At 37.9% G+C, this 126052-nt stretch overlaps 1 protein-coding gene and 1 long non-coding RNA gene across 3 annotated transcripts; both read left to right on the plus strand.

Moving 5' to 3' along the window:
- The first annotated feature begins 4479 nt into the window (after positions 1–4479).
- KHDRBS3 (KH RNA binding domain containing, signal transduction associated 3) lies at positions 4480–80462 on the plus strand. 2 transcript variants are annotated; one of them, XM_042869299.1, is made up of 10 exons: positions 4480–4953; positions 27685–27803; positions 39948–40064; positions 42207–42353; positions 46118–46257; positions 52842–52952; positions 54382–54574; positions 65804–65886; positions 77287–77345; positions 79890–80462. In XM_042869299.1, the coding sequence occupies exons 1-10, from the start codon at positions 4866–4868 to the stop codon at positions 79979–79981; spliced, it is 1149 nt and encodes a 382-aa protein (XP_042725233.1). In that variant the 5' UTR covers positions 4480–4865; the 3' UTR covers positions 79982–80462. The 2 variants fall into 2 exon arrangements, with proteins under 2 accessions (XP_042725233.1, XP_042725234.1); XM_042869300.1 differs by lacking the exon at positions 52842–52952 and having other exon boundaries at positions 79890–80455.
- Positions 80463–80767: 305 nt separating this feature from the next.
- LOC122179251 lies at positions 80768–84703 on the plus strand. The gene is made up of 3 exons (XR_006178610.1): positions 80768–80990; positions 81391–81450; positions 84037–84703. It is a non-coding gene; the product is annotated as an uncharacterized LOC122179251 (long non-coding RNA).
- The last annotated feature ends 41349 nt before the right edge of the window (positions 84704–126052 follow it).

A 126052-nucleotide genomic window follows, 5' to 3' on the forward strand; every position in this document is an offset into this window, starting at 1 on the left:
TAACCAAGATGTTATAATTGCAATATAATCAAAAGAGTAAGGCAAAGCAAACAGGGATCACAAAAGAGAATAAGTAGAAGAGCTTACCCTTGGGTTGAGCTCACTAGAAGATATCAAAGAGGAGGATCTCCAGAAGAGATCCTTCCCCTCTGGTAGCCAGCTCTTAAATAGGTCCAGGAGGGGTGGAGCCTGGCTCCACCCCTTCCGGTAGCACAGGTGAATTGCCTTCACCTGTGCTCCTCTGGCTGACTCATGGCTCACCTCAGGTGATCAATCAGAGGTTCAGGCCGTGACTCAGCAGTTCCCATACAAGCTGTAAGTTGGCTTTCCTAAAAATTAAGCTTCCTGATTTTATTCTTTGCCCATTTGATATTCTTCAGGAGTGTGAAATCCATCATTTTATCACTCAACACAGTGATAAAATGCTCACTACAACACAGACAGACTTCAATCCTGATGTCACCAATCAGCTCCCTCTCATTGGTGAGTAACAGGTCCAGCATTACATCCCCCCTGTGGGGCTATTTATTACCCGGCTCAGGAAGTTATCCTCAGTACATTTCAGGAGCCTCCTGGATTGCCTACAGTTTGCTGTTCTATTTTTCTAACAGATGTCAGGGTAGGTAAAGTCTCTTGTCCCTGGACAAGAGCCTGTTATCACAATGTCTCCTGTAGCTGGAGGAAGAAGGCTTTATCAACTGGCTCCGCTAGATCAGGCAGCCTGTCGTAGACCCCACATGACTTTTCATAGAATCATATAATAGTTTGGATTGGAAAGGACCTTTAAAGATCATCTGCCGGGAGCAGGGACATCTACTCCTTGTGGAACTCCATAAGGTTCCTGTCAGTCTGTTTCTGACATTTAATACCATAAAACAAGGTACAAAAGAAAAAAAGAAAATTTGTATGAATAGGTGCCCACACATGCTGCAGTAGCTGTCAACATGGTACCAAACAGCTTGTACGATTGAAAATTTCTATTTCTAATGCAATGTTTTTTTTTTCCTGCAAATCTTGTTTCTCTTAAAAGTAAATGTAATAAAGTGAATAACACACATAACAAATCTTTTAAAAGAAACAGCTCTAGCAGTAAGTTTCATTGGGGATGAAAGTAGTCTTCACTTTTAAATGTGGAACAAATGAGGTAAAAGAGAAACCTACAATTTTTTAGAAGAAAGATTCCAAGGCTTTTGGAAACATTTCACAGTATGAGTACAGCTTCCTGAAAGGAGGTTGTAGCAAGGTGGAGGTCGGTTTTTTTCTTACAGGTAACCAGCAACAGGACAAGAGGAAATGGCCTTAAGTTGCACCAGGGGAAATAGAGGTAGAATATTAGGAAAAAATTATTCCCAGAAAGAGTAGTGAGAGATTGGAATAGGCTGCCCAGGGAGATGGTGGAATCCCTGGAGGTTTTCAAGAAAAGGACAGACGTGGCACTGACAGACATGGGTTTGTAGGTGTGGCGGTGATGGGCTGATGGTTGGACTAAGTGATCTTAGCAGCCTTTTCCAACCCTAATAATTCTATGATTCTGTGATTAATGGTATACTCTTGTCTGTTCCTTCATACTTTAGCCCAAGTGCAAGTAAAAGAAAAAGAAAAAGAAAGAAAAGAAAAGAAAAGAAAAGAAAAGAAAAGAAAAGAAAAGAAAAGAAAAGAAAAGAAAAGAAAAGAAAAGAAATCAGCCATAGCAATACTAGGGAAAAAAAAAAATGTTTACTGATATTTCAATATGCCTAATAGAAATTGACAACTGATATATTGGATTACTAAGGAAGCCAGCAACTACTTAACAACATGCTAATCAGAACGATGGTGAGTCATATCAAGGACATATTCACTAGATATTTGTGACAAACTATTCCTAAAATAAACCCTGCTTCTATAGGTCTTTAGCTACATGCATTTCAGCAAGCTGAAAGCTCAAATAATAATTTCTTAGCAGTCTTCTAAGGTTTGAGCTTTAAATCAGTAAATCAGACATAAGAGCTATATTAAAGTCATGTAAAGTCTACAGCAGCAGATTGAATTAATGAAACAACATCAGCCATGAAATAAAAATGAATGGACAGTAATTTGGGCAGGATCATGAATATTTAGGTGTACTTAGAATATTAGAAACAAAGACGTAATCCTCAGAATACTGCATGTTTTGCTGACCCAACAAATACAGAAAAAGGACTTGCAACAAGTTATACTGAAACTCTTAGGCACCAGAGGTAGGATGCAACACAGTTAGAGCCTTTTCACACACATCACAGTTCTTACCTGTCCTTTTGTGCATGTCAAAAAGTACAAGAAGTAAGGAAGTGAATTGCATCGCAGACAGCAAGGGTACTAAAATGCCCAAATGCTTCTATTACATGTGGATATTAATTCTGGCTTCTACCATTTTTGCATGCGAAGATAGACATACTGCCAAGTCACATAACTGGTGCTTTAAGAAATGTTACTCTGATGCCTGTTCCTGACCAATATACACCTACTGAACTAACTTCCTGACACTACCATGTACATATATACACAGCAAAGTGAACAAGCATAAAAATCTCATTTATTTTACTGTTGGAGAGTAGTTGCAAAAACATTTGAAGTGTTAATTTTGAAAATTCAGACTCATGTCTTAAGCACATTTGTGCAACTGGAACTTGGTTGTAGCCAGATGATCTTCAAGGTCCTTTCCAACCCAAGCCATTCTATGATTCTCTGAAAAGTAAAGCTAACATTTACTGGGAAGTTCCTTAATCCAGTTGGTTTTCATGTCAGTAGCAGGAATCAAGGATTTGGTGCTTCCTGGTTTTGTTTTGTTTTGTTTTGGACAGCAAGAGCTTTGCTGAGGAGGCTTTCCAGCTAACCATAACCTAATCTGCCTTCTATAGCTTGCATTTCCCATCTTTTCTGTCATCTTCTATTTTTATTACATCCTAGTGAATTTCACTTGAGAAAACAACATACAATACTTCTTATGTGCAAGATTTGATTTTCAACAGTAGGATTAAATGTGGTAATTTTACACTTTGTACATTGCTATAGACCTGATGAAAAACAAGTCTACACACATCCAGTAAGTCTTTTTGTATTTTAAGTCAGGGAGAATTGTTATACTTTGGGAAGAAATACTGTGGTTTTCTGAAACATCAAATGTTTATTTAATCAGTTACCAGGAGGAATATGACTTTTTCCAAGAAAAGCACATTCTGTTTTATGCCATTTCTATAATATATCTACTTTTCTTTCTGAGGTTCTGTTTGCTATAGAGGGCTGTAAATACGCTTTTAGTTTTACTAGCAGAGGTAGGGATTATTTTGCTCCAGGTCACTCAATAAAGATCGCACTCCTACATACTGTCCTGTGTCACCTTCTGCCTGTTTCACAACAGATGGCTGCCTTTCAGGAGGTTTTTTTTTAATAGAAGATGTAGATGTAAGATTGAAATAAAACACTCATTGCAACCCAACTTTCTGCAGTTGGTTGCACGCTTGTTGTATGCTTGTATGTCTGTCAAGTTTGATGTCATGCAGGAGAATTTTCAAGAACATATTTCTGTAAATCTATTTCTGGTTCTTGTCACTGCTGGGTCAGATTTATTTTGGAAGGATAGGAAAGAGAATGTAAATCAAGCAGATGTTATACTGTAGCACAGCAAACATTGTTTTATGAGGTACTCCAGCACATAAAGTATAACAAGCAAGGTATTTTCTGTTTTAAGGGTGAAAGAGCACACGTAGCTCTCAGGAAGCAACCTTAACCTCTGCTTCTAACTCGGAGTGATTTCTCTCACATTTTTTCAGTGCTTTCTCTCTCCATCTTGCAGAATATGACTAAAATGCACCGCAAATCTATTTTGCATGAAATACAAAAGCCAGCGTGAGACGATTGTCATCACAGAGACAAAACGCTTTCAGTGGTCTATTCACTGCAGCTAATCGGGTGAAACTGATTTCAAGATTCAGCATCGTGATTCTGCCTTCAGTGATTTGGTACTTTTATGCTGTGCTATGGAGGATGCATGTTTTCGCCTCCCATGGGCTTTGTCACTGCATGAACCGAATGGCCACTATTTGGGGGGAGAAAAAAGTTAAAATCGTGGTTTGGGTTCTCATTTGAAAAGCAAAATTCTCGCCTATTTTTTCGGAGTGACCCCACCCCGCCCCGAGAGAAGCCTCCTCCACAGCCCCCCTGGCGCGCTGAGGGAGAGAAAGGTAGAGGCGGGGCTTCGGAGTATCCACCAATCGCAATCTGTGGCCGCGCCCTGACTGACAAACCGATGTATCCAATGGGAGTCGTCATAGAAATAGGCGGGGCGACACGGAAGGGGGCTGGCGCAGCACCGCCCATAGGGAGGAGGCGGGGGCGGAGCATCACCTCGGGGAGTGGCTCTGCGCGTTCGGGGCGTGGCTTAGGGCGGTGTGGGGGCGTGGCCTGCCCGGGGGTATTTAAACCTGGAGCAGTGGGATTTGTCGCTCAGTCGGTGCGGCGTTGTGGAGGCGTGTGTTTATTGTTTGCGTTCGGTGTCTCTTTTTCTTTTTTAACACGCTTTTCTTCGGCGCGCGCGTGTACGCGGAAGGGGCGCGTCCCGGCTGGGCTCGGCGGCTCTCGGAGCCCGTTTTTATCTCTCTCCTCCGCCCCGTGCGTGTCCGCTGAGGGATTTCTTCGCGTCCCGCGCCCAGGGGGCCGTCCCCTTCCCTCTCGCTCTCGGCCGGGGGCTCGCGGCGCTTCCCTCTGGATGCGTCCCCGCAGCCCCAGGCGGGAGGCGGCCGGGGGGAAGCGCTGCCTCCAAGGATTTACCGCCGCCCGGCACCCAGCTCCGCACTTTCTCCTTCCCCGCGGGCGCTCCGTTGCCGCCCCGGAGCGCTACCACCGTTATGGACGAGAGATATCTGCCCGAGCTGATGGCGGAGAAGGACTCCCTGGACCCGTCCTTCACGCACACCCTGCGGCTGGTCAACCAAGGTGAGGGGTGCGGCGGCGGCCCTTTCCTTCCATCCTTCCGCGCTGCTGGAAGTTTCCGCGGAGACGCGGGGCGCGGAGGGGCGCGGAGGCCGCACGGCGTGGAGTTGTTCTCTATCCTGTGGCTGTTGCTGAGGTGCTGCCCGGCTCCTGAGCCCCGTCATGCTCGAAGGAGGCTGAGGGTGGTTTCCCCCAGCCCTGCTCTGGTTTGGGGTGGTTTAAGATAATCTTTCGTTGTGTAATTTATAGAGTACTTCAAGTTGAGCTGTTGTGTAGCTTAGTTGAAGTTTTGGGGCGGTTAAATCCTTAAGTGTTCCCTCTTACCCTGAGGTGTTCCGGTGTAATAGCTTGCTGGTTGTAGATGCGTGACTATTGGCCGGAGCCTGCATCTTTGTCTCGGATCTGGTGCCTCTTCAAACTCCAGTGTTAGGGCGCAAACAACGCCTTTGGTTGCTTTTTCCCAAAACAGCGGGCATGCTCCTTTTCAAATATGCAGCTCCAGGCCGTCAGGATGATCCCTCTGCCTTTGACACGTCCGATCGTGCTGGCTCTTTGTTTCGATGGTGCTGAGTAGAAAAGCCATGTGACTTAGGCTGCGTGGCTTCGTGTGAATCACCTGCCTGTTACACAGCTCCACATTTACAAGTCCCGCTCAGTAAATAAGCCCTCCGAGTATTTGGAATGGTGGGGTGAAGCAAGTTAGGAACCTGTCTTCCCGTGTAACTCAATAGCAGCTAAGTGTTTTTTGCTTCAGTTGAAGTGACTCCAAGCTGTACGACATGCTACAGGGATAGGGCTAAATCAGTGTGTCGTCTTCAGTGTATTGACATGCTGCTTGATGTGTAATGGACTGCAAATGCCAATCTCTAAATTGGATGGAGACTTAACTACTGTCCAAAATGTTCTGGAGTTACTGTTAGTTTCAGCTGTGGAATGCGTGTACTGTGTGACTTGCAGCTGCCTGCCCTTGGGCTGTTGACATTCTGCCTATTTATTCCAATTTTGAAATGTTGTAGGAGTGCCACTGATAGTGGGAGAGAGCTCTTTGTTAACACAACTCTCTATTTCCGTGCTTTCTATTAAAGAAATGCTAAACGCTAAGCTCAATAGCTCAGAACTTAAGGCTGGAAATTAGTGAAGTTACTTTAAGTTAGTGTTGGCAGAACCTTTATACAATTCATACAATCAGATGCACGTTGTGGAAGTATGTAAATTATTTCAAATACTGTTTATGGAAATACAGTTCTCCAGTTGTTACTGTAGAGTCATCACTTTTGTAGACCAATAGTTTTTGTAGTTCTCATTCAAATGGGCAGTTAAGAGGCAGAAACATCTACCTGCTTTCATTGTATAGTACTTGGTACCTACTTGCATACTTGTAGCTCCAAAACCAAGTAATATATTCCATAGGAAAAAAGTGATGGTTGTGGTTTGAACCTCTTTATTCTAGTCTCATTGGAATTTTTGCTTACACTGTAAGTCTTGCATTAAATCTGATTGAAGTGTTCACGTGTCAGGCAAAAAATGAAAAAGACAACTATCAACCAGTTAACTGTAGCTTAAAATGTGTATTTCTGTAGCTGCTATCTAAAACCCTTTAAAGCAGTTGTACAGTTGAGGAACCAAGTGAGGTGAGTTGGATGTCTAATAGAATTGAGAAACTCACTGTTTTGAGAAAAGACGTTTAACAAAACTTTATCAGTGGCTGGTTCACTTAATTCAGTTGATATTCACATTGAAGTAAATGCAATTATTAGTGGTGAAGTGTTATTTTTGCTTGTTTGTCATATGCCAGGTCCAGTGAGTTCTTTCTGTGATACAGCACTAAGGCAAATGAAGTGGCTTGTCTATTTTTTTTGAAGCTGAAGTTGCTTAGTTTCTCAGTTTAGAATGAAGCGTGTTTCAGAGTTTAGCTTAGCTGAGGTGTGTGAGAACATCTTTAAGTGCTTAAAATAACTAGCTTAATTACGTAATGGTGTTTTGATGTCTTAAGAGCATTACATTTAGGATTTGCGTTTACTTTAACTGAAATACATAAACTTAGGATTGATGTGTAAGAATTCTATGGTAGAACTTGTGAATCTTCCTGAGATGTTGCTCCCTCATTTCAGTTGCTTCAGCACCGACAAAAGAGCAAAATAGCTGAAATAACTGCCCAGGCTGAAACTCTGCTTCTAGGCTAGGGAAAAGTGGTCTGTGTATAGACTTCCAAAAATCATTTAATTACAGCTTTTGCACAGAAGTGAACACATTTGCATGTTACGCTTGTAATTACAAACTATAATTTGGATACATACAAATTACGTAATTGCAAATGATACAGAAAGAGCTTGACATGCTTTGTTTCAGAGGAGTCACTTGAAAAACAATGCAGAGATAACTAGGATGCTGCCAGAATACTTCGATAGGCAGTGTTGTTGGTCTCTCAGAACTAAGGTGTCTGTCTCCTCTTGCCCTAATAAAAATTTTCAGCGTTTTGAAAGTATTCAACTTGGAGGTAGTATTTTTCATTTATCCTTCGTAATATATTGCAGTGCTGTTGCAATACTGATTTCTTTCATTGGCGCTGAACACTGCTCAGGAATTTGGCGACTGTCTTTTTTGGGATGCAGAATCTATTAGTGATTTTTTTTTCTTATTGGTATGTTTAACTGCTGCTTAAATTTTAGTGTAGTAGGAATCTTTTCTATTTTTTCTGCTTTGAATAAGATTTACTTGTATGTTTGAACAGTAAGTCTATTTAAAAATGATTTTTGTTAACCTTTAAGCATGCTGTATGTTGGAAGCAGGCATGTTGCTCGTAATTGTGTCCATCCTAATAACATTAATTTGTAGCTGATACCAGGCAATGGGAACTGGAATATTGCTTGGTTACTATCTTACAAGTAAGGACAAAAGGGAAGGATACAGTTCTGTGAAAGAGCAAAAATCTGGTACAGGTATTGTGTCTTTGTATTTTTCCAAGTTACTGTCAGCTGCTCTATTTTATATGCAAAAAATGGGAAATATGTTTTGAATGTAAAAGTGATACTTCTGAAGTGAAATCAGTTCTTTATCATTGTGTAGATTGCAGTGTTTTTGAAAGCTATTAACACTGCAAGTGTTTGTACATATTACAACCAACACTACACTGGAAAAAAATTCCCTAATGGTAATGTAAGAATGTAAAAGAGAAGAAAAGAGTTGCCTTATTTGTCATCCTATAGATCTGTGCTGATCTGGCAAGTATTCTGTGAATGTTGGGTAAGGGATCTGAGTCTGCATGCTACCAGAAGCTCACTGAAAACATGTTGATACTGGGTGTGTTTTTTAATAAGATGACATTAAAACTGATGTTTGGTGCTTGTTTTATATAATGTTAAATATGTAGGTGGAGGGAAACAGTGATTAAAGTCAGGGCAGCTGAAATCCTTACATTAAGAGGTAATGAGTCCATGTCTTATCTGAAATACAGCTTTTACTTCTACGTAGGCTGGTCTTAAGGAATTTTGCCTTAAGATCTTATTTTAGCTGTATTGAGACTTAAGCTATTGCTTCAGTTGGCAAGACTACCTTTAAACTCCTGTCAAGAGTAAGATATACAGGAATAACAAGCCTTCTGATCAGTAGATGGCTGTGTGTGCTAGCTGGATGCTGGATCACTGTGCTGAGCCACGTGACTGTCTGTGATCAGCACAGGTTTGCTGACTTCTGTCCAAAGCTTCATGAGTTAGTGATCAAATTGCCATCTCTTAAAACCAGTACTTTCCTAAAAGCCAAGGAGGATAGATGGTGTGAGACGCGTACTGGCTTCCTGCATTGTAGAGAATATTAACCTGCCTTATGTTTGTAGCTATTCTGTGCCTGCAAAGTAAAAATTGTTAAAGCAGGAACTCAATTTATTACACTAACATAGATGTTAATGATTTTGAATAAATCTATTCAGGGATGTGGGTTTCTGGGTGCTTACTAAGGATTTCCTTTGATTTTTTTTTTTTTTTTTACGAATAGATGTGTGAAGAATTAAAATTTTGTCATCAAGCACACTTTTTAGTGAACTGATGCACTAACTTTGTGATATAAATCATCTGTTTGCTGCTGAATCATCCTCCTGCTTTGAGGACAAACATGGCATGGGGCAGACATGCATGGTAACTTCAGTTCCCAGTCTCTCAGTGGTGTGGCACATCCTCCATTTGTTTCTCATTGCAGCTTCTGCAAGCGAAGTAGTAATTCCCCTTTTCAGTATTCAGCTCTTGAAGGCTGGCAAAATGCTCTGTAGAGGCTATAGGCATTTTGTAAAGCAAATGAAAAAAAAAAAACTGATTGGATTCTGTATGTTCTGAGTAATCCTGAGTATGAGTAAATTTTGTAGTGCACACTTCAGACTGAAAGATTTTTGAAGTTGTCATTCCTGGAGGTTAACTAGAAAGCAGAAACTGTTATCTTCTAAGAATCAAACTTCAAAACAATAATATGTGAAAGCTTACAAGGGTTAACTGGCAGGTGTAATGCAAGAAAAATTTCCATCAGAAATATGGATGGGTATGGCTTGAAGGCAACCCCATAAAACCAAGCGAAGCTGGCTTAGGTTCTGGTTCTTTTAAGATAGCTTAAAAAGTAGTAAGAACTTGAAGAAGCCATCAGATTGTCTCTTGTTTCATCTGGTCTATACCTTCTCCACTCTACAACACTTCAGAAGCAGACATTTGTTGTGGTTGGCTCATTGCTTTTTGTGCAGTGAAACTGCCCTGGGAAAGTTGTAGCTTGTTAACAATTAGGTTTGAGTCTTAGTCTCCTAAAAGGCAGGGGAATTGATTTATCAGGTATTCCAGTCATGTTAACAGTGAAGCTGGGAAATGCAGCTAAAGATAAGCATACATACTTCACCCTGGGCTCATCTGCTATGAAGCGTGACTCTACCCTGCAGCTGCTCACCCATGATCACATTGAGACCAAAGCTGACTTCTAATTCACTTGCACACTTACTTTGGCAGTCAATGAGAGAGATCAAATTTAAAGGTTTCAAATTTAAGCTGACATGGTTTGTCACTTTCAATCCTTTTCGACACCATCCATGCAAATTAAAACGGTAACCTTCTGAGCACTTATTTACTGAAGAAATCAGAGGAGTCACAACACTGAATGGCTGCTCCTCTGGCCCATAGCTTGCTCTACTCTACTTGCATGTACTTATAATCTGTGTATATGATATTTGTGGCTGTTGAGTTCTCTCTGATTTCAAATTGAGGTATAATTAAGAAACAAAGTGATCTCCTTCCTTCTTTGGGAGAGTGAGATATCAAAGTTCAGAGTTGAACAGTCTTTGTAAAGTGTGGTACTGTGTATGACTTCTAATTAACACTAAGCAATTTCAGTAAAAAGCATGCTTAAATGGATTAGCTGGTAACTGATGTAACTAATAGCTTACGGTAAATGGGCTGACTGTTCTTAGCTGAGCTTAATGTTTGTTATTAATAGTGATATGAAATTAAGGATAGATGCGTTAGCCAAATGGTGTACTTTGATAAAGTAGGCAACTGATCTGCTTGAGCAGGGCTGTATTTGCTTGAGGGTGGGAGGGATTTGTGGAGGAATCTGGAATTTGTTGGATCACTGGACAGAGTTCAACTGTGTGATGCTCAATAAGATTAGAGGTTGGGTTCTTCTGTTATGTCAGAGCTACCCCATGCAGTAATACAGGCTTGGGGAAGAGTGGCTGGAAGCTTGCCCAATAAAAAAAACCTAGAGGCATGAGCCAGTAGTGTGCCCAGGTGGCCAAGAAGTCAAAATGTGTCCTGGCCTCTATCAGAAAGAGCATGGTCAGCACTAGGGAAGGGGTTGTCTCATTGCATGTGGCACTAATAAGGAGAAACTTGAAATACTGTTTTCAATTTTGAGCCCCTCACTCACAGAGAGAATGTGAACTTAATGAGTGTTTGCAGATAAGAGGAACAAAGCTGATGAAAGGGGCTGGAAAGCAAGATTTGAGTAGTGGCTGAGGGAAATAGGATTGTTTCCTATGGAGGAGAAACCTCATCATTCTTTATAGCTTTAAATATATGAAGGGGAGCTACAGGAAAGGAGAAAAACTCTCTAGTTTTAGTGTTACAACAAGGGAAAACTGCATTAAACTTAAAGAAAGGAGATTTAGGTTGGACATAAAGGAAAGAGTCTTTACAGTGGTGGTGGTGAGGCACTGGAACAAGTTGCTCAGAAATACAGTGCCTGGAGACATTGAAGGTCAGGTGGAACCAGGCTCTCAGCAACCTGATCTAGCTGTGGATGCCCCTGTTCATTGTAGGGGAGTTGGATTAGAGGACCTTTAAAGGTCCCTTCCAACTTTAAGGATTCTGATTCAGAGTGTTCTGCAACTTGGTGTTGAATAACAGTGATTGTAGTTCTGAGAATGACCTAGGTTAAATACTTTAGCTGAGCAGAAGTTACAAGTACATAATCATGTCTTTAAAATGAGGTCATACGGACTATAATTTAATTGTCGTCTGACGTGAATTCTAGGTACAGAATTGTCTTCATCTTCAAGAAGATCATGGAAAAATATTACAACCTTGGTAAAAGGTCTATAAGCTTCTTGTTGATCTGATACGTTTGTGAAAATAATCATTAACTTGTGGTTTGTGTGCATAGCTGCCTCTACAGAGGTAAAGCTGCAAAGAGGCCCTTCAGAGTTGTGAAACGTGAAGCAAAAAAATAAAGTGAAAACTGAAGCACAATATTTTGAGTGCCTAGATGTTAAACAAGATACTAAAATAAATGGTTCCTTAAAATATTTGTCAAAATACTTGCATTTCTGGACATTCAATCTTGGCTAGATTTTTTTAGTGTTAGTATTGATAATTGTCAATATCAAGATGCACACGAAAGAACTAGAAATCATTTCAGTAAGCTTATTGCTCTTGCACTTAATAAATTTTCTTTTGTATTGGAAGTTCTGCTGTGCTGATCCTGGTATAGTGTAGTGATGGCGGAAACTAGAAATTCACATCCTTTGAGGTTTTAGTAATTTTCTTCACTTTTGTCAATCCATTTTGGGTTGTACAATAGGAATAATCAGTAGGAGAAGATTCCTTTCCATGTACTAGACAGATCTAGAATGAAATCAGAATTGCTGTTGTTGCTCTGACACTGAACATTCAAGCTGCATTCATTGACTGCTCGGTGTAAATGCATTTGTAGTGAAGTGCTCCTGATCAGATGTGGTCCAGGAACAGTAACTGTACTCTTGAAAGCAAGTTCTTTTGAAAGCAGGTGCTTAATGCTTTCAGCTGTATTTTTCTCCTGTTTTGGGATAGTAGTGGTATTATTTAAAAAAAGACCAAACAAAACAAAAAACAAACAAAAAAAAAAAACAAAAAAAAAAAACAAAAAACAGAAACCAAATGAATTTTTATTAATGGCTTTTTTATTACTTTCCTGCTAGAGTGACAGGAGGACTTGTCAGCCCTCTGCACTCTCAAGGCTTCTGACCTAAAGCTTCTGCAAGCACGTTTTGGTCTTTCCCCTGATTTTGTCATTATAGATGAGACCAGTTTCTACACATAATGTAAGTCAAGCTTTCTTCTCTACACCAGAAGTCTCCACTGGGATAGATACATATGCACAGAAGTAGGGGGAAGTTTGACCCTTTTTGCTTAAGTGAACTGTCATGATCGTTTTGAAATCACTTCATATGAAACATAACAAAATTTATTATTATTGTCAACCCTGTCCATGTGATGGGGGGTTGGAACTAGATGATCTTTAAGGTCCCTTCCAATCTCACTCTATTACAGTTTAAAAAGTTCAGAAAGCTAGAATAGTTTTTTGCTGTATTAATTGATAGTTTCATGCCCACTTCCAGCCTGCCTTGGCTTCAGGAGAAAATTATCAGAACTGAATTGTCTGTGTGTCTTACAAGGATTTCACAGACTTTCTGTGGGGGCTGGAGAGGTTTCTCAAAGAAGTTGTTTCTTGTGAATCGTTTGACTCAGTTCCTCTGTTTAGATCCCGTTGTTGGAGAATCTAATTTGCTTCGCTTTCAGTGGAGCATCTGCAGCAGATAGACTGCAATTGCAGTGATACCTCTTGCTCTAGTCAGTATTTTTTTTTAGTGTTATCCTAATGACATCCTAGACAGAGATTGGAACGTGAAATGTGGTTCTTAACACTTGGATTTAAAGTCTAAAAAGAATTACTGTGATCTGTCCACCTTGTCCAACACAAAGTTCTTTTAAGGATTCTTTTTTCTTAGCATACACTTATTACACTGTGGTTGGGGAAAAAAGGGCTAAAGCTTCTATTAGCCTATTCTATAAAAGTGTGCAAGAGTATTTATATCTTAAAACTTAATGTTTGTGTTTTTGAAATGTGTTTTTACTACAGCCTGTCTTGAAGACTTCACAGAAACCTGTTAAGTCCATGTGAAGCATTATCAGGAATTCCAGGAATATGGCAAAATGCTTGAGGGAATGAATGTATTTCTGAAACTTCTTCCAGTCTTTTTTCTTTTGAATTTGGGATTCTCAGGTAACTGAGATGTTAATCTGACGTAAGGAAAGAAGTGTTCCATGTAAGAATCTGCTGTAGGATAACTGAAAAGTATCTTAATAGTTTTGAAAATAGGTAACTTTTTTTGGTTGCTTTACCTCTATCAAGAAACAGTATTGTTAGCAGTTGATCTCCAAGTATTAGAGCTGTCATGCAGTTGTTAATTTCAGTTTTTTTCCTGAATGTTTCGAGGTTCAGATGTGGTGCTTGGGGCCATGATTTAGCAGAGGGTTGTTAGAATTACGGTAGTACAGTCAGGTTGTGGTTGGACTTGATCTTTTCCAACCTGAGCTATTCTATGATTTTCTGATCTCTTGAAATGCAGCCTGTATCTTCAGCGTGACAGCTGTGCTGTGACTCGTACTGACAGTGTCAGCAGGGGGAGCCGGCATTTAGCCTAACGAGTGTCTGCTGCTGTGAGGGAACGTAACTGGGAAAGTGATGTTGGTCCCATTGAAAGAAAGCAGGGAACTGAACCTGAGTGCTGTATGCCATCAGTGTTCATCTGTCACAGTGATTTTGTTGCTGAATATACTGTCTGCTCCTGGAAATGTGGATCCCTCGTGAAGAAAGGCAGTGTACGGTTAACAGACTTCAATAGTTAAATAATCATTTTGTTAAAATGACTCAATTTAAGTATGTAAGTGTGAAAAGTTGTTGCTCAGAGTACAAAGGCTCTAACTGGCCTGCCTGCAGGAAGTGGTCCTTGTGTCTCACTGCTCCTCTGTCCCATAGATTTTTTTTTTTTTTTTTTGGTTGTTGCTTTGTTGATTACTGTTTGATCACAAGCATAGGCTTACACACAGGCTGCTTGTTGTAGTTATAATGGAGGTACTTTACTTGGGACTTTCTAAATGCAATTAAGTTGTGGATAGGAACTGAAATAGCTTTGACCTGTGCTGTTCTCTTGATGTATGTTTTAACTAGCAAGGCTCAGGCCAATTTGGTAAGTGTTAAATTGAGATTTAAGAGCAACACTTCACCAAACCTTTTAACTGTAAGCTCTTAGAATATCACATAATTATCACTGATTAAATGGAGAGTGCAGAGCAACTATTATTGTTATTTATAAATCATATGTTCACAGATGTGCTTGAAAATTTATGCATCTGAAATAACAGGGCTTGTTTGGAACACCAAGTAATAGTTCATAGTTCTGCATAAGGTTAATTAAAAATGCTGATGTGCATTTCATTATCGCATAAGTGGCAAGTAGCTGGTTGAGATGAGTTACTTTCGTTATTACTGAAATAATGTCTGATAGAAATTGGTAAGATCTGCACTCAACAAGTAAATCATAGTTTCTCTAAACTTCAGTGGATATGCTCAGCATTGTTGACAATTTATTTGCTGTACGTAAGTAACTAGTAAGTCCTGAGGATGTTGTTTCCTTTTGCTTGTGTGCTCAAGGCAATGACCAGAACTTCCGCTGGCTGTCTTGACTAGAAGGCTATTAATGATATCTAGATAGAGTGCAAACCTGTAGTTTACAGTGAGTAAATACTTAGGAAGTTTGTTCATTCTTCATAAATCCATGCAAATATTGCTAATCATGTGGCAGTAGCTTGTCAGCATTTTCATGAAGTGGTTTTGGCACATCATTTGGAAGCTTTTGGTGCTGTTACCAAAGCGGGTTTGAAATCTTTGAGCAATCATCTGATAAGAAGCTGTCAGAGAGAAACTGTGATCCTTCTCTGTTCAAGTTCAGCACCTTATAACTTGGCTATATGCACTTGTCGGTATTGGATGTCAGGCTGTGTTGTAATAAAACAAATGCTAGAGAGGGTTATTTTCCCTTCACTCCAATGATAACTAATTAGCTATTTGAACTGTATAAATTACAGTCAATCAGCTTTTGCTAATAACCTCTTTTCCCCTTTTTTTTTTTTTTTTTTTTTTACCTTAGAGCATTTCATCCTCAAGACAGCCATCCTGACATGGTAGAAACTTTTACATGCAACTAATTGAAATACTAACAGAATAGTGAATGCAATTTCAAGCTAGAACATGAAATGAAGAAATAAGAGCAGATGGCCCCTTCAGAAAAATAGATTAAAGAGAATAGATGCTTCTGGCCAGCTACATAGTTAATCCCTTGCTTCTTGTCAAGGGCTACTGCCAATAGTGTTATTATACCAGGGGTAAAATAGAAGCTATATGAAATTAATGGAAAAAAAAAAAAAAAAATTTCTGTCTCTGCTCTTACTAGGAATTTAGTGTTCATATTTTTGAGTTATAGTAAATAGGAATAATAACCTGTTTAGAATTTCAGCTTCAGAAATGGATGCTATAATAAAAATAATTCTGAGAATGTACTTAGACTCTGGATATAGATATAAACAAAACATTTATTTTTCTCCGAAATGCTGACTGTTAAGTCTTTAAAGCCTCATGTCAGGGGTCTGGTGGAAATGTTTGTGATTACTTCTGCTCATGGCTTGATGAGAATTTAGTCTTTCCTTGGTTAAGTGTTCTTTCTAGTTTTTTTTTTTGTTTTTTTTTTTTGTTAATGGGCAGTCAGATCTTATTCAGTTCATTTAAAAATCTTTATTTCCTAGCTTTATAATAAGCAGCACATTCAAGCATTTAGCTATTTTTATCAGCTGTTCCTGCACTTGCTCTAAAATACTGTCAGTGAATTAAGGTAAGTGAGGTGTGAAACTTAGCATGATCGATACGTTAATGTGTGTATCTCAGTACAAGATCCATGATTTACAAATACATTTGTAGGACAAGTGCACATTATGATTGCTTTGATATTTTCTTTTCACATGCACCCTTAAACTCTTTTGTTTCCCTTCTTAGCAGTGAAACATAGCATACTGACTTTCTTCTCAGCTAATGTTCATCCTCTGAGAGGCCAGACCCTCCATTTTCTGAATAGAAGCACTTGTTTTTTATAGCTTTTCTCACATCTAGAAATAACTTACTTTTGAAATAAGAGCATCAGTGTTTTCTGTTCTAATTCTGAAGAAATGTAAATGTAATTGAATCACCAAGTAACGATGCTTCAGGTTCTTGGTGTTTGTGCTTTTCATATTTTTCCTTGGCAGACAGAATTGATGGAGCAGAAGCTTGAATCGGTGGGCTTGTGTAGGCAGAGCAAGTGTCTGTGGTCAGTGGTAACTTTGGCATTTTCTGGCATTACTCACTTGATATCTTAAGCCAATATAATCATTTCAGCTTGGGTTTTATTTCACCTTGAATGTAGGTGTACTTGATACATGAATTATTCCACTAAATTTTAATGTGTTGCTTACCATAGAATCATAGAATGGCCTGGGTTGAAAAGAACCACAATGATCATCTAGTTTCAATCTCCTGCTGTGTGCAGGGTTGCCAGCCACTAGACCAGGCTGCCCAGGGCCACATCCAGCCTGTCCTTGAATGTCTCCAGGGATGGGGCATCCACAGCCTCCTTGGGCAACCTGTTCCAGTGTGTCACCACCCTCTGAGTGGAAAAACTTCCTCCTAAGATCAAACGTAAACCTCCCCGTCTCAGTTTAAAACTGTTCCCCCTTGTTCTATCACTATACACCCATGTACACAGCTGTTCCTCCTCCTGTTTGTATGCTCCCTTTAGGTACTGGAAGGCCACTGATCTCCCCAGAGCCTTCTCTTCTCCAAGCTGAACAAGCCCTGTTCCCTCAACCTTTATTCACAGGAGAGATGCGCCAGTCCTCTGATCATCTTAGTGGCCCTCCTCTGGATCCATTCCAGGAGCTCTGCGTCTTCATGTGAAATTGTCCTGAAGTTGTCTGTAAAGTCAACCTTGCTGCCTTGTGTTTATCTACTACATTTAGCTGTATAACAAACTACAGTTCTCTCAGCAAATACATACGTATATGCATTTATGCTTTCATATGATAGCACAAGTTGTCCATGAGTAACTACTGGCAAAAGGAAAACCTCTGGAAGCCCTTTGAACTGTCTGGACAGCATAGTAAAAACAAAATGGGAGGTATTAAGTGATTTTTATGTTTAGAAGATTTGCATGACATAAACAATCATCCCAGTCTAATTCCTTCCAAAAGCAGAGTGTGCAAACATGACAATTGGCAGTAGGTGTAAAGCTACTTCACATGTGGACTTCAAATGTAAATTCATATTTATTTTAATTCATAAAGGGATCAGACATACAAACTTAGGGCATTGTGTTTTGACATAATGAAGTTATTTTATATTAAGAGACCTTACAAAAAGCTTTTCCTACTCTGCCATTTCTTTGCAAAAACATGATCAGGTAACCCTTGGACAAGATTTTACTTGCCATCTTGGTGAGTCATCAAGGACCCATATTCTTTCTTCCTCATAATGTGTATTGCACTTCAATTGAATGAAGTTTTTTTTTTTTTTTTTACTGACTCCTTTGACACCATTCACAAATAGAGAAACCCTAAAATAAACCTCATCTGAAAAAATGGATACAACGTGTAGCTCCTAACATGCATAAATCACAAATCAAAATATTGGTAAGTTGAAATAGTTCTCATTTAGCCACAGAACATTTGTTTACTGAAGACTGAAGCAGAGAGAAGGCACTATTAGAGGTTTCGGATTGACAGCTTTTTAGGGCACTGGCAAAGACCTCTGAAGTCTTCTGACAGTTTTAAACAAACTACATTTAATACCTGGAAGATACCTGTACAACCATTAGTCCAGCATTAGGCAAGATTTATGCAACAATGAACATGAAGTGTCATCTTCCCTTCTTTAAAAAACACTTTGAGAAATGCTAGAGCTTAGCCTTCTGTTATTTGAGATGGAGGTTGCTGGCAATGGTACAACCTCAAGCTGGTAATCCTTAACTCAGCGGTATGTCAGATACCCTCCTGATAAATTCTAATTGCTAATGATGGGTTATAGAAGTCAGTAGTTTAACATCTTTGTTAATACTTTGGATGGTGGAACAAAGCAGAACTTCAGCAAGTTAGCAAAAAGAAATAATATGGTGACAATAAGAAACTGAGGAATGCGATTCAAGTACCAGAGCACTGATGCCATCAAGATGTACCCTGCCAGGCAGACAAGAACTTAATTAAATTCAAAGGGAAATACAAGAACCGTACTCATGGAGAAAGAACTCCATGCACTGTGACAACATGGTAATCAATCATACAGGAAGTAGGTTTGCAGAACTACTGATTTAGAATGTACTGAATGAGCTGAATGTGTATTTGCAAAGTCTGTACCACATTTAGGATAGTGTTTTATACTGGGCTACTGATTACTGAAGTGCCAGAGACCACATCAAGCCTGTTTGGTATTATACAATTAGTACATCAAAATTATCTGATATAGCTTCTTTTTCAGAGATATTTAAAACCCAACTGGACTTTGTGCTGAGAAACCTGCAGTAGTTGTTGATACTGTGGGAATCAAAAGGATTGAGCCAGGCTCTTTTCAGTGGTGTGCAGCGATGGAACAAGGGGTAACAGGCAGTGAGAACACAGCAAGTTCCGTACAAACACAGGGAAGAACTTATTTACCCTGAGGGTTACAAAGCACTGGAACAAGCTACCCTGAGTTCGTGAAGTCTCCTTCCCTGGAGGTTTGCAAGACCAGGCTGGATACCTACTGGAGAGACATTCTGCTGAGAACCTGCTTTGGCAGGGCAGTTGGACCTGACAATCCCTGGAGGTCCATTCCATCCCCTAAGATTAATTGGATGGTTACAATCCAATAGTTGTGAGCACTGTCCAAATGGAGATCAGCGAGAAGTGGCATTCTTGTGAGGTCTGTACTGGAAGTGGCATTCCTTAATGTATTTTTCAGAAGCTTAGCAGTGGGATTGAGTGCTCCCTCAGCAAGTTTGCCAGCAATACCAGTGTGGCATGGCTGATGAACTGGAGGGAAGAGATGCCACTGGAGGGAAGAGGGGCCTGGAAAGGCTTGAGAGTTGGGCTTGCAGAGACCTCATGAAGTTACAAATGATCTTGAGCATGATCCCCAGGGGTCAGTAGTGGAGGCCATCCTATTTAATGTCTTTATTGACAATTTGGATGAGTGAATTGAGGGGCACCTTCAATAAGTCTGCATATGACACCCAGCTGGGGAGAAAAGTGTTGATCTGCATGAGGGCAGATAGGCCCTACAAAGGGATGTGGACAAGCTGGAAAGATGGACTGAAGCCAACTGTATGAGCTTCAACAAAACCAAACAAGACCAGCATTTTGATTGTAACAAGATGTATAATGACAGACTTGGCGCAGAGTGGCTAAAAAGCCACGTGAACAAATTCTACCAGGGTTATTGGTTAAAGTTCAGCTGAACACAAGCTAGCAGCGTGCTCAGGTAGCCAAGGCACAGGGCACACAGGCTTGTATCAGAAACAGTGTAGCCAGGAGGAGCAAGGAGGTTATAGTTTCCCTGTATTCAGGTGTGGTGAGAATACAACTCGATTGCTGGTCACAGCCAAAGGGTAACGATCAAGATCTCTATGTCTGTGTGGAGGCGGGTCAGAAGTGGTGTCTCCCAAGGGTTGGTGTTGGGACTGGTACTCTGCAGCATCTTTATCAGTGACAGACAATGGAATCGAGTGCACCCTCAGCAAGTTAGCAGATGACACCAAGCTGAGTGGTCAATACATTAGAAGGAAAGGAAGCCATCCAGAAAGACCTGGACAGGCTGGAGAAGTGGGCACATGAAAACTTAATGAGGTTCAATAAGGCCAAGTGCATGGTCTCAAACTGAGACAGAGGAGGTTTAGGTTAGATATTAACACTACCCTTTCACTCAGAGGGTGGTGACGCACTGGAACAGGATGCCCAAGGTGGTTATGGATGCCCCATCCCTGGAGGCTTCAAGGGAAGGCTGGATGTGGCTCTGGGAAGCCTGGTCTAGTGGCTGGCAATCCTGTCTGTGGCAGGGAGTTTGGAACTAGATGATCATTGTGGTTCTTTTCAACCCAGGCCATTCTATGATTCAGTGAATTTCTTCTCAGAAAGAGTGGTGAGTCATTGGAACAGGCTGCCTGAGGAGGTGGTAGAGTCACCATCCCTAAACGTGTTCAGGAGAAGGGTAGATGTTGCACTGAGTGATGTGGTCCAGAGCAGTCATAGGCATGAGTTAATGTTTGGACTAGACAATCTTAGAGGTCTTTTCCAACTGTAATGATTTTATGATACTGTGAAGGACAGGATCACAAAGTACTTGAGCTGTTAAGAAACTTCAGAAGTGTCCAATCCCTTTCCCAATGTTAGTTTGAATATTTAGGAAGCAATGTCAGGCATATTTGAAGGAGGGCGAGATGTGGAAATGAATTTTTTTTTTTTTTTTTTTTTTTGTTTTTGTGATGGGATAGTACATTTAACTTCTGTAGGGTATTAGGTATTGTTTATAGAATCATACAATTGCTCAGATTGGAAAAGACCTTAAAGATCATGTCCAACCATGACCTAACTATACTACCCTAACAACCTTCTGCTAAATCATATTCCTGAGCACCACATCCAAACAATTTCTAAACACATCCAGGAATGGTGACTCAACCATCTCCCTGAGGAGCTTATTCCGGTGCTTAACAACCCTTTCTGTAAAGAAGTGTTTCCTGATATCAAATGTAAACCTCCCCTGGCACAACTTGAGGCTATTTGCCCTCATCCTGGCTCCAGTGAAAAGTGACCAACCCCATTGTCACTATAAGCACCTTTCAGATATTGGAAGAGAACAATAAGGTTTCCCCTCAGCCTCCTTTTCCCCAGACAAAACAGCCCCAGTTCCTTCAGTCTCTCCTTGTAGGCCACATTCTCCAAGCCCTTCACAATCCTTGTTGCCCTTCTTTGGACCTGCTCAGCACTTCCATGTCCGTTCTGTACTGAGGTGCCCAAAACTGAACACAGTGCTCGAGGTGAGGCCTCACCAGTGCTGAGTACAGGGCAGGATGACTTCCCTAGTCCTGCTCACCACAGCATTCTTGATACAAGCCAGGATGCCATTGGCCTTCTTGCCCACCTGGGCACATTGCTGGCTCATATTCAGCTGGCTGTCCATCAGTACACCAAGGTCCCTTTCCATCAGGCAGCTTTCCAGCCGCTCTTCTCCAACCCTGTAGGGTTGCCTGAGGTTATTGTGACCAAAATGCAGGACCTGACACTTGGCCCTGTTGGAACTCATACAGTTAGCCATTGATCCAGTCTATCCAGGTTCCTCTGTAGTACCTTTCTCCCTTCTGGCAGATGAATACTCCCTCCTAACTTGGTGTTATCTGCAAAATTACTGAGGGTGCAGTCAATCCCCTCATCAAGATCATTAATAAAGATGTTAAATAGAAGCAGCTGCAGTACCGAGCCCTGGGGACACTGCTTGTGAAATGTATGAAGGCTGCCCTGAAAGTATTATCTCCTGTTTAATCATGTTGGTCCACAACCTCAGAGACAAATGTTGATGGTATGACAGTAAAGATTGAACCTTCCCACCAATATTTGGTTACGTGTTGTTACTGTATGACAGATGGCAGCAGAGGGACAGTCTGACAAAATGCTGTCTAGCACAGAAATGTGTGTGAAGCAAAGTTGTGCCATTGAATTCCTCCATGGGGAAAAAAAAATTGCACCCATTGCTATTCATTGATGCTTGCTAAACATTTATGGAGTCCAAGCAGTGGATGTTGTCACAGTGAAAGGTGGACTGCTTGCACAGATTTTCTTAGTGATGATTCTGCCATAGCAGCTGTGAAACAGTGAATCACTTCTACTGGTGCAGATTTTTGTGAGTGTGGTATGCAGGTGAAAATACTTAGCTAATGGTGGTGACTACATTTCAGCATTTCAGTGTAGAGTTTTGCAGCTGAGAATTGGCTGTTTAAATGGTGTTACAGTGCTCTTTGTTGTCATTTCCAAGGAATAGGAGGTATTACTTTCAAAGTGATCCACATAGGGTGTATATATCTACATATATTTGTTGCCTTTGGAATTTTTTATGAAATCATGGAACAAAGGAGATGATGTTTTTGTAGTTAGTGGATTCTTGAACTAGCTATGCATGAGCATTTTTCTCTGAAGAAAATTGTCAACATTAGGTGAATCGTTTGGGAATTCTTAGCACTTTTTTTTTTTTTTTTTTTAATATATAAGCTCCAAAGCTCTACTCACAATAAGACAAATAATTTTTAGTGAAGTGGTGTGTGAATCTGGGGCTGGAACCTGTTTATGTCTTATTTTCCTGAGCTGAGACTGAATGAACATCTGCTAATATCTTAGCTGCTACTTTTCCTGCAATAGTTTCAATGTTAGTAAGTCTGAATAAATTTTTGGTGTGAAGTAATAGGTGTTCAATTAGCTTTAAATTGCTTAAATAAAAAGCCTACTCAAATTTGTCATATTGGTGACTGAAATGTATTTTCAGATTACTGCAGAAAGTAGTATTCAGGCTGGGTAAGAGAACTTAAAATGCTTGTGATCACAATTTATTATCAAGATTGGTTTAAGTCCTTCAACACGGATGTTATTAATTTGAGTATGTTGAATGCTACAGACATCATTCTAGCATGAACCACTTATTTTATTGTACATTTAAATCAGATTCATTGTCAATTGCTTTTACAAAGGCAATGGCATATAAAAAAGACAGTTGTTCTGAATTCAACTATGGTAACAATGCGCATTTGTTAAAATAAATTCCAGTTTCTTATGTGTAGCTCATGATTGAAATATTTCATTTTATACCAATTACAAATTATGAACTACTGATGAAGCTAAATTTATGTAAAAAATCACTTTTTTTCAAAGTACTAAAATGGTGACTAAAGAATATGGGTGGAATTTGTGAAATAATGAAGGTGGATGGTACAGTAGTAGAGCAGCTGCATTGAACATTTACAGTTTTACAGTATTTTTCATTCAAGTCTCTTATGACCGTTCAGAATGAATCTACATGTAATTGTAGCACAAATATTTGTCCATTATTTTCAAGTCTGTGAGGCTATTTTCATTTTCTTGATTGCTCTAGTTCTCTAATTTGCCACTATTTTCAGAATTGGTAAGCTTAAAATGTGAATCTCTTGAGATCCAAGTGTGATTTGTTACAGTGAAAATTTTCAAAAAAGAAAAATAGTACGGAATGCAGGAGAACTTCACATATGGTATAAATGTAGTCCTTCAATCCCAAAGGCTGCTTCAGAAGTAGTTAATGATGCTCTGTGCTGGAAGAGTTGTAGAAAGTTTGAAACGGGGCAGATAATATTGTCCTCGTTCTTTCTCCATTAAACTATTCTGAAATTCTGCTGCCACTGAGAATACTCTTTCTCCTTTGGAAGCTTGCTTTTCTGAAAACTAATATGTATTCTGTAATGTAGACCTGTATAAAAACGCAACCTACTGAGCCACAGTGTAGTACTATTGTTTTTACCGTTTTTTTCTTTTTTTTTTTTTTATTTTTTTAATTTTTTTTCCCAAAAAGATTTTTTTCCCCAAATTATTTTTTTTCCCAAAAAGATAGCTTAAGGAATGACTGTACTGTCAGGCCACATATCCATCTAAATCAGTATTTTATCTGGCCAGTAGCAGAGGTTGTTTTCTGTCTGTCCTTCTGTCTGTCTGTCTTTTTCTTTCATAAGATGATGCTGTCTGAATAATTGAGACCTTTGGGTCCATCTGGTCCAATCTCTGCTCAAGCAGAGACACTCAGAGCAGGTTACCAAGGACCACACCCCGGCAGTTCTTAGAGATTTCAGAGGAGACTTTGCAGCCTCTCTGGGCAATCTGTGCCAGTGCTGTCATCCACACAGATCTCTGAAGATCAAGGGGAAGTTCTGGTGTTCCAATTGTGCTCACTGCCTTATGTCCTCATGCTAGACACTGCTGAGGAGTGCCTGGCTCCATCCTCTTTGTTGTTTTTGTTGTTTTAACACTGTATTAAGTATAAATGCAATGCACACTTATTTTACCTTGAATTTAATATTTTGTCTTGCATTGATTTTTAAGTTGATTTACAAGAGACAAGAACGCACTATCACATCATTCTGCATTAAATGCAGGTACTTAGATTGGCTTAGCAGAGGGATCTGGAATACTAGCTTGTAGTTCTTTTATTGGAAGATTACTTCTACCATGAGATAAATAGGAAGCAATCCTACTTTGTCATTATCTAATGTATCTAGCAGTGTTGTTTGGTGAATTAAGTGAGAAGTAATCATCGCTTAGATCTCTACTATGATTAAATATAAAGAAAACAACAACAACAACAAAACATGCAATTTTTTCTTCTTCCAGCTAAATTCCTCTACTACTGTATTAGTCATATCCTTGATCTGAGAACATGGGATTTTAATATCTAGTATTAGGAAAAACTTTAATCACATGTTTATTTACTATTTGTGATCTCAGAGATGTCATTACTTCATATAGCTAAGCAGCAGTGAATGTAATCTAAGGATTAAGAAAAAGTAAATCTTCCTGTCCATTTGACCTTGGAAATCTGATTGCATTTGCTATGTGATTGGGCATGATTTTTCCCTAATTATCTAGAGCTTCATGTATGTGGATGATAAATAACAAGTGACTTGTGCAAATCTGATTCGATGCTTAATTCTAATACTTACTTTTATTTCATGTTCATCTTCGTTTTGAGTGTAATGAAATCAGAGGAAAAACAAATCTGTGATAAAAATTTTTTGCTCTTAGATAATTTTGTTGGTAGATCAGTAAACATTCAAGAAGTCTTACGCTGTTTTTGATTAATTTTTAAATAATATGAGTCAATTCTTGTTTTATAATGCTATGTCAGTGCACTTTATGGCTGCTCAGAAGAAAAAGAATTCAGTTGAATTTAAGTAAAATAGGGGAAAATGCAGTCCATTTTCCTAACTATTGTTTGTCAATCTCATGAGTTTCAGTAGCTTCTTCAATGAAATGGAAGTTTTTTAAGCCATGGGAATTAAAGTAAATATGGAAATGGCTGTTCTTAGCATGGTCAGTAAAAGTACAAAGCTTATTAAAGGTGCAAAGGCAGCTCTTCAGTCAAATGAATGAATTTTTTTTTCAAAACTTATTGGGTGCTCCGTGTTGAGTGATTATCAGTGCAAGAAGATGATGCTGTTCGTATGACCTTTTGAATCTCACTGTCTTAAGCAAATCAAAATAATGAATGAATACTGCATTGAGGTTGCCATCAAGAAGTTCTTCTAATACCAAACTCCAATGGTAACATGAGCTAAGATTTAGGAAATGCAAGTAACGTTGCACTGAGCTTCGAAGGAATTTATGCAGTTGGTCACCAGAGGAATGTTACTGAGACATTTTTAGGACCTGACTTGTACCACTTTAAACTTTTGTATGTCTGAGAGACCTTCCTGAAACATTCAGTTGTGTCACACTTATTAGCATTTTCCATGAATATCCTTTAACGAGGATTAATTTGCGAATTCACAGTTCTAATTTGGAATTTTTTAGATCTATAAATGCAGCTTCTATGAAAATTTTTCTGGGGGCAGGGTAGGATTGCACATGTACCATACTGTAGTGTTGTGTTCTCAGCAGGAGAAAACAAATTTTTAGCTGTATCTACCCATTGATAAAAACACAGTGAACATCTGAATTTGAATCTTAAAGGCACTTCTCTGTGAGCTTAAATTACTGTAGAAAGATAACTTGAATTTATCATTAATTACTGCTAGTGAAAACGCCTGAAGATTCTGTATCTACCTAACTACTGGGAGTCTTATGTGCACTGATCTGTTTCAAAATGAAATTAATGCACTGTCTTGTAGTGTTTGGATCTTGAATGCAGTCCGATTATGTTATTCTGCTTTCCTAAACAACTTATAGTCCTCCCATTAAACTTCAGTATGATTGTATTTGCTTCAGTCATAGGAATATAACTCTTTTTATTATAATTTTACTATGTGGTAAATATTGGTGTAAAATCTTGCTAAAGGTCTTCATCCTTCTGGTTGCATAGTTCTGAGTTTTGAGGATTCATACTTAGTGTATACAAACTGTAGTGCTAAAAATCAATGTCATAGTTTGCTTTGCACTCTCAAAACATAAAACTTTGGATATCTGATCTTGTTATCTAAAAAAATGAGAGCCTTCTTGTTGTTATACGAGGAAGCAGAGGTGTTGGAAGAAGTTCATTTATATTTCAGAGTACTGCAGTAGTACTGCACTTCAGGTATGCATGGATTCAGAAATTCAGAATTCTTAACACATCATTCACCTGGCTTTCTGTGAGCTGGAACATCATGCTCTGCAAAATTTCAGCCTTGATTTCATCTGGGAGTGAATTTCAATTTAACTTTACATCTATCTTATTGCTCATAATTCTCCAGTCCATAAAGTGGCATCTGCAAAACCCATGTAAATTCCATTGTTGCTAAGATTCAGTGGTTGAAATATTTCTCTGTTGTCACCATTTTGCAGGGCAGTGCACTGAAATTCAGAGTTTTTCATTAGTGTGCTGCAGTATAAAGGGCACTGGAAGAAGGTTGCTTTACAGAATATTGATCCTCCCAAACGTTTACACTGTTAGAATTCGTGTGATTAAATTTTCTAGGGTTTTGCCAAGTAGATTTGAAAGTACAGTTAGGGAGGCCTGTTCTTTCAGAAACATTCAGGGTGGGTGAAGGAACTAGAGAACAAACTAAGGAGGAGCAGCTGTGAGGGAAATGGAGTTGTTCAGTCTGCAGAAGAGGAGGCCTGAGTTTCTTCTCATCTCATTACTTTTAAATCTCGTTCCTAATTGTCATCTTGGGTTGTGTCTAGAGATCTCAGATGAGTGTTATTCCAGTGTGCTTTAGTTGCAGTTCTGAAAGTTTGAGAACTTGAATGCATACTTTTGCAGTAGACAACCACCATTACAACTGAATTCTTTATAGAGCTTTATATACAGATGTATATGTAATAACATATAATACTTAAACTACGTGATAAATTTTTGAAATAAAAAAGTGTCTAAGACAAAATAGTTTTTTCCTTGCTTGAGCCATATGATACATAAGCGTATCCTAACTTTTAAGGTAAAAAATATATATTTAAAATACTTGCACTGATAATTTAAGATAATGATCTGAATTTAAGTATTAAAAATGCTGTAAATGAAAACATGGTTTACTCCATTTTTTTTACACAACGGGAATTATATATAATAGTGTCATGCTCTACAGTATTATTTCTGAAGTTATTATTTTTAATTTATATTGCCTTTGAAGATTTTTAGCTTTCAAATAGCAGTATTAAGCTAAGAAAATAACAAACATTTTTCTTTTAACAGAAATTGAAAAATACCAGAAAGGAGAAGGAAAGGAGGAAGAAAAATATATTGATGTGGTCATCAATAAAAATATGAAGTTGGGGCAAAAAGTTTTGATTCCAGTAAAGCAATTTCCTAAGGTAAGTGTAGTTTTCATACTATGTAACTAAATGCTCATAAAAAGATAGTAATGGTATATCTTAAGGAGATGACTTCTACGTTTATGATAGTATTACCCATCTGTAGTAATGCTGTCCTCTAGTCTGTTGTATGGGAATTCTAAGGTAGAAATGTTTCTTGAAATAAATGTGCAGAAGAATGTTGCTCAGCACACAAAAAACATATTGAAAACAAATTATAAATCATATCGTCAGAATAGTAGAATCTTTTTTGGGTAGAAGAAATAATTACATTTAAATTAATGCTGATTTAGTGGTTACCAATCCTATCCATACCAGGAAGATTGGAACTAGATGATCTTTAGATCCTTTCCAACCCAAACCATTCTATCACATGATTCTGCAATTTCTTACTTCTTTGAGATAGCCTTCACTGGAAATTTCAAGGCTGCTTCTGTTTCTGCGTATATCTTCATTCCTTTTCTCTGTTTTGCCTGGAAGACTTTCTAAATAGTTTTCTTTGGACTATCAGTGTTTTCTCTTAGACTACGCCAAGTAATTTGCACGAGTTTCAACTTTGAACAAACTTCAGTGAAATACTGTTTCAGTGAATTTGTATGCTTGCATACCTTTTATGCTTGGGCACCTTTTCGGAATTCTGACATGGAATTCCATGTTTATCTAATGATCAGGAAGAACTATCCTATAAATACCACATTAGGAATTGCAAAAAAATGGAAGGTAACAAATAGAGGAATCTACACGGATGGTATTTCTAATCAAGATGTTTTTCTTTATTTAAATGGTGAGATGTGTAGGCAGTCAAGATTGAAAGGAGAGAAAGCAAAGTGACAGGAAGAGGAGAAAAAGTGCCTTTTGAAAGATTCTCTTTCTTTAGTATAAAGACCCATAAAGATCTAAATACCGAAATTCTTCTTTACAATAGCTATTGGGAAAGCCCACGCTGTCTTTTGAAACGACAGAGATGCTCTGCTGTATGCTGGTAGTAGTTGTGGTCCATGGACTTCTTTTTGACTGTCTGAGCTGGGAGTCAAGCCTTGTCCACGCTATGGAAAGGAACCTGCATTTATACCCAAAAGATAGGGCTTTATAATCCTGTATGTTTAGAGGAGCAGGATCCAAGGGACAGTAACAGCTGCTGTGCAGAACAAACTTCCCATGTGAGTTCATATGTCTCTGCTTTTACTTTTTCTGTAGAATATTCTGGAGAATACTGGTAACTCCTCTCAAACAAATCTCTTCTACCAAAGGGAATAAAGCTATGAGTATTTTCTGGATGAAGAGTGTTTTTGCTCCCTAATGGAAAGGAAGATGCTCAATATTTCTTTCAGAAAGTTCAGTTTTGTTAAATATAAGTGGATAATTGTGTAAAAGCTTGCTCGTTACAGATTAAATATTGTTGAAAGGAATTAAATCTCTCATTGTGTGGGAGTAGCCTGGGAGGTGGGCATGAATTCAGGCTTGTCGTAAGCACTCTTGGTCTTCTCTGAAAGAGACCCAAAATACAAGCAGTCACTGTAATTGTGTACCACCATGTTTACTAGAATTGGGCTTGCTGCTTTATTTCAGAACTGTAATAAATTTAAATACTTTTGTACAAGGTAGCATAGCTTCAACATGACAAACTGAGAGCCTTATTCTGATGTACTGTAGTCTGCAGAGCTTAGAATGCCTTGAACATGAGGGAAGAAGGAGCAAACATTGCAACGCAGAAGGTCTAAATACTAATTCTATTCCTGTTAGATATGTTCAGAGTAGGGTTGAATTAGCAATGCTTTATCAGGTCTGTCAGGGGAGATATGAAGGGATTCCAGACACTTTAACGAGCTGTTCTTTGAATGCATTTATTATATATTCAGATGGTGCAGAATTTAAGCAGAAGACATAATGTGGTTCTTAAAAAGCCTGAAATGATGCTTTATGCCTCTAGGCCATGCTTTTCGGTGCTTGTATGTGGTTTGCCAGACCATTTTGCCTGCAAGAGGTGTTAGAGTTAATGCGAATATGTCATTTGAAGAGGGTGCCAAATTGATAGTACCTCACAAAAATGGTTGAAGGTTGATTCTGATTTTTGTGAGTAATTTTATCCTTTTTGCTGATCAGTATTAGTTACAAATGCTTCAGAAACATGGAATGTAAGGCAGATAAATATGGATGACAGCTGTGTAAAAAGCTCTTCTATATGTAAATATTAAATCTAGAGCTGTTCTCATCACAATTTTCTTCTCTCTCTCAGCCAACAGTCCATGCTAAAGCTGTCAGTTAGTATACAAATCCTGGACAAGGATGCTTCTAGTATTTCGGATGTAGTCTCTTTGTTAATGAAGTGAGAATCTGGTGTTTAGAGCTGACAAAGGCACTATGATAATTGATAAATCCATCAAGCATCAGGAGTACCAATTTGACTCTGACAAACTAAGGTATCCAAACAGTGACAAAAAAGAAGCTTATTTCTGAAATGGTGCAGCTTTTTCAGCTTACATGAGAACAGAAAAGTTGATTATTGGAGTTATTAAACCGTTGAGATGGTATAGTATCTAAAAATGTTACGAACTACAAATGATTTTGCTAAAAATGAAAAACCATTCTGCTAATGTTTGCCAGTGACTCTCTGGTAAGTCGTGATGTCTCTTCTATTTAGATAAATAGATGGGATCAATGAAATACCAGTTAGTTTTTGAGATCTCTGCACCAAATCAGCCCACCCATGTGCTACTCACCATTCAGACACCTTACTAAAGCTGACACAGAGTTAACTTTTAAGTATCTCATTGTGCTTTCCCTCTTTAAAACCTCTCCAACTCTGACTCCTTGAATAAATCATAATAGCCTCAACGTAGGTCAGACAGTTCTAGCTCTGATCTGATCAACGCATCATTGTAATGACTGCTCACATTACCTGTCCTGTCAGATGTATTCTTGCAGGATCATGGCTGGGTCCTGTGCATACTCAGCCTCATTACCTCTGTCAAACCTTAAGGTGACAGGTTTACTGCAGAAGAAAGCTATTCAACTGAAGTTCAGAGCTGCTGGTTATATCTCAGAAGGAAATCTGTTATATCTCAGGTTGAAAAGTAGTTTTCCTTTGTTTGGTTATTGTTGGTCTCCCGAAAAAAAATCTCCTTGTTTTCTTGATCTTCTGCTTCGTAGTTCAACAGTTGAGTATTGATGTGGATGTGTTAAGTTTGCGTAACTGAAATCTCTCATATGAAAGAGAGTTCACAGAATCACAGAGTTGTAGGGGTTGGAAGGGACCTCTGGAGATCATTGAGTCCAACCTCTCCCTAAAGCAGATTCCCTACAGCAGGGTGCACAGGAAGGTGCTCAGATGGATCTTGAATACCTCTAGAGAAGAAGCCCAAGGAGCCCTCCCCCCTCCACTGAGCAGCCTGTTCCTAATTGGTTTTTTTTTTCCTGTCTTCCATAATTGCCACTACTACAATAGCATTTAGTCTCACTCTAGAAATACCTGTGCACTTGACAAAGAGAATGTTTCAGTTATTGCTAAATTATTTTCCTGTACAGAAGAAGATGCCTGTGATCAAGTAGACAATATATGGTAACAACGTCATATACTATTCATTTTACTCCTCTTCCTGCAGTTGAATTCAAGAAGAACTGAGGGGCAAAATTCATGTCACGTATGGTTTTACTGGGCCATTTTGGTGGTAGGTGCACAGTTGGACTAGATGATGTTGGTGGTCTTTTCCAGCCTTGATGACTCTGTAGTTCAATGACTTCTGTCTGAATCTTCACAGAAAGTGACAGAATAACCAGAACAGCCTGAATTTTGTCATTTCTATGAAATAATTTATGATACTTGAAGGAATTACATTCTGGTTTCATCTCAAGGTTGGTTGTGCATTTGAATTATCTTTATTTGAGTTCCTTGGAAACACTTGTGCTGTTAAAAAATGCAGCGATTATATTTTAGTATGATGACAGCATTATTTGGTGAGAAAGAACTGTGTGGGAACTCCACTGTAGGCTGCAGGTCCCAGCAAGTCTTTTCAAATTCTGATTGTACAGAGTCTTGTTGGGAGTAATTCAGGTTGGCCTAGCTTGATTGATTCCTCTGAAAATTTTGTATTGCTGAAATGCAGGAATTACTGTAAAATATTCAGGTGACGCTTTCGTGTGTTCTCATAATGCTGTCTGCAGGCCTATTCTGAGACATATATGATGAACAAGGGTAAGTGGGAAACTTAGGATTTTATGTTGCCTCAGTGGAAAATTTTTTGAGGTAGGATTCCATTCCAGATTGTTACCTATGTTATGGAGTCCACATGAATGCTGGATGCCTAACTTGCTATTAGCTTAATGAGGTTTTACCGGTTAGGAATTGGAGTTTAGGGTGAGTTAATATACTTTGCTATTTCATCAGCTGAATATCTTTATTGATTCCAGGTCAAGCGTGAAAGTGCAACCCTATAACTTCTGCTGGATATCATGCTTGAAAAATGAATCTTTAAACTTGCATAGACATAGTGATAGCAATGAAGTGTGCTGGCAATGAAAGATCAGGATGTGGCAGTATGAGAGTGAAGGGGTTCTAAATCTTTCCTACTGCTTCTATGAAATGCCTGAACTTCTGAAAATTTTCATAGCTTACGTATGTACAGATGCAGCAGGAGGGTATTATCCTTCCCACCACATGCATCTGATAAATATGCATTGTGAAATAGTCTGTAATCTCAGACATCTGATTTTGTTCTGCCAGCTTAGTAAACTGAAGTGTTCAGACTTCAGAGAAATAGCTTTAATGGATGATAAATAGAATGATGATGATTTTTCATGGAATCAATCAGAACTGCAGGAATAATCACTTCCACCTTTTGACAAGCTACCATTTTGAAAACTGCTTACAGAACTATATTTTAATACTGAGTAGATTTTGAAAGTTCATGAGAAATGATTTGCACTATTTCCCTGAAGTGGTACTCTATATTCTCAAAAGTTACTTTCTTGAAGTGTTTTAACTCAACATTTAAAATTAGAATACGTATTTAAAACTGACTGTCACATATAAGGTATTTGAAGTATCTACATAGTTTTGGAGAGGTTCATATCTTACATAAGTTGCTCCAAAATTAATGCCTCCTATTTTTTTTTTTCCTATGGAAACTACAACAGATACAAAGAGCACAATAAGACTATTTGATAGAGCAAATTCTCAGCTGCACCACTGGATGCGATCCACTGTTTCATCACTGTTGTGATGGAATCACTGCTAGGAAAACGTTGCTCATGCAGTCTGTCTTTCATTGGCCTGGACAGATGGAAGTCAGATAACACCAAATCCAGACTATATGGTGGGTGTGGTAGGGCAGCCCAGCCAAGTCTGACAGTGTCTTCATGGTCTTCAACTGATATGGGGCCTGGCATTATTGTGTTGCAAGGGCAAAGTTATTGTCTTTGTCCTTACTGGAAGTTGGAACCTTTGTCATGATGTGGTCAGAATTGATGGTTTGTCTGAGCTCCAGGAAATCCAGAAGGATCACAACTTTTTCTTTGATGGGGAATTCATGTGTCCACTTCATGGACTGTCATTTTGAGTCTGGCTCATAGTAGTGAAGTGACATCTCGTCACCGGTAGTGATGCAGTCACGAAACTGTCACTTTCAGCTTCTTATTGGTTCAGTAGATTGTGACATACTTAATGCGGTCTCCTTTCTTTTCCTGTGTGCATCCACTTGGTGCAAACTTCCATTTCCAGCATTGCCACCATTGTTTCCAATGTACTGATGCCAATACTCATATCCATACCCGGTTTCCTGGTTGTAATCTGCTGATTTGCACTTAAAGGGAGATGCTGTTCATTTCATGCTGTGTATGGCTATCCAGTACATGGCTAATCTTTCACGTTGCTGTTATCACTGCTGAAATGCATGTACCAGCCACCACCTCACTGTGCCCAAATCCACTGTTAGGTCTCCATAAATGTTTGGCAAGTATTGATGAGTGTCAGTGGGTGCTATTTTTTTCACATGGAGGAATTCAGTTCTACACTTTTGCTTCCTGCTTGCTACTCACTTCTGTGTCAAGTGCCATTTAATCAGACTGTTCCTCTGCCACCTGTTGTACAGCAACCAAATGTAATATTATGTCACGGAGTTGACTAGATCAATCTGTGTCCGTGACAGAGGCAACAGGCCTCTGCCATCCCCCCCCACCCTAGTCCCACAAAAATGGGAAGGAAGGAAGGGAGGAAAAGAACAGCGGCAACAATCTATGGAGGAAAACTTATTTTAGTATAATATCGGAATACAAGATAACACAATATATACAATTTAATTGAAATTGAGATTAATAAATCAGACAAGATGAGAGAGAGAGTTCCCGGGACCGATTCAAACCTGAAAAGCTTGGAACGGCTAGGAAAGCACCTCCAGCACCCACTGCAAGGCAGCAAGAGAGAGCCCCCCCACCCGGAAGGGCCAGATCCCGTGACTTCTGTAATGTACAGGGATAGGTACCTGGGATTGGGGCATTAACACTTCAATGCCCTGTACACTACATGTTTTGATGTGAAATACTGAAACCCCAAAACAAAAAAAACCAGAACCATGACATATTAAAATATATCAACCTCTACTGCTATTTCACAAACCTCCACGTTTGAAATTCTGGACCATTGTAAAGGAGTAGGAGGCATTACTTTCGGAGCAGCCCTTTTAATTATATGACTATTTAGAATACACATTCTTACTAGAAAAAAAAAAAAAAAGAAAAAAAAAAGAACAAAACTCTCTCAGTAGGAATGAGAAATAGAAAGAATAAAAGTATATAACCTGAAGTCATATGAAAGAATCACAGAATCACAGAATTGTAGGGGTTGGAAGGGACCTCCAGAGATCATCGAGTCCAACCCCCCTGCCAAAGCAGGTTCCCTACACCAGGTCGCACAGGTAGGCATCCAGGCAGGTCTTGAACTTCTCCAGAGAAGGAGACTCCACCACCTCCCTGGGCAGCCTGTTCCAGTGCTCCGTCACCTCACTGTAAAGAAGTTCTTGCACACATTTGTGCAGAACTTCCTATGCTGCAGTTTCCAGCTGTTTCCCCTTGTCCTGTCTCCATTCACCACTGAAAAGAGTCTGTTCTCGCTATTCTGCCCCCCACACCTTAGATATTTATAGACCTGGATCAGGTCCCCTCTCAGTCTTCTTTTCTCAAGGCTGAACAGACTCGGTTCACTCAGCCTTTCTTCATAAGAGAGATGCTCCAGGCCCCTCAAGCCTTAGATTTAGTACTAGAGAACTGTTGAATAACTTCAATCAACCAAGTTTCAAGTTGGATAGATGTTTAAAGATCTACTACTGCTCTGAGAGCTGTGTGGAGGAGAGAGCAGTTTGGTACAACATAAATGATTGAAGCACTTACCTTCCTATAGAAACCATATTCTCTTGGAATGAATAAGGAAAATCTTGAACTCTTCCTGATTTCAGGCCATTGGAAGGGAAGGTGCACTGAATCATAACTTAAATACTTCTTCTTCTAGTGAATCTATCACGTATGAACCATTGCAGAAAACTTATATGCCAAGAAAACTTTCTACAGCGTTGGCACTGGATTGCCTGAGCTTCACAGCAAAGCATTTGGTCTGATATTTGTACTTTCACTAAGTATTTTAAGCTGGATGAACCAGTCTCAGCAGACTTGTCTTGATGGGGATAAATGAGGATTACTTTTTCTATTATATCCTACTTCCTGTAATATATACAATTAAACATGCTGCAGCATTGGCATTAATTCCTTTTTTCCTGAAATTCATAGAGAAGATTAAATGTTCACAAAGAAAGTACAGTACCTCATTTGTATTTGTAATTTTTGTAGAAGTTTTTTTTTTCTTTTTTTTTTTTTTCTTCAACTGTTTTCAGGAAATAGCTTCAAGCATGGCCTTAATAAGGAAATACGTATCTAGGTAATTGTTAAAGACATTTTGATCTGAGGATTCTGGAGGGAGGAAGAGCTAAGCGATGATGTCCATAATCTCCAATGTACTTCATGTGCAAAAATACTTAAATACTTAAAATCACTTCAGAATATCTAGAAAGAATGCAATCTTTAAGCAAAACAAACAAACAAAAAAAAACAAAAACAAAAAAACAAACAAAAAAAGCACCAAAAATCTTACTACAACTTATCAGTGTAAAATTTTCTAACTATGTTAAAAAAAAAAAAAAAAACAAATATATATATATATAAAAAATATATATATATATATATATATATATATATATATATATATATATATAAGAGATTCTTTAGCAGCCTTGAAAGATAATCTGTGCAAGGGAAACTAATGCTTTCAGTATAGTTAACCTACGTTTTGGTGCTAGTGGACATCATGGCCAACATGCAGAATCTCATACCTTAGGAATGAGTGGAGATTATGTTGAACTTAGTAGTACTGATGTGAGACTTAAGGGGTAACATTTATCCACTCACTACTGGAGTATATTTTTTTGGCATCAATTTAGCAGTATCTAATGTATTTTCCAATTTGGTCTACTCAAACTGTTACTCTCAGTCTTGATACTTTTTGCTAAAATGCCTCAACTTTTTTGTTATTATCTAGTTTCTTAAGGCTGTGTATCTGGCATAGTCTTCTGAATCTTTCTGACAGCAGTTAAGAGATGACTTCAGGTTTATTTACTGTAATCCATACTAAGATCCTAATTCTTACCTAAGATCCTGGAAGCTGTTTTCATGTATAGATATCTCTTGTTTTAACATAGATTTATGCACACCACAGAATGACATTCATGGCTGACACTTGTTAGTAGTGGAAAGTAATGAGACTGTTTTAGCACAATGTTAAGCTGAAACTAGCAAATTTGAGTACAGTTTTGACTAGTAATGTGTAATTCAGTTATGATCATGCTATACTGAGAAGACAATGGAGAGAAGAATCTGACAGCTTGAATTTTGCAGGGATAACAAAGTGACTGGTTTGATCTTGCTTGTCTATACCTGCACAAATATCTTGTTTTTAATATTCATTTCATTGCCTAATTCAGTGAGTTTATAGACTTGAGTTCAGTACTAGATCAGAATTATTATTATTATTTTTTTTTGGTCTTGGTCAGAAGGACAAAAGAACTTCAGGAGTGCGTGGCATGGGAAGCAGCTGTGAACCTGTGTATGTGAGAAACTTCTGTAAGAGCTAGCTTGGATCTACCAGGATTACTACCTTATGTTCCACCAGCAGCTGGGCTGGATTTGCTTTTTTTTTGTAATGAAAATATGTCTTACCATGTTGTGTTTTTTTACCTTAGGTTCAAGTCCCAGTTATTGATTACTGGGAATCATAATATACTCTGTATACTGAAGGTGCTGGTGAAGGTGGTGGTGATCTCTTTGAGCATTTCAGTATCTCAGTGAGACATTTTATGCAAAGCTTTTTAACAGATACTTTCTATTTAATGTTCATCAGTTCAAGAAATCCAGTAAATGTTCAAAATAACTCTTCTCTACTGAAAGATTTCATTTGATTTCAAATGGGCTTTATTTATGGAAAGTTAGTTATTTTCTTTCTGAAAATGACATCTGAAAGTAGAACTCATATTGTTGGAAGCACGCATTTGTATTTGTATGGTAGGATTTTTAGTCTTCAATGGTCAGCTAGTTTGTTTCAATTAAATGTTCAGCACTATGCTCTGAATAGTTGAATACATAATTATCTGTCTAAATTATGATAATTTTTTAGTAAAATTCAATTTGAAAACAGTAAAATAGATTAAAAGTTCTATATCAGAGCAGCTTATCTGTATGCAGCTACTCAACATTCAGAAATATTTTTAGCATAGTCTACTGTAAATGGAAAATCTCTTTTAAAAATTTATGTAGTACTTGTTTTCCTAATTTACAAGGCTATTTTATTGAAAACATGAGTAACCTGAAATGCTTGAAAAGTTGATGTAGTATTCCATTACACGAAGGTTTCCATTTACGTTTAACTATAAAGTCCCTGTTCATTAGTAGTGATCATTTATTTAAAAAAAATGACAAGGCATTACTGACTTGAAAGTTCAGTGTTTGGGTTCCCTTCCCTTCCCTTCCCTTCCCTTCCCTTCCCTTCCCTTCGTTTGAGTGTTTTCATTGCAGTTACATGCTTGTAATCATAAAGTCAAAAGTCTGTATAGGAAGGGACTTCCAAGACATCTCTGGCCCAACCTCCTGATGACCTCATGAATGCTCTCAGCTTGACAGATTTCTATACCTTTGGGCAACCTGTTTCCAATCTGTTTTCCTTGACAGTATCTAAAGAAACTGTAAGGAATAAAATGAGGTACCACAGCAGTTAAAGGTGTCACCTTAGTATTTTTTGAGATTTGATCTCTTAGTCTCAGAAAAGGCTAGTTCATGAAAGGCCTTATTCAATAGCTTGTGTGGACCAGTCATCCATAGCCATTCATTCACTTGTATCCTGTTTCTAAGTCGGGAATTGAGCTTGCAAGTACTAAAGAGAGAAGAATTACGTTTTCATTTTTAATAGGCTTTTTTATTGCTTGTGTTTCTTTTTGTCTCAAATTGAAGTAGGTGAACTGGAACTGCAGACTTTCTTCATTGTAGGAGAACTAGAGCTGGACTACTTTTTCCATCAGCATTTCCATTGTAGCAACAATGGAGTTTGTAAGAACTGCTACTGCACCATTGTCAACTGCTATTGGATTTGTCTAGAGAAACAGGGAGATCAAATGAGCCATCTAATTATGGAGGGCTCTAATGAGTCTTCCATTGTGGTTCTTTAATGATACAGTACTAGAGGAAGAGACAACTGGAGAACAGTTGCAGAAATGAGTCCAGAAAAACAAGTAGTCTAAAGGTGTTTGTTTTATAGTGTCACTGTGTATTACTTATGCCTAAAGCTCTGTTACCATAAGTGGGTCGCTTTAGAATGCAACTGTTTGTGAATATCGTGGTTTTATAAAGCTTTGCAGAGCATAGTAAATATACCTGAATAGTAATCTCCAAATTTGGGTATTATTTATAAGAGAATAAATTAGTGCTTGAAGTAAGTGCCGTTCCATACAAATTTCAAAATGTTTCTCGTGTTTATTGGCACATTTTAGTATGTGAAAAAAAATCAAAATAGTGACTGTTTACTTCAAATTAATCTTCTCTAACCATCCTTCAGATTTCATGTATCTTCCAAAGTGCATCACAGATGGACAAAAGCTACCTATTGAATTTACGTACCTTCTCTCTCTATGCATCTGGGAATAAATGTGTTGTGCAGATCTCTCGTGCCTCTTGGCTCCATTGAACCCAATTTTTTATCTTTAAATGGTAGCAGACAGATTCTTTTTTCTTATTTCTCTGCTCTGGGTGGGGTTTTGAATTTGTGTTTTTGACTCATCTTCCCCTTGAATTACCTTCTGGGCTTAAGGAGCATCAGGTATTCACAGTAGCCTGTTTTGATGTTTTGTGCAAAGGGAGATGTTTGGGTTTTCCCCAAGTAATATTGTTCCTTTGTATTTGTGGTGCTCCATTACCTTCCCCTTAGTTAACTTAATAGTGTTTTGCCCTGGTTAGGAAGTGCAGCTGATTTTGGTAAACTTCAGTGATAATAGAGGTTGAGTGACAGTTGAAAATGCCTTAAAGAATGTTCATTTTGGTTTGAGACAGGAGAAATATAAGCATATAAATTCTGGATTTAATTCCCTGTTTGTTTCTGTGTTTTAGTGTAGGGTATATGAGTTGCTATATTACTTCATAAATCTTACAGGCAGCATAAGGCAATTCAGACTTTTTCATTTTCAAAACTTTTGTTGGGTGCTACTGCATCTGTGAGGGATTGCCGCCAGCTTTGTTTTTATGGTTATATACCTGATAACAACTGTTGAAAAACTGAATTGCAGTTTGAACACATCTGGCCTCAGCCTTGAATGTGTCATTTATCTGTGCTATTTGAAAGTTCTTTGAGTTCAGATACTTCTAGATTTCAGTTGGCATCTGGTAGTCTGTAACATGCTGTTAACTATCCTATACGTTTCTTCTTAATGACTGTCAGTTATGATTTAACAATTCTTGCTTTTCTTGCTTTTTGTTCTTGCTAGAACAAAAAATTCTTTCAGCAAATTTTGCTTTTTTCTGTGCTTAGAAATCCAATGGTCATAATGTCTTTTTGTTTTCTTACAGTTTAACTTTGTGGGAAAGCTTTTGGGTCCACGTGGCAACTCTTTAAAACGCTTGCAGGAAGAAACACTGACAAAAATGTCTATTTTGGGAAAAGGTTCAATGAGGGATAAGACGAAGGTAAGACTTGAATATTTCAGTAGCGAGTGTTTACGATACCCTGAATTTCCTCCTAAATTTTTTTGGAGAGGTCAACAAGTCCTGTGACAAAAAGTCAGGGAGCAAATGAAAACATAAAATATGCTTGTATTAACTAGATTCACATGGAGTCTGTTTTCTGTAAGGAGCCTGTTATTGCAGTCCACATTGAGGCTACTACAGGTTGTATGTATAGTCCCAAAACTAGAGTTCCTGGGAAAGTAACTGTGGCATTAGCAGTAGCTCATTATAGATAGTCCTACTCTGCTTATAACCTATAGTGTTCACATCACAGTGTTTTCACCTTAGAAGGACTTTTAGATGAATCAAACAAAGATATTTCATAGAAAAGAGCACTTAACATTTAATAACAAAGAATAGACAAAGAATAACAGGCAATTAAAGCAAATTAAGTACAAGTAGGAAAAAATAATCACAGCCCCGATTTAGGATGCTGTATACAACTTAAGTCAACATCTGATTGCAATTGTTTTAATGGAAGATATTTGGTTACGGTGACAGTATGCATTGCAAGAAGCCCTAGCAGACAGCAGAAATCTGCAGCTTCATGTACGTGTGTGCAAATCAGCTTCATTCTTACTGTGGTGACATATCTGTGAGAATGGTGAGACACTGGAACAGGTTGCCCAGTGAGTTTGTGGATGCCCCCTCTCTGGAAGCACTCAAGACCAGGCTGGATGGGGCTTTGAGCAACCTGGCCTAGAGGGAGGTGTCCCTGCCTATAGCAGGGGGTTGGAACCAGATGATCTTAAAGGTCCCTTCCAACCCAAACAATTCTATGATCATGTGATTCTATGATCCTATGATATGACTCAAGCTGTAAAAAACAAAGGCAGTGCAAATCAGTAACAAGACCATCATCATCACCTGCCTAGTGAATTGCACTTTTTAACTGATACAAATTAAAATACTACTTTGCCTGTAGTATGTCATGATTTACTGGCCTCCTTTTCTGGCCAGTAATGTTTCTGGCCACTAATGTTATCTAAAATATGAAATCACTCCTTGCTGTTCCTTCTGTATGAAAAGCAATAGCAATCTACAGTGAAGTGGAGCTTAGAATGTAATTACTAATTAACAAGTTACTGGTCAGGCTGGCAAGTTCTGAGATGTGACTAATGCATGCATTTCTTAGAAAATCATGGAATCATAGAATTCTAATTGAAATTTCAATGTGATATTTAACAGAAAATCAAGTTACATCATTATGATGTAATCCTTAAAATGTGGAGAGAAGCTTTGTTTGTTCCTGTAGATAAATAGACTACACATCTTTTTCTGTCTGACACTAATGCAGGTACTAAAACAAGCAATTTAATCATCGCTGCCTCAGCAGTGCTCAAAGCAGTAGTGATTTGGGTTGAAAGGGACCTTTAAAGATCTAGTTCCAGCCCTGCTGCCATGGACTGTAACACCTTGCACTAGACCAGATTGCTCCGAGTTCATTTTCTTGTGCTTGGGACCCCAGAGCTGGATAGAATATTGCAGGTAGGGTCTCATGAGAACAGGAAAAAAAGGAGCAGAATCACTTCCCTCAACTAGTTGGCCACACTTCTCATTTATTCTTTGAGAACTCATTCATCACACCATCTCAGTAAGAGCAAAAAATAAATGAGAAGTATTTGAGGAGTGCATTAGAACTAAGAGATGGAAATAATACTGGCAAAAATCCCGCCATTGTGGAATATCAGAATAAACCTACTTCTAAACATGTTACTTTTGAGAAAAGCAGCTTTCCATTTTATCTTATTTATTTCTCTTTATGTTTTCTATATAAAATTGGTGCACTTGGGGAAAACTGAAAGCCTTCTGCCTTGTAGTACTATTCCTGTATGTGAGAAGGAGCTGCTGAGTCCTATTTTGGGTTATTAGGCTTCTAGTGTTTGTAAGCAAATTGATAATATTCTGATATTTAGCAACAATCTTGTTTGAAGTGTATTAGAAAAGTATAAAATTTTAACAGGCTTTTTAGTTGTTGATATCTAAATGTGAACAGACAGTAAGCATAAATGCATCCAAAGCAATTCTAAAGCCTACATTAAAATGTTTAAAATGATAAAGTGAAAAAAAAAAAAAAACAAACATGTTTGTCTGTTTTCTTAGGAGGAAGAATTAAGAAAAAGTGGAGAGGCAAAATACTTCCACCTAAATGATGACCTTCATGTTTTAATTGAAGTGTTTGCTCCACCAGCAGAAGCATATGCCAGAATGGGGCATGCATTAGAAGAAATCAAGAAGTTTCTCATCCCTGTTAGTATTTATTTCTATATTTCCTTCTTAGACCTTGATCAAAGTAATAAAATTGTGCAGAATAATTAATAAGGTATTTTATCTTGATGTTCGTTAAAGTTATTATTTATCTTGATAGTCCCAGGAAAAATAGTTTTTAATGTATGAGGCAATTCTTTTGTTTAGAAAGTGCTACACAGAATTCAGAGAAATCAGAATTCAGAAAAAGTTTTATTGAATAAGCATGCTTCGGTTTGTATATTTCTTCAAGGTTTTCACTTTTGTTTTGTATGGTGCTGATAATGTTGCTAAATTTTGTTCTTGATTAGTATAAGATCTTGGAAATGTGAGAGATTTAAGTAGAAAACTTTCCAAAGGTTCATATCTTGGGGTGCCAGTAGTATGGGTATTTGTGTATAGTTAGTATAGTAGTGTAAGAACCAATTGAATGCCTGTTCTGTATGTCCACTACAGCCTGAGCGGAGCTGCAAGTTCTGCTCTTGGGTGAAGCAATTGGTGCTGATGACCTGAGAATGCTACCATATGTATTTGGGGGAATTAATTCACTTTGCATCTATCTAGATCCTTGAAGCTGGAATTCCATGAGTGACTTGAGTTGACCATGTGCTCCTTGGCTCTTCTGACTTGCACCTTTCTTAATGAAAAGTAGTTCACATGCTTCCGTACTACTCCATGACACAAACCAAAGCAAGTTTCATGTGAACATGAGGAAGCACTTCTGTGCTTTGAGAGTGGCAGAGCCACTCCTGGTACAGGTTGCCCAGAGGGGCTGCGGCGATTCCTTCTTGGAGACCTTCAAAAGCTGCTGTATGTGGGTCTGGGCGCTCTACTTTGGGTGTCCATGCTTTGGCAGGGATTGGGCAGACGGACCCAGAGGTCCATCTAAGCTAAACTGTTCTGTGTTTACGATTTATGTTCTGTTTTTAAATAACCAATCACCAGATCAAAAATCTGAGAGTTCCAAGTAGCTTTTTTGACATACATTTACCTCTTTTCATGTTCTTCTGTTCAGATAAACAAATGGTGAGGAAAGGGAAACCCAGCAGAGTATTTCCTCAGTAGGAATGCTGAGCCTTTTTAACATAGCAGGTTACTGTATTTACACGATTCAAATTTGTGTGAAGGCTTAAATGTCTTCTTAGTAAGATGTGAGGAGATTGTCTGCTTTAGTGGGCAAACAGCTGTTTCTAGATGAAGATTCACATGATTTGATAAGAAAAGCCTTTTACATTCACTGGAAGTCAGAGTGTATGTCTGATTCCTGTGCAGGAAATTTATTCCTTCATTGAGCTTAATTTACCTTATGTCATAATAAATATACTTAGCAAATTATAGTCCTTACTGCCATTAAACCATCAAAATTAGACTGATAATGAGCAATTCCATTTATTGGTTAGACATTTCCACTCATGTTTTGATCATTGCCTTGTTTGTACTGAGCAGAACTGCACGATCTCTTATGAAATGTGAGAGCGTGTCTTAATTTCCCTTTGGCTTTTCAAATGTAATCTTATCACAGTTGTTCTAAAACGTGCAATCTCTTGTTTCCCAACTCCTTGCAGCTGTAACCCCATGAAGCAATAAGGACTGGCTTTGTCCCTTCTATAAGTAATAAATATTGGGTTAACTGCTGCCAAATGCTATTTGATTTTATTTCCTGTAAGGTCTGCTGTGGCTTCTAGGCAAACTATCAGTTTTCTTCCAGAAAGAAGACCTGATTTCAGTATATGACCTCAGTTTTTGTTCTGAACAGTGCTAGCTAATTATGCATTGCAGTATTAGATGCTGATCCTTTATGGAAGATTTATGGAAGTTTTTCAGTTTCCAGATCAGGTCTGACTATGCAATCACAGTTGGTGCTAGAGTGTAAAATACAAAATATCTTTGCAGCCAAGTATGGTAAAATACTACTGGCTTACTTAACTCTTTTCAGATCCACAGCCGAGCACCTTTACATTGAAGTGAGCCTTCAACACCTGCAACAGTGTGTAACTTTTTCAGAATGACTTGAAAATAAGGCATAAAAGCTTCTGACGTTTTTTTTTGTTTTGTGTGTGTGTGTGTGTAGTTTTTTTTTGGTTTGTTTGTTTTTTTTTTTGTTTTTTTTTTTCTGTGCTCGTCAAGTCAGACTTTATGGTCAGTAGCACTTTTGATGCTAGACTTAGGGTGTTGTACTTGATTTTAATCTACCCAGAATTCAGTCTGGATTTATGTTCAGTAGTTATCAGAGCAATGTTTTTTGCATCTTCCTTGGGGCAGTGTGATTTTATTGGATCTCAAGCTTTGTTTTACAGTGGAATCCATATTTCAAACGCTTAATATGTGCAGTTCTTGAAACTGTTCAATTGTTTCAGTCTTCCATTTATTCCTCATCCTCTGCCAGCTGGTTTCTCATGCTATTTAGAGAACGATCTCAAACGGGCAGTTGTGATTTAAATTTCAGATCCTGTTGTGAAACAGTAGATAGACAAAATGTTTGTGTAGTGCCACAGATTTCTCAATTTAGTAATTATCTTCATAAATGGTGTGTAAAGGAAAACTTCCATATTTTCTTTGTGAAAGCTTAAGGGAAGGAGAATGTTTCAAGGATAATTGAGATCTTTGTATTCACAGAAGTATTAATCTTCCTGTGCAGCATTGTTTTAGAAGGAGTTTTTCAAAGAAAGGCTGCCTTATGGTCTTTTGGTATCTGCATAGTACATGAATGTAACAAAAATCAGATTTCTGGTAAGAGATTAAGATCCTTTGATTTCATAACTGAATTGTAAAATCAGTAGTATTTGGATAAACCTTCCTTCTTTGAAATGGAAAGATTTGCAGAGGATGAGAGTAATTTTTACCAGAAGCATCACTTCATTCTTCTTAAAGTACCTATAAATATTTTGATACTTAGTGTATATGTATAGATGCTGAATAAGGTATTCTCTTGATTCACTTGGCCATTTTCATTCTTTGGCTCATCTTATGTGGAGGAAAATGACAGTAAAATGTTCAGTTCTAAAGAGTTCATTGTGCTATCTCTTAAATTCCTGTGATGTGCCAGTTTTGGAGGTTGTAACAAGGTCCCTTGAAAAGACTCTTGTGGGTTTGAGAAATACTGTATTAATTCCATGTAAATGACTTCAGCTTTCTTTTCTGTAGACTTTGAGTGAAGATTTGTACTGAATAAGAAACAAATCGTTTGTCTTCAGTTTATTCATCCTTGCTTATTTTAGAAATGAAGGTTTTGGAGCTCTTTTTGAGAGAATGGTGAACGTTTGATTGAATTTCATTTTTTATTCTCTCCTTAAATCCTGGTTTTAATAGCATAGGTGGCTAATCTTTCCCTTCTTCATGGGGGGCTGTTCTGAACTGTGCATTTCTTCTGTACCACATTGCAACGCTACGCAGTAGATGTTTCCTGCTTTTAATGAGCTATCCATCTTAAATAACTACAGGCCAGATCTCAGCTCAGAGTATAAGACCTTGATTTTTCTATTTTATTTTCACCTGTCATCTGCAGCATTTTAACATTCACATTTTAAGTGATAAACTTACCTGGAGGTAATATGCAGTAGGGAAGAAAAACATGACCTGAGCACAAATTGCAGTTAATGCATAGAATTCTTCTAGAAATATGCTTACAGCGCACTTCTGTGTATTAAACTTTTCAGTGGGAAGTTCGTTTAAGAGGAAGTCCTTTCCAGATCTTTGTTTCGCTGCTTGTAACTTGGTATGGTGGTTGAACAGTTTGCTTTCTCACCCTTTACCCTCCCTTGTTTCAGGACTACAATGATGAGATCAGACAGGCGCAGCTTCAAGAGTTAACGTATTTGAATGGTGGTTCAGAGAATGCAGAGGTTCCAGTAGTTCGTGGAAAGCCATCTATTCGAGCAAGGGGAGTACCAGTTCCTGCTTTGACCAGGTAGGTGTCTCAGCTGGAATGGAATTTCATTTGAATGTGTGCATTTTAAGCGTATCCCTTCAAACATTTTAAAAACAAAACAATCTATTTAATGTACATTAGCCCTCAAAAATGAGGAGAAAGAAATAATTTCGATTCTTCAAAGATCATCTAAACAGTTTAGGCTGAATTAACTGAATTAACAGTGGTGCTGAAATTTATCCTATGAAAGCTGAATGATACATGTCAAGAAGCACTGTACATCATACAAGATGTTCGGTCTTCCTGTGGTTGTTCGCTTAACTGTTAACTTCCAGCTGCTCCTCAGGTGCACGCAGGGATGATGTCTTGGCCCTGTGGAGCTCACAGCTTTTTAAAAGGTGTTCTGCCTCGACTTACAGATTTCAGAGTGATTTTTCTAATCTGTGGAATATAGACATTCCTTTTCTTTACTGTATCACAGTCAATTTTCAAGATCGTGATTAAGTAGTCCTACAGAAATGTTGTGGAGATAGAACTTGGATTTTGGCTTCTCTCATTGGAACGTTTTACATAAACGTAACTTCTGCTGATCCAAGAATAGGAAAGTTTACTGCTTTTTTTGGGGAGGAGATGTTTTGTTTTCACTCTGGAAACACCCTGTCTTTGTTGGTTGAAGTTCTGGGAATGACAGCTTTAAGTCCTCTTGAGTCCCAAAGTGTGAAAGCAAAACTAAATGAACTCCGTAACAGTTTCTTTCACAGGAGATTGTGCCTGCTGCAGCTGAGTGCAACTGTTTTTTGTGGTGATCTGCTGTCTTTATTATGCCACTATGGATCTTCGCTACAGCAGGCTTGAAACTTGTATTGTAGCTTCTAAAATAGTTTTCAAATAGTGTTCTGAAGTGTTCTACTTTAGTTTGAGCATGTTAGAAGAAGTACTGAGAAATTATTGCACTTAAAAAAAAAAAATAAAAAAATGTGTTTATAGTTCTGTGTGTCCTGACAACAATTGTTAACATAATATAGAATGGACCTTAATTTAGGGAATTTACAGTTGGTAGCATCATGTAAGAATATAACTGCCTTCTGTATAACAACACAAATTTGTTGCTTTATTCTTAGTCAAGTAGTGTTAAGTAGATATGTCTATTCTCCTTCTTTTTATTTTAATTCTTCTAAAAGTAGTGGTAATTATATCTTGAGGTTCCTGTCTTTGCCACTGTAATCAGCCATAAAAAAAGTACTGCAAATCAGATCTTATTTGATTTTGATGATTTTTGTTTGCTGATTTACTTCAGTACCTTGTTTTCAACTTTTCTACAGATCTGTATCAGAACTCTTTTTACAGGTATTAAGGATTCAGTACGGACATTTATGGTTTTCTTGCATGTTTCCTTATTGCAAATGTATCCTTAAGCTAGAGTTTCTGTGATACCGAATATGAGTAGGTTGTTCTGATCTTCCATCTTTCATCATTCCTCATAACTAATTTCCTCTGTGAAGTATCTAGTACATACATGCATAATTATCTGAGAATTTCAGTATAATAGCAAGTTATCACTGCTTCCATCTTCAGTAAATTATTTATTCAAGTCTCCTTTTTTATGCAAGACATGCATACTGCTATCAAGCTCTCAGTTCTTTGCAATTCATTGAATTGGCATGCTCTTGAACTATCTTCAGAGTAAATGTAAATTTTGTTAGCATGTGACTTGGAGATGGCAGCTAAAAACTCTGTCTACTTCATTTTTTGTATGATCTAAACAAAACTGAAAGACTGTTGGGGTTTTTTTTGGTCCTTTTCTTTAAGACTTTCTTAAACTTTAGTTCTCCTTTTTCCCCTTGGAAATTGAAGCTTTGCTTTTGCGAAAAAGATTACTTGAATGAGACTTATTATATCTCAGTAGCAATGGTACTACAGATACTGAGTTCAAGATCTCAAACTCATTTGTAATGCTGCCATTCCTTTTAGTACAAGTTGACTTCAGTGAGTAATATTTTCATTTAAGTAAGACTTTGTTAAAGGCTTTTCCTTCCCACGTTGAAACAGCTTGAGTTACAAGCGTGTGTGAGACCTATAAGAGAGGCTGAAGCAAAGCTTTCAGAATAAGAAAATTTACTTGCATATCTTCAAAGTAGTAGGCAGCCTGAGAAAACTTCTAAAATTATGTCTGAAAAATCAGTTCTAACCTCTCTTTATAATCTGCAGAATATTTTTACATCAATCTTAATACTTTTAGCATCCTAATGAGGATGTGATAACTGTGTTAAAGTTCCCAATTTATTAAGTCTTTTTATAATACATAATTCATGAATAGTTTCACTTGAATACTAATTTTTGCCTTTTTACTCCTTATCAGACATCTTGAAACTGGAGATAACGTATCTTATCAGGTGCCTTCTTTTATGACAACTTGTTACCTGTATGTTTAGCTCCATACAAAAATTTCTCTTTGTAGAAATTAATGTCCTTTCATATAAAATTCTAGCTTGTGCACAGGTATTCCTGTATACGGTAAGTCATTTCTTAATTATTTTTATTTCACTGTTTCTGAATAGTTCCAGGTTTTCTTGCCTTGATTTTTTTTTTTTTGGTGACTACAGAACCTATACTGCTGCATGGGATTGTTGTGATCCAGGTTAGCACCTGACTCTTAGCTTTCTTGACTGTCTTGCAATTGGACTCAGCCCAGCAACCTAATTTATCCAGATACCTCTGCAAAGCTTTTCTACCCTCAGCCATATTAATGGTGTAAAGATGAAAAGGCAGAGGAAACCTTGCTTTCTGTGGGGAGAACTGGGTATTGAAGCGTTCAGTGATTTGGTGCTCACACTTAAAAATAATGTAATGGAACTCTTACTTTTCAGATGTCTACTGTAAAACCTAAACAAAATTTCCTTTTTGAGGAGCATTGACTATAGCTGCCTATGCTCAAATAAGGAAATACTTCAGTGCCTTCTTTCAAAATAATGCTACACTGATTGACTTAAATTTAAAATATTGCTGATGCATGAAATTCTGAATGTTAAAATTAAGAAATTCCAATCATTTAGTCTCCTAATAATAACATTTTAGGGGGCTTCCTAAATTTCACACGCATTTTCATATTGGATCCATTCTTGTATATACTTCCTACAGTTGTTCAGAGATACTGAAAAAGAGCTTCATAGCTCTAGCAGGTACTGATTTAATTTGTTTTTACTAAAAATACAAAAAAGTTACAAACTGGAGCTGTGATTTTGTAATCAAAGTTAATAACTCATTGAGTGAAAGGAGAAGCTTGTAATAGCATCCAATATGTAATTAGGGAAAAAATGTAACAGGGCTACAGCAGGGCTGTTGCCAAGGGAAACTGGTAGGACGTGCTAGATAGAAGCTGACTGTAACAGACAAGGGCAATAACTACTTTTTGTAAATAAATCATAGAAATTATATAAGACTACTATAAAATAGTAGTGATTATAAAAATTATTACTTTATTACTTGTGAAGACAGAAGAAGAATGTTTAAATAGTTGTTTATTTAAGTTGTATGAGCTGATAAAATGCTACTTCATTCTCCAAGTCTAATAATAGTATAACCTGGTTTTGAATAGTACGAGTGGAGTGCTTTTCCTCGTGTCAAACTCTTGAGTCAAAAAGCAAAAGATAATAAATTACAAGATTCAGTGGTGTTGTTATTTTTATCTGAACACAGTGTGGTGCGCTTTGAGATTTTCAGGTAGTAAAGTTATATAATTACCTTACAATCTGTACTAATAATGCTGTAGCACAGTGAAACATCTTTCTGAAAGGCTTGTTCTTTCATCCTTCAATGCATTCGTAATAACAGATTAAGAAAATTGCTTCATATACATTGTTTTTTTACTTGTAATTTTTTTCTCATGCTAAATTGCAATTATAAAGAATTTTTAGAAAGGTATCATGGGGTATTATTCAGATTCTAAGCAAATATTTTTCATGACATAGTAAACAAATTGTGTTACTATCACGCGTTATTTGGAGTACAGATCAGTGTACCAAAAAAAATCGTATGTTTATTGAAATGTGATACTTTGTTTAGTTTAGGCCCTGAGAATAGGACTTAAAGACTTTTTTCACTGCAAAATCTACAAGTTAATTTAACGAGTACTAGGAATAAAATGAGTTCTTACTTTAAACACCTAAATTTACATCCTCATTAAATACACAGTTTTTTTCCCACTGGTTTCACCACTGCCAGACTGATACAATCTAGAAAATACAAACCAAGCTGATAACAAAAGGGGAACATTAATGTGCTTGGCTGTAGTGATGTTTTAGGGCAGAGTATTTCTTTGATAACAGGACTCAGTGGTCTCAAGTGCATAGACTATCGCTTTTTCTTCAGAATATGGTTGGAGGTCATGTTCACAGCACCTGGCTACAAGCTAAGTTTTGGTGTGTGCTTAAGTACTATTAACTGTTGTAGACAATCCAGTAGATAATACAGTTTATGTATGTGTATATAAACTTACTCAAGGTGTAGAATTTTCTTCATCCAGAGAAATGCAGGGGATTCTGGTTAGCATACTAATATTCAGGAGTAGGTGGCAAAATAGGCAAACTTGTCTCTCGTGGTGCTTATGTACTGCACGTTTGCAGTATCATAAATCTGAGTAATTACAGACAATTACAGCCTTCTTCAGTCTTTCCCTGAAAATCAGGGAAATTTTTTCACTGTGTGTGACTGAACACCAGTGCAGGTTGCCCAGAGGCTGTGGAGTTTCCTCCTCGGAGATCTTGGGAAGCTGCTTGGAGTTGATCCTGGGCACCGTGCTCTGTGTATCTGTGCTTGAGCAGGAAAAGAACCAGATGGACACAGAGGTGTCATCACAGAGGTGGCCAAACTCAGCCATTCTGTGATTCAGTGAACATACTTTATAGGAGCAATCTGGTTTAACATGTAGTCCCTCTTAATTCCTGTCCTCTCGTTCTTACCTTGAGATTGATTGATAAATATTTCTTTACATAACTTCTGTTCTGTTGGTTTCTACTGGATTCTGTCACACTATGTTGTCCTGAGTTGCCAATTATAGTCTCGAGTGCCTTAATCTACCTAATTTTTTCCTATATTTAAGTTGTTCTGTACTGTCATTTGCAAATGAGAAAACAGAAGGGTAAATAAACATAGTAATGTTACAGTTCTATTTATTCACTTTTAATTTACACACGCTAACAGCACCCTCTTAGTTTTCTGCTTTGAATTTTGGTTGCTATTTTTTCTTTCCTTGACATTCAGTTTGGCATTCAGCTCCAGAATAAGGAGCTAAGGATCTGAACTCATATTACGGTTTGTACAAAGGTAGTACAATACTATACTTGCTTTATATGTTCTGTAACTTGTTTCTAAGACAGTTGGCTGCAGCATCCAATGCATTCCCAATAAGAGAAGTCTCTGGCTTTAGAACTTTGTCCATTCTTTCTTGATTGTGTTGCAAAAAACTTAATGGATGTTACAGATAAATATCTTTGCATTCTTTGCTGATGATTTCAGACTCTTGGCAGCTTCCCTGATTCCAGAGTGTTTGAATGACTTGTAGCTGTTTTAGGCTTTTCAAAAATGCCTTAACCTGACATGCTTTTGAATATTTTAGACTTATTTTGATGGTCTCTGTCCCTCAATTTCAAAGATAGTTTCAGTTTTTCAATTGACACCTGTTTAAATACAGCTCTTTTGGCTCTGCTGGCCTTACTGAACTCCTTTTGCCTTCTCTAAATCTTTTTTTTTTTTTTTTTTTTTAAATAACTGCTGTGTATTTGGTGTGACTTAACATGGGATGTACTGGAATTTCTTCCCATGCTGCGTGTACACATTTTGCTCTTATATATTTTTAATCTTTTCAAACATTAAATTATATACTTTCCTTTTTCAAATTAAGCAGTAATAGAACTTGTGTTCTTTTCTGTAAAGACATGCAAAGATTGCTGTTGAAGAGTTTCCTCTGTGTTAGATATCAGTTTCTGTTATTGCTCCTGTCAGTCAAACTTCAGTTCCTGATATCTTCTCTAGTTTCCTAAAGTTAGCTTTTTATATCATGCCCTGATAGGCTCACTCTGCATGGATGTAATAGAACTCTTCAGTTATTGGGTTTCTCGTCTCTGCACCTTTTTATAGTCTTTCCCATCCTGGTGCAGTTAACATCCGAGTGGTGTAGCCCAGTACTGTACTTCACAGATTGTTCATAACTGTCTCAAGAACTCAGAAAACTTATGTATAAATGTTCTTCTAATATAAGTATGATTTCCCACCATCTCTACATCAATCCTATTAACTTTTTTGAAATGCAGAAGATATCTTTTAATTGTGTATCTGGTGTTATAATACCTCTCCAAGAATAAACTAATGCAGGCTCTAAAAATTAAACTCTTTTCTTCCTCCAAATGTTTTTCCATGTTTTTCAGCATATCCAATTTCTTCCTTCTTTCACTTACACCCAACATGGAGGATGCAGTGAAGAATATTGTCTTGCAATTCTCGAGTTTTTTGACTGATTTTTTTTTTTAAACTTGGTATTGACTATTGTCTATGCCAGTAGAATCATTTCCCTTTCTTTGGCTTCGCTTGGAAAGTGTCACATTTGCTATTTCTTTATATTACTTCAGCAGGCTGTGTCTGGGAACATCACTGCTCACCCCTGCCCCCACTTCAGTGAAGTCAAATAAGCAGCTGGTACCCTGTCCTGAGGAGGCATTCTACAGATTAGCCAAAAACAAGTAATAAGCACAGTTTTAAATCATTTACTCTCTGTTTTTTGATCAATAATTAGAAGCAATTAGATACTGATTTTAGCAAGTGTTTACATTTCTGCATTCTTTTACTATTCATGTAGTTTTTAAAATAAGAATTAAATAAATTGCTAAAATAGTACTTTTTTGATAAGTTTCTTTAAAAAAAAAAAAAAGTTACAGTATGACTTGGGTTGGAAGGGACCTTAGCTAGGAATCATTGGAAGTAGAAGATCTTTATGTAATTTAATTGAAATCTCGAAACTAGATCTGGATCTTATTCTACAGTATTGCTGAAGTTGGAAATAACTACTGAAATCAGGACGGAATATTTTTATCCAATTACTGCTCTAGAAATTAGATAATGGTGTGTAGAGATGGTAGTGAAGAATTTTTGTTCATTTTGTTCTGTGTAATTGTTATATTAGACAGTAATGGTGTCTTAAGTCTAATATGCCTACAGAGCAGTCATTTAAACTCAATTATAGTAAATGGAGGGAAAATGGACTCCTTTAGAAAGGAGATATCTATTAGCAATATTTTAGATATTCTATTGAAAAGAGGATAATTGATGCAAACTTGGCAAGTTGTGCTTCTAGGGATCTGCCTTTACTATAGGAAGGCAGGAGGGAACTCTACCTGTAAATAGGTCAAATACTTCTGCAAACTGTCCCTGTTTGTCTCTGATTTTTTACTTCAATATGGAAATGCAGAAGAAATTCAAATATAGAATTGTTGAAATTAATGGGTTGCAAGTTGACCTCTATTACTCCTTCAGAATTTAAAAAAAAAAAATTATGTATATACCACTATTATTTGTTGTCCTTGAATACCTGTATAGGTTATGTCCAGTTGAACACTTTACACGTTTATTACATGTCTGAAAGTTTTGTGCAACAGCTGGAAATCACTTCATAGAACCAGAAGAAAAATAATTTATTCTGACCCATTCAAGTTCTTGCATGCGCTGTGATCTTTGGATTGCATTTCGGAGCTTGCTCAGGATGAGAAGGGCGGTGGGACTGATTCCTCTGTGCAGGATCTGAGTATGAAATAGCTTGACAGGTTCAAATTAACTTGATATTGTGTTTGTGATTTCACATGCTATAAACCAAATTTTAGTGAAGATGATTGATTCCAGCAAATTGAGTGTTTCTTTGTATGTGATCAGCAAAAAGAATGGCTCAAACTACTGAGAGGTTCGTCACTGAATCATATGACTAGTTTTTAATCTTCCAGCGTTTACTGCGTAATGCATTTAATTGAATTAGAGCATACAGAAATATATCAAATTAAAATGGCTCTTTCATAATTTTTGTCTGTCTGTAGCAAAGCCTGGTTGTCACGCTGTTGTGGAAGGGAGCTACTGAGAGAGATACCAAGGGGATATTTATGTAAATAATCCATGTATTCACAGGGGCCGTGGAGGAGTGCCTCCACCACCTGCAGGAGTACCGAGAGGGGCACCAGCGCCCAGAGGAGTGCCTCCCAGTAGAGGGCCAGTCAGTCGTAGCCGTGGACTTCTGGCACCCCGAGCGAGAGGAGTGCCTCCACCTGCAGGCTACCGGCCTCTTCCACCACCTCCGGCACAGGAGACATATGGTGAATATGTAAGTTGAGCTGTTCTCAGAGCTATTAACATGAGGTGTTTGCATTTTTGAAGGGGTGGGCCTAACTACTGCTTTAGAACCCAACAGAACTTCTTCAGTTAGTACCTAATGAAGTCTTACGCCCGGAATCTGTGGAAAGTGTGATAATCTTATCACCCTCTTAGGCTTGAATTGTTTCATACTGCTCAGACTTCAGGTTTTATGTACTATCATAAAGACATTTACAGTGCTTTCAGCAAAATATTTATGTAGTTCTTAAATCTATTGGGTTTCTTCTTTAAAAAAATCTGAAAACCCACGTTGTTGGTAGATGTTTAAGTTGGCACTTCGAGTAATTTCTATTCTTGAGCCCAAAGCCGTGTTTATAGCCGTAGTACTTGCTCAGTGATTAGGTAATTAAAATGGCTTTATGAATGCTTCAGAATTGATCCAAAGAACTTTACCATAATCATCCAATGCACAGTCATCTCAGTCAGCCTTTACATATTTGTCTTGATTTCACTGCAGTAAAAATTAAACATAGCACAATACTTTGTACATGATTGAAAATTACAGTTATGAACTGTAAGGATAAATTTAATTTGTACTGAACTTACAGAATAGTGGGATAAAGAAAAAAAGATTGTTAAATCACAACTGTAGTAATAAAAATGGGTTGTCTTAATAGAAAACATTTTCAAGGACAATACTTTTGATCTCATATATATCTTTAAACTTCATGCGCCCTTTTTACAGCATACTCTGTTATCCAGACTTTGTATCTCTTCATTCAAGCTTGCAAAAACAGAGCTTGGGAGTTCCAGAAAATATTTAGTTCTATTCAGATGTCTTCTCCTATTTTATGAACACCTTTCTTCTGCCTACCTTCTATCTTACCACAAAAGTTTCAAATCAAATCTCAACTGTTGTCCATCAGTCAGAAACATAAGGTTCTATGTACCATTGCTTTGTGGAGGTACAAGTTTAATATTGCTAGTATGAACATTTTTTCACGTACCTGAACAATGAAGGATAAACTAGTGTAGTTTATTAATATTGTGAGAACTTGTTCTTAAGCAACTTATCCAAATGTCTCTTGGCTATACCTGACTTAACTGTTCAAGGTGGATGATGTAAGTAGGCGATTATTTCATAAGACTTGGAAATCAATTAGTCCTGATAGTCCTTTCATATCAATTGTGCCTATTTCTAGACCATATGTAGTAGATTAAATGTCCGTTTAGTAGAAAGTAAACCTGATTAATTTCTTACTTTTTAATATCTGTGTAGCAAGACATGGAAGTAACAGCCTTTTGAATTGCTATCCTGATGTATGTTTCTTTTGAGAGAATATTAGGAAATACATATAGAAACAGTGCTGTGTTATACAACTACTAAAAAAACAAAAAAACAAAACAAACAAACAAACACCAACACAATGTCTAAAACCACATCACTTATCTTCCAAATATCTGAGCAAGGGTAAAAGCAGTGCAAGCAGATTCATTTTAAAATTATCAAATTTTGTACCTCCTTTGTTAAAATTGAGCTTTGCTAGAAAAGTCTGATGAAAACATGAACCATTAGAGTACTGCATGTTGTGTCAATGCATGATACTTCATCCACCTGTCCAATTTTAGCTTATAATCAAAGGGCCATAACTGTATATTTTAGTGAGTAAGGAGACATGATTAGAGTCCTATTTCAGTCTTTGCTTACTAATTGCTGGTAAGTATTAAGTGCTGTATTGCAATCCTGAATATCCAAGCTGGGTAAGGTGTCACAGCTTGCTGAGAGGACAATAGACAGTAGATGTGAGTATCATTAGGAAGCTATTTAAGCAGCATCTATGGCATAGTTTCTGAACCCCAGAGAGATATCTCAACCCCAGAGATATCTGCAGAAGTTACAGAGCATTTCTGTTGTGGTCTGAAATGTCTACAAAGATCTGTGAAGGTTTTCAGTTCCAACAGATCTCTACTTTGTACTCTTTAAAACAGTGTAAAATTGTGCAAGTTTGGAAGGAAGCAAGCTGTATAATGGATGAAGCCTTCAAAACTTGATTCTGTAATTCTGTAATCTAAGATGATGCAGAGCTGTCAGTACATAAAATCTTTGCGCTTTTCTCTAACATACTATTATGTACACGGTGTGACAGTGGGGCCATCACTGAGTCACATGAACAGTTAGTTTCTTCTTTATCACTCCCTTTAATGACTTATTTCACAGTCCTTAACACATCAGACCAATAAATATATCATCTAACAGTAATTTACTCAGTTCTTCCTCCTGTCTATCCTAATTTCTCTCCTATCTTCTATTACTTAAACTATATGTAAAAATAAAATCAAAATTGAAAATACCTACAGTAGTCTGACAAATCTGAAGGGTTAATTTTGGAGGCAGTATTTCACACTGGGGAGATGATGCCAGGAGCAAAGACTCTTTGATTTTGACATAGATGGTAATTAACGCGGGCTGGAAGTCAACAGGAATAGATGATCTGTCCCACATTTGGAAGTAGGAGCACAGGACTTAACTCTTACAGAAGGCTCTACATAGAGATAGACCGCCTTCATCGCTCAGTCAGCTTTCTGAGAGGCTTATAACACTCTTGGATGCTGGATGTGGCCTTCTCTGCTGAAGTCACATAAGTACTGGAATAGCAGCAGTATCTCCACTTTTTTTTTCCAATTCAAGTTTTCCATTTTTTGCCAGTCTCACTACTGTATCGCATTCAACCCATTTCTCTTGGACTTCACCATATTGCTAGCACCATGATGGAGTTTTTGAAGCTACTAAACCACAGCTCCTTATCATCTTGTGTTAACATTGTCTTTTTAATAGCCGTAGCATCAGTTTATGTGATAGGAAAAATTCAGGTCTCTGCAGCCAGCCAGCTTTATAATGGCTGTTCTAATCTCTGCTCTGGTGTGATAAACATTCTCAGAAGGCTAATACACCTCCCGTTTCTAAATCCTCGTATGCTTGGGTCAGGAGAAAGCCTAGTATGAGGTAGAATGATGTCCAGGATTATTTTTATAATACTTGGACAAAGGAAAACATCCTAGATGGTTGCTGGCTTTACTTAAGCCAGATAGTCTCAGGGATGCTGTTCTCTTAATCAAGAGTTGCTGCATTTACTAAACATGCAGTAGGTAAATCAAAATATTTTTCATGTATTTTTAAGCTGCCAATTTATTCCATGAAGATTAGGAATAGAAATTTTTTACTACTTGGAGATTTTAGTCTTTTCCATAATTTTCAATAAGCAGGAAATAAGTAATATTATTACTTTTTTTTTCTACTGTTGATTTCTTAATATTCAGTCAAACACAGGATAAGAATGTAACTGTTCAATCTCAAGTACTGTCTAGTAACAACTTGTCTGTGTTTTTTGCTGTTGTTTTCCCACCAGCTTTAAAACTTTGAGGCTTTTTTCCGAATTAGTAACGCAGCAATGTAACTGAAGCTGTTCAAGATTAGATTTTTATTTGCTGCTATTCTCATTTCACAAAAATGTTTTGCAGATATTCTCTTTCAGTTCTCTACTGCTTGAATATATTTGTTGTGATGCCACATCGGGTTCTTTTTTAAAATGTGTTAAATGAAACTTGATATTTACCTAAACTGATAATCAGTTCTTAGGCATTAAATATTGAACTTTAAACACGGATTTAAAGCACATAGTCTGTTGAACCAAAAAATAACTTGGTAATCTAGCAAGTCATGGACAAGACTTGTTTAAGCACTATTTTGGAAAACAGTTCTGAATGTCCCGCTTTGTATGTGGGAGTGATGGAAGAGCTTTAGTCCTGTTTCTGGCAGTTTACTGATGCTTCCTTATGTTCCAACAAGGGTTACCTTAATGGCACATTTTCCTAATGCTGCATGCACAATGTTTAGCAGTTAGAGTTTCAAGAAGAATGCACTCTCATTGAAATATTCTGTAATAAAAAACTGAATTAAGACGAAACATCTAATAGTAAGAGACCTGGGGAGTCTTTCTAATGTTGAATAAATTGTAACTTGAATAAGAATGTTGTGAACAATTTACAGTGATTGTAAATTGATATTTTTTTTAATTTGAAGACACAGCCTACTTCAAAGAATTTACAGAACACTTCAATGTGTAATAGATGCTGATAACAAAATTTAAATTTTATGATCTGTTTTCAGCTATCATCTGATTCTGGAAGATCCTAAAGCTTAGAAATTGCTAAAGTTTACAGTCTCCGAAGCATACACTTATGGGTATTTCCAGAAATATATTGCTTTTACTGGTGCACAAAGAGGTGCTTCAGATTGAATTCAGACAAGCTTTTAATTGTCATGCTAAGTCCATTCTGCAAGGCTATACTGATACTACAAGTTACATTCATGACAATAGTGTGAGGCCAAGCTCATTCTGTTCCCTGCAAAAATGGAGAAAACTCAGTGGACATAATAACATTCTGGGTAACAAGATCTACACAAAAAAGACGAGATGTAATGCTATAAGTCTCACTTAATTGAAAGCTTGGTTCCACTGAAAGCAGTGGAAGGCCTTCAGTTGAGATTATTGTTGCAGATATTCACATTTCCTCAGTTCTCTCTGGGGAGCATGTGCTCATCACCGTGCTGCTGGCTGTCCTGGCATTCTCAGTGTCATGAGCTGCAGTTTCCATCGTTTCCATTTTGGAAGGAACTCTAAGAATTCTGTGGGAAGATTAAGGGGAAGGAGGAGGTGGGGGTGGTTTGTTTACAAGTGATGTTTGGCTGGATGGCTAAGAACAAAAACTCCATTTCACAACCCAGTGATGATTATAAAATATGTATGTATCCATTAGTGAAAGGAATGAATGCAAAGCCTTAATGTTTCCAGGTGAGAGCCCATTCAGCTGATCAACCTATTTTTTTAGTGCATCTTCTTAGAAAGTTTATTCAAATTCTCTCAGGCTTAATCTCCAGCATTCAACTTCAATTCTGCAGATGCTGAGTATTGGATGTAATATCAAGTCCTTTTTCCTCTGTGGAAAACGCCAGATGTAATGGTGATGAGTTTAGAGCAATGAGTATAGGAGTCTATGCATGAGTTCCTAAAGAATTGTTCATACTACACTCACAGAACCATAGAATATCCCAAGTTGGAAGCGTCCTATGAAGATCGTAAAGCCCAACTCCTGGCTCCACACAGAGAGTGAGACACAGTGTGCCTGAGAGTTAAACCACATATGTAAGATTGCTGTCTAAATGCTTATTAAATACAAACAAGGATTGAGGCTGCAAGAAATGTTTTTCATGCCTTCATTTTTACCACTAATCTTGTGTTAGGTGGCTTCAGTACCTACTGGGTGTCTTAATATCCACTCTGAAAGGTGCTCAGGGGCTATATGGAGTCTAGCTGATAGGAACTTCTGAAGTTTAACCATTTAACACAACGTTCTCATTTGTAAATATCCTTTCTGCATCTCTTCACTGAGATCACACCAAATTTGGAAGATGTCAAAAACTGAAAGTGAGGATCATACAGAGCATACTGTGGGAGCAATTTCTTGGAGCTGTGTTGATTTTGCAGGGCAGGCTGCTTTTAAACCCGACTTCCTTCTCATTAACATTAATTTGCTCACTTACTGTTGCTTGTAGAAAAGGAATGATCTCTTGGAAGTGGCAGCAAAATGTTTGTATACCATATGAAAATTGTGAAGTCTTTATTTCCAAGTGAACGTTTCCCAGGATGCAAGGCAAGATATAAGGCTAAGAGCTAACTCAAAAGTTGTAAAGGATAAAAGTCCTAACTGAATTGAGTTCCAATATAATTTTTGTTTCACTTTGCAGGAATTACACCATGTTCTGATTTGCCAAGGCATTCAACCCTGCCTGCAGTGGGATTGAAACTAGATCTTTGAGGTCCCTTCCAATCCAGGCCATTCTGTGATTCTGAATTCTGATATTTTCCTTAGTACTTGTGATCATTTTAATCAAATTAAATTCGGATGTTCTTGTTTACTTAGTTTTTTTTCAGTGAAGCTTCAGTTCCTGGAAAAGGATTTGTCATAACTTCATTCTCCAGGGATTACAGAAATACTCTCTGTCTTTTCTGTTTCTGTTCCCTTTTGTGGATAATGCTGTGGTTTACACGGAAATCTTACTTGATTTTTAAAGCAGTGTGTTTACTGGGTTGGGCTTTTCAAAAGTACTTAAAGTCAGGCTAAATTCTGGTTAGGCTTTTGGAAATGAAGTTCAGAACACAAAAACATGGTTTCTTGTTTTTTTGTATGTTTCAGAGTTCTTTTACTTGCTAAGTAGGTCAAGCAAAAATAAATGTTTTAAAAAAAAAAAAAAAGTTTAAAGATACTAAGTCCCACAAGTCGTTGCTTGTTTTCTTTCCTTTTATTTTTTATTTGTTTATTTTTAATAAACTGTTGGGATTTTGAACATGGGCCAGAAAAACAGTGGAAAAGCTTTTTTTTTTTTTTGTCAGGAACTCAAACGTGTTTTTTGATTGTGGAAACAGTCAAATGTTTTGGTGACAAAGCTGGAAAGTTTCTCTTGCCTGCCTATCTTGAGGTTGAAACACAACCTGCATTGAGCATAAAATATTTTCCTCAATTATTTCAGAGTTCAAGCTGCTAATCATAATTTGAACCTCTGTGACTTGATGCAGTTCTGTAGGTGTGAGTCTTTGTGATTCTGACTCTGGCTCCTGCCATTGTATACAGGAGAACTGAAATAGTCTTGCCTTGATTTCAGTGCAGCTGCCATATTCTTTAGCAAGTTCTCTAATTATTATTTTAAAGTGTATGAAACAACCTACCAGTGCACCTTTCTCATTTCATAAACACCTTGATTGTTCTGGTTGAATGTGCAATTCTAAATGAAAACAAATGAAAATGTTCAAACTAAGAGCTTAGAGCCTGTGCCTGTTTGCTGCAAATGTACTTAGTGTTATCACTCAGACTTCAGATGGTACTAGCTGCCCGTGCTTGTCCTGATAGCTCGCTATTCCCTGTTATTTAAGTGATGGGGTGATGTCATTTTTACACAGTAAAACAGCTGTTGCTTCCTTTTACCATTCTAATTTGCCTAAAAATATCCTTCATTTCTTCATGCTGATATTACCTTATGTGCCTTCTCCGTCAAGTCCATTTCTGCACTCAGTACTTTTCTGAATGTAATAGTTCTTTTCTGAAAGGTAGGCACTCCATTGGCATTGGATGATAAAGTACTGCTATGAGTATTAATTTCTGAGAATGATGAGGAAAGGAAACAGAAACCCTTACGTTGTAGTGATAACAGCCTTAATTTTTTTCACCTGGGTGAATTTTCTTACTGAGAGAGAGCTGGGAATTTGACTTCTTACTGATTTAATTACTTTTTTAGCACTGCAAATGACTTTGCTAAAGTGAAATTTTTACAATTTTTTTTTTTTTTTTTTTTTTTTGCCTGCTTCTGCCAAGCTCTGTTTGAAACATTGTGAATTTCACCTAAAGATGTCCCAAGCACTTACCTGTTATTGTCATTGCTTACAGGCAGTTTTGACAGAGATCACTTTCATTAGCTTTATTACCATTTGACCCATGACTGTGACTTACTGTTTAACATACTTGAATGATGAATGCTTACACAATGCCATTGATTCTGTCTACGAAGAATTTCTGTGCTGTTCTCCACTCCCTGGATTTACATCCGTTGCAGGCACTGTCATTAAGACAACTGCAGGCATGAGTTCTTTTTAAGAGGAAATGTAATGTGATGCTAGCTTAAGGGAGTAGTAGTTAAGAAGGTTTGAGATTATACAGAACTATTTCATATCGTTTCAGAGCATCTGCCATATAATTCTACCTAATCTCTTAATTTGAAAATAAATTCCTAAAATCAGGATTTAAATCAGGACAGTTTCTCATGATACCATTCTTGTTTATGTTTCAGTTGTCCTGTGAAAAATATCTGCACTTTTAAGTCAGTTGTAGCATTTTCAGCTCAGTATTTTTTACATTTTTGTATTGTAAGCATAAACTGCGCAGCACGTTTGCTGCCTTTTCATCAGACTAAGTTTGAGAGTTGGTTTTCTAGGCTGTACTGAGAAGCAGGATGGTGAATCATCAAAGCAGAATGCTTCCATTCATAGATAAAATGTTCTTGCTTGTGCTTTTGTTTTTGGGAGACAAATACTGGTATTTGTTGATATTTACTGATAACGAGGCTGTGAAGGGTCTGGAGCACAAGCCATGTGAGGAGCAGCTGAGGGAACTGGGATTGTTTCATCTGAGAAGAGGAGAAGGCTCGGGAGACCTTACTGCTCTCTACCACTGCCTGAACGGTGGTTGTGGTGAGATGGGAGTCTGTTGCTAGTGACAGCACAAGAGGTGATGGCTTTAAGTTGCACCAAGTTGAATATTAGGAAAAATTTCACGGAGAGGAGCAGCGCATTGGAACAGGCTCCCCAAGGAGGTGATGGAATCCCTGGAATCCCTGTCTCTGGAGGTGTTCAAAAAAAATGGTGATGTGGCACCAAGGAACATGGTTTGGTGGGGGCGAATCAATGGTTGGACTAAAGATCTTAGCAGCCTTTTCCAACCTTTATGATTCTGCAATTCTGTGGTTATTATCTTCAGCTAGAGGTATTTTTTTAGCCCTGTGTAAATGGAGTATAGGGGAAGTCCATTATATTGCTTTTGATCGGTAGGTGTGCAAATGCTGTCTGCTACATGAAGTGGCTTTAAATAGAACAATAGTATTCTAGAAATAACTGAAAGATGCCTAAATAAGGTGCCTGTAATGGAAATATTTATATGAAGGTGTAATTTTTCTTCTACTCACTTGCAGCAGCGTTGGCCAGTGAATCTGATGTTCTTAAATATGCACCTATATTCTATACTTTTTATTACATTTGAATATATAAAGTTAAATTTACATGTTTTGTATTATTTATATAAATATAAATACAAATATTTGCATTCATGTTTACATGTTTTATGTTACCTGAAGCATGTCAGATGACTGAGAATCCTTCACATAGGTATTAACTAATGTTAAATGAGACATTTATTGAAGTCACAAGAGGTCTTTTTCAGAAATAAAAACAAAAATACTGTGTGGTTTTGATTGCATTAAAATACTCTACTTTGCCCAGCCTTGTTAATAACTTCCTGAAAGAGAAAGTTTGCAAATCCAGTATGATTGACAGAAAATACAACATCAGACCTAGTTCATGGAATGTTCTGGTAGAGACTTCAGTTGCCCCTCGGCCCTTGATATTTCAAGTGCACTGTATAAAAACATTTTGAAATTTGAATCTTTTCTGTTCACGAGATGTCAGCAGCTTTATAAAAATATTCAATTTTTGCAGCATGTAGCACTGGATGTGTATTTTTTTATGTAAATTTGTGATTTTTATAAGTATAAATACAGCACTAAAATCAGTCTATTTAAGCAGATTATGATAATAAGCAACATCATGCTTAAGTGATAGGAGTCCTACATATAAAAAATAGAATCTAGCTATTTTTCAATCAAAACTTAGTTACCTACAGCAAAATACTAATAATGAAAAAGATATTAAATTCACTACTGCAGAAATTAGCATGGCAAAAGTCAGCAGTAATGAATTCCAAGCAAACTTTCTGTGGAATGGAAAGGTAGCACCGGATCCTCAAGTATAATACAAAAAAAATGGGCTTTCCCAAAATTCTGCTTTCATTTTTTTGTATGCTTTGTTAACCTGAGAAGTCCATTCCTTTTTAGTTTGTTATTATGTTCTTCTGTGAGAAGTCATAGACACACCATAGCTTTGGAGTAGTCTTGTTTTCCCCTTTTTTTCCAGCCTGTTTTTAATGAAAAAGTTTATATAAATGTGAAGAACAGGACCAATTCTCATTAAATGTTAAAAGGTTAATTTCAGTCTTCTGCTTTCATTTGTTGTCACCGTTATTTGCACATAGTTTGAAATCTGAGACTCCCTCTTAGGCTTTCACAGTTGGTAGATTCTATGAGAGGAGCCCAAATGTCATGTAAATGCTCTGGAACAGAGCAAGTACATTGGCTCAGACAGCTTCTGCTGTTTATCAATGACTCTATTGTTAACAGATGTCTGTGCATTGCATCAATAAGTAATAAAGTACTTGTTCATAATTAAGTGCCAAGAGGCAATGGTTTTGTGGGCTTAGTGTGCGGTGCATCAAGGAAAATTGATATCCGTATCAGATGAGCAAAGAAAATGCTAAGATTCTATTTTAATATTTAGTTTCAGGGCAGTGAGTTGATGAAAGAGAAAACAATGAATTTCCTTTTCATTTCAGGCATGCATTTCTTTTCACAATTGGAGGAATCTTTGTTTCCTGTTCCAGACATAGGAATCAGCTGTTATTCACCTGCAAATATTGATAGACATCCTTCTACTGATCACTGTTGGGAAGCAGTAATTTTCAGTGGTCGGTGGTGAAGCAGTATTAATGGGCTGATTGCTTAGTTTTCCATATAAGCAATATCAAATGACAGGGGAAGTTCTAAAAAGCCTCATAGATAGCAATTTCACAGCTCTTATTTGGTTTGAGGATCTCAATGACTCTGCTATAGAAAATTTTCCTTCCAGCAGGCTGTCAGATTGAGATTACTGGAGGTGTTTTCTACTGGCATTGGACAATCTTTATCTAATTGTCACAAGTAGTTGGTTTTATTATTTTCAGTTATTACTGAAAGATTCTTTATAAGGTTTCTTTCTCTATGAAAGAGATTCTTTTGTGATACTTTATTCTTACATTGCCAGGGTTGATAACCCACTTTCTCAGAAAGCATAATTTATATGACGTTACATGATCTTCATTTCTCTAACTCCCTTTGTTTTCAGAGGGCTTTCTTACTTGGTGAAACTGGACAAGATACTTCTAAATATTCATTGAGGCCTTTGGGATATTTGGATAGGATTTCCTAATTCTCCTTATGAGGGTTCACTACCAAGGAAATGTCATTTTTACTGATCAGTAGCTGAGCTTAGTTCAGCTTATTGTGTTATCTGGTAGTAAATTTGTGGCAATTCTTTATTTTTCCACATTTTATCCTTTAAGGAAAGCCCAGCATCATTGTCAGCCGTTTTCATATTCAACTTCTGTATGGTGTGAACATCAAGAACATCGAGATTTTGCCATTTTAGGGTGTACATATGTCATGTCTGTTTTTTGAGAGTACAATCATATTTAGAACTGAGTTACTGTCTTGTTTGTGAAGTATTTTGAGGGGTTATTATTTTATGTTTCTTTTATATCCATTCAGGAATACGATGATGGCTATGGAACTGCTTACGATGAGCAAAGCTATGATTCGTATGACAACAGCTACAGTACTCAAGCACAAAGGTAAGTTTCAAGTTCTGTAGGTGAAATACTGTGCAGTTAGAAAGTTAACTTTACTTAGACTTTTTCAGGTTTATTTTAGACAACAAAAATATTATAAAAGGCTTATTGGAAATAACCTGCTGTGTTTTGTCTCTAGTACCACCAGTATGAAAATCAATTACTGAGTGGTTGAAAAGAAACAGAAGTGATATCTTAAAAATGATTTATTTTCTTTGATTTTTGCTTAAAGAAGTTACTTGAAAATCACATGACTTACATAGAAAAATAAGGTGTCCAGATTTCCAGTAGTGCGACAAAAAAAACAACTGTGAAGTACTAGCTACTTGTATTAGGTATCAGTTTGAATTAATAGCAAACACCATGTCACACAAAGTTTCGCTGATGATCCCCAGTATGAGCTGTTTCTAGTGGATACATTTGAAAAAGCAGAGGGGATTCTTGTGCATGTTTTACTGAGTGTAATTTGATTGCTTGGAGTAATGAGAGCTTTAAGCCATGCCCACTGGAAGCGAGACGGAAGGGAAGGGAGATGCTGCTGGATGTGTGTTAATGAAAGAATCAGAGAAATAGCATTTAGCTTCAACAGTGTTTACTCTACTTTTTTCAGTGTGGTCTGAAAGACTGCAAAACAATTTAAAGCAAAATTGAGATCAAAGCTGTTTATAACTGACATCTGCTTTACTTTAGTGTTGACACACCCAACTTAAATTTTGTTGTATTTATAAATTCTTCCCTGTGCCCATCAACTTCATGTGGAAAATCGTAGTGGAATGTTCCAATGTCATTATTGTTGAGAACTAACACAAGGGAAATATTACCTTTGTATATATGGTACTTGATTCCTATAGTGTTATAAGCTACTAAAAATGGATTTTTTTAAAAAAAGACAGTGTAGGACCTCCAAAATACAATGCTCTGTAGGCATTTAGAGACCAGCTGCTGGTAATAGATTTTTTTTTTTTTTTCCCCAAAAAGAATATTACCAGAATAGTCCTCAACTTTTATGTTGGTAATTCTGTACTATTTTACTGCTTCTAGTGTTGGGTAACAGGGTTTATTGCACATAGCAATCAGATTTCATTACCAAGTCATTTGACTGAGCCAAAACTGAAAACATTGCTACAGTTTGCTTCTTTTTCATGCTAAGGATTTCACTAGGATTTCTTTTCCTTTGAACTAAAATTAGCAAATTTTTTCCTAAGAGATGAAATTGATGAATAAAGCCCTAACAATGATATGTGTATGTGTAGATATTATATATTCTTCTGATATGCTTAAACTTGTTATGGAAGGGGATGCTTCACAAATTGATTACTCTGTGATCTCCACTTAATTTCAAAATACTATTTTTCCCATAATTTTGTTAAGTATGCTAAAAGAAAACAAAAAATGGTTCATTTGTAATTTCTCTTGGGGTACGGATGCTCATTCTCTGCATGTTTTCTAGTTTGGCAGAAAAGAATATTAGGTTTGTCTTGGCAGTCAAGAAGTAGTAACTATCAACAGCCATCTGAGCTACCTAGACTAATAGCATTTAATTTGAATATCAATAGTAGCACATATTGCAAAATGTTTTTCAACCACAAAGAGATGTTTTATCATATTTAGTTACATTACAGTGTTCTTTCTGTGAAGGAAATTATGAAAAATAGAATTGTCGTAGCTTAAACTTTTCTTTATATTTTACCTCACTTGTGATGCATGGATAGAAAAGATGTTTATGCATAGAGAGCGTTCACATGTTTAAAACACATTTAATAACAAACGTATTCTTATTTCCATTTATATGTTTAAAGCAATGATCTTTTGAAAAAGTAGTAGCATTTTAGTGTATCTTCTGGTACTGATTTCTCAAGAACGATATTCTAAATTAACAAGGAAATTTGTGAGATGACTAATAAACTGAAAAGATGAGTTTTGTTTATTAAATCATTTGCAGTAGTTATTCAGTGCAGGAATTCTGTTCCTGCACCTCATTAGAACTGGTTAATGTTTACAGATGTATTTTCTTGTGTGATAAAGTTGAGATGGTTTGAATACTTATTTTGTTTTTAAAGATTTTCCTTATTTCAGTGATTCCTTTGTTAAAAATGGAAATTTGCACTAGGATTGAAATAGTTCCAAATTGTTCTTTGCATCTTTAAGATGTATGCATCAGGAGCATAAGTTCTTCAAATTCAGCCATTCAGTACAGGACAGCAGTACTCCCCAGTATTCTTTTTAATTTTGATTAATGTGTTTAGTGTAATTTCCAAAAATGGCCAAATTTGAGATGGACTAGGATGGTGTAGTATATGAAGAACAGCATATTGTGTATTTCTAAGTGCAGTGGGGTAGCTCAGAATTTGTATTTGTTTACGCAGTTCATTCCTATTACTCATTTGAGGCTACCACATCATGTTTGTTTAAATTTCAGTGGTGTTTTACTTAACATTGTCAAGTACAAGAAAGTATCTAAGTTGTACACAATGTGAAGCTTTAGTTAAAGCCTGTCACAGCATTAATAAGGAGAGAAACATCAGAGTTCTTTCTAAGTTCTGATCCATCTTAATGCCCTGTAATCCTGTAGAGGTTGCTTTCATTTAAAACATTTCCTTATCCACAGTTGTTTGTTCATGCGACAAAGCCCCAGATTGTAGTGCTCGGGGGTGTGTTTTTTTCTTATCAGAATTATTTGTTATGGTTAAAGAAACTTTAAAAAGATATCCCTTGGAGCTGCGCTAAGCTTGGCTGGTTATCTTAACTGATTTTCAGAAGAGATGTGACTAAATTACATCTAATTTTTTGCAGAGGATCCTTAGACAAAATTTATATTAGGGCAAACTAGTAAGGTGGTTAAACACTGTTCAGTGTTTTCATAAAAAGCTAAACAACCTAAAATGAATTTAACACAAATTTCTCAACTTCTGAAAATCAAACAATTGAAGCAGCCTTTTTACTTACAGAGCAATGAAAACTGGCCGGGAGCTCTGATCATTTAAGGGAAATGCTAAAGAAAGCAGCAAAAATAGAGCTGAAGATAGTTGGTCATGCAGCACAGATATCCTATTATGCAGTCAGTAATTCCTTCAGGAAATCTGTCATATAAAAACATATAGTAATTAAATATTGAAGAGCTACATCAAAAACTTCAGGATCTTACAGTAGAGTGTGAGTTGTAAGTGCAGGATACTGCTGTGGCATCTCCTTGTGGGGCTCTTGGTTCAGATACTTGAGGGTGTGTCTGATGCATGTAGATTTGATAGCACCCCTTATTGTGTGTGTGCGTGTGCTCACACAACACAGACTTAGAATCACAGAATAACTCTGATTGGAAAAGACCTTAAAGATCAAATCCAACCACAACCTGACTGTACTACTGTAACTTGAACAACCCTCTGCTAAATCATGTCCCTGAGCACCATATCCAAATGGTTTTTAAACACATCCAGGGATGGTGACTCAACTGCCTCACTGAAGAGCCTATTCCAGTGCTTAACAACCCTTTCTTTAAAAAAAATTATTCCTGATATCAAACCTAAACTTACCCTGGTGCAACTTGAGGCCATTTCCTCTCATCCTGTCACCAGTGAGAAGTAACCAACTCTGAGAGACTTCCCAAATCCATCTAGAGCTCCTATCTTTAACTCAGATTTATTGCAGAAAGTGGGCATTTTTGTGGTCTGGTATTAGTGCTAGAACAATTTTAGTACAAAAATGTAGAGAAGAATGTTGTGGAAGAAACCAGAGAATTTAATGGGGTCTTACTTTTTAGCTGGTAGATCAATCTTGAGATTTTTTTATGTGAAGAAAAAAATCTGTTGATTTTAAATCTCTGAAATGTGTTGCAAATTGAGCAAATGTGCTTTTGTCCCTTAGTGGCTCCATACATGAGCTGCACAAGCGTTTGCGAAGACGATAATAGGGCAAAGAGAAACTGGTGCTAATAAATCAATTGGCATTGTCAGTTCGCTGTTAAATGTTCTCTAGAATACATAAGATTTATCGCTGAGGAATTGTAGAATAATGGTAGTGTATGGAAACAAAGTCCACTAGGGAGATGTACTACATCATTCGGATTTAGCGTTGCCATCTGCTTAATAGCATTGAGATGACTACAGAGGTACTTATGATCAACCATTCATAGCAGTGACAGATGCTGCAGAGAGTTAACATGCCAGAGAATGAGGTTTGTTACTAAAATTCAGATTATGTGATAAGGTTGCTGAGAAAGGGGGTGGGTTTGTTACCTCTCCAGCAGCATTAAAGGTTTACTGTTTGCTTTTAAGTTTGCTATCAAGAGAATGGATAATGCTGCTACTGTAGCACAAAAAAATTTAGAGAACCCCATCTGTCTGCTTGTGCCACTCAGAAGTTTCTGGTAACTCTTCAGGCTTTTCTGCTAGCATTGAAAACTTTTCATCAGGAAAAAAAAAAAAAATGATAATGACTATTTTCATTATTTTTAACTACAGTGGAGATGAGCAGTCTACTATAAAAGAAATTGTTCATATAACTGTATACCTGTGCCTGTTCAGGGCCAAAAACAGTAAGTCATTCCTGTAGTTGTGTAGTCATTTGGTGTTTAATTTGCAGCTGTTATTATTTTAAAGTTGCTTTAGATCTTCAGTCTGAGTGATCTTGACTCTGTTGCAGAAGAATTTAATCTAAACGCTGATTAAAAACAGGGAAAGGTTAGCACTTAAAATAATTGCTGGCTTTCTCTGGTTTCCTATGCTGTTCTCTGCTTTCCGCATTTCCTTCTTAATCCTCCAAATTTCTCTCAGCAACAACCATTGTGCTGTTGCCTCAAGCAGTGTTTCTCAGTCACTTTTCTTGCATATTGAACAATTACTTCCACTTTAAATTACGCCAAAATGCAGTGCATTCAAATAACAGCAATTTGTCTGCAAACTTCAGTGCCATCTTGTCAAGCTAATCTGAACTTTTTGAGTGGATTTACAAATTCTCTTCAGTCCACCTTTCAATGCATCTTCAATGCAGTTCAGTGTGCTTATTCCTTAATGTGTTGAAGGAACAGTGCATGATGCAACTTCAGATCATTTGTCTAAAAGCCTGAGAAAAGAAATGTACATGTGGCAATTGCTAAGAGTGTTAAAAAATCAGTGTTATAGATGCCATGCAGTGAAGCCTTATTCTTCACCATTAATCAAGTGACTGATTCAAGACAGTTTTTTTTGCCGAAGCCCGTGCAAGGACTCTGGTTGGAAAGGTTTGAGGGAGTTTGTTGTTAGTAGCTTGAGGTAGTTAATGAAGAAAATATTACTGGATGTTACATCAAGATAAAGAAACAAAGGTATAAGATCAGATAGTGGTGTTGCTCAACTGATGCTGAATTAATATAGGTAAATTGATTGGCAAAGTTCTCCAGATTTCTCACTCCCTCTAGCCCAGGCGCAGAAATGTGGTCCTGTGCATTTTCAACGAAGAACTCAAATTTTCAGTTACATTCTTAAGCTGTGCTTAGTAGTTATACAAAAGCAGGCAACGTTACTGTTTATGAATGGAGGGATTTTGCAAAGAGTTGAGTAGATGGATTTGAAGCTAGCTTATTTAGGTGTTGCTGTTGGCATTTCCATGTTAATTGCTATCATTTTGTTTGTGATGCTCGGTGTTTTAAATTTACATTAAGTTAGTTTGTCAGCATTCAAGCATTTCCAGGATCCATAAATATGCATTGTATGCAAAACAGTGTCTGTTAGCGTAGCTTTTCAGGATGTGATTCTCTGGATTTTAATGCTAGTTGCAGTTAGTATTTCATGCTCTGGCTTATAAATCAAATCAATTCACAGCATTGTTGGGATAGTGAGAATGGCCACTACTTTGCAATTTGTTTATTGTTGCTTATGAGCACCTGCTACATAGAAGCTTGTTGTAGGCTATAGTTCTGCACAAATAAAGCTTCAAAAGCATTATCATACACAAGGTAATATATCTTTTAACTGAAAATCTCTGCCATGTGGTTTCCTGTTTAACTTTTAGGCTCAGTTTTTGGTAGAAATTTCTTTCTACACTTTGTCATATCTGGTTCCTCAGGTACTTCTTTAGATATATAATTTTCTGTCATCTGTGAAGGTGTGAGAAGATAAAATGTTAGTGTCTCAATGGCACAGTCACTTTTAACTGTGATTCTAGCACGTGTGTTTCAATTAAAAAAAAAACTTACAAAAATCACTGATCTGAAGCCTCAGTACACAGGAATATAACTAAGCCAATTCAGTGTAATGATGGAAGAAAACTTCATATGGGAAAAAAAATCATAGCACAAGTATTTCACATTGTATGTTCCAAAAAACGGGGAAAATTTTTCAGAATCTTTATGTAGGCATTAGTGAATGTCACTAGTTCACTACTTAAGAAATATAATTAATTTGAAATTGTAATAACAATACTTAATAAAAAACGTTTTTAGATACCTAATTTTAGTTTGTCCTGGTTTTTATGTTTAAGTTTACTGTGACTGTTTCTCAGTCTTTTGAAAACATACAAAGTGCACATAATAATAAATGATCCAGAGACCTTGGAAAAATCTTTGAATGGTGTTAAAGCTGTACAAAGAAGTAAAGTAACGTGCAGCTAAGTAGTGTAAAATTGCGAGTAATTGAGAAATCTAAAAACAGAACTTGATGCCAGACAATTTTTTCATTTTATGTGACCGATTTAATTGAACTTAGGTGTCTGTACAGAATCTTAAAAACAGTATGGTTGAATTGGCACAGTATAATTAAAGAGGGTATTTGGTGGGACTTAGAAATCTTTCCTTGACTGATTATACAGGTGGAACGGTGTGAGAAAAGGGTAGGTAAAATTGGATCTGCGTAAGAAATACTTGATAAGGAGAAAAAATAATTAACAGTGAATATTTTTGAACATAAAGGCTATGAAGATGTTAATGGTTACTTCTGGAATTAGTCACAAATTAAAAATACATTAATTTTAGTGCTTAAATTCAATTAGAGTATGTTTCTAAAAAGAAGGTAGCTTAAGCTTCAGTAATGAAGACTATAAGACCTTACGTTGAGTAGCATAAAATGAATTTTGGAATACACAGTTGTGACTTAAGCTTCTACTTAAGAAGATGACTTAAGCTTCAATAATGAAGACTAAGTTTAGGGAGATTAAATGAATTTAGAAATACCTAGTTGCTAAGCCTCAGTATGCAGCAGCAGGGATCCCAGAGGTATGATCTTCGGAGACAAAAGCTGGATGATTGGACTTCAAGGGTTTACAAATTATTCACTCGGAAATAACTTTAAAGTTGTCATATGTAGTAACCCGTTCCATTGAAAGACAGGGATGGTTACATCGTTTACAGCAAGAAAATAGATGGCATCATAATTTCAGACTTGCAGAAGACTCAAAAATATAAATAAATAAGATTGATTTCCCTGATGTTAGGTGGAGAAGGAACTTCACTGAAAGCTCACGCTTTCTTGGAAGCCAGTGAATAGTAGGCATATGACAGAGACGTGAGAAAGGTCTTTATCAGTTCAGGACACATTTTTATGTTACAGAACATAAGCATTAGTTGAAAACTGTAGCTTTATCTATTGGAGGTTACCCTGACATATTTGCTTTTATTGGAAGGGAAGAAAAATTTTACTTGTTTCCATTGGTGGGAGAATATCTATTTAATTGGGCAAATCTTAGAAAAGGAAGACAGTTGCAGAAAAACGTTAAATTTGTACTTTTTTTTCCTCTTCCTTCTTGAGTTTTGCTTTAGAAGAAATAACTGGCAGATGGAAGTTGTACAATTATGGCGCAAGATGCCATGAAAAATGATCAGTTAGCACCCATCAGAATTTAAATTTTATTGTGATATAATCACATCAAATGAGAACAATGTGTAATGCAGTTGGAACACACAACACAGACCCACAGAAGGCCAACAAACAAACATTTGCTGTTAAGTGGATTCATCTTTTTAATGCAAGATGAAGAGGACTGCCTTACTTAACTCTACAAAGTCTAACTGATGCCATTCAGATCTTCGTTATACCCATTGTTCCCACTGTGCTGAGAGTTCTTGTCTGTTTGGAAATGTGGGGAAGAAAACACATCCTTCAGCGTTAATGTTCACGTTGGTTCAAATTTCTATCCTTGTTTAGCTGTTGAAACACATTGGTACACATCTGGTTTGTTCAGGGCTTCCAGTTTTGTGTCCTTTGATAGCAGTGTTGTTCTCTCATCCTTAGACTGCTTTGCAAGCCAGAGAAACGTGATGTGGGGATTGGTTGGGATTTGGTTCTAATTCTCACGGTAAACCAAAATGCCAGTAGCTCTACTTGTTGGTTTCTCTGCTGGTGCTTTTTGGTTTGATGTTGACATTTTATTTTGTCTTTCCCATGGAATCCATGGAATGGATTGTTACTGCAGTCTGGTTTCACTGTAGCACTATAGGTTCCTACTACTGCCACTCCTGAGAAGTCATCTCACTTGCATTGTGCGCTGTAGTCACTGCTGCTGCTTGTCCTTTGTGTTTTCCTTTTTGAGATAATGATATGATGAGAGTGGAGTCCAGCGGTAAACTACTTGAATGAGTTTATGGATACCAGTAACCAGACATTCCATGTGGTAAAACTGTTTGCTTTAAGGAAAAACAGTTCTGCTAGAAATACATAGACCTAGTTTTGTGCCTGGTGGGTAGCTTCAAAATGCAGATGTTTATAAAGGCATTTCACTGTTCTTCAACACAAGTAAAAAATATTACAATTCTTGCCGTAAAAAAATAATTTCTAAACAGTGATAGCTAAGAGAATCCTTGAGAGGGCACTGTGGTCATCTTTTTGGATTATAGGAAATAGATTTGCTATTTGTATTATGAGATTAAAATGGGATGTAGTTTAGGAGTGATTGCATCATTTTCTTGTATTTTATAAAAATGCATGAATAGGTCTCAACTGCTTTCTGTATTAGATATAAGTTGAGGTGCAGGCTGAGAACACGAGCCAAAGAAACATCCACCAAGAAATATTATAGCTGTGCAGTAAGTAAAAAATATATCTGTAAGATCTGAGAAAGGACTTCAATCTTCTCTTGATGTCCTGGTTTCATGCTACCCTTTTATAAACTAGGTTACAGAATCTATTTTAATGATCCACAAAAGCATTAAGAACATATACTCAACTTAATGTTCAAGACAGTTGTGGAGATGAGAAGCTTCGCTAAGATGATCGTTGTCTTGGCAGTAATACTTAGGACATGCATATTCCTGTTTGCTGTTGACAGATGGATTTTGATATCAGTGGCAGCTGTGCATGAAGATCTGAGGGGGGGATAGAAAGAGGCTTGTCCTTATGGAAAAGTTCTGCTCAGATACGATTCTACCAGTCAGGGTTTGTCATGTAGGACCTCTAGCTAAAAAGATCCTTACTTGTTCTTTTTACATTGTTGTTGTGTGTGATTCTGTAGGACAAAGGTGACATTTATGAAGCTACTCTTAAAACAAAACACCTTTTCTGCTTGGAAGTTTTCCTCAGTTGTTTTCTGAAAACGCTCTGCCTTCCATCAGTTCCAAAATTAATTCTGATATCCATGTGTAAAACGGAGATTTTTCTTTTTTTAAGGAAAAAAAAAAAAGCTGGATTTCCTCACTAAGAGGGAAAAATTGAAGGAAGAAGTATTGCATTTCACTCAAGGGCAATTTCTCCTTCCTATTGTTATTTCTATTTTTATGTAGATTATTAATTTTGAAGGATCAGACGATTAATATGGATAAGTCATGATATCCTTTTAGTGCAAGCAGAAGATTTTCAGATGTTTGTTTGTTTTGCAGTTTACATAATATAAAATGAGTCACTTTTTGTTTAATAGATATTTAAGTCTATGAAATGAAACCCTGCTGAAGTCATTCTGACAGGATTGACAGATACGGGAATAGGGCTCAGCTGCTACAGGCCTCTAAGCTTGACAGTTTTAAAATAAATAATCACGTACTGTGTGGAGGGATAGTGCACGTCAATTTCAGGTTGGTTGTCAGAATTAAGACTGTTCTATCACTGGCTGCTGCAGGAAAAGATTATGTTATATGTTAGGCTTCAAACTTTGACCTTATTTCTGTGTTGTATATCACACGGGCTGACAAACACGTACAATATTTCGGTTGGATACAGATATATTGTGTGGGTTTTCATAGCGCACTGTTAACACTGTTAACGCTTTTGTTCAGGAAGTTTTACATTCACAATTAAAAAGCACTCAGCTACAGTTTTCAGATACGTATTTGCACACATCAGGGCTTTACTGTATTTGGTTTAGATTATTTTCTGGAATCCAGAACTTGCTAGTCAAAAACCAAAGTGATCTTGTTCAGCTTAGAAGTGTTTGTGACTTAGGAATTATTTGTATTATAATGTTCTATCTGCAAGTTCATGTTAGGGCTCTATAAATTGCCTTTTCACTCTGGTTTTTATTTTGTTAGCAATCCATCTAATTTTGGAAATGCTTTGTCAGTATTTGCAATTTCTTGTTAGTGATCATATTTCACAAGTATTTCTTTACCGAGCAGGTAAAGATCTGGTGACATCAGCTTGTGGAGTATATATTTTCCAATTATCATCTTTGTGCTCTGCCTGTGACTAGAAAGAAAAGAAAAGAAAATGAGACACTTATTTTTAATGTCCTGTATATAACAACCTATACATAGCTACAATTATACAAAATATGAAAGGATGATGGAAATATCACTTTTAGTCGTGCTTGTTCTCTAGGTTCCATTCAGTGATCTTACTGTGAATAGAAAATATCATTATGAAATGGAAGACTGTTTTAGTCCATCGTTATAGTATTCATACAAATTTTTGAATACTAATGACTGCAGAGTCCTTTTTTAAGCTTTGAAATTCTGATTATTATTTCTTTTCTATTTGTTCAAGTGATAGCCTTTGCATTTGTGCACATCTGTCTTGTTTTGAAGATGCTGAACTCTGCAAACATGTAGGAGATGTATAACCCTCACTTATCCTTTATTGGTTTTTGTTTTTTTTTCTTTGAATTCAAAGATTCAAACCACTAGGTAGTAGACAATGATAGCAAAGGAATTAGTTCCAGAACATTACCTGATAATCTTTGGCACTGTTAAGTTTTTCAGCTTTCCCATCTGTAGGTGTAATGATAAATGTAAAATTCTCGTGTAACATTTTGCACTGTGGGCTAGGGTCTCAGTGATGGACAAAATCAACCTAAACAAATGTAAATGTGTTTTGGTTTTCCTTCTCATTAGTGAACAGTGAGAACCTTTTAGCTGCATTGTCACTTGAATACTTAGTTTCTTTAGCTTGGGACACATCTACCTGCTAGATTCTCCTTTTTGAAGTCAGAAAGTGTAATGGTAAGCACTGTTTCTTAAAAAAATCTAACTGCTTTATTTCTTATTTTCCTTCCTGCTTCCCTGCTGTACAGTGGAGCTGATTACTATGACTACGGCCATGGGCTGAGTGAAGAAACATATGAATCATATGGTGAGTAGCTTTGAGCTGAGTGACTACAGTAGTAAAGATGTCTGAAAAAATAATATAATCAAAGATGCAGAATTTCCGTAAGGCAGACTTCAGTTCTGCAGTGGCTAACAAGTGGCTAACAGCTGCTAGGAATTCCTGTACTGTCCACATGTGGACATGTGAACACTGCAGGAGGCTTCTGTGGTCTATTAGCTAGTGTACTCATGTGAATCTGAAATCAAAGAAACAAACTAAAAGAGAACAGTCTAAATTGTGCTGCAAATATATTTGCAAATGCAAATATATAATCATTTTCATGTCTCATTCAGTGAGATTTAAACTAAAAAAAAGGCCTTGTTTGTCCTTCGTTCAACAGATATTTGCTGCTGAAAGTAAATGATTCTAGTACGGCATATCTGATGGTGAACTCAGTACCAGCAAAGAATATGCTGAACTTCTCTGACACAGAGCCGAACCAAATGCATTTAAAACTTCTATGCTCTTTTTGCATTATTTCATTGTCGTGCATCAGTCCTGTGAAATCAAGCAGAGTCATTAGGTAAAGGTTGTGGAAGTACTTTAGGTGGCTAATAGACATGAGGGCAGGGAGTTACTCATCCAGAGACAAAACAATGTGTAATGAAGCAAAAACCATATGCCAGTAGTAAAGATCACATTTTTTGAGGTAGAAGTGTGGTAGTGACAGGTTTAATTAAAGGAATCTGTTATGGATTAGAGGCATAAAGCATGTTAAAAGGCACCTTTGCTTAAGGGATAAATATTAAATCTCTGGCTAGAGATCAGAGAAATTAAAATCTAGATCATTCAAATATCATACATTTGAGGATTGCTAGTGCATAGTATGAGAGTTGTGATTCTGAGTCGTGCATGTCACAGGATTTTAGAACTTAAAAGAATTTCGTGAGTATTTCTTTAATTATATTTTAAAACATTTCCTGTGGAAGCATAAATTACCTCAACCAAGATCCTTGTCTTGATAAAGCTGGTCTAAAGAGAGATGTCCCTGCCTATAGCAGGGGGATTGGAACTAGCTGATCAAAAAGATCCCTTGCAATCCAAACCATTCTACGATTCTATAAATATACCTAATGATAGTTTCTACAATATCACCTGATTAATCTAGTTCTTTTTGCTTAAGAGAAAAATCAGTTCATCAAAAGAGGTACCAATTTGAAATTTCTTTATCCCACATCACTTTCATTTGGTATTGATAGACAGATGTATGTAAGTGAAATCTTTATTTTTTCATTAAAGTAAATTCTTTGCCTAATGGCTAAAGTAAATTTTATTTCTTCTAGTCTTACAGTGAAATTTGAACTTGCATCTTTTACTTATTAGTCCAAATGTTCACACCTCAGTGTGATATGTAGCCTAGGCACTGCAGGTAACCTCCCCTTTTTTTGTTTTTCAATAAAACAGCTGGAATTAGACTATTATGAAGAGATGATGAAATTGTACTCTTGAAATTATTGATTTCTTAATTGTGTCAGCTGACGGCAGATATCTGCCATCAGAGGAAGTTGTTTTATCATTCAAAGAAGTACAGTGGGTTCTTTGTTGACTGTAATATTTTTGTTCTATTGACTTGAACATTTCAGATTACTGTATCTAGCCATTTAGATTTCACATTTAGTTTCTGGATAGCACTGGATTCAAGTGTACACCTTTATGCTTAGTGCAGAGCAGTTCTCAGAATACAGGTCTAGAAGGTGTATGGTTGCTTTTGGGATTTCTTTTTTTTCGGGGATTATGTGGTACTCTGACTTGTGCTTACATTTTAGAGCATACCTAAGTCATGTTTTGTTAAACTCTGCACTTGGTCCTGAATCTTCCTCTTGTTATGAATGCCTGACATTGCCTTCTGATTTTCATTTAATAAGATGTGTTGCTATTTTTTCTTAATATCTATGACCATGAAAATGGCATATGAAAATATGAAGCATTAACTATAGCACACATTTTTGACAAAGTTATTTTGCTGTCAGAATTCCAACATGTGATGTATCTTGCTCCTTAATTTTATAACCTACCATCATACTCCTTGCCAGTTAAAGGAAGTGAGTGTTCAATGAAGTCAGTTGTCTCAAAATTTTTAAAAGCCACAAGTGTTTGCAGTGAAGTTGTGGCTTTTCACTATTAGATTGCATATATGAATTAAGCCTAAATTCGTATTGATCAAAATAAATTTATTTCTGAGTTACTTACATGTAACTCATATTCTTCAGTTATTTCCTTCTAGTGTAATCATTAGTCTGTTAACGTACCTGGCATTTTTTACCTTTGCACTATGGAGGCTTAGCTGAATGCCAGAATCTTGGATCTTTTCACCTTAAGTTTTGTCACACTGTGTGCTGTTGTTAGCTGAAAGACTAAGCTAGCTCATTCAGATCTGTTCCATCCACTTTTTTTTTTGACCAGGTGTTAAACTTCCATTTGTATACCTTGGTTTCAGTAAATAGCATTTCTGTTGAATTCGCAATTAAGAAAAAAGTGCAGCATTGGAAAATACTGGAAGAGGTCTAACTGTGTTTTCTCCTCTTGTAGGACAAGAAGAATGGACCAACTCGAGACACAAGGCACCTTCGGCAAGGACGACAAAAGGAGTCTACAGAGACCAGCCATATGCCAGATACTGATTGTACTGTCTGATGTTGTGAAATATCCAATCTCCACCAGTCCTGTATACTGTTCAAAGTAATTTTTTCTATGAACAATCCCTTTTTATTAAATCAAAGCGCTTAAAAATCTGAATGGATGGACTGAGCTTAAAATATTTTGTTGAAAGAACAACCTGGACAGAAAGATATGTAAAACAAGGAACTTTGTTATTTCCAAACTGTATTTGAAAAATAGGTGATCAAAAAAATAACCTTTGATTAACTAGTGTTAAACTAGGTTTACTAAATATGTTAGTCTGTTCTTTTAACATAAGCGTAACCTTTTATTTTAAAGGTTTTCAACAACTTAGTTTTTAGTTTTTATTTTCGGCCATTTGCTAGTTTTTTTCTCTTTGCAAACATGCGTAAAAAGGGAAGCAAATTACAAATGCAAATAATGTGGTATTTTGTAACTCAAGTCTTGAAATGTTCTGTAGTGTTAAGCAAAGTTTTACCCTTGCTTGATACTAAATAAACTTTTGAAAGAAAATCAGTGTGTGTGAGATTAATTTTATGCTCTATCTTATAATAAAACTTCATAAATAGTAGTAAACAGGGAGAAATCCATTTAACAGCAATCAGCATAAAAGGCTTATATTAAACATGGCACAACTTTTTTTTTAAAACAAGGTATAAACCTAAATGTACCTTCATATACTCACAGTAGATATAAATGCTGTTTAAAGTATCCAAATGGTATGGATCTGCTTGAGTGCCACATTAGATCAAAATATTTTTGTAAAAAATGGGTTAAAATAGCTAATGAATTTTCTGAAAACGATGTGACTAGTTTTCACCTTGTTGAGCGTTTTTTCACTAGTGCAACTTTGGAATTTTTATGAGAATTTTGGTACGTTAATGACCACCTCGCTCCGTGCTGGAAGCAATAAACACAAAGCTTTTAAAGACTTTCTGACTTGACTAATTGAGGTCGCTTTCGTCAGAGGCAGAGGATGTGTAACCCTTAAAACGGTCTTCATTTGCAAAGGTAAATAAATCCAATAAGATTTTAATCTCACTAATTTATTTTAGTTTAACCAATAAAAACAGGGAGACTACAACTTAGAAGGTTTCATTTTAGAATGTAGGAAAGGTTTCAAGAACACCTAAATTCTCATTTTAAAACGTTTAATTTGTGTTAGTAATCTAAAATCCTTAGCTTAGATAGTTAAATGTGGACAAACTATTCCCTATTAAACAACTGTAAAACCTCATAACCAGTAGTTTGTAATATATTATTTTTCCATAAATTCTAGTAACTTAAACATTGCAAATGTTATCTGAAGCTTTGTTAATCATTAAGTTTCTATTATAGTTCAATTTATATTGTTTATTTTTTACTTGAAAATATTTCAGATTTAGTAAAATGTTTTTTTTTCTCTTGTCAGGAAACTCAACTCCTTGGACAGCCAAGACAAAAACAAAAACCTTAATCTTCTGATGCTTTGGTAGGTACCTTCGCTCATCTCTGAAGTTATTAGATAAATAATGGAGCTTCTGATCGGGTCCTTAATTTTTTATACGTAATTAATTACATAATTGTTAAAGGTACTGAAATAGAATACAATCAAAATCACTGGCCATTTTCAATTCCTCTGGGAAAAGGCATGATTTTAAATTGTCATTAAACAGGATCTTAAACTGTACTGGTGTGCAGACAGACACTGTCCTCTGGCTGTTTGCTTATTGTGTAAATGTATCTGAGACTGGGAAATGAAAGGTATATTTACCTTTGATAGCGTTTCAGCTAATTAAGAACTTCATCAAAGGAGAAAGTGAGTGAAAGTGAATGTAATTTTATGCTACTGACGTTCAAATGGGAACTTAAAATCCTGATCTGGTCAGCAGGCTTGTCTAAAGTGGTTTTATAAAGCTGAATAAAGCATTTTGTAAAAAGATTTAAAGGTGAGCATTTCTGCACAAGAAGCAAAGTGAATTTTGGCACAAATGGAGAGCAAGTCACTGAGAAACATTAGCTACAGAATAGCTAGCTGTGCTGTTTCTGATAAATCCAGTACATAAAGTAAGAAATAATTGAACTATTCTGCACAGATATTCTCTTTGCTTCCTAGTTGGACCAGTTATTCTTACTGCTAACCCCACGCACTCATTGCCTGTAGAGGACATGACTTACAGCTCCATACTTAAAATATTTTATACATTGTATTGCATAGTATATTTAGGAGGCAACTGTCACAAGCTAAAGGATTTTTTTGTACATACAAATATGCTTTTAGAACAATTTTGAGATTACTGCGAAGATTTGAAGTAGAGGACCTTATAAAGGTTAGGAAAGCTTGGAGAAGATTTCTGCTGAATGGGTTCGAAGAGCAAAGATTCTATAACTGAGAGAAAAAGTAGCTGCTAGAAGCAGCAAAGCGGAACATCTTTTTAAAAAACACAGAGTAAAATTGTTTAAATCTCTATTGACACTTTCAACACCATATAATCATTAAATTGTTTGAGTTTGAAGGGACCCTTGAAGGTTATCTAGTCCAATTCCCCTGTAGTGAACAGGGATACCTACAGCTAGATAAGGTTGCTTGTAGCCCTGTCCAGCTTGACCTTGAGTGGAGCATCCACCACATTTCTGGGCAATCTGTTACAGTGCTTCACTACCCTTATTGTAAAAGACCTTCTTCCTTACATCCAATCTAAATCTCCCCTCTTTTAGTTTGAAACCATTTATCTTTATTGTATTACAGCAGATCCTGCTAAAGATCTGTCCCCTTCATTCTTAGCCCCTCTTTATCTGCTGAAAGATAATGATGTTTCATGTAAATCATTAAGTATTCATTTGCATATACGATGAAACTGTATGGCTTAAAGCTAAAATGGCTAGTGGTTGGGCTTGGTGAGTAGGTGAACCAGTGAATCAGAAGTGAATTCAACCTTCTGGAATGCTTATGCAAGTTGCATTTTTTGATGTTATCCTTTGTTAGTATGAAGGATGAACGTGTTCAGTTTCTCTGCTATACAGTCCTCAAGTTCTGTAAACCTTAATTTTCTTCGTTCTGTTTGGAGGGAAAAATAAAAATAATAATCAGGTGTCCCTGTGAAAACACTCAGAGGACATTTGCAGCCACCACTGTGTAATGTGATGGCACATGATTGGATATTGCCAGTCGCATCTGTAAACTAATCTCATGAGGAAAGGCACACACTCATTCTGTAGTCAGAAATATCAGCCTTGGTCTTGTGCCATATCTGCATCTGACAGGAGATGTAATAATCCTCAGCCATGTGGTGCTCCCATTTGGTATACATGTCCCACCTTGACAGGAAAGCTGACCATTTCAGTCCTTTTTTATTTGCTCTACTGATGAGAAGACAATTTCAAAAATTCTTTTAAGAAAAAAAGTATACATATGTAGGGCAGAATGGTAGTTAGAATGGTAAATACAGTAAGTCTTCCTTCTTTCATGCTTCACTTTGATAGATTTTATTTCTCCTATGAAAATTTGTTTACATCACTTAAAACTAAAATTCTGCATATTTGTAGAAACTGCAAACTTGTGGTATGAAATTTTTCTTGACACTTTGTGAGATAACATGCACTAGTATTATATTGAGCTGTTGCATTTTTTTTATTTTTTTGGACTAATTTTGGGCTAATCCATGAAATGTAATCTGTTAAGTTTTGAACAAATAGAAATGTAATCTAAAAAGGGGCCTAAGACAAAGTGAAGGGGAGAAAAGGCAGCCTTTCTTTTATTAAGGCAAAACTAAATGAACGAATAAATGTTGCTTGATTCATTCTAGTAGGATTTTATGTTCTTGCACAGGTCAGTTGCTTTGTTATTGGTCAAATAATACGATTATAGTGACACAATTATTTGCCTTTATTGAACCTATTATCACACTTGCACTGAATTCAGTGACAGCAGTCTTTGCAGTGGTTTCCCTAAGTCTGTGTATATTTATTGTACACATTATTGCCTGATCCTCCTGCTTGTAATCTGACAGTCTTCAGAAAACTAGTAGTTACTACTCTCAGGCTGTGTACAAATAAATTCTGTTTTTCTCTTTTTCAGGAACTTCTGCCATGTTAACTACTGACTGCTTAGAACATTGTACTTGTCCATGTGCCTAGGCAACAATGAGACAGGCTTCGGAGTATGAAAACTCTGTTTCTGTATTTCTTGTATTAAAGCCTTAAAGTGTATAATGTTATATACTTTTTAAAATAATTGTATATATGAACCCTTATTTGTTTAGTGACTCAAAATGTTCTACTTGGAGCTCAATAAAGAATTTTCATTTAAGTTCCTGTTACAAAGCAATAATGCAACTTCACATTCCTTTAGTGACTCTTAGCCTTACGCAGCAACTTGAAGCGCGTGTGAATTCTCATGACTAGACTTTAAATATGCTTTTGGAAATAGATTGCCTGATATATGAACAACATGGATAAATTAAATGGAGGATCAGTGTTTGTTCTGGAACTTTATGTATTAGCTAAACACAAAACACCAAACAAAACTCATAAGTAGTAGTGATAATCCAGTTTCCTTCAGAAACTTGTATAACATGGTATTTTAATTCCTGTCAGTTGTATTATGCTGCTTATTCTCTTTCACTTGGTGTTTGCATAGAATTGTTTTCTCTGGTATGCAATCACTGGTTTTCTAGTAGTAGTCCTGAATGAGGCTTTTACACTTTGATTAATCTTGTATCTTACAGTTCTGTTTACTCAATGCTTTCTGCTCTATTTCAGTTGTGGTTGTGATAATTTGTAACAAATAAAATCCTGATAATTCAAGTCCTTGTGCTTTGCAAGTAATATTTAGGGGAAAAAAACGAGTGTCCCATTCTTGTTATACGTCCATCAGATGTATTTTTCTTGCATTCACTGAGTCTCATTACACCAAAAACTACATCTTAGGCCTAATTTACTTTGAATGAACAATGTTAGGTAAAATCTTTACACCAAGTGGCTTGTCTGCAGCATGTATTATTTTCTGATACTGACTATTGATGAATGCATTGGAAATTTGTTGGGGATCCAGGGAATATTAAGATTTCATGTTAACATTTACACTGATGCAAATGTCTTGAGTAATAAATGGGGGGGGGGGGAGGGCAGAGGGAACACCTCTGATTACTCTGAGTATAGTGAAAAAAAGTCTATTTCCAACGTTTGAATATTTAAGTTGATTTTACCAGTTACTCTCAATGTTGGGAAAGAATTTCCCTGCCATCATCTCTCACTATATTACAACTGCATTTTTGCAGTGTTTTCCAGAGCAAGCAATAAGTAAATAGTAAATAAATAACATACTTTAAAAGCAAACTCCAAAAACATTTGAGTAAGCTCCAGAGATGGATTGTAATGGCTTCTCTTCACACTGACAGACAGGAGCCTCCAGTGTGGAACAGCACCTAACATTTTAAGTGCTGCCAAGGATAAAAATTATCTGTAGATCTTGGAGGAGGGTGGGGAGCTGGAGCTTTGATAAGCAGAATGTAATTTCACTTGCTGCAGTTTGGACTGGACAGTAGGATTACTGGTACGATCTCATTTGAGGAATAATATGAACTATTTAATGAGTAAGGTATTCATTCCAGAGTGAGTTTCCTAACACTGATACTGAAATGTTTTGCCAGTATGACTTATTTTAAAATACGGCACTATCAAACCTATCTAGCATTGCCAGTAATTTTGATATGTATACAAAATGTACAATACGTACAAATATGTAATTACTGAGTAACCTAACATGGAAACTGATAGGGTCAAATGAAAGTTGGCTGACTGCAGGCTATCCTGAATTAAAAGCAATTTGCTTGATTCTACTAAAAACTTGTGCTGTGAGTCTTGATCTTCATTACTGTTGGGTTTTATTCTTAGTAAGTGCAATCAGGAGGTTTTTGTGATCTCTTTTGAGTGAAATCTTGGTCATGTTGCAAGAGAGGAGTGTTTTGTCATTCACCTCAAGACCCTATATGGGTGTTGGAAGGAAGGGTCTATCCTACCTATGCAGTCATTGATGAATCCCACCTTTACTGTGATACAGCAGCCCCTACGGTTCTTTTTTATGAGGTCATAACATTGCATTACCTAAAGGTTTGGAGCAAGGACATAAGCCTCCAGCTTCAGTCTGCATCCTGGTCTTTCCAGTGGTGTATTTCCGTGTCTAATGATACTGGTCTTACCACATTTAGGTACATACATTTTGGAAACAACCTGTAACTGGATGAGTTGGATCAAACCTTGGTTACCCATCTTCCTAAAAAACATTGCTGAGTGTGCTTTTCAAGGTGGAACTCCTCATCCTTCTGAGTAAGAGAATGGAAACTTTACAGATGAAAATAAATAGTTATAAAAGTTAAAAGTGTATTTAATATGCCGATAAATGGTACCTTGGGTGGTAAAATTGCCAAGTAACTGATGTCCAACAACCTTACTGCTGTCAGAGCTGAGCAAATGCACAATAAAAATAAAGAGCATCTTTGACTTCAGGTTTATGAAGAAGATTAATTGGTTGAAGGCACTGAGAATTACTTTTCACTAGCTCAGCAATTTTTTTTCCAAGACAGCTGTATTTTACTTAGTGGGGAAAAAAAGCCCCTATGGTAAAGGAAATTATTGAAGGTAGTTAGTGTTAAAGCACGTATTGCTAAGATGATAAATGTTTGTGCAGCCTTGAATGAGTTTGCAGTGCATTGGTGCTTGTCTTCAGGCAGTCTGTCTCTACGACTGGAAGCTGAGAGTGCGTCTCTGTTGGCTTGCATCTTTAAAATGTTCAGAAACTTTAGCCAAGGGCAGAAATAAAGCTGCTTTGCTGTATAGTTCTTTTTTAGTCTCCTTATTGGAAAGTATTAAGAGAGTATGAAATGGTGACATTACTAAGAATAGCAAATGAGGGAAGAGACTTTCTGGAAATTTCCAGCTTTCATCATACTTGTAATTTATGAAATAAAAATAATTCAGATTTAATTAGGGTATGGGATAAAATTTCTCAGAAATGTTTATATCCAGATATCAAAATAACTCATGCTATTTCAAGATAGAAAGCTACTGTGCTGTTCCTGACTAAAAGTGGTTCTGCTCCTACCGCCTCGAGAGAAATCCCATGTGAATCAGTCCATGGAGTCAGGTTCTGCTTTTTCAAAACTGAAGTTATCCACAGTTCATCATGCCTGGAAGAATTTGGTGTAACTTAAGTGACCTTATCTTTATATAACATAAAATCAAGAGAGAAGGATTTCATCTGAAGTGAAATGCTGTCCCCTCCCTTTGTGGAGTCAAAGAGAAGGTTGTTTTACTGACCTTAGAGTGGTTTTCCCTTCCAACAGAAAACATTCTGAACTGCTCCAAATGTTGACTCGGGCAAACAAACTCAGTTGTTCATGGCTTCCTATGGCAAAGGATTAAAGTGGTAACTTGTGCTAATGCTGTTGATCTGCCTGTGAAAGATCTGACCCCTTTTCCCACACCAAGCATCTTCATTTGATACTGTCTCGTTTCTGAGTCGTTCCCTTTTTACTTCTTCATAATTTGGAAGTGGCTATTTCCTGTGTACCTCTCAATGAGAAAAATGATGCAGACTCCATGTGCACAGAAGTCACTGCTGTCACTGAGGAAGTATCTGAAAGAAGCATGTGTTCTGAAACTAATTCTCCTGGTAATTCAGTTACCAGCTCATAAATCCATACATGCAGTTTTTCGCCTCCAGTGTCAAGAGACTGCTACAGAATTGCTCTGCTAAATGTATTTTTCATGGACTTTGGGCTTCTACTAGATGATTTTGCAATGTCTATATTGCAATACAAATATTTAGTGTTTAAAAAACTCATTAGACCCTTCAGCATAGTTGATCACAGGCTTGAAAGCCAATGAGAGGACCAAGTATACGTTAACTATGGTGAATTCTGTCTACGTGTATTGTGGAGGTTGTTTGGATTTATTGACTGGCATTTTTCAAATGCAAAAATTAACCATGTTCAGTTTATAATTTCCTTTTTTACTGAACTTAAGCTTCTTAACTTATGATGATTTGAACAGAAGCTTTAATTAGACATTTAAAATATACCAGGGATGACACTCTCAGTTATGCAGCATATTAACAAGTATGTAGTTCTTCATGATTCACTTATTCTATCATTGTTCTATCAGCAGTTGAGACCCCCTAAGATTATTATACTTCAGTAGAAGTTGAGAAAGCAGAGAGGATCCTCTGGCAGTTCTTCCTCTTGAAAGAACTGTAACGTGTAAGGAATTGCAGAAGAGTTTCTTGATACATTTTGTGGTGGTGATCATCAATTGCATTTGCTTTTTTATTATATTTGTTACAGACAGGAGAAAATGGAAGTTAGAATAAGCATATTAATTAATGGGAAACTCTGAATGTGGAAAAGCAGGTAGTGAAAAAAGCAATCTAAATACTAAAAGCCATTTGTATTTCCAACTCTGGAATGGAAGAAGAAAGCCTCTACGCTCCAGTGCACAGCTTTTCTGAGCCAGACTGGGAGGCCATGTAATGGCTGCTAATCTTCAAAACAGCGTATTTTTTGCACACAGTATTCCCTACATGATTCCACGGGGCTTACTCTTGAATTAGATATATCTGATGTTAAGAAGTTGAAGTGATCTGTCCTAGGTCAGAGGGGTCTTCTGTAAGAGGAAAACGTTGGTCCTATGCAGGATCTCTGATAACTGTGCTATCTGTACTAACTAGTCTGGCATTGGCATCCCTCATACAGCAGTAGTAACCTCATTAACATTTGGTGGTAGCCTTCAAAGTTATAAGCAGATAATGTTTGTAATGCTACTATCGGTACCTCATTGAAAGGTCACCATGAACTCCTGAATAGTATTTACATGCATGTGTACATAATTTAAAGTACTTGGTAAATGCTTTTCAGAAAAATAATTCAAAGGACAGAAGAAATCTTACTGTGAGCGACTTGAAAAGCTTGATTGTGGCTTATAATTGCTTGCACAGGGATAGAATAAAAAGTACTAAATGACTCTAATCTAGTAGTGGAAAAAAACTAAGAACTAATGCTGTTGTAAAAGCTCTGTAATCTTAAATGAGAAGTTAGGCTCACAAGAGAGTGGTTAGCCATAGCAGCAAGCTACATAAAGGAGAACAAGCTTCTGAGTGTTTTTCTACATAGGAGAATAGGTTGAACGATTTAATAACTGCATCTGAACTGAAGTTGTGGATCTGTGATGACTGTATAAAAATTCAAACCATCACAAGAAAGCTTTTCTCTTTTTCTGATTTGCAAGCGGAGGGTATAATCTGAAGTTTGAGATGGTAAAAATACATTTTATTAGCAAGAATTCTCTATTTTGGTATTTTAAGAAAACAGTAATTCTACATATCTCTTACTGTTTTTTCAAATAGCAAAAGCCACATTAAGCCAGTATTTACTGGTATTAATGCATGAATACAGCTGCTGTTCCCCATACAAGAAACATTTAGAAATACTGTTAACTATGAATTATGCTTTTAATTTTTTTCTTAAAAGCATTTAGTTATTTTAACAGAAGTCTCTGTATGTTTGGTCAAAGAAAAGAAATTTGGAGGGTTTTTCTGTGACAATTTATGCATCTCAAACTCAGACGGCAAACTCCAGACTGGTTGCCCATTTCCTGTCACAGGCAACCAAGAGAAACTAGCTCAAATGATAACTCATCTTACCTGAGACTGAAGTACATTGGGATCAGGTGTCTCATCCTCCGAAAGCAACAGGCTCTTTCCCCATGATTTTGTGGGTGATTAGACTCATTTGGATGTTTAATCTTTAGATGTCTGAAGTGAAGCATGGTGATTTCCACTTATATTTCAGTTCCAAATCTAGGTTTGTTGATACACTGAAAATAATGGCAATTGATATGGTTTGGAAATAAATAGAAACCTGGAAAATTTCACAGAAAACAGCTATCATAGCAATTTGTGGAAGATATGGTATGCTACACAGTATAGAGGGGATTTTACAGAGTAGGAGTAGGTGAGAGAGATGTACATAACCATATTTATTGCCAACCTTCCTCCTCTCCTTCCATCCAAGGTTTAGCAGGAAAAGATTTATCCTTTGATAACTGCCATTTCAAATGTTCTTGTGACGTGGCCTTCTTGGCTTGTGTGTGTCCATACCTAGTGTTCATTCCCAGAGCCTTCTGTTAAACACTGCTACATACTTTTCTTCGCTCACAAGTACTTTAAATCGAAGGATTAGCTTCAACATTGGCTGAATTGACTCACACAAAAGGAAATTTGTGGTTATGTATAAATGTTAGCTGCTGCTTAAAGGAAACATTTAAATGGGATTGGCTACAGCAAAGTCTGGAGACTAGGAAATGTAGTTGAATTTCTATGCATAAAAACTTGGCACAAAGAAAGTAAAATATTTCCTATTTCAACATAGTAGCTAAAATATTAGTATCTAGCCTCCAGTAATAACCATTAGATGCCTCATAGAAAGAAAATAAAAGCCTTCATTGTACTTTTCCAGTTATCCAGAGCTGTATAAATAAGATTAGTTCTCCTTTGGAATATGGATAGGAAATCTTTTAACTAAAAACAGAAAACATGCAGCACTTCCACTAATGGAAATCTAAGGCTGTATATTCCTATGGTTCTTAACATTTGAGGAATTTGCAGACTTACAAATTCTATTGTGTTAAGGAAGAGGTAATGTACATAGATCATTATGCACTATACAGAAAAAGAGCCAAAAGAAGCTTAATTTTTCGTCAGTGCAGTTTTTCAGTGGATAATCCTGTATGTGCCAGTAGGTCTTTTTATTTTTATTGAACTTTTTAATTTTGATGTTCTTTAGAAACTCAACTTTTTCCAGAAAAACTTGTTTCAGAGTTTGGAACAGAGTTACTATTTCATTTCAAAATAAACTTATTCCGAAGTCTTTTTCCAAAGATACATATTTTGAAATAAAATGTGGAAGGTATAGAAAAATGCATCTTCACTCAAATATTCCTCTGTTCTTCATTACCTAGTACACTGGGCTAATTGTCCAACTTTTCCCAAGCCAAGGTAGTTGAGAGCAATCTAAAACAAAAGAGGTCGTTACTTCTTTCCCTTTTATAAAGATACATAAGAAGAAGGTTAAAAACATACAGCATGTTTTCTTGTTGCTTTTTCTCATCAAGTCAGTAACAGTCACATCTTTTTTTCTCCCTCAGCCAACGGGCATAAGACCATCAGAACAGTTTTGTTCATTGCACCTCTGATTGATTCTTGTAGGATGCTATCAGAATCTGTGAGGTTTTCAAAGGTATTTACAGTGTCAGGGGAAGTAAATTCCTCCGCTTCATAAAAAGGCTTATGTGCTTCAGGTGGTTTTGGACCCACATAAAGTGCTCTTAAGTCTGGTCCTGTGGTTGCTATGGCTTCCTCTATGGACAGCTGTGAGAGAGAGCAGTGCATGAAAGGGAAAAACAGGCCAGCCAGATATGATCTGCCCAAAGGAATGTGGGAGCACTCCTCCTATGCTAGAGCCCTTCTTTGGTTGTCTGAGGTTAGCTGACACATCCTTATCAACCCATACATACTGCTGTTGAAATAATTGCAGTCGTTAATATAGTAGTTAATTTAATAATGAATAATCACTCTTAACATGAAGCCTGTGTTTCCTCTTCTGCCTTCTCGCTTGTACAAATGCAGACAGTAAGTGAGATGATTACAAATAAGTTCCTGATAATCAGAATATGCTCGCAGGGAAGAACTGACTTCCTTATGCTGCTCTGCTACCAGTCCCATTAGTGCCATTCACTGACAATCCTATTCTGCTAATTCAAGTGGAGTATTGTGTAAGTGGGAATGCTGTTAATCAGAGCTTGAGAAACAGAGCTACTTATTAATCATCCCTGCAGATCTTTTGTTCTGCTATGGATACATCTCAAGAGCAGGCAACGTTCTCAGGAATTTGTTTTTCAAAGAGTTTCCTAGTATATATTAAAAACAAACAACAAAAAAAAAAACCCTAGCCAACTGCAATTTATTATTTACTTTCTTTTGAGCAGCACTGCCTTATTTAATGTGTTATTTAATGAATGTATTGTTCCTATTAGCTTATTGCTAAGTCCTCTAATGTCCACCCAGAACTTGGCATTTATTATCTCAGTTCAGGTCCCTGTTGACTCAGTGGGTTGTGCAGCTTTTGATACATATTTGGATTGTTGCCTTTCCTTTCCTTTCTTTTTTAATTTTTTTTTTAACCTTTTTGGAAACAGCCCAAGTTATTAGCACCAGCATTCTCAGTCTGTAACTAAATGTTGCTCCTCAGTGAAAATATATCAGCAGTTACGACACTTGTACAGCGTAAGCAGGAGCAGAGCAGCAGTATCAAAGCAAAGCGCCCTATGAGGTGGTAGTTGCCAACCTTCAAATAAGATATCAAACTTCAAGCTTTGCCACACAGGAGTGTTTAAAGACCGCGTGGTATAGGAAACTTAATCCCCTTCTCTGTCCCAATAATCTGATAATCTGAATGGGTAATGACAGCACAATTTGTCTAGCAAACTTCCTGGTCCCACTGTACTTTCATGTGCAATTTTTCCACTCCTGTGTGCCATCGCTATGTGTTGTTACACAGCTGCTTCTCTGTACCCCAGAGAGAGCTGCATTTCAGCAGAAGGCAAAGCCAACTGCTTTTCTTCAAGCATGTGAAATTCCCTGGGAGGAAAGAGCTCCTACTCTTCTGCCTTATTTCACTTCAAAATCTTTTTCCAGACACCAGCAAATTTAGGAGTAACAATTCAGATATTGATAGAGATATCAGTTCTTAAATTATTATAGCCCTGAGAAGAGGACTGGTTCTTTACACCTCCCCCAGTCCCCTGAAAAATTCACCAATCTCCTCTTGAAGAGGCAGGCTTTTAGGCTTACTAAATATTTGCCGTTAAATTTCAGTGTTCTGGAGATCATTTGTTTTTGATACTGATAAAAAAGAGAACTCTTCAGGTTTTGTCAGATGTGCCTCCTTGGCTTTTCTTGGAATCAGTTAAATTTGAGTTTGTGCTTATTCCTGCTGTATCTTTTAAGCTGACTCCCACTTTACACCAGAACAAAACTTAACCTAAACGTCTTGGTAAAAGTAGGCAATAAGTAAGCAATCTGCAATGCAAGTGAGATCTTATAAAAAATAATCTTTTTCCTCAAGATGGCAGAAACACCATCTTGACAGTTTCCCATAGCATGGAATGAAGACAACAGAGAAGTTTTCTTGATGCAGATAGCCCATTGCAAATATTCTCTTTCATCCTGTTTTCTCCATGGGCCCTGTTATCTCACCAACCTTACTTTTTTAGCATCTCCACAGTGTAGATCCTCTGAGTCAGAATGCAATAGGCCTGAGGATGTGATGGAAAGAGGCAAGATACCTGCTTTGGTTTTGCAGGTATCTAAAAGGTCTCTGCTGCTTTGGTTTTGCAGTGGTTGATTCCACATATGTGAGCTTCATCCGTAAATTAGCTACTGAAACTCTATGGGATGACTTGTGTGTGGTTTGGACAGTCAGTTGGAATGGAAGTTGAGAGTATTTTAACTTACGAATATTTTGGAGGATCATAGAACCATAAAATCGTTGGAAGAGTTGGAAGGGACCTTTGAAGGTCACTCAGTCCAAATCCCCTGCAATGAACAAGGACACCTACAGTTAGATCAGATTGCTCACAGATCCATCCAGCCTGACCTTGAGCATCTCCACGGATTAAGCATTCACCATTTCTCTGGGAAACCTGTTCCTCTGCTTCACCACTGTTACTGTAATTTTTTTTTTCCTTCTGTCCAATTTAAATCACTTCTGTTTTAGTTTGAAAGCATTTCCTCTTGTCCCTGCAAAAGAGTTTCTCATCTTCTTTCTGAACAGATCTTCCAGTGACAGCCAAAGCCAATTTCTCTTAACCCTCAGCTCACTTCTATGCTTTCTCTTTTCCACCTGTCATATTAAAGTCTGTGTCTGTGGGACTTGCTATTTAACATGTATGGTAGATCCCTTCTGACAAACCTAATTTCATTCTATGACAAGGTGACCTGCTTAGTGGATGAAGGTAAGGCTGTTGATGTGGTCTACCTGGACTTCAGTAAAGCCTCTGGCACTGTTCCCCACAGCATTTTCATGGAGAAGCTGGCTGCCCATGGTTTGGATGTGCATACACTCCGCAGGGTGAAACACTGGCTGGATGGCCAGACCCAAAGAGTTGTGGTCAATGGAGTGGCTGGTCACGAGCGGTGTCCCCAGTGCTTGGTACTGGGGCTGCTTCTATTTAACATCTTTATTAATGATCTTGATGAGGGGATTGACTGCACCCTCAGTAAGTTTGCAGATGACACCAAGTTGGGAGGGAGTGTTGATCTGCCAGAGGGGAGAAAGGCACTACAGAGGGACCTGGATAGACTGGATCGATGGTCCAAGGCAAACTGTATGAGTTTCAACAGGCCAAGTGTCAGGTCCTGCATTTTGGTCACAACAAGCCCTGGCAGCGCTACAGGCTTGGGGAGGAGTGGCTGGAAAGCTGGCTGATAGAAAGGGACCTTGGTGTACTGATGGACAGCCAGCTGAATATGAGCCAGCAATGTGCCCAGGTGGGCAAGAAGGCCAATGGCATCCTGGCTTGTATCAAGAATGGTGTGGTGAGCAGGACTAGGGAAGTCACCCTGCCCTGTACTCGGTACTGGTGAGGCCTCACCTCGAGTAATGATTTCAGTTTTGGGCACTTCAGTACAGAAAGGACATGGAAGTGCTGAGCAGGTCCAGAGAAGGGCAACAAGGCTTGTGAAGGGTTTGGAGAATATGGCCTATGAGGAGAGACTGAAGGAACTGGAGCTGTTTAGTCTGGGGAAAAGGAGGCTGAAGGAAGACCTTATTGCTCTCTTCCAATATCTGAAAGGTGCTTACAGGTAGAGCAGGGCTGGTCTGTTCTCACTGGTAACAGGATGAGGGGAAATGGCCTCAAGTTGTGCCAGGGGAGGTTGAGGTTGAATATCAGATAAAGGATTGTTAAGCACTGGAATAGGCTCTCCAGGGAGGTAGTTGAGTCACCAGTCCTGGATGTGTTTAAAAACCATTTTTATGTGGTGGTCAGGGACATGATTTAGTGGAAGGTTGTTAGAGTTGGGGTATTCTGGTTAGGTTGCAGTTGGACTTGATGATCTTTAAGGTCTTTTCCAATCTGAGCAATTCTATGATTCCATGATTCTATGTTTTTCTGTACTGTATGTGTAGTGAGGCACGTGCTGAGTTTATTTTCTTTGTCCTGAAATTTTTAAGTAATCATTCTAACTCTCATTTGAACCAGCTCTAATTGCACTCTGCTTATTATTAGATATGAAAGCAAACATTGGAGGCAAGGGTCACACCAAGCAGACTGGTTCTGTGGACACAAACCAGTGAAGAACAGAACAAGATGTATTTCTGATGCTTTTTTCCTATTTTTTTGAAGTATGCAGTTGAAGGAGAAAAAAAGTTCTTCTGACCTATATAAGTGGTAATCTGACATGAAGTTCAACTGCAATAAATACATTAGCTAAAATATTGTTATAAATGCATTGAGGGCAGCATAAGAGATCCCATTCCTGCTAGTGCCCATGGCTACTCAGCACAGGAGGCTCATCTGTCCTTTCTCTCAAAAAGTGCAAATCCAATGATTCTTTTAAAAGCCCAATAAAGGGATCTCAAACCTTTTTAAGAAGGCATGAGGAGACAGCACCTGCCCTTCCTTCCCTTGTGTAAGCGCTGTATCAGTTCTTAGTAATAAGACTTCCAGGAAATTACCACTGATTCTGAGGTTGGATTTTACCATCTCCAGCTTCCAGTTCCACTACACTCTTGTTAACACTGTCAAAACAATGTTAACGTGTTTTCATATGACCCTACAGGATGAATTAGCCCAGATCTGTTACCAAGTGTTATCATTTTGTACTGGAAAATTGTTGGTAAAGAGAATATGACATTCTTTCAGTAATAGATGCAAATCTAGAAGGCTATCATAGAATCATGTAATGGCTTGCATAGGAAAGGACCTCAAAGCTCATCTAATTCTAACCCCCCTGCTGTCGGCAGGATTGCCAACCTCTAAATCAGTCAGTGGATCAGGCTATCCAGAGCTTCATCCAACCTGGCCTTGAACAACTCCAGGGATGGAGCATCCACAGCTTCTCTGGGCAACTTATGCCAGTACCTCATGGAGATACTTCCTAAAATTGTGAAGCATGCCTCTTCACAAGAGCCAGAACTAACACAGCAGGAAAATGTTTCTTCAAATGGTGTAAGGCTAGCAGAATGTAGCTCTAACAGTACAAATGCTACATGGAGAATAGCTATTATGAGAATAAACTCTAGTGATAATAATATTAATATTTCAAAAGAGAGAAAAAAAATCAAAATACAAAGGATGATTCAGATAAAAAGGTTTCACAGTATTTGAAAGTCCCTACATTGTTCATTAACTTGCATGTTCATGGTGCTGTCTGTACAGAGGAATGTTTGTACCGTGCTCCATCACAGTGAACAGCAAGGGGGAAGAGGGAGCAGCTTCACTAGTCTAGTGGGACTGAGAGCTGTGCTCAGCAAAGCCAGCTCTTTTCGTCCTTTTAATAAAATGACAGTAATTTGACAGTAATAAACATTAGGCTGTCACTGTAGTGTAGCAGTTTGCAAATAATGTTGACATTATCTTATGCTTCTTGTCAGAATGTGGGTCCCCTTTATTGGCTGATTAATGGGGAAAACTGGATAAAATTCTTTAAATCTGACAAAAAGGAGCCTGGATTGCACTGGGAATAAGCTGTCTTTTTTTTCTCCTCTCTTCCTTTTAAGCTCTGGTAGTGCTTTTTCTTTTCCTTTTTTTTTTTTTTTTTTTTTTTTTTTTTCCCCTCATATTGAGCATTTGTGCAAAGCCGTGACAAGTTGAACATAAACGGTAATGCGGTAATGTTGTCTAAACTACAGGAAGTGTCATTTTAAGAAGTCCCAGTTTGAAAGCTGAAACGCTTCTATTTTTTTTTCCCCTAGAAATATATACTTCTGAAACAGCAAAGGTTTTTTTTTTCTTTTTTTCTTGTCATTCTTTGTCAAAATGACTTAATCGTAACTTCTATCCTCCTCTCATAGACTGTGTCTATTTCTACGTGCTAATGATCTAACATAAATGATGATTAGACTTCCAGAGTTCATTTTAGGTCTGAATTTGCCAATGCTTTGCCAGAGGTTTCCTATATCATTGTCCATGAGCCATGTCCATGAGCCAGGAAGTCTGCCATACCAGAGCCCTGGAAAACACATCCTTTCAAATAATGTACTTTATCTTTCAGGTTTTCCTTGAAAGGGAGCTGACTCTAATTAAATTGCTTTGGGAAGATTCAGTCTTTGCATTCATTCAGTAACCATATATGCCCTGAAAGCATTTCAAGCTATAGGTGACAATCAGAAGCAGGCTATTGGATGTATGCAAACAATAAGTTTATCAACTGTCTTCTTTACAGAAGGGAAAGTATCACTGTTTAGACAAAGCTTCCTTTGACCTCAGGAGGTCTCTATTGCAAACTTCTTATCAAAATAGGGCCAACAATGGGATCCAACAACATCCTTCAGGGCCTTATACATTCAGATCTTGAAAATCTCAGAAGATGGAGGTAGACAATGTCCTTCAACACTTTCCATGCTCCACTGGAGAAACAACAACATGCTTCTTATATCTGGTCCAAACCTACTGTTTTCTCTTACTACATATCACTGTGAAGACCCTTGCTCCATCTGCTTGACAGCCAGGCCCTGCTGTAAGGTTCCTCCAAAGAAACCTCTTGTCACACAATCATAGAATTGTTACTGTTTGGAAAAGAACTCTAAGATCATCTAGTCGAATCATGCACCTACTGCCAACATTGCCCACTAAACCATGTTCCCTCAACCACTCCCCATAAAACCTGTGCTTCCGATCCTTCACAGCTTTGTTGCTCTTCTCTGGACATCGATGTCTTTCTTGCAGTGAGGTGCCCAAATCTGAACACAGTATTTGAGGTGCAGCCTCACCAGAGCTGAGTACAGAAGGGTGATCACCTCCCTGCTCCTACTGGCAACACTATTTCTGATACAAGCCAGGATGCCATTGGCCTTCTTGGATGCCTTGGCACACTGCTAGTTCATGTTCATCTGAGCAGCAACCAACACCTGCGGATCATTTTCCTCCTTTGTCCAAACTGAACAACTTCTATCCCTCAGCCAATCCCTCCTGAGTTAGTGTTATAGCCCTGACCATCTCAGCAGTCTCCACTGAACTTGTATTAGTTTGTTGACTTTTCTTTAATGAGACATTTCACTTATATTTCAGTGATTTGAAATGTAACATGAGTTAAATACTGAAAACGCTGTGGACTTGACACTAAATGCTCAGACCAGTTCTGTGATGGATAATAACTTGCCCTTTCCATCTCTGAGTGCATAGACAAGAGAAAGGAATTATCTTGCTTTCTAGATGAGATGCAATGGTATCTCTCAGCATGGACAGAGGTTGAATAGTTTGTCATTGCCAGAGTCATGCTTATTACCTGGGTCCTTAATCCTTTTCCAGCTTTGCTGGACTAGTCCTCAAAAATCTATTTGATTTTACTGGTACGGAGTGGGAATTATGGCTGAATTGGGAATGAGTGTCAGTAAGTACTCCCAAGAGGCACTTGACACCCTCTACAGGAAAGTCAGCAGCCAATATTAAAAATCAATTAGCATTTCCACAGTACAACCTCTGCCTTACAATGTATAATGACCTTTGCAGGCCAGAGAAAAGCCCATTTAATTTACTATATAATACCAAATGGTAATGTCTTTCCTCATTTAGGTGGCCTGTGATTAAGCTCAATTTTCTCAGCCACAAATTGACCTTTATCCATCTTCCGCAATTTAGTGAATGGAAGTTGGTTAAAGCTAACAGGGTGCATAGATCACGTTCTGACAACTTCTCCTTATAACAATACACAAGTGGGCAGTGAGGCACATCTGAAGATGCAGTCATTTTAAGCACATTTTGAATTTTTCCTAGTAAAGGAAAACTTGTTGAGATGCAATCAAGTTACTTTTATGTCCATCATGCCCTACATGTATGCATGGCGTCCAGTGAGTAAGTTATAAAACTAGTCTTCTCTTCACTGTTGAGCTGTATTGGAGGTAGTCAATAAACTTGGTTGTTCCATTTAATAGGTGAAGGATTATACGATTGTCATATCTTGGCTTGTGTCCCAGTAAACATGAAAAGATTTTACCCTCTGCCTCCACCTTTGTAGATCTTTCTATTTTCAAAAGATATTCACTACTTCATAACTTAGAGAGGTATAGTGCAAGTTTTATAGTCTTTTCAAAAGTTGTTTACCTCCTTGCTGATGCAATATCTTCTCCTGATCCAGACAGTTGCTGGCCTTAGAGGCCTGGCAGATAAGGATGCAATACCAGTAGCAAAATGAAGTGTACCAGTACAGTTTCTTCCTTCTCCTATGATCTAGTGCACAGGCTACTCTAAAACAACAGTAACAAGAAGACAGATTAAGTCAGCTCACTTACAACATTGGCAAATCCACGCTGAGGATAGGATTAGTTGGCAGTCTGTTATAAACCACGTATATTTAAGAGTGTATGTGTAAGGAAAGTCCCAATTTGAGGGACTTATCATTTACATTTTGCCTTTTTACTGGGAAATCTTGGCTTTTACAAGGCTTCAGCATGTATGTGGCTCACTTGTCATACCTGGTAAGGCTCCGCCAAATAACATGTTCCTGTTTCTTTTTCTGTTCCTCACGACTGTGTCCTGAACAGAGTCTCAGGATACTATATCCAGTAGTCTGCTTTAACTGGGAGCTGATTTGAGCTCTTCCTATGGAACAGGATGTGGTTAACTCTATACTCCAGTAATGCCAGCATGTCATTCAAATGGTTTAATTTATGGAAACAGCTTATCTTTGTAAGAAATTATTATTTTTTTTAACATAAAAATTTTTTTAACACAATTGTCTCCTAATGAAATAGTAGGAAAGGAAGTAAGGGAAGCATAGTTTTATCATGACATATTCCTGTGGGCTCATCTTTCCCTCCTTTGCTCATGTTCACGCTGCTTGCTGTGTCATAAGTGATGCCTGAAATTGCTTCCCCACTGCAATTGTCTTTCAGAGCATTCCTTTAATGAAGCATACTTTAGGATGGTTTTATTTCCTTTCCAGACCCCAAAGGTGTCAGCATATGGCACTGAAACACCACCACTGAATTACTGTCTCTTTTCACAGTAATTAGTTTAGACTTTTGGACTACATCTATTCTAGCTAATTCAACAGTGCCAGGGAACATTCCCAGGGATGAGAACTCGATCGCCAGTCATGTTAAATGGCTCCTGTTATGGTTTTCACTGCAGCCAACTGGTGCTCTCCCAAACACATCCTAGACACATTTTGGGAATCAGCACAGACCAGAAACCATTCCCAGTCAGCAGTTTGGATGTGCTCACCCAGTTTGCAGGCTAGAAGAGTTGAGTAGTACAAATACAGACCACTCTGAGCCCAAGAATGATCCTAGGCATACATACATTTCTAGCATAACTGTCTGACCATATTGCAACCCAAAAGCAAAGTCTTTCACTAAAAACAATTCTGCTTGCTGTTACTTCTTAAAAACTTTAAATGTTTTTTTAAATATATGTAACACATAGCATAGGAAAAAGTTTCTGTGCTACCTGAATTGGTATTGTTCCTAAATGTTATCTTCCATATGTTGGTTATGCAAATATATGCATGTATTAATTATATATAACATTAATGTGTTAATATGTTATGCACGATATGTTACATATTATACATTATATAGAATCAAAGGATCATTGAAGGTTGGAAAAGACCTTCAACATCATCTAGTCCAACTGTCTGCCTACCACTGATATTTCCCACTAAATGATGTCCCTCAGTACAACATCTAAGCATTTCTTGAGCACCTCCAGGGATGGTGACTACCACCTCCCTGGGCAGCCTGTTTCAGCACCTGATCACTCTTTTTGATAAGAATTTTTTCCTAATATCTGAAATAATCTGAACCTCCTTGGTGCAACTTCAGACCATTACTTCTCATCCCATTCTTGTTACCTGGGAGAAGAGGCCTCCGCAACTTCCAGGGAGTTGTGGAGAGCAATAACAAACAACAACAAACAACAAACAAACATAAAAACAAACATCACCCCTGAGCCTCCTCTTCTCCAGGCTAAACAAGCCCAGCTCCCTCAGCTGCTCCTCATAAGACTTGTTCTCCAGACCTCTCACCACTTTCTCGGCCCTTCTCCAGACATGCTTCAGGGCCTCAATGTCTTTTTTGTATTCAGAGGCCGAAAACTGTACACAGTACTTGAGGTGCAGTCTCACCAGAGCTGAGTACAGAGGGCCAATCACCTCCCTTTTCCTGCTGGCAACAGTATTTCTGATACAAGCCAGGATGTCATTATATATATTGGGCACATTTCACAGATGAATCAGGACTGTGTACTGAAAGTGCTTCACTGCCTAGAAAAATTGATCTTGAACCACTTATATACATTACAGCAGAAGTTGGCTTAAAATAATCTTATTCTACTTGCACGCTATCCTTGCTTTGCTTCACTGGCAGGAAATTTGCAGCAATACGTAGAATTTCAGTTCAAATTTGGGAAGATTCTGAAAATAATTCTGTTTTCATGGAATGCATAGATCTGGATAAACAAGTTCTACTACACTGCATGACCAAGCTTTATACCACTAAAAATGGAATAAAATTTTATTTTTCCATTTTAGCCAGCTAAATGTATTGACACATTCTATAAATACCCCTGTGCTCCAGGGATTTACAATTAAGTATCCTCAGAACGTAATATCAATGTCAGAAAGTAATATTGATTGATTTCACAATACAGGTTACAGTATTCAGTTTAGATAGTCACTCAATGCTAGTTACCAAAATACACGCAGAGGACAAATGAAGGTTATGGAATTGTCTGGTGGACAAAGTAAAATCTCAGCTATGCTATGTTCCGTGCATGTCATTACTTTTAATAATGTAAGGATTTGCATATTAGAGGCCCTATTGATCATTAGTAGCTACTCTTCAAGTCAGAATTAACAATGGTAGAAGAACAAACACAGAAAATAATAGCCTATTAATCTAGATGAAGTTTGGCATCTATATGAAAATCACTGGTAGAATGGTTTTATTCTATTCACATAACAGATACAGAAGGAAGAAGGAAAGATAGTAGCTTTCCTACACATTTGAGGTTGGTACTACTACAAACCCACATTTTTTCTTGTCTAGAAGCATTTTTTTTCAGTGTCCATAACGTCTAGCACATACATATTTGTTTTCATTTATGTATTGTAACTTCTACTACAACCAATCCACTAAATAGAAGGTAAATGGAGGGATTCACTAATACAGATAGGCTGTAAATCCAGAGGCAACTTGTTTGATATTTTTCTTCTTCTGTTGTTCCTTTTACCACTTTTCCTTTGCACTGCAAATAGTTTGCTGGAATAGCTACTTACCTTTTCTTATTCAGAACCACTGGTCTTCCCATTACGTCTGCAACCTCTAAAGCTCTGTTGTAATACAACTGAATAACACACCTACTAAGAAAATCAAGATTCACTACTCTTTTGATAAAAAATCAACTTCCTCTCTCAACAACAAAGTAGAAACCCCCTCAAAATTACCTCAAAACTTAGCATAATTAATTAATTTTTAAAGTCTCATATTTATGACGTTACATAGAAAAATAGTACGGAAACTAAAAAATGTTTGTACTTGATAACTTTAGTCTAAGCCATCTCAAATTCACTGAACTTCTATTGTTGTTTGCAGTTATTTGAGGTGACTGGAAAAGCAAGGGATGTGAACTGTGTCAGTCGGGTGATGAATGTGGTGGAGATCACTCAAGTCTCCTCCTACCAGCTGAAATGAGGATCCTCTCCTTTCCCCAGATGGATGTAGTCAGCCAACCACCTGCAACACTGAGCTGTTGCAGCCCATACACACTGACCTGCAAAGTCCAGGAAGAGTTAGGATTCCTTTCTTTGTTGCTGAAAAGAAACTGTAAGGAGTCATGGCCCATAAAGTGGAAATTAGCACACTGAGCTCCGTCACTGTGGTGACCATCTGTCTCTGGCAAGCTTGCAGATTCGTTTAGCTGGTGGAGACACATGGGGCGCTGAATTAACAGGAGTGGAAAAGACAGAAACTTCAGCTCACCTGAGCTCTGTAAAATTACTTTTCTCCATGATGTGGCAGCTTTGTCATCTTTTACAGTGACTTACGAGTGATCACAAACACTCTACGCAGAGGCTAGTCTAACTCTCCTATTGATTTTTCCCAGTCCTCTGTGCTTGCTTAATAAGAAAAATGTTGCTTGAAACTGAGTCTGATAATCTTAAAGATGTTATTTACTTTTTGAAAGGTGAGGTGGATTATGATTAATACAGTGAATAGCTAAAAGCTAATAGAGTCAATGCTTCTTTATATCTCACAGTGGTCCTCACTCTGCGCAGTCCTTATGCAGGGAAGAAAGTAACAGCCAAGCCTGAACTAAACACTCTCAATTTTCATGTTTGTGGAAAAGGTGTTTATATATTTATTTATTTATACCTGTGCGTAGGCCTCCTTTTAATCACAGGAGTGTTGCCATGCTGCTGCATACAATGGGGTTGACCAACTCAGCTGTTTGATGGGTACAACTTACTTCTCCACCTCCTCTGCCTCTTTCTGGGGTAAATCTCTGCAGGTCCCCTTCCTGTTCATCATCTGAGTGACCAGCATGGCTTTACCAAGGGTAAGTCCTGTCTGACCAATCTAGTGGCCTTCTATGGTGGTATAACTGTGTCAGTGGACAAGGGAAGACCCACTGATGTCATCTATGTAAATTTCAGCAAGGTGATACATACACACCCTGCTACCATATCCCTATCTGTCTTTTCTCTACACAACCCTTTCTGAACTTTTCCCCTTGTCACCCACAGTTGCATTCCTCTGGTGTACCCAGTCCCAGTGGTTCCTTTAGGAGTTGCCTTAGTTGGGACTGGCTAGCTGCCAAATATCTTGTGTCTCCCTCCACTGGAAATGGAGAAATGAAACTGCGGAATACACAGCATCTTCTTAGCAGGTGAGGAAAGATGGATTCACACATGTAAGTTCTGCTGTTCCTTGCTGGCTCCCAGAAGGGGCTCCAAGGCTCCATCAGCCACTAGCATGTTGTACGAGATCTGTGTTGAGTCCCTCCAATAGAATTGATAAGAACAGGATTTTTTTTTGCTATTGATTATCAACAGCTCAGTATAAAAACATTGTAGGAAACAGAGCTTTACTGGAACAGCAGTTGCTCCCAGTGCTGCTGACTCTCAAAGACAGAGCACCATTCATTACACACTTCCTGAGCTCATCCTCCTTTCTCTTGAGATTACAGCATACATTTGTCATGTTGTGTGGGATACTACAAACACCAGTTCTTGCTTTGATTTTCCTCTTGGCATCCCAGCTGGGCAGTGATATGTTGTCTTGTCATGCTGAACTACCACTTAGTTTTTATATTTTTTACACAATGGCATTGTATTTCCCAACATCTTACCTTGAAATTGGAGCTGGGCCAAAATGGATGGAAAACTAGTTGCTAAAACTTGTTAAAATGGAATAATAAATAAAAAGTTAAAATAACTTTATGTATTAGTACGCTTAAGGGAATTTATCTGAAGCTTAGTTTGTGTCATTTTTTAATACAGAAGTTTAAGCTGTCAGTAGTTTTTACGCAGGCAAAACGCACTTAACAAAATGACTTTAATAAAGCATTTACTCAGTATAGAAATCCTTTTTCCATACTCCAAATGAGATAAAAAAGAAATTCAGTCAACTTAAAAGATAATTCTGACTTATTTTTTTTTTCTTCTTACTGATTGCTGGGAGGAAGTCATGAGGTGTTTTGGAATTCTCATCAGAGATGTTTAGCTTTTCAGCCGGGACTCATTCTGCTGAGGAAGAAAGCACAATTAGGTTAGTAGCATAGCAGAGAAACTGACATGCAGCCATGAAGCATAAAAAAAGCCCACAACAACTCTCGATCACTAGTGATTGCTCACAGAGAATTGTAATTAAAAACATTGACTTCATGAGAGTTTTGTTTGTTTGCTTCTGTTATCTCTCTCATTTGCTTTAACAACAATACAAATACACATCAGAAAGATACTGATGGATATAATTCTATTATTTTATAAAAAAGATGTGAGCAGCAAAACAAGTTGCATAGTGGGATGTCTGCTGCTGTGGAGTTTCATGTCAAGATAATTGATGTCCATTATTCATTATTTCTATGGGTGGAAAACTTGTAATATTCCCCTCACATGCAGAGACTTTCATCTTTAAATTTTAGCTAAGATCAGGGTTCACCTTTCCTTTCATTTAGGCCTGCCTTTACATATTTCCACAAATAATGAAAACATTTATTAGTTTAAATGTAGATATTCACTTCCAGTTATGCTAGATTTCTCATCATCATCACTGGACACAAACAGTCTCTTAAGCATCTCGAAAGCATAGGCCATTTAAGATGTTCTAGGCTTATTTATGCCAGGTAGATTCTAGGCCATAGAGGCCAGGAAGGACAGCTTGTGAGGTCTCAGGCCATAGTAGATGTTTCTCTACAGGCAACTAAATCCACACCAAAGTCATGACAGACAGACCTAGTGCATTATTGAATCACAGAATCACAGAATCACAGAATTGTAGGGGTTGGAAGGGACCTCCAGAGATCATCGAGTCCAACCCCCCTGCCAAAGCAGGTTCCCTACAGCAGGTCGCGCAGGTAGGCATCCAGGCAGGTCTTGAACATCTCCAGAGAAGGAGACTCCACCACCTCCCTGGGCAGCCTGTTCCAGTGCTCCGTCACCCTCACTGTAAAGAAGTTCTTGCGCATGTTTGTGCGGAACTTCCTATGCTCCAGTTTCTGGCCATTTCCCCTTGTCCTGTCTCCACTCACCACTGAAAAGAGTCCGGCCTCGCCATTCTGCCCCCCACACCTTAGATATTTATAGACCTGGATCAGGTCCCCTCTCAGTCTCCTTTTCTCAAGGCTGAACAGACCCAGTTCAGCCTTTCCTCATAGGGGAGATGCTCCAGGCCCTTCACCATCTTCGTGGCCCTCCACTGGACTCTTTCCAAGAGATCCCTGTCTTTTTTGTACTGGGGAGCCCAGAACTGGACGCAGTACTCCAGATGAGGTCTTACCAGGGCAGAGTAGAGGGGGAGGATCACCTCCTTTGACCTGCTGGCCACGCTCTTTTTAATGCACCCCAGTAAGCCATTGGCCTTTTTGGCCACAAGGGCACACTGCTGGCTCATGGCCAACCTGTCATCCACCAGGACACCCAGGTCCCTTTCCGCAGAGCTCCCCTCCAGCAGGTCATCCCCCAACCTGTACTGGTGCATGGAATTATTCCTCCCCAGATGCAAGATGCAAGACTGAACTAACTAAATTGAACTGACCAAGCATCAGAGGATTTGTTCAGTTGACGTTCTAAAGACAGCTAATCCATGTTTTAATGCCCTATGGTATCTCACGCATCCACATGATATAGAACTATAGAATGGCTTGGTTTGGAAGGGAACTCAAAGATCATTTATTTTCACACCCCCCCCCTGCTGCTGGTAGGGTTGCCAATAGTAAATTAGGCACTAGGTCAGGCTGCCCAGGACCCCATCCAACTTGGCCTTGAATATCTCCAGGGACAGGGCATCCACAACTTCTTTGGGCAGCCGTAGTTGTTCCAGCAATTCATTACTCTCTTAGTGAAAATTTCCCCTGACATCTAATCTAAATATCCATGAGACAGCATTGGCTAGAGCTCTACATCCATCTAGAGCAATAGCTGAAGGCTGCGTAGCTGTCAAGCATGGTTATCCAATTGGGCAACTAAGCTGAATCCCTGTTAAAGAGATTGTAAGTTCTCCCTAGGCTCCTCTGAATTTATTGACTGTTTCTTCATTCAGTTGCTTAAGCACAAGTGTCTAGTGTCAAGATATCTGGGAGACCAATATAGTGTTCCTGAATCTAGGGGAAAAGTAAGATGATCTAAAGTCTCTTAAACAAAAGAGGATGCCTACTTTTAAGGCAACTGAATCAATTTCTAGATCTTTCTACGTTGTACTGACGACACTGGATCCTATTGCTAACATAGACACATAAGTTTGGTATACTAATCTGTAGCTGCATCCCTCTTAAAGTATCACTGAGGGCACCATCCATCTGTCAGGCTTATTTGATAGCACTATTTTAAGGTGTTTTTGTTTAATTGTTTTAATATTAGAATGCTTAACTTAAAACTGGATGGACACATAAACCCACAGTCACCCAAATGTCCGTGCCAGACTAAGAACAGAAGACCCACATGGTTGCTTTTCACTAGCTTCACTCTTTTTCAAGCTTACAGATGCTTTCCTTACCTTAACTCCCACGTGTAGGAAAGACCTCTATATTGGAATTCATAACCTTTGTTCTTTTTATTCTCAGATGTACTCAGCCTCTTTTCCTTTCCCTCCCTTCATCTGTCTGAATGACTTATCTATTGCAGCCCTTCTGGCATTTAACTTCTGAGTTGTCTGGGCAAGGACTGTACTGTGATTTCACTTTTTAGCATCTAATTCAAAGGGATTCTGATCCCCAGTGACAGTCTTTCAGCATTCTTGCTTTTCCAGTAATTCTGTCTCATGTAATAGGCAGCTCTGGAAGTAGCTGAAGATATATTAAGCATATAGCAGAATGAGAATTCCAAGAGAACCTGAGTTAAGGCTAGTTCTTTGCTTTTATTGCATACTTTCTTGTTGAACAGTTCAAATTGAGGACGCGGTGTCAGCCTAAATTTACCATCTTTACTTACCTCATGGCACAATCTTCACATTATTTTTATGCAGTTTACTCAGACACACAACAAATAAAGGTCATTTCCTTCTACTTATAAGAAGTTTTATTTCTTTGCTTTAAGAGTGAGCTTACTGCTAGTGAAGAGCAGATCAAGAGTGTGGAAGAGTTTATCACCCATGGTGCGTATACCACTGATAGTACAGCAGGAAATGTAAAAGAAGGCAGCTACTCCAGCTAGCTTCTTCAAAGAGATACGCATGAGCTGAGGAATGAGAACTCAAGAGATAGATAGCATGTGCTAATATGAGGGTGGAGAATATGGAGAGCTGTCTCTTCCGCACATTTAAATAGTCCAGAACAGAGCGTGGAATGGACCTCCAGCTATGGTGGGACCATAGCTATGTCTGAGAATTCCACGTTTTTGTGCAATTCTCCTGCCAGGCCACACCACAGGCTGACTGGAGAGATAAAGGTGGATCATCCCCCATGTTCCATGTCTTAGCTGAATGGTGGTCCTTGTCACTACCTTACACAAGAGATGATGCCCTGTGCCTTGAGACTTTCAAGGCAAGGATGGTTTAGGCCCTGGGCAACCTGACTTAGCTGTGGTGTCCCTGTTCATCGCAGGGGAGTTGGACTAGATGGCCTTCATAGGTCTCTTCCAACTCTAGGGATTCTATGATTCTGTAATTCTGTCACACAAAGATTTAGGAGTTTTCTGTTAATTCACTTGGATGTCAATGAAAATGGTATTATACTCATGTTAGAAAGATAAGCAGGGAGAGGGACAGCTCTCTCTGGGAAACTGTAGGGCAGTCTGGAATGAAAGCTGCACTTCAATCCTCTAGGGGATGGTTCTGCAGATGGGTGAGGAAACTTGAAATAAGACCATGTCAGAACATCTGAAATATTTAGAACTAGACAACATTTAAAAGTAACATTTTAAAAAGTAAAACTGGAGAAAAGTTATACCAAAAGAAACAGAAGAAAAAAAATCTGCTATTTTTACATATCCTAAGGGGTAAGTGAAATACTGGGAACTTCACATAATGAGATTGTACATTGTCAAAACCATAAGGGACTGAAATAAATACGTAATGTCAGAATCATAAAAAAAAGGAATGAAAGAATTAAGCTGTCCGGTAATGACCTCTTCTGTTTTTGACTCGCTTTTCCTCTGAATTCTTAAACACCAGTTCTGTAATCATATTCCTTCCTTCCTCTAAATCAGAATTAAATGTAAAATTTTTCATGTTTGTACTGTGATTGTTCATTTCAGCCTCAGCATTTTAAATGCGTGTCTTGCAATGACTGTGGCACTGTGTAATATTTGAAGAACACTGAAAGGAAAGTAACCTGTAAACCAAAGGATCAGTCAAAGAAAGATGTGCACCAAGATTTTCCCTGTCCCACAGATCACCATCTTTTTGCTTGGTTGCAATAAGCAATAACTGCACCACAAATATCATTTTCCATTTGGTGACTGCAATATCGACAGAAAAATTTCTTCTTTATCTTTACGAATTCTCTGGAATTTAATTTCTAGGAAAAGAAGAATCTTCACAAAATGAACTAAGCAGTTAAGTTTACCATGTTATTGCTTTTATTAGTAGAAAATAGAAGTAATAATACTATTTGCACAATAAGGCTGCTGTAGCATATAATGGAAGATAAAATTCCTTTAAAAAAGGATTCTATAAATCCTTCAAGCAAACAAACAAAAAGGAGAAAACAATAACAAGAACAGAATAGATTTCCTATTGAAGTAACAAAATGAATGAAAAAGTAATGAATGAAAAATAAATCTTTTTCAAAATAATTACCGTATATTTAAGTGACATAACCTGCTGAACAGAAGACTGAAAAAGCCAGCTTAGTATGAAAAGTGACACAATCCATGCAGAGGAGTGTCACAATGAACTTTCTCAACTCTGTATATTGGAACATTCACATTTGTTCGCTGGATCCAGTATGGAAGGTCCTCCAAAACAGTGCCTCTTTGCAATTTCCATGGCATTGAACCAAGCAGACTGATGATTTAAACAAGACATCTAGTTTTCCAAGTAGATATGCAATCAGAATGGAAATGCGTTGGAAATTTTTTAATTTATGCTACACTGGATTTATCTTACCATAAAGACACTTGCAAAGTCCTGTCCTCAGGATCAGCACTGAAATGTCATTCTAGCTAACACTTTGCATTAAAAAGGGCATATTCTATGAAACGTGAAGCTGGCTCTCCTACTACTTAAAAGGATCACCCTGATAGAGTATAAAATGATAAAGAAAAGAAACTACATGTTTTTGCCTTAGAAAGGTCAGTATAGTGGCTTTTGCTTTGTGGATGTGAAGAAGAATGAGAAGAGCTATATTAAATTACCCAAGTGAAGAAAAGGAAAACAGGCATGCTGCTGTGAGACAAAGATGTTGTATATGGGCACTGCCTGCTATCCCAGCCCCTGCCCATAATGCATTTAGAGAAATGTTGCTATTGTTTAAGTGAATAAGTGATATTAATTAACAGAAGAAAAGCACTGCAAATTCCTACTTGGATGCTTCTAAATCAGTTTAAACCAGAATTATTTTCCATTGAGGCAGCTAGGAATAATCTTAAGTGAAATGCAATTAGTACTGTTTACAATAAGGAACGGTCTTTCAGATCCTCAGGAGCCAAAACTCAATCTGCTAGCTAGCAGGATGCCACGTAGTCAGGGTCTCTGAAGTTTCCAGTCTTGTTCAACTCCTTCAAAGTCAGAAATCAATCCTCTTTCAAAGTAAATTTTGATTGGTACTTCTCTGAAAACCAGGAAAAAAGTCTAAATGTCAGATCTTCTGTGAAGGTGTTCCCTGTTCATGTCCAGAGTCCAGGACTGGCTGAACCAAGTCTGGCAGATATGCAAAGTGGTATTATTTTCTTCAGCATGTAGTAACTAATGTCTCATTAGGTCCATTTCTATAAGAGAGACTGAATTAAACCTTGATTTGTATGTAGGTAGCTCCAAAAGTAATGTCTCCTATTTATTTTCATGGAAACTACAACACATACAAAGAGCACAATAACATCATTTGACAGAGAAATTTCTCAGCTACTGAGCACTATTTTTCAATATAGACACCACCATTAGCTATGCATTTTTACCAGCAATAAATAAGGGCCTGTATGCCATGCTTGTATACATCTGCATCAGTTCAGGTGCCCCACTGTCGCTGTTGCCACTGCTGAAATGCACCACCCTCCACCTCATTATACTCATACCCACTGTTTGGTCTCCATAAAATTTCAGAAAGTGTTAATGAATATCAATAGGTGCAATTTTGCTGCATGGAAAAATTCAGTTAATTACACACCTTTGAATTGTATGCACTTCCACGTCAGACACCATTTTGTCAGATTGCACCTCTGCTGTCATCTGTCATGTGGCAATAAAATGCAATGGGATACTGATGGGAAGGTTCAACCTCTACTGCCATACCACCAATATCCACCTCTGTTGTGGACCAACATAATAAAATAGGAGGCATTACTTCTGGAGCAGCCATCATGTTAAATACCATTTTTACCCCAACTGGTGTCCTTTAAGTTAACAGAATAAAGAATCCATCAGCTTTGATGGAACTAAGTTCAGATTCATCTGTAGTTCTCCAATTTCTATTCACCGCTTGTTTCACCCACAGGAATTGCTAAAATGTTGTTAAGAGGTTAAATTAGCAGAAGTGAAAAAGAGACACAAGAGATGAAATCCCATATGGGTACGCTTGACTCACCAGAATGCATAATCATGTGTTGATCTGTTTTTCCTGGCTACAAAGCTATCTGTAAGTCTTTAAGGTGTTCACCTAGATTTTGATTAATCAAGGTCATCAGCTAAGACAACCAGACAGTCAGATTTTCATAAGTAGTGATATGGATAGAAAAGAGGTGTTGAGGACACAAGTCTGATTTACATAATCCCAATTTGGCCATAGACATATTTCAAACAAAATATTGACCCTGTGGAGGTGCAAGAAAACCAACCACTTCTTATTACATACAAACTCTTACTGAGGGCTTTTCTCCTTTCCCCAAGAGACAGTTATGGTGCTTTATTAACCATGAAGTTTTATGGCCCTTCTGCTTTTTTTATTCCCCCTCACTTTTGCATGCAGATTACAACCAAGGCTCAAGGGCATGGTGCCAGATCAAACACAAGCAATATAATTTATTTTCCTTTAATAATAATAAGACAGTGCTTACATAAGCAGTAACATACTACAGGATATCAGAGCACTAGTTTCTGCATACCTTATTTTGTGGAAAAGGAATGACTGTATAACTTGCTGATGTTTGTTGCAGTCTTACAGATGTTGTCTATAGGCAGCTCTATTGCCACTTCTAGCTACGTTCCACTTTGGTGATTCTTCATATGCTCTCTGTGCTAGATTAATTAGTTATCCTCTAGAAGGTACTAGTTTTCTTTAATTTGATAACACATCCATCTGTCAAGGTACGCTTTCTTTGAAATCCTCTGCATCTGTGAACTGTCCATTTTCAGGTAACACAGTAAACTCAGGCACAGAAAATGAAAGATTGGATGGACGGATGTATGTTTAATACTCCTGTAATTATAATTAGTGTAGATGTAATTACAACACTGTTGTTGGTGTCTATCAAACTAATTTAATGAAAGTTTTTCAAATCTCTTTGGGATTCAACTAAGCATAAGCAGATGATGATCTCCTTATTCCTTTCATTTCACCAGGATTAAAGCTTTCTTGTAGACTTTGCTGTCCTTCCTTACCTCCCTCTGTGCAAGGCAGGACATGAAGGGGACAGGGGCTGCTGCCAGCACCTGAGCATGGTGGTACTCAGCTCCCATCTGCTCAAGGTTATGGCTAAGGAAGATCTATTGCAAAGAACAGCAGCACCTTCACCTTCCCACCTGCTCCACACCAGCTCTAAGGGCTCTGCTGCCTCTCCTTGACTCCTCAGACAGAGAAGCACCAGCTGCTTCTGCTCCTGCTCTTGCAAGATTGCCTAGAAGTTTTGTTTTGTTTTGTTTTTAATTCTCTCTTTTCATTTCTTTCCCAATCAGTCCTTAAATTTAAGCATCAGCTGCCACTCCTAGAGGAAGTCTTTTAGCATGCTGCCTCCCGTTAAGAGATTTTTTCTCCTTTGGGCTCACTTCTTTGCTGACTTTCCTTGATCTGGTGTGGCACATCATGATTTGGGCCTTCAGCTCCAAATGGTTTGTGTATGGATTTGCAGCAACAGGGTGGGAATTCTGGTAACAAGTTCCTTTCACTATCCTCTTCTTACTTACATGAACGTGATCTGTGGTTTGGATTTCATTTGGATTCAACTGTATTCTTGTAGGGAAATAAAAAGTCATGTGCCAGGCGATCCTCTTATTTTAATGATTACTCCATTTGAATTAACTGTACTCCTTTCAGTATTTTTTGAAAGGTCTGTGGCTGATGGTGTGAGATGTGATTTTATAAGAACAGAAAAGCTGACCGCACATGTGATTATGGAATGATATACAGTTGAGTAAAAATTCTTTATCTTTACTGAGAGCTAAAAAAAGTTCATAGGAAGAGCACCCTACTATGAATAATCTTCTTATTTCTAATGCCACCCAGCCATGCAGACTTAAAGATAAGTACAGATGAACTAAGAGAGGCTGAACTTATTAAATGTAATGGAAATGGACTTTAAATTTGGTGAATCAAAATTTTGCATTAGCTTTTTTCTTTAATACACTGAAATTGCCACTGTAGCAGTTCCATTTTCCTCATCAAATTAGTTAAGTGGGAGATGAAGTGATGCAAGTTCTGATCTATCAAGGAATCGTAGCCTCTAAGCTGAAACAAGTGAAATATGGCAATGGCTGTTACAAAACCAGGCCTGATGCCAAGGGGAAATTGAAGCCTTTATTTTCTTCAAAAACTCTTCTGGAAGTTAGCTTGTTCCTCCAGTGAATACAGTGGTGCCTACCATATTCTGTCATTTCTTCCTGTTTTGAATCTTCCAGCCTGTTTTACTCCTTACTTTCGGCAGCACAAAGAAAAGACTTATTTTGCCTACACTGACCACAGAGGGAGGAACAGCTAGGCCTCTGCATGTCCCTCAGCCAGAGCCAGGAGGTCTACAGCCCTCTCTTAGTGGTCTTTGTGGCCATGGCTGTGTCCAAAGACTCAGTGCTTGAGCATGGATTAAGGCAAAGTATGGGTGACTGTGGATAGGAAGGGTAACTCTCCCTCTTGATCTCACATCTATTTGTGATTTACACACTTGCAAAAACCCTTTTTATTCCATGTATGAGTGAAACAGTATTTCAGCAGCAACAAAACAAAAGAACAATGTAATTCTCAGACAAGAGCTGAAAATACACTCAGTGCAACACTACAGAATCTAACCATCATCTTCATAGGAAAAATTGCATTGAGAAATCAAAGGTTTTTCTTTTCTTTCATTCCCGTTTAATTTCCATTTCATTTTGAAAGCAAACATCAAAAAGCCCAAACATTTACTCATTTTTCTTAAATTAATTCCTCTGTTGTAAACCACCCCAATTAGCAAACCAGTACAAATTTAAAAGGTTGTTGAAATCAGCAAAAATATCCAAAAGTTTTGGTCTTCAATAAAAATGCTTGTCTGTTTAAAATCGATTTGGACACCGTTATGCTATCCAAAGTCATGATTCCATAACTAATAAAGCGTGTGAGTAGCTTGCCTCTGGTTACTCTCCTCACGAGTCAGATGTCCTTATGGATTTGTAGGCTGGGGGCTGTGAACACTGTGATTCTTCTCTCAATGGAACCAATGGAAGCTCTGCCAGTAGCTTCAGATGGAATGGGACTTTTTTAGTGAAATTTTTCATAAATCTAGGGGATCGCCAATTCTGTGGGATCACTTCACCATGGCAATAGGTTGAGCTCAGTTTTAGACTAACAGGTGAAGCAAGTACATCCCCCAAGAAAGCTGGTACTGTGTAAAGTATCTCTGTTTAACAGAACCAAACCAAACCAAACATCATAGAATCGCCTGGGTTGAAAAAGACCACAATGATCATTTAGTTTTAACTACGCTGCTATCTGTCACAGGGACATCCCAAGTTGCTCTGGAGGACTGAGATGTAGATCCCAGGCTCTGGAGCACACAGCAAAGAGATATCTAGGTGGGTTTGTATGGGCAATTTGTGTACCCTGCGCAAGACGATAGATAACAGTTTTGGTAGTGAGCTGAAGCAATTCATTGCATCGCTCTCTGCTCTTTGCCTCAAGGGTGCACTGAGCAGTCAGTTACTATGGGAATCTCTGCACTTCACCTCTGATGCATTGGGAAGACATGCACTGCTTTATCGAACTGGGAAGATTATTTCTTTTCTTTCTTGTTTTGCTTACTGCAGCAGCTGTTATTTGATGTTATCAGAGATTGGGGAATGGGGTGTTAGAGTTATTTTTCATTCATTCTTCTTTAGGATATATCGATAATTTACACGGTAAAATGAGTTATCTATTTAATCCATATGTTCTTTAATTAAACTTTCAGATACCCAGGGACATTGGTGTCTGAGCAAACAGGAAATCCAAAGCTTTTACACAAGGAAATGTGAAAATTACAGTTAAAAGATCAGTTCAGATGAACAGTGAGGATTATTTGACTGTTCCAGCTAATGCTCACAATAAACCAGGGCTGGGGCTGTTGCCTCTGGTTTCTCTGATCCCTTTTCCACTGCTGCAAAGGTACAAAACACAGTAATGGTATATAAGACTGCCAGATCCCTATTTCCCACCCCTAACCAAATCCCAAATATTCATGTTAAGGAACTGATTATAGGGTGTGCTGTTAGTAGGGTTTTTTTTGTTTTTTTTTTTTTCTTCCCCTTTTACCATCTGTCTGCTGTGAATACATCTGAAATCTGTGGCTTTACCAGCTGAAATGTACTCAGCTACTCGGTGGTTTTTTTTTTCTAATTATCATTTTAATTTGCTTCTGCTCAGCTCCCACACCTCCTCCTCCTTAACAGATTGTTTATGTTTTTCCAAAGAGCTTCTGACAATTGCTTATCCTGCTCTTTGCACCCTTCCCTGCTCCTCATTCCGGAGATTGCTGTCTCTTGTCCCTTTCCTTGCTGCGAGTGTGCAGGAGTGAGTGTGGATCACAGCCTTTCCAACTTCTACTGACAAATTGCCCCATGCAAAAATCTGTTGTATTAAGAGGTTTTTCCCTGTTACTCAGGCTTCCCTGTTCTGCATTAGCAAGTGGGGCAGATTCTAGCGATTACAGTGAGATTTGGTACAAGCATGTTATTTCTGGAAATTGATACTTCATCCAGTGACAACACCAAACTGCACAGGAAGCTGCTTACTGAGACTTGCCTCTTAAGTAACATTTGGAAAACTGCAATCTTCAAAGAAATTATGGGACCAATCCTGGAAACATTGCATTAGTGAAAGATAGAGCAACAAAATAATTGTTCCAGGCCTTGGGGCTCCATCCAGACATGGATACAAACAACTAGCATAAGGTCTAAGTGAGACTGATGTGTCTAGCTCACAATCACAAATTAACAAACCACAGTCTGACACCTGGCACCATTCAAGGCCTCCTTTCCTTTGAGCCACTATCTTCTGTCTAACTGTGATCCAGGAGCAGAAACAACGCAGAGTGAGGCTGGTGCCTCCTGAGGATCTCCACACAGTGTTTCAGATCTTACCTAACACTCAGTGACAGAACTGGGTTCCTCAAGAAGCTATTGGTGGTGGTTTTATGTAATACCCAACTTCATTATCACATTTATAGATATCTACACAAAAACACATTTTCTGTGACATCTGCATATAAATTACTGTGAATTTCATGGAACATACATCAGTGCATAGAACATGATACATGTGAGGCATCATTCACAACAAACTATATAAGCACTATTCTGTGTATTGTATACAAATCTCAATATTTATATATGTGTGTTTTACATAACATAAAAACTAAAAAAACCCTACTAATTGGAAGATCCATCGATGAAGCAGATTTTGCCTAGGATTTGAGTGTCCAGTCTGTGCCTTCAGGTATGATCTGTCCTTTCTGCAATGGAAAGGTAGAGAAGGGGATACAGAAGTGACAAACTTCAGGCCCCCATTGAAACTGGGCTACGTACTATACAGAGACAAACAGTAATTTCACCAGTGAGAGACTGTGCCAGCAGCAGGCACCTCGGCCTTCAGAAGTGTGGGAAGTAGAGAAGGAGATGAATAAGGTCTATTTTGTAATTTTTCAGCAGTATTTAACTATGAAAAATTCAGAAAGCATTTTGTCCTGCAGGTTCTTCACCATAAATTGCTGTTTTTTTGAGCCTCCTCCATCTCTCAATCTAATGCATTTGGGAGATATATTTTCCTCTTTTCTGAATACTGCTTCTGTGTGTCTGCAAGAATAACAATGAAATCAGCATATATGGGCTACCTATTGTATTATATTGTTACATGGATAGAAATGCTGGAGAACAGCAAAACCTGATGATGACAGATATTGACTATAAAAGAGTTGGCTAGAGATAGAATGTTTCAAGACAGCAGAGCACAAAAGAAGTAATACAGTTAAAACTAGGGTAAGACATAATTGTGCTACAGAGTGATGGCTCTACTGGTTTGAGTACACGTCAAGAATAAACCTGGAAAGAATATCCTCAGTGCTATAAAGATACAAGAAAAATAAAGAAAGAAAGAAAACAAACAAACAAAAACAAACAAAAACAAACAAAAAAATCCAACAACAACAAAAAAAAACCCAACCCATAAAACCAAACAAAAGCAGAGACAATCCAAAATACATTGGATGTATATGACAAATATATCTAAAAAGGTGGAAATAAGCCCTGAAGCTTGTATAAAACAAAAAACAATGGGAGGATATAATGTTTCAAACTGTTCTAGAGTAGCTGATTTTTAGAATACTGTGATGTTTAGTCTGAATTTTACTTTGACAATTGCTAAACAGAAATTCCGGTCCTTGTAGGAAAATTATTTATGGTGATTAGATTTTGAATAGATAATCTGACAGTACTGTTCCTTGAGGAAAGCTACTAGTTACAGGCTGCCAGTTGGACTTTGTACCACTTATCGGTGCTATTTGAGGCTGAAGCTATTGCCAATATACCGTCAACTTCACCATCCACTTATCCAGCCTGTATCTTACCTTACTTTGGCTAAAAGTACAACATACAGAGATGATGTTAAAGGCCTTGTGAAAGCCAAGATATACAACTTCGTGGTTAATTGACTTCGTACTGTGGCTCGACGCCCACCCAGACACTCAGTCCTCACAGCTGAAAAGGACTGAGAAAAAAAATACGATGAAATAACTCATGGGTCAAGATAAGGACAGGGAAATTATTCACCAAGCAACTATCATGGAAGAAAGCAATTAAACCTGGGGAAAACTAATTTAATTTAATGACAATTAAAAACAAAACAAAACAACAGGATGAGAAACAAAGGAGAACATAAAAACCATACCTTCCTGCCTCTTTCCTATGCCCATTTCTCCCCCCATCATTCCCAACTCCGCTCCCCTGAGAATGTCAGGAAGCGGGATGGAGGTTGCGTTCATCCAGCCCCAGTCCCTCTCAGTTGCTCCTTCCTCCTCACACACTCTCCTGCTTCACTGACCCTGCGCTGGGCTGCAGTCCTTTAGGAACATCATGCTCCTGTGGGGCTCCCTATGGCTGCAGCTCCTTCAGAAAATATCCTCCTGATGTGGTGTGGGCCCTCCCTTCATGGCAGCTGGGGATCTGCTCCAGGTGGGCTCTGCAGGGCTGTAGTGGAATCCCTGCTATGGGCCTGGAGCCTCTCCTGCCCTTCTCCTTGGGCCTGAGTCCACTCTGCTGCTTCTCCATGATTCTGGTCAGCCACTGTCTATCATATTTTAGAGATTGTATCTGATAGGTGAAGTTCCCTGTAAATAGGAAAAGGAAAACATCACACCCATTCTTGAGAAAGATAAAAATGAAGGCCTAGGAAACTACCAACCTGTTAATCTCACATGTGTATCTGGGAAATTCACGGAACAGATTCACCAGGAAGTTACATTAAGGCACATGCATGATCATTGACAGCCAGCATGGCTTCATTGAGGGCAGATTATACCTGACCAATCTAGGACTTAACCTTCTATGACTGAGCAATGACTACACTAAATAAAGGAAGAGCAACTGATCTCATCCTAAACTTCTGCCATGTCTTCAACACTGTCATTTATCAAAGACAATAGCCTGGATAGTGGGTTTGAGTGCATCCTCAACAAGCTTGCTGATGACACTAAGCTCAGTGGTGCAACTGATCAAAAAGAAGAAAGGAATGTTGTCTGAAGGGACTTGGATAAGCTTGAGAAGTGGGCATATGTGAATCTAATGAGATTCAGCAAGGGATTACCCTGACCCAAGTGCAAGCTGTTGTACTCGGGTCAGAGCAATCCCAAATTTTTTACTCAGAGGGCAGTGAGGCCCTGGCACATGTTGCCCAGAGAAGCTGTGGATGCCCCATCCCAGGACGTGTTCAAGGCCAGGTTGGATGGGGCCCTGGGCAGCCTGAGCTGGTGGGTGGCAACCCTGCCCACTGCAGGGTGTTGGAGCTAGACGATCTTTAAGGCCATTTCCAAACAAAGCCATTCTGATTCTATGATTTCTCCTCAGCCATGCCTTTGCTGAAATCTGTTCTCCAGAAGGCACCACCAGCTTGGTGCTGGGCTCAGCTGTGCCCTGTGGTCAAGCCATTGAGGCCAGCTGGAACTTGCTTAAGTCAGCTGTGTCCAGCATAGGGCAGCCTTGGCTGCTGACCAGTGAGCCCCTGCAAGACCCTGGAAAGCACCCAAGCACGGGCAGCCAACTCACGTATCCATCTCCTTTATCCACACAGCTGTTCTCTTCATATAAGACAAACAGCTTTGTCAGGCATGATTTGCCTGTGGTGAATCCATGCTGGCTGTTTCCAATCACATTCTTATTTTTCATGTGCCTGGATATGGCTTCCGTAGTGATTTCTATAGTGATTTATTCCACAGAGACTGTGGTGAGGATGAAAAACCTGGGGGTCCCCATGAACCCATCTTCCTGACTTTCCCTGAAGGTGATGTGATGGCTGCCCTCCCCTGGGCTTGAGAAGTTTCTCTATTACACATGACCTTTCTTAGAACATGGGAAGCTTTGCTTTTTGGAAAACAACAACAACAACAGGAATATGTCTTCAGTTTAGTCTTCCAATAAAGCAAGTTAAAACAAAGTAAAGAAAAAGTTGACTTCTCACTGACTCTTTAGTAGTGTATCCACTGTATGTTAAATTCAAGCTAAATTTTTCCCTGAACTCTGATCTGCTCCTATGAAAATGAAACCATGCAACAGAGACCTTTTTCTTGGTTAACTGAGTGGATACAAGAGACCACAGGAATTCTTGCAAATTACGGGGTGGCAGGCTGGCCTGAGCCAAAGGATGGAGAACAGATGAAAGGCCCCATATCTGAATCTCTTACGAGAACAATGAAAGACAGCTGAGAGGAAGACAGAGGATGTCAGCTGTATAGTACTGCAGATTTTACTACAGTATAGCTACTGACCCTGAATCCTCACGCCAACCTGTGATGTTGCAGTACTGGCTGTACAGTAAGGTTTTCAGCAGAGCAAGGACCCTGCCTGCAGAGTTGATCAAACAGGCCATCAATCAACTGCTTCACATTATGTACTTAAACTTCCTTCTCAAAGTCAGGTTATAATTCATACGACTGACGACCTCCCAGAGCAGCTGTGTTAAACTTAAGGTAAGAACTGCAGAAGGAGGTAAAGCAGCAGTAAAATTATATCTCCAGTTACTAATAATAAACACCAGAACCCCTTCCCATGACCTCTTTTTAATGGGTATCTCATAAAATCATAGAAATGAGAGATTTTAGCTCACTGGGGATTGCACTTGTGTGATAATGAAAGGAGGAACATTAAAGAGATTGCTGGCACAGGAAATTGCTGACCATGCAAAGAGTGGGCAGTGAGCATGGCCTTAAAGAGATAGCACTAGCCAAGTGTGAAAGACAGGCATTGTTTTCTTGTTTGATTCTGCAACAATTAAATGCCATGGGGCTGGCTGGATTTTCAAACCTTAAAGGAACCCAGCACTCAAGAGTTGTAATGTCCCATTGCAAAACCACCACATTCCCTCTATGCAGCACTGGTGAGGCCACATCAGAAGTCCAGTTTTGGGCTCCCCAGTGTAAAAGAAACATGCACATACTGGAGAGAGTCCAACAAAGGGCTACGAGGGTGATGTAAGGACTGAAACATTCTTCCTACGAGGAGAGGCTGAGAGAACTGGGGCCATCCAGCCTAGAGAAGAGAAGTCTCAAAGAGAATCTAATCAATGTGCATACATGGCAGCTGGGAGTATGCAGAGGACAAAACCAGTGGTGCCCAGTGCCAGGACAAGAGGCAGTAGGCACAAAGTGGAATACTGGCGGCTCTCTCTGAACATCCAAAAGTACTTCTATGCTGTGTGGGTGATGGAACACTGATACAGGTTTCCCAAGGAGATTATGGAGTTTTCCTCCTTGGAGATCTTCAAATGCTGCCTCAGTATGGTCCAGGGCACTCTGCTGTGGATGTCCCTGCTTGAGCAGGAGTTGAAAAAGATGGACCCAGAAATCTCTTTTTACCTCAACAATTCTGGGACTCTGGGTTCTTTAAATTGATCTAGTGGAGTAGAATAGAAGACATAGGTCTTCCTATCACTAGAAGTGAAAATAAGGGAAAAATTTGGTTTTGCTTTAAATATATATATGTATTTAAAATCAAATTCAATATTGTTGCTTACCTGCTCTTTTCTATTGTCATTGACATGGACAGTAGAGACCCACAATGTCAGAGTGCAAAGAAACATGATAAAATGATCTTAAGTAAGTACTACCCCTAGGAACACACATCATCCCATAGTCTGACTGTATGAAAATGCTTATGTAGTGTGAGAAATTTGCAGCCCTGGTTTAGACAAGATATTGAATACAGTTGTACTATGTTGTAGATTTCTGCATTTCTCTGGTCTTTCTTTCTGCTAAGATTCTGTATTCTTGGAATAAAATTTTGTGTTGCTCAAAAATTTCATCAAGGGATGGGATTGTGTTTTTCTAAAGATGAAACTACTCTGGAATCCAAAGCAGCACGGTAAGTATAGGAGATTGCTCAAAATTTTGTCCAGTACTTGGGAACCTCTCCTATGGTATAACATGGTTCATAAAATTTGTTTCCAAGGATACCTTTGCTCCTTTTCAGAAGTATCCCTTCTTCATTGGAATCCTCTCTGCCACAGCAATTTTAAAGGGAAGACTTGGGAGAGCAAAGGCTTGTGTAGAGCAGCCCAGTATGTGCTCTGCCCATGGAGATCCTGTTTCTTGGCAGTGGTCCCTGAAGTATATAAACACAAGGACTCCGTGTCTTGAAGACCCTTGTTCTTGTTCTCAGTGCAGTCACAGACTTTCTTTTTGACATTTGGCAGATGGCATCGTCTCTGTTAAATGGCATTTTCCAATTTATAAAATGAGGCTGTGTGGGGAGTAAGCAACATTTCCACACTGGAGTGCCAGAATGTATTTTCCTTTCCTTAAGCATGGCAATAGAAACTGGGCCTTCAAGGGGTGATTCGTACACAGCATGTGGCTTCTAGTGGTAAGGAGTTCCTAGTTCTTGTGTCCCACAGGAATGTCTGGCCATGAAGACCAGGAAGACACTACGTTTCCAGATGGCTCCTTCTTTGTGTTCCCTGAGCTCCTGATACTGTGCAACACCAGACATCTTTCCCATGGACATAGTTTTCAGCCATATTATTTCATGTCTGTCTTCTTGTGGTAGCACTGGGGAAATCTATAAATAAATATATGGCAAAGAAAGGAAAACATAACTGCTTTGGGACCCAAGGGAAAACATGAAAAAAATGTCAGTGGCTAACCAGCATCACATTCTGTTTAAATTCAAGGTAGCAGGAATGCATTTCTGCCTGAACTAAAGGGAGCTATTGCTTCTAAAATAAATTTTACTTTTAAGTATTGGTGGTCATATCAAGTCCTATCACTATGTCAACATTGGCTTGCTAACTCTCATAAAATATTGAAAACTAGTAAGAAAGAGAATCTATCAAAATTGGTTGTCAGGAGAAAAAATATGCTTGTCAGTAAAGACTTTAAGATATTTTAAGAGAAGATACAAGGAGGATTTTTCCCATAGTCTGGTTTATGTTCCTGAACTGAATTCATATTTTAATATGTAATATGGATTTATGGGCTTTTTTGATAGTTTGTACTATAGATTTGACACAAACTAGCCATGCAGTGTATCATCGTAAAGAGAGGTGGGAATCCAAAATGACTTTAAGAATGTAATTGTCTGGAATTGAACGGAGGAGTGCTTTTTACTGTGTTATCTGTATTTATTGTGATTTCATTTTCTGAAGTTTTATTAAGAAAAAAATTGGGAGAGCCAGTGAAAAACAAAATGACAATTTTCTCCCTTGTAAATTGGTTTCGTTGTTGTCAGAATCTCTAAGCCTCTATTTATTTTTGTAAATAGATCAGCCAAATTCAGTGAAGAAGCACTGATGTAAAGTCAGTGCAGGTCTTTTCTGTACTGTGTTATATAGCGCTCCCCCCTCCCACCACCTTTTCTTCTAAAAGAGCCAAGAATTTAAAGGAATGTCTGAATGCCATATAATAATAATTATATTTTGCTTTTCTGTACATACTTTCAAGACCTTTAAATTCTGTGACAGTCCCCAGTTAATCACAGGAAAGATCTCATGGAGAGATGAAAGGTGCTTTTTAGATATGCCTGGAAGATCTGAGAGCAAGATTTCTCTGGAAAGTGCAGTGGCCACTTGCTTCTCCTGCTATTAGGAATTCCGAGTTCTATTTTAAAAGGGTTTTTTTCTAGAAGCCCTTCGCTTCTTTCACAGTAAACTCTTTCATGACTGTCAGAACTAGTCAGCAGCATCCTTAGAACGGAACATACTACTAATGATTTAAGGATGCAAAGTGAAACCTGGAAGGTTCTGCTTCTACCAGCAAACTAGCCCTTGGGAAAGGTTGCACACTGGAGATTATATGGCTAAATTCTCTTCTCCAAACTGCCTATGAGAATGGTTCTGTTCTATGCTGTTCCCTGGACTACTGTGAATGTGATCTGTAAAAGTGCTAGAGAGTTTGCAGATAATTAAAGGAATGTGCAGTTACAGGCAGTGCTGGCACTTTGTTTCTGGTCCTATTTCATCATTCTGAAGTTAGCCAAAGAGTCTTATAGCATCTGTAGATCATAGTTCACTTCAACATAGCATCATAGTTCAGCTATGTTGAAGTAGTATCTATAGGTCTCAGATCAAAGCAAGACCTGATGAACATTCTTGGAGTTAGCATATGCCCGCTATTCACACATCAAAACAGAAAAATCAAGAACACGTTCAGAAAGATGCAATAACTATGTCCAAATCCAAGTCACTAGTAGAATAAGAAAAATAATTCTGGTGTCCTGCTTCCAGATTGCCATATGGCTTGCTAGCTTTGTGCATAGTAATAACATGCTGTTAGAGGGAGGTCAAATCTCAGTGTGAAACAACAGCATCAGAAAAAATATTCGTTGTTCAGGCAGGCTCCAAGCTACTAAAGCTTGGAAAGATAATGCTAAAACAAATCCCACATCACAATTCAGGAATTCTCACACATCCTTCTGTGTTACATATGTACCTCATGCAAAAACAGAAATTTGGCTTAACCATTCCCAATCCATTTATTTGCATCAGTATTGTGCAGTTCTACATCAATTCTATCCAGTTCTTAATACCTGGGTTTCATTGGCTTACATCTAAATTGCAGGAACTTCTCTTAGCTCTTTGTAATTCTAAGTAGTTCAAGTCTAAGAAATATTTGTTTCTTTTTCTTTTAGCCAGAATTCAGCCTGGTTGAGTAACCAGGGGTTTTGTGTGGTCTCAGTTTTGTGCTGATGGTGAAGCCATCTTGGAAGGGGAACACATAGATAGTCTCAGGTGAGATATCCTTGCTATCCTCTTTATATACACACACATTAAAAAAAAATCTTTTCAAACTTAATCTACTTTCCTGTCAGTTGCAACATCCCTCCCTACCTCCTATTCCCAACATCAGTGTCCTAATTTCCTCCCTGACTGATTGCATGAGTCTTTTTTCATTCTGCTGCTGCGGTTACTGTCAGTGTTACCTGTGTTATTTGGAGAAGTTTTCTGCAGTTCAGTTAGGCATCTTGAAGCCAAGGAAAAATGTGATAGAAAGTCACAACGATTGGTAGGCATTCAGTGGGGACATCTGCTGACAATTCTGTTATGTCAACAGCCCATGGTGTTGACAGCCTGATAGTCTTGAAACTTAGAAAAGTACAGCACTGGAAAGCTGGCAACTCATGCTGCCAGAAATCTGAGGGTCACTTGTCATAGCAAATGCGTGCACAGTTCCTGATCTGTCAGGGTAAAAACTGAGCCTGGAAGATACTGAATACCTTTGTCTGCTGTTATGAGAAATCAAACTGAAAATGATTGGTTTGCAGATAGGCTTGGACTGGATTTTCTTACAAGAACACATCTGCAATGCTGTGTCCAGTGCAGGATCCTCAGTATGTGAAAGACACCAAAAAACTGCAGGGAGTTCAGCAGAAGACAACCAAGGTGATTGGGGTCAGAGCATTTGCCCGGTGAGCTGAGGATGAGGCAGCTGTGTTGTTCAGCCTCAGAAGGCTGAGAGAACATCTTAATGGGAGGCTAACAGATGTTAGGAGTGGTTGTTAGGAAAAACTTTACAAGGATGTTGGTCAAATTTTTGAGCAGGGGCTCAAATAGTCAAAAATCATCAGGACAAAGTGTTGAGCAATCTGATTTTAGCTGGCCATTCTTTAAGCAAGGGGTCAGACCAGTTGGCCTGCAGAGATCCTTTCCAACCAGCTGGAATTCTTAGTCCACAGGTTATCTAGTAGAAACTCTTGCCACAAACATGCTTCATGTCTTCGTAGAAAGTAAAAAAGAAAAAAAAAAAAAAAGCTTCAGCTAAAAGTTAAGTTAACGGCTAAAAGCTAATGATCAGTTAGTGGAATCCATTAACAAACATTACATGGAAAAGGGAAGGGAAGGGAAGGGAAGGGAAGGGAAGGGAAGGGAAGGGA

Source organism: Lagopus leucura, unplaced genomic scaffold (assembly GCF_019238085.1).
Source record: "Lagopus leucura isolate 7727_CA_CO unplaced genomic scaffold, USGS_WTPT01 Super-Scaffold_100002, whole genome shotgun sequence".
Taxonomy (NCBI): Eukaryota; Metazoa; Chordata; class Aves; order Galliformes; family Phasianidae; genus Lagopus; species Lagopus leucura.

What these genes read in the sequence shown, in the direction of transcription:
- KHDRBS3 (XM_042869299.1), top strand. Translation starts at nt 4,866, where the DNA reads ATGGACGAGAGATATCTGCCCGAGCTGATGGCGGAGAAGGACTCCCTG. An exon ending in TACAGATTAGCCAAAAACAA is followed by an intron (nt 52,953 to 54,381) that starts GTAATAAGCACA and finishes ATGTATTCACAG; the next exon opens with GGGCCGTGGAGGAGTGCCTC. An exon ending in AGAAACATATGAATCATATG is followed by an intron (nt 77,346 to 79,889) that starts GTGAGTAGCTTT and finishes CTCCTCTTGTAG; the next exon opens with GACAAGAAGAATGGACCAAC.